This window comes from Dromiciops gliroides, chromosome 3 (genome assembly GCF_019393635.1).
Source record: "Dromiciops gliroides isolate mDroGli1 chromosome 3, mDroGli1.pri, whole genome shotgun sequence".
Lineage (NCBI taxonomy): Eukaryota > Metazoa > Chordata > Mammalia > Microbiotheria > Microbiotheriidae > Dromiciops > Dromiciops gliroides.
Window position 1 is genome coordinate 90745740 of NC_057863.1, and position 136929 is coordinate 90882668.

The 136929-nt window shown below is 39.0% G+C and overlaps 2 protein-coding genes, 1 long non-coding RNA gene and 1 other non-coding gene across 4 annotated transcripts; 3 read left to right on the forward strand and 1 right to left on the reverse strand.

The window, feature by feature from the left end:
* The first annotated feature begins 14473 nt into the window (after positions 1 to 14473).
* On the forward strand, positions 14474 to 32923 carry ERICH6B (glutamate rich 6B). Its single transcript, XM_043998468.1, has 6 exons — positions 14474 to 14597; positions 21128 to 21276; positions 28084 to 28190; positions 28403 to 28558; positions 30528 to 30753; positions 32311 to 32923. The coding sequence occupies exons 1-6, from the start codon at positions 14522 to 14524 to the stop codon at positions 32545 to 32547; spliced, it is 951 nt and encodes a 316-aa protein (XP_043854403.1). The 5' UTR covers positions 14474 to 14521; the 3' UTR covers positions 32548 to 32923.
* LOC122752416 lies at positions 15365 to 15490 on the forward strand. Its single transcript, XR_006356161.1, has one exon. It is a non-coding gene; the product is annotated as a U6atac minor spliceosomal RNA (small nuclear RNA).
* Positions 32924 to 35986: 3063 nt separating the features above from the next.
* Positions 35987 to 104433, reverse strand: COG3 (component of oligomeric golgi complex 3). The gene is made up of 23 exons (XM_043995546.1): positions 104115 to 104433; positions 95662 to 95808; positions 92691 to 92752; positions 89109 to 89274; positions 88078 to 88152; positions 86018 to 86110; positions 85131 to 85256; positions 84654 to 84734; positions 84482 to 84525; positions 83694 to 83820; positions 83074 to 83165; positions 82042 to 82181; positions 77445 to 77605; positions 70664 to 70769; positions 69085 to 69209; positions 66889 to 66978; positions 63948 to 64068; positions 58890 to 58978; positions 58655 to 58789; positions 52176 to 52251; positions 40657 to 40784; positions 39784 to 39882; positions 35987 to 37864 (listed from the first exon to the last, which is right to left on the reverse strand). The coding sequence occupies exons 1-23, from the start codon at positions 104283 to 104285 to the stop codon at positions 37835 to 37837; spliced, it is 2484 nt and encodes an 827-aa protein (XP_043851481.1). The 5' UTR covers positions 104286 to 104433; the 3' UTR covers positions 35987 to 37834.
* Positions 104434 to 115618: 11185 nt separating this feature from the next.
* LOC122749270 lies at positions 115619 to 124997 on the forward strand. Its single transcript, XR_006355666.1, has 3 exons — positions 115619 to 115660; positions 123444 to 123526; positions 124930 to 124997. It is a non-coding gene; the product is annotated as an uncharacterized LOC122749270 (long non-coding RNA).
* Positions 124998 to 136929: the final 11932 nt, after the last annotated feature.

The following is a 136929-nucleotide window of genomic DNA, read 5'->3' on the forward strand; positions in this document are numbered from 1 at the left end:
CCCTTTTAATTGGGTTTATTTTTGCTTTTGCTTTGTCTGAGATCATAATTTTAACTATATGTCTTTCTGTTTCAAGTATGTTACTGGTAGACATGTTGCATTCTGGTTTCTAATCCATTATGCTATGCACTTCCATTTTATGGGTGAACTCATCACCATTCACATTCACAGTTATGATTACTGTGTATTTCTCTATATCTCATTTCCTTCTGTTTCTTCCCCCCTCCCCTTTGTTCTGTCCATCCTCACAAGTCTATTTTCTTCTTCTTCTTCTTCTTCTTCTTCTTCTTCTTCTTCTTCTTCTTCTTCTTCTTCTTCTTCTTCTTCTTCTTCTTTTGACTTGTCCATGGTCACACAGCTAGTAAGTGTCAAATGTCTGAGGCTGGATTGGCGTTCAGGTCCTCCTGAATCCAGGGCCAGTGCTTCATCCACTGTGCCATCCAGCTGCCCCCCTCACAAGTCTATTTTGCTTCTAACTACTACTTTCTTTTCAGGCTGGTGGGGCTCGTTAGCCTTGTCAGGCAACCTGCCTAGGGGAAGGAACCCTGCTGCCTTGGGGCTATACCCATATATGAGAAAGGCTTCAGGAGTTAACCCCGAGGAAAAATCAGGAGTCGGAGTCCCTTAGGCAGTTCGATGTTGGACATCACATCCCTCTGGCAACTCCTGCGGCGGCACTGGTGCCACACTGTATTGGCTCTGCCTCTCCTTTGGATCCACCAGTGTCGCAGAGAGGGAAAACCTGCTGCATGGGCAACAGCTTGTTTTCCATATTGATCCGCCCCAGCCAGCGCCCTGGAGAGGACACTCCAGCTACTCCTCATGGGGTAGTTACAACCTGGGATGCGGCAGTTACTGGTTATAAGTCACTCAGGAGCTGAGGCTCCCATATCGGACTGCACAGCCACACTGTGGCCTGTGGCTCTTCAAGGCGCTGATCCATGGTTGTCCACGACTGGTGGAGGCCTACTACTACTTTCTTTAATCCACCCTCCCCTTTATCATCCCCCTCCTCCTTTCTTTTATCCTGCTCCCCTCTATTTCCCTACTGAACAAGCTATATTTCTATCTACAACTGAGTATCTATATATATTCTTTCCTCTTTTAATCAAGGTTCAAACCTACCCCCTCCCATTTTCCCCTCCATTATAAAAACTCTTCCTTGCACACCTCTTTTACAGAAAAATTTCCCCATTCAACCGTTTCTTTCCCCCTTCTCCCAATGCATCCCTCTTTCTCACCCCTTCATTTTTTTTGGAGATCATTCCAATATAATCAACTCACACCCATGCCCTCTGTCTATGTAAACTCCTTTTTTACTACCCTAATAATGATAAAGTACTTAGGAGTTACATATATCATTTTCTCATGTAGTAATATAAACAGTTTAACTCCTGAGTCTTCTGTTTGAATGTCAAGTTTTCTATTCATCTCTGGTATTTTCACCAAGAATGTTTGAAAGTCTTCTATTTCATTGAATATCCATTTCTTTCTCCTGAAGGATTACACTCCCTTTTTTTTTTTTTTTTTTGGTGAGGCAATTGAGGTTAAGTGACTTTCCCAGGGTCACACAGCTAGTAAGTGTCAAGTGTTTGAGACCGGATTTGAACTCAGGAATCCCAGGGCAGTTCTCTATCCACTGCACCACCTAGCTGCCCCAATTACACTCACTTTTGCTGGATAGTTTATTCTTGCTTGTAATTTTAGTTCCTTTGTCTTATAGAATATCATATTCCAAGCCCCCTGCTCTTTTAATATGGAAGCTGCTAAATCTTGTGTGATCCTGACTATAGAACTAGAGTGTTTGAATTATTTCTAGCTGCTTGAGATATTTTCTTTTTGACCTGGGAGCTCTGGAATTTGGCTATAATATTCCTTAGAGTTCTCATTTGGGGATCTGTTTCAGGAGGTGATCAGTGGATTCTTTCCATTTCTATTTTACCTTATGGATCTAAGATACCAGAACAATTTTCTTTGATTATTTCTTGAAATATGATGTGTAGGCTCTTTCTTTGATCATGACTTTCAGGTAGTTCAATAATTCTTAAATTATCTCTCCCTGAGGGAAGCTAGATAACACAGTGGATAAAACACTGGCTTTGGATTCAGGAGGACCTGAGTTCAAATCCAGCCTCAAACACTTAACACTTACTATCTATGTGACCCCTGGGCAAGTCACTTAACCCTCTTTGGCCTGGAAAAAAAAATTACAAATTATCTCTCCCTGATCTATTATCCAGGTCAGTTGTTTTCCTGATGAGATATTTCACAATTTCTTCTAGAAATGCCACCTTAGCCTGCCTTCCTCCCAGCTGTATTATACCTCACCCTGGACCCTGCCTCACTCTTCATAGCCCTGGGTCAATTCTCCCTAGTCCAGGAACCTTCTTGAACCTGCAGATTTCTGAATGGTCCAGCTCACTCAGTTTCTTTCATTCATACAACAAACACTAACTAAGCATTTACTGTGTAGCATGCTGGACTAACAACTGATGGAAAGGATCAGGGATAGAACAACATTTAGATGGAACAAAGATATTTAACTTCCAAAGCCCCCTCAGTTCCCCAAGTAGGTTGGACCTATAGCTGGATCTCACTTCTTGAGAGGTACTTCAGACTTTATAATCCAAGTTTTGATCCTGTTTCTACTCCAAGGATTTTTACCTATGACCTTTGAGTCTTATGACATATCATGGTTACTAACTTTGTCCACAGTTGTTGCATACCTCAATTTCACCAAACTAGGAAGGCTTCATTCACCCCTACGGTCTTCAGAACCAACCCAGAATAGGTCCCAACATCTGGTTAGGTTAATGGTCTTCATGAGTCAATTAATCACAAAAATCTTCTCAATTTACATGTTCTCCCAGGGAAACCTAATTTACTATCATGGCTTTAATTATCACATCTATGTGGGGATGTCTCCTAACCCTTTGGTAATCTTCCCAGAGCTCTAGTCTCTTATTTCCAATTTAATATCTTAAGGTCCTGTGCCTTCCTCTGAACATTCTCCATTTCATCAAAGACATTCCTAAAATATGGGACCCAGAACTGAACACAATACTCTAGATGTGTGTGACCAGGACAGAGTACATTAGATTATCATGATTCTCCCTGCTCCTAGATTCTATATCTCCCCAAAGAGCCTAAATTTACATTACATTTCTTGGCTGCCATATCATGCTTCTGGCTCACATTTGAGCTTGTGATCTCTTAAAATGTAGACCTCAACATTTTAAAAATTGTATTTAAAAATTTTTTGCTGAATCAGATTAGCTATCAGCTTTGTATTATCTAAAACTGGATAAGAATGCTTTCTATTCCTATATCCAAGACCTTTATAAAAATGGGTTCTTTTTAATTGTACAGATCTTTGGGATGTTCTGCTAAAGATCTCCTTCCAAGTTTCCATTGAACTTTTAATCATGATTCTTTGAGTCTAGCCATTCAAACAAATTTAAATTCAACAAAGGGTACTAAGACTTCACCCCCATCTCACCATCTTGTATATGATAATAGCATGATTTCAAATGTTTCATGAAAATCTAGGTAAACTGTGGTAGCAAAGAGTTGAAAACAAAATAGATGCCCATCAACTGGGAGAGAGTCAAACAAAATGTGGTATACAAATGCTATGGAATATTTAGAGAAATACAAGGACTTCTACAAATGGATGCTGAGTGACATAGGTAGAACCAGGAACACAAGACTTATGACAATATAAATAAAAATAACCAAAAAACAAGCTGAGCTTTAGCACTGCTACCATTTTTCTTATAGGACCAAATCATGCTTGATTATGCATCCTCCATTACCAGACTTGGCTTCCATCTTCTGTCTGTCTTTTTTATTTTTGTCCTTTCTAATTTTTAGTAGATTTAAGCTATTTGGGGAAGTTCATGTACATCCACATGAGTCTTTTTCAATAATTCCCTCTTTCTCTTCACAATGGAATTTTTTCTCTTATGTCTTCAGTGCCACATTCTTGAAAGCTACTCATCCCTCCTGGGTCAATTTCCTTTGTTAAATTTGTTAAATTTCAGATATGGTATACTAACTATCCTTCCTCTGAAACCTTTGAAATCTATTTTCCCAAAATCTAGGGTATACGCCAGAGTATGCCCAGCCTTTCTCTCCTTGTTTGTTATAAATTCTAAGAAGTCCCATCAGTTCTAATTCAGCAACCAGTTCTTGTTGGTGAGAATCAGATCCAAAATAGAAATTTCCCCCTTGTTGGTTGCTCTATCTTTTGAAGATGAAATTACCATCAAGGCAAGTCAGGAAATTATTTACAGCTCTGTTTTTGGCAGAGAGAGAGAGAGCTCCAGCAGATGTTTTGATAATTGAAGTCCCCCACCCTCACTCCATGCCAGGTTTGTGTTCTGTTTCTCAAACTCTTCAACTGTTTCCTCTTCCTGCCCAGGTGCAGTCTCCTCTGATGACAATCTTGCTTCTGCCTAACTTCAATAGCAAACATTTCCAAATTTTTTCTGGTTAAGATGGGTTAGGAGGGGGAGAAGAGAGGTGGAAAGGAAGATGTCCTAAAAGAAGTTATCATCCTCAAAGGCAGGAAAAAGGATGTGTATTCATGTGTATGTGTGTTGGGGTCAGGGAGTGCATTCAACTAAGAGAGGCAAAGGTTTTCCCATGCTTTTCCTTGGCGATGAGGGGGTCTCATTTGTGGTTTCCCAATACACCCTTTCCTAAAGCAGTGTGAAGACTGGGGGGAAAAACATTGGTCTGGGGTTCAAATACCACCTGTGACACTCACTCTGTGACAGTGTCTCTTGTGAGGATCCAATGAGAGAATGTGTGTAATGGGGCTTACATAATAAAGCACTATGTGAATGTCAGCTACTTTTATTATTTCTGTTGGAAATTCCTACAGGCTGTGGGGAGGGAAGAATTATGTGCTACCACTCTGTTGTATTGTATGGGGAACGGGGAGGCAGAGAATCGGAACAAAAAAGAAAAAAAGGGGAGAAAAATAAAGAGAGAGGGATTGAAAGAACGGCAAATTAAAGAGCAAGATTCAGTAGGATAGAGATACTGAGGTAAATGTGATGACAATGGTTGTTCACATTTTCAGGGTATTACTCACCAGACAAACTGTTCACCTTATTAACTGCATTCACAGCTCTTCAATTTACTTTTAATAAGAGCAGACCTCCCACTTCAAAATTATTCTCTAGGTTAGACCTTCTAGAGGTTCAGGTGAAATTAATTTGAGGGCTGGAAGGCATCCTGCCACTAACTACATGGGGAGGTAGGGAAGCAACAACTTAGCTGACCTCAGTTTTCTTCTCATCTGTAAGATAAGAGGGTTGAACTAGATGAAGTCTTTGGTCCCTTCTAGCTTTGGGTCCATGAGTTTCCTTTCATAGCCTCCTCAACCCCAACCTAATGATACAGATACAGATATGGGTATCTTCTACTGAATCACCTTGCAGTGGGGTTAGTAGCACAATCTCTTTCATTTTCATTATGTCTTTGAGACAGTAGGAAAGCACAGGTAACTCAATTATCAGAAGTCAGTGAGTTACCTGTCCAGCATCCAAGAATTTTTAGGGTTTTTCCCTTTTTTGGCTGGCTTTCAGAAATTTTCATAACCTACTGAAACTTAAAAGGGAAAAAAAACAAAAATTAATCCATATTACTACTTATGCATTGGTAAACTTAGTCATAAGTTTAGAAGATGAGGAGAAGGCTAGACGGAATGGTTAAGAAGTGGCCCCCTTATCAGGAGCTCAATATGGGCGGGTCCATAGGCAGGAGAGGGATAGTTAGGTCGTGCAGTGGATAGAGCACTGGCCTAAAGTGAGGAGGACTTGAGTTCAAATCTGGTCTCAGACACTAGCTATATGACCCTGGACAAGTCACTTAACCTTGTTTGCCTCTGTTTCCTCATCTATAAAATGAGCTGGAGAAGGCAATAGTGAATCACTCCAGTATGTCTGCCAAGAAAACCCCCAATGGGTGTCATAGATTGTCAGACACAACTAAAAATGATTCAAATGACATAAGCAAGAGACCACTTCCTTCCCCACAGTCCACAGGAGTGTTCAACCAGAAGGGGTGGGGCAATAGTGTGAATAAAAGACACCACTATAATTTCACTTGCCAACAAGGCAATAAGTGAGATTACCCTATCCCTTTATATACATAAATACACTTACCTTTCTTCCTGCCCTCAAAATTCATGGTAACTCCTTTTTTTAATGCCACTTCTTCCATTTTTCCATAAATGTGGCCTTTAGTACTAATTTCCACCTATTTCCCCTGGATAAAAATGTTAGAAAACAATCTCTTTTTTTCTGTTCTTATTATTATTGAGAGTTATAGCTGGGATTGTCGAGCACTTTAAGTTTTGTGAAAGAATTTGTATTATCTCATTTGATTCTTACAACAACCCTGGAAGAAAGATACCATTATCTCAATTTTACAGATGGAGAAACTGAGGCACAGAGAGGTTAAAATGGTGTGCTCAGGGTAACACAGCTAGTAAGCATCTCTGAGTTGGGATTTGGACCCCACTCTTCCTGACTCAGAGTTCAGCACTCTTTTCTACTACATCAGGCTGTTAGATGAATCTCTGCTTCTGCATCCTTTTCAGTCAAACAGAGCCACCCCATTTGATGTGCTCCCTTTGGTTACTGATGCTATGTCTCACAGCTCTCTTTATATGGCCACCCTCCCTCCACACACATCTCTCCATATAGGATGGCAGCCCAGGAAATCATTTTAGTCCTAAGAAAGATAATTAAAACAAAATAAGTTTCATGAAGAGGGGGAGCCAAGAATCCCTTCATTCTATAGTCTCCCTTTGTTGCCCATGAAGCACCAATGAAAAGAATTAGTGAGGCAGCTAGGTGGAACAGTGGATAGAGCACCGGCCCTGGAGTCAGGAGGACCTGAGTTCAAATCCAGTCTCAGACACTTAACACTTACTAGCTGTGTGACACCCTAGGCAAGTCACTTAACCCCAGTTGCCTCACAAAAAAAAAAAGAAAAGAAAAGAAAAAAGGAAAAGAATTAGTGTTCTTCCCAAAGCAAACTAATACAAAAAGGATGTAATCATTTTCTAGTACAGGCTATTAGCTTTCTGGGGTTCTGCTGAATTTAATCATTAATCTTTCTCAAAGTAATCCAAACTGTGAACCTAAAATATGGGCCATCAATGGATCTCCTCTCATCTCCATTTAGGCCCATTTCCAGAGAATCTTTTTTTTTTTTTTTTTTGCAGGCAATGGGGGTTAAGTGACTTGTCCAGGGTCACACAGCTAGTAAGTGTCAAGTGTCTGAGGCCGGATTTGAACTCAGGTACTCCTGAATCCAGGACTGGTGCTTTAACCACTGCGCCATCTAGCTGGCCCCAGAGAATCTCTTTTTAAAAGCACTGAGACAGGATGCAAAACCTAGAGATATGGTCTTCAAAGAATCACAGATGCACAAAAATGTATAGTTGAGAGGGATTCCAAAGGTCATATCATCCAATCCCAACCTGAAGAGGAATGGACTCTGACCATAGACACCTCCACTTGAAGACCTCTATTAAGAGGGAACTCTCTATGTCCCAAAACAACCTGGCCAACATTTGAACAGCTCTAATGGTTAAAAAATATTAGAACCAAAATCTAACTCTTAAAAATTTCTACCCATTGATCTTCCCTCAGTTTTATTGTTCAATCATTTCACTTGTGTTTAACTCTTCATGACCTCATTTTAGGGTTTTCTTGGCAAAGATACTGGAGTGGCTTGCCATTTTCTTCTCCAGATCATTTTACAGATGAGGAAACTGAGGCAAACAGGGTTAAGTGACTTGCCCAGGGTCACACAGCTAGTGTCTAAGGCCAGATTTGAACCCAGGAAGATGTCTTCCTGACTTCACACCTAGCATTCTTTCCACTGCTCCATCTAGGACCAATCAAGCAGAAATAAGTCTAATCTTTATGCTGTGTAACAACCCTTAAGATATATGATGACCAAATTCATGTCTCTCCACAATTGTCTCTCCTCTAAACTAAACCTCAATTCTTTTAATTGCTTTTCATGTGGTTTCTAATTCTCTCCCATCCTGTTTGCCCTTCAGTGCATAGTATTGAGATGGGGGGAAGGAAGTTGACATTGAAGTCAGGGACAAGGGACCAGCCCTGCCACTATTAATTTATATGTGTGTGTGTGTGTGTATAAAGAAATACATATATACACATATACACACACATATATATACATATATACATATATGACCCTGGGTAAGTCACAACTTCTCTAGGTCTCATCTCTCCTCTAGAAATTAGAGATTTTAACTAGATGGCCTCTGAAGTTTGTTCTAGCTCTAAATCCACGAGCCTATGATATCTGTTTATTGTTGTCCTACTCAAAATTTGGTACACAATATTCCCCCCCCCAGGTCAGTCAAAAGGTCCAAGCTGCTTACACACTGGTAAAATTTGCTTCCTTTTGATATGGTTAGGAGGCAGGGATGGGGAAAGATCACGTATGTAACAGTACATTAATTTCAGAAGGATCTGTCATAGTTCAGTCTTCCTCCCATCTTTTGGCTTTCATCCAGGGGCATTGCCAAGTGGTCTTGACTTATGTCTTGCCACTGGACACTGATGGCTCTGGAGGAGAGAGTGAGGCTGATGACTTTGCGCAGTACTGCCTCACTTAAATCCAATTCACTTACCAGTCAAGACATTACTCTTATGATATCATTCATTGGTCCTCTTCAAGAACAAAGGATGAGCAACGACAACATCCTATGTTGATTATTTTGTGAAGCTTTCTTTTAAAATGGGCTTATTTGGGGGGCAGCTAGGTGGCGCTATAGTGGATAAAGCACTGACCCTAGATTCAGGAGGACCTGAGTTCAAATTTGACCTCAGACACTTGACACTTACCAGCTGTGTGACCCTGGGCAAGTCACTTAACCCTCATTGCCCTGCCAAAAAAAAAAAAAAAAAAAGAGGATTCTTTTTTCCCCCCAAGGTCTCTATTTTTTTTTGTTCTCTCTCGCTCTCCTTTTTTATTTTTTAATTTAGAATTTTATTTTCCTAAATTACATGCAAAAACAAATTTCAACATCAATTTTTAAAACTTTGTGTTCCAAATTTTCTTCCTCCCTCCCTTCCCCCCCCCTTAAGAACTCAAGCAATTCAATATAAGTTATACATGTGTACTGATGCAAAACATTTCCACATTAGTCAGGTTGTGAAAGAAAACTGTCAAAAAAAAACTTTAGAAAAAGGAACTAACAAAAAATTATGCTTCAATCTGTATTCAGATACCATCAGTTCTTTCTCTGTAGATGAATTGCATTTTTCATAAGTCCTTCAGAGTTGTCTTGGATCATTGTATTGCTGTAAATAACTAAGTCATGCACAGCAGATCATCTTACAATATTGCCGTTATTTTGTATACAATACATTTCACTTTGCATCAGCTCATGTAAGTCCATCCAGGTTTTTCTGACAGCATCCTGCTTATTATTTCTTATGGCACAATAGTGTTCCATCACAATCTCATCCCACAATTTGTTCAGCCATTCACCAATTGATTGGGAATCCCCCCAATTTCAAATTCATCTTTTGGGGGGTTTTAATCTCTTTTTGCATACCAATCTAGTAGTGGTATTACTAGGTCAAAGAGTATGCATGGTTTTATAGCCCTTTGGCTTTAGTTCAGAATGTTTGAATCAGTTTACAACTTGACCAAGAGTGTATTAATGTCTCATTTTCCTCATATCCCCAACAACATTTGTCACTTTCCTCTGCTGTCCTATTATCCAATCCAATAGGTATGAGGCAGTACCCAGAATTACTTTGACCTGAATATCTCCAATCAATAGTGAGTTAGGGGGACAGCTAGGTGGCACAGTGGATAGAGCACCAGCCCTGGAGTCAGGAGTACCTGAGTTCAAATCCAGCCTCAGACACATAACACTTACTAGCTGTGTGACCTTGGGCAAGTCACTTAACCCCAATTGCCTCACTAAAAAAAAAAAAATAGTGAGTTAGAACATCTTTTTCTCATATGGCTATAGGTAGCTTTGATTATTTCATCTGAAAACTTCATCTTTTGATCATCTATCAATTGGGGAATGGCTCTCATTTTAACAAATTTGACTCAGTTCTCTATTTGTTTGAGAACGGAGGCCTATCAGACAAACTTGCTTCAAATTTTTTTCACAGTTACTATTGCTAACTATATTTCCCTTCATCCTAGTCTTTCCCCATGACATTTACTCTATTTTCTATCTTATTTCACCCTATCTCTCCTCAAAAGTGTTTTGCTTCTGACTGCCCCCTTTCCCAATCTGCCCTCCCTTCTTTCACCCCCTCCCACCTTATCCCCTTCCCCTCCTACTTTCCTACAGGGTAAGATAGATTACTATAACCAATTGGGTATGTATATTATTCCCTCTTTGAACCAGTTCTGATGAGAGTAAGGCTCACTAACTCCCCCACACCGCCCCCATCTTCCCCTCTACTCCATTAGCATTTTCTCACTTCTTTTATGTGAGAAACTTTACCCCATTCCACCTCTCCATTTCCCTTTCTCCCAGTGCATTACTCTCACCCATTAATTTTATTTTTTAAAGATATCTTCCCTTCATATTCAACTCACACCTGTGACCTCTGTATAAATATACTCCATTCAGCTGCCCTGATAATGAAAAATTTCTTATGTGTTACAAATATCACCTTCCCATGTAGGAATATAAACAGTTTAACCTTTTAATATCCCTTATGATTACTTTTTCCTGTTTACTTTTTTATGCTTTTCTAGGGTCTTGTATTTGAAAGTCAAATTTTCTATTCAGCTCAGTTCTTTTCAACAAGAATGCCTGAAAGTCCTTTCTTTCATTGAATTCTCATTTTTTCCCCTGAAGGATTATACACAGTTTTGCTGGGTAAATGATTCTTGGTTGTAATCCCAGTTCCTTTGCCATCTGGCATATCATATTCCATGCTCTCTGATCCTTTAATGTAGAAGCTGCTAGATCTTGTGTTATCCTGTCCGTGGCTCCACGATACTTGAATTGTTTCTTTCTGGATGCTTGCAATATTTTCTCCTTAACCTGGGAGCTCTGGAATTTGGCTATAATATTCCTAGAAGTTCACATTTTTGGATCTCTTTCAGGAGGTGATCAGTGGATTCTTTCAACTTCTACTTTACCTTCTGTTTCTAGAATATCAGGGCAATTTTCCCCGACAATTTCTTGGAAGATGATGTCTAGGTTCTTTTTTTGATCATGACTTTCAGGTAGTCCAATAATTTTCAAATTATCTCTCCTGGATCGATTTTCCAGGTCAGTTATTTTTCCAAGAAGATAGTTCACATTGCCTCCTATTTTTTTCATTCTTTTGGTTTTGTTTTATTGTGTCTTGATTCCTCATAAAGTCATTAGCTTCCATTTGCCCATTCCTAATTTTTACGGAATTCTTTTCTTCAGAGAGCTTTTGTACCTCCTATTCCATTTGGCCAATTCAGCTTTTCAAGCTGTTGATTTTTTTTCATTATTTTCTTGCATCTTTCCATTTTTTCCTCTACCTCTCTTACTTTATTTTCAAAGTCCTTTTTGCTTCTATGGCCTGAGACCAATTCATAATTTTTCTTAGAAGCTTTGAACATAGGATCTTTGACTATCTTCTTCTGAGGGTGTATTTTGATCTTCCTTGTCACCATAGAAACTTTCTAGGATCAGCATTTTTTTTCTGTTTGCTCATTTCCCAGCCTATTTCTTGACTTTTAACTCTTTGTTAAAGTGGGGCACTGCTTCCAAGGTGGAGGGCACACTTTCCCAAGCTTCTGGGGGTTTGAGCAGCTGTTCTCTGAAATACTTCTAGGAATTTGTAAATCCTTAGTTCTTCCAAGGTGTTATGATTTAAGGAGAGGTATGTTCACCACTCTCCTGGCCTGTGCTCTGGTCTGCAAGTAACCACAGGCCTTCTTCTCTGCCTTGGAACTCAGAACAGAATCCTGCCCCACTGTGGCTGCAAGCTCTGGTGTGCCTGTGCTCCTTCCCTACCTGGGACCGCCATCAAAGACTGCAACCCAGATCTGAACACTGACAAAACAACAGAGTCCTACCTCAGTGCCAGCAAAGAGACCCCTGTAATCTCCCTGTGACCAACCACTCAACCCCCTCACCATCTGTGGGTTGAGTTCCAGAAGCAGCTTCTGCCAAAGCTGATTCAGGGGCTCCTGGCACCTGGTGTGCTGGGGTTGGATCTGTGCTGGCACGGCTGGTACTGGGCTGGATTCCATTCTCACCCCAGTACGACAGACCTTTCCTGCTAACCTTCTAGGTTGTCTTTGGCTGGAAAATGATTTCTCCCTGTCCTTTTGTGGGTTCTACTGCTCCAGGAATTGTCTTATGGCATTATTTGAAGGTATTTGGAGGGGTCATGGGGAGAGCTCAGGGAAGTCACTGCCTTTCCTCTACCATCTTGGCTCTGCCTCCAATTATTTCTTACCATATTAAAATTTGTCTTGTCCTTTGCATTTGGGGATCTGTTTTTGTTTTAGTTCAACTGTCAGTTATCCAGGTTTGAAGGTCTCTTGATCTCTAACACTGACCCAGGGTCAAGGAGACAGGAGAGTTCTGACACTCTGTTGAGGATATAGCTCTTCTGACCTTGCCACACAAATTTATCACGGCTAAATTCTTCTGGTGTTCATCATGTCCAAGTGCCTTGGGCAACTAACTATGCAGCAGAGCACAAGACTCCTAGAGAATCCTCCCAGTGCTAAGGACACAAAGGGAGAGTTACTCAGATATCTTATACCACAGATGGTCCTGAATACAGCATAAGGTCTAGGTTACAGACATCTTCAGCATAAACCCTGTGTCTTCCTGCTTTTGTGTGCTAGTTGCAGACAGCCTCAGAATGGAAGAAACTCTGGTGCCTTCCCCTGGTGCTACTGGCTGCAGCTGCTGCCTTCCTCATCACATAGCTTGGCTGGATTACATGCCTTGCTATTGTAATAACCAGAATGAACAACTCAAACCCAGAGAGACAACTCAAACCCTATTTTAGCCACTGTTTAAACCTGATCCTCCACCATACTTTTTATTGGAATTTCTAGTAAAAAAGCATAATGGATTCATTTGCATTTCAAGGCCCTTCTTGACCTACTTTCTGCTGCAAGTGCCAGTGAAATGAGAAAACTTTCAAAGGGACAAAGCAGAGAGAGAGAGAGAGAGAGAGAGAGAGAGAGAAAGTTAGTGTCTTAGGATAATCCATGACATTGTCTGGACCTGGATAATGGAGAACTGGTTTTACTTTTAGTGTTTTGTTTTTCCAATTCCTATTTCTAGTTTCATTTTCTCCATAATAGCCATCTCTTCTATCACCAGTTCCTAGATGTGTATTCTTTTCCCATTTTGTTACTATCCACTCTATTACCCTCGTAACTTTACAAAATAATCTTGATACTTTCAAATGTATCTAAATGTAAAACATTTATTTTATTTCTGTAATGAAAGCAATTAAAACCTGAACTTTCTTTCTAATCTTACTCCATTCATATCATAATTTTTTTATTCCACTATTAAGGGTATTGATGACAGCTGCATATTCACAATCTTGTATCTAGGACAGAAGAAAGAAAGAAAGAAAGAAAGAAAGAAAGAAAGAAAGAAAGAAAGAAAGAAAGAAAGAAAGAAAGAAAGAAAGAAAGAAAGAAAGAAAGAAAGAAAGAAAGAAAGAAAGAAAGAAAGAAAGAAGGAAAGAAAGAGAGAAAGAAAGAGAGAAAGAAAGAAAGAAAGAAAGAAAGAAAGAAAGAAGGAAGGAAAGAAAGAGAGAAAGAAAGAAAGAGAGAAAGAAAAGGAAGGAAGAGAGGGAGAAACAAAAAAGGAAGGAAGGAAGAAAAAGGAGGGAGGGAGAAAAAGAGAAAGAGAGTGAGGAAGAAAGGGAGGACAAAAGGGGGAAGGGAGGGAGGAAGGAAAGAAAGAAGGAAGGAAGGAGGGAAAGATAGAAAGAAAGAGAGAAAGGAAGAAAGGGAGGAAGAAAGGAAAGGAGGAATAAAAGGAAAGAAAAAGGAAGGAAGAGAGAAAAAGAGAAAGAGGAAGGGTAGAAGGAAGGGGGGAAAGGAGGGAGAGAGAGTCTTCCTTTCACTTATCTAAGGACACTCTAATGTACAGAAAGATAATCTCTGGGATTGTGAAACTTTCTACTTTATTCTCAGAATGTCTAGGTCAGAACGTCTAGAAAACAGTAACAAATTTAATTGGCATTTTTTTTTTAAAAACCCGCATATGTTTTTTTCAGGTTTAAAACCAATTTTGAAAGATACAAGGATGTTTTTAAACGGATTCTGAAGAGAAGAAGTGAGTAGTTCTGCTTTTCTAAGTCAATAGAGGCTGTCACACACAAGGCATGTCAGGGGTTGGGTGGAGTTGGCCCATGTAAACAAAGCTCTCTGCCTTTGGCTGTCAAGGATACTAGCAAACATAGGTAGTTCTGCTTCCCAAGAGAGGCACTAAGCCCAAGCTCAGCAAAGAATTAACTATATGGAGCTGCAGCCATGCTCATATGAAGAGAAAGCAGCCAGCCCCTGTGAATCAGGCCAACAGGATGAAGGTGCAGGTAAGTGAAAAGAGCTGTATCGACAGGCCATGGATGCTGGTGATTTCTCTGAGACTGTCAATCCGTCGATCAATCGACAACATGATCAGGCTTGGTTTTTCAGAAAATCCCTTTAGCAGCTGTGTGGAACTTGGATTGGCTTGAGGCAGTGAGAACAATTAGGAGGCTATCACAATAGTCTAAGCAAAAGACAAGGAGGTACTAACCTAAGGGGGTGGCCCCATGTGTAGAGAGGAAACTGATGTTAGAGAACATATAGATAGAATTGACAAGACTTGGCAAACACCTGGATCTATGTAGTGAGTGAGAGTGAAGAGTCAAGGACCACTCCAAGGTTGCTAAGCTATCTGCCACAAAAGATGGCGGCATCCTCAACAGAAATGGGGAAGCTTGGAAGAGAGGTAGGTTTAGGAGAAAGCCTAATGGATTCTATTTTAGATATGTTGGGTTTGAGATGTCTGTAGGACATCCAGTTCAAAATGGCCATCAGTTAATTTGGAGCTGGACCTCAGGAGACCCGCTAGGGCTAGATATAGGGGTCTGAGAATTGTTTGAGTAGAGATAATAATTGAACCCATGCAAAAACTGATAAAGACATGAAAAGAGTGTATAGAGAAAGAAGACACAGCCCAGGGTGGAGCCTTGGTGGGGGAAAGGGCAGAGGGGGAGATACACACAGAGGGCACAATATAGGAAATTAAAAACAAGTGGACAGACAAGTTAGAGTAGAACCAAGAGAGAGCAGGATCATGAAAAACTAGAGAGGAGTGTTGTATGAAAGGAGAGAAGGTTAGCACTCCCCTTGATAAGGATGGAAGAGGTCCTAGTGGCCTTTACAACACATATACAGTTAAGGTATTGCCACCTACTCTGTGGCATCTAACCATGTTTAAAAAAAAAAAAAACTAGAGAGGAGAGAGTATCCGGGAGGAGAGGGAGATCACCAATGTCGAACGTTGAGAGGTTAAGAAGATGAGGAGGGGGGCAGCTAGATGGCGCAGTGGATAGAGCACCGGCCCTGGAGTCAGGAGTACCTGAGTTCAAATCTGGCCTCAGACACTTAATACTTAACTAGGTGTGTGACCCTGGGCAAGTCACTTAACCCCAATTGCCTCACTAAAAAAAAAAAAAAAAAAAAAAAAAAGATGAGGAGGAAAAAAAAGGACAACAGATCAGTGTTTACTTTGAAGAGCTAAGTGGCACCACAGTGCACAGAGCACTGGTCCTGGAGTTGGGAAGACCTCAGTTCAAATCCAGCCTTAGACACTTACAATCTGTATGTGTGTTAAATGACCAGGGAGGGTCATTTAATTTATATTTGAAAAAAGGAGAAAAAAACCTTATATTTGTTTCAGTTTCCTCATCAATAACACCTATCTCCCAAAGTTGTCGTGAAGTTCAAATGAGAGAATAATTATAAAGTGCTTAGCGCAGTGCCTGGCACACACTGAGAGCTATAAAAATGTTAGCTGTCATTATTAACTTAAGTTGAATGATAAAATAGGAAGCCAGATTATAAGAGTCTGAGAAGCAAGTAAGAGGAAAAGAAATGAGACAACTTTTTCAAATTTGGTTATGAAACGGAGGCGAGAAATGGGTTAATACCATGAGTGAATCCAATTCAAAATGTCCAACAGGTGATGATGCAGGTGTGGAGTTCAGACAAAGGCCCAGGATCTGAGAGCCATTTGATTAAGGTAAAACTGAGTGAGGGATTTTAAAGAATTGGATCTATTTGTAAGTATCAGGGCACAAACCTCTAGGGAGAGGTAGAGCAAAGCTTCTTCAACTGTGGGTCACAACCCCATATGGGGTCACATAACTGAATTTAGGGGTCACAAAAAATTTGGCAACCATAAAAGATTGTGTATGCCTATTTTATATACCTTTATACCCAGGGTCTTGTAAAAATTCCTTGGGTGAAAAAGGGTCATGGGTAGAAAAAGTTTAAGAAGCCCTGATATATGTAGAATAAATTCAAGATAGTCAATGGAAGGAAGAATGAATAATCTCTTGTAGAATGACAGCAAGCAGGAATGGCTTCCTCTTGGAAGGTGAGATTTTACCTGGGACTTGAAGTAAGGCAGGGAAGCCAGGAGGCACAGACAAGAGAGCATTCGAGGAATGAGGGATGATCAGTGAAAATGTTCCAAACTGAGAAATGGAGTATCTTGTGCAAGGAATTGCAAAAATCAGAGTTCTTAGGACAGTGTTAAGACATAAGGAGAGGGGGCAGCTAGGGGGTGCAGTGGATAAAGCACCAGCCCTGGATTCAAGAGGACCTGAGTGCAAATTCGGCCTCAAGACACTTAACACTTACTAGCTGTGTGACCCTGGGCAAGTCACTTAACCCTCATTGCCCCACAAAATAAATGAATGAATGAATGAATGAATAGATAGATAAATAAGTAAGTGAATGAATTAATAAATAAATAAATGCTAGAGACATAAGAAGATCAGAAAAGTAGGAAGGGCGAGGTTATGAAGGGCTTTGGATGCCAATGAAAGAATTTTATATTTGATCCTGGAGGTGACAGGAGCCACTGAAGTTTATTGAGTGATAGAGGGAAGGGAAGGCAGGGTGACATGATCAGACCTTCTTAAGACCTCTTTGGTCATTGAGTGGAGATTGGATTGGAGGGGGAAAAATTTGAGGCAGTGACATCAACCTACGGATTTTACAATAATCCAAGAATGAGGTGATAAAAGAGTTCAAATGAGACATCAAGGTGGAAGCAAGTGTCAGGGAAGAGAAGGAGACATACATGAAAGATGTTACAAAGGTGAAATTGACAGCTCTTGGACACATATTGGATATGGAAAGTAAGAGGGAATAAGGATTCAAGGAAGCCAATCCAGATGACTGGGGGGTAATGGTACCCTCAATAGGAATGTTCTCAACCAAGGGAGGCAGGAGACTATTGAATGGAGGTAGAGAATATTCATGACAAGATATATATATATACACATATAAAATATTATATATAAATATATTGTATACTATATGTTATATATTATACATGTTCTATTATAATATATTATATATTGCATATTATATATCATTATATATAAATACATATTCTAATTATTTTTCTGATTGATAGACATACCCTGTATTCATTTGTTTTGCTTGAGTATATTTTTCTTTATTAGACGGGATAGTCCTTGAGAAGTGACAGTCAATAAGCATTTGTTAAGCTCTTAGTATGTACTAATCACTGAAGATACAAAAAATAAAGTGAAAACATGGCCTTAGTCCTCAATGAGATCCCATTCTAATGGGAAAGACAACCTGCAAAGGACGAGGTTCATACAAGACATATACAGTGTAAATGTAAAGTAATCTCAGGGGGAAGGCATGGAGAGGAAGGAGAGGCTACCCCAAAAAAGCCTCTTGCAGAAGGTGAGATTTTAACTGACTCTTGAAGGAAGCCAGGAGGCAGAGGTTAAGACAGACAGCCCTCCAGCCAAGAGAGACTTGAGGTGGGGAGGCCAACCAGCAGACCATAACAAGAGTCCAGGAGGGAGGAGATGAAGGTCTGCAAGAGAATAGCAGCTTTGGGGCAGCTAGGTGGCACAGTGGGTAGAGCACTGGCCCTGGATTCAGGAGTACCTGAGTTCAAATTCGGCTTCAGACACTTGACATTTACTAGCTGTGTGACCCTGGGCAAGTCACTTAACCGCAATTGCCTTGCCAAAAAAAAAAAAGAGAGAGAGAATAGCAGCTTTATGGGTGGAAAGAAAGGAACATGGAAGCAGAGCCAAGATGGCGGAGGAAAGACATTACGCTCACAGGACTTCTGATACAATCGCCCCAAAAATAGCAATAAAATAACCCTTGGGGCAGAAAAACACACAAAAATACTGGCTGAGAGTTTCCTCCAGCTATAGATAGATTTCAGGGGGCTGTGCTGGGCCACAAATAAAGTCTAACCCTGCAGTCGGGCCGACACACCAGACACCTGCCTGAGGAATTTGCCCCAGTATCTCTGAATCTGCTGCCGCACAGGCGTCTTCTGGAACTGAGCGTGAGAGGTGGAGTGGGGGGTGGGGAGGATTGTTAAGTGCAGGGGTTCCAGTGGACTGGGGGGAAGGATTCGACTGTCCCACCCCAGCAGGGAACCAGGAAGAAATCCTGAGCGGCTGAAGGCCCAGGTGGGGGAGGGGAGCAGGGGAGCAGTCTCATTGGAAGCTGAGAAACACACCACAGAAAGCTTTGCTGGTTGGTTTCTCAGTAAATAGGCCTGAGGTTATCTCCAGACCTGAGAACAGGCCAGGTGAGATTAAAACCTGCCCCACCTCAACCCCAAACACCTAGGACCCTCTGAAGCTGAGAACAGGAGTGGAGCTGAGAAGACACAGACACAGACACAGACACAGACACACACACACACACACACACACACACACACACAGTGGAGAGTTTAAAATCAAATGAAAGTGAGGCCAGGCAGGCTGAGAAAAAGCCCAACCATCACCTGTGCCACGCTTGAACAGTGTGTCCTGGAAGCAGAGCCACACTTTAAGAAGGAGTTAAAAGCCAAGAAATAGTAAGCCAGGATGAGTAGGCAGAGAAAGCAGAAGACCATCGAAAACTTCTTTGGGGGTAAGGTAGACCACAACACAACCTCAGAAGAAGATAATAACAGGGTCAAAACTCCAACATCCAAAGCTTCCAAGAAAAATATGAACTGGTCTCAGGCCATGGAAGCTCTCAAAAGGGACTTTGAAGAGAAAGTAGGAGAAATAGAAAGAAGATGTAGAGAAAAGGAGGAAAGAATGGAAAGGGAAATGAGAGTGATGCAGGAGAGTCATGAGAAAAAAGTCAACAGTTTGAAAAGCCAAATGGAAAAGGAGATTAAAAAACTGTCTGATGAAAATAACTGCCTAAGAATTAGGATGGGGGCAGCTAGGTGTCGCAGTGGATAGAGCACCGGCCCTGGAGTCAGGAGTACCTGAGTTCAAATCCAGCCTCAGACACTTAACACTTACTAGCTGTGTGACCCTGGGCAAGTCACTTAACCCCAATTGCCTCACACAAAAAAAATTGATGTTAAAATTTTGTTTTTACATATATTTTGGAAAATAAAATTCTATTCAAAAAAAAAAAGAAAGGAACACATTCAAAAGGTAAGGCTCAGAGGGAAAGATAAGGAGCTCTGCTTTGGACATGTCAAGTTTGAGATTACTATGAGACACCCAGCTTGGGATGTCCAATTGGCAGCTAGTGATATGAGACTGGAGACCAGGAGAAATGTTAGGGACAGATAAATAAATCTGAGAATTATCTGTACAGAGATGATGATTTAATCTATGAGAGCTGATGAGAAAATCAAGCAAGCTCATAGAGAAGGAAAAGAAAAGGCATCGGACAAACATTTGAGGTATACCCACAGCTAGAGGGAATGACCTAGATAAAGATTCAATAAAGAAGAATGAAAAGAAATCAGAAAGGTAAAAGAACCAGGAAAGAGAGTATTGCTAAAACCCAGGGAGAAAGGAGTATGAAGAAGAGAGGTGATTAACAGGGTCAAAGGCTTCTGAGAGGTCAAAGAGGATGAGGATTGAGGAAAAAGCCATTGGATTTTGCAATTAAGAAATCATCAGTTACTCATCATTAGCTAATTAACTATTAATTACTCATATAGATCATTAGCACTATCATTAATTAAGCCAGACTACAGATTTAGAAGAAAGTGAGAGGAGAGTTTACACCAGTTGTAGGTAGCTTTCCTCAAGGAGTTTAACCAAGAAAGGAAGGAGAGATATAGAGCTATATCTAGTGGGGATGGCTGGATGAAGGGAGGGCTTTTTAAGAATTAGGGAGGGAAGGGCAGCTAGATAGATGGTGCAGTGGATAACCACCGGCCCTGGATTCAGGAATACCTGAGTTCAAATCTCGCCTCAGACACTAGCTATGTGACCCTGGGCAAGTCACTTAACCCCCACTGCCTCACCAAAAAAAATAAATTAAATTTAAAAAAAAAAAGAATTAGGGAGGGGGGATATGAATGTGTCTGTAAGCCCCCCAAAAGGGGAAATGGAACATAAAAAGAGAATGCGGATGTTGGAAGTTGTATAAAAAAAAAACAAAATATTTTAAATATTTTAAAACAATAATTGTTCTGATTTTTTTCCCCTTGAAAACTAGTGCCAAGTAATTGGAGCAAATAAACTCAAACCTACCCTGAAAACAAATAAGGCACTTAAGATTCTCCTTAAGCTTCAGATTACCACTGATCAGGGTCTCAGATAGGTGTCTAAGAAGAAATATAGTACATGGAAAAGTTTTAGGGAGTCAGGAGACCTGGGTTCAAATCTTACCTTAGGCATTTAACTGAAACTCTGAGTCACTTAAGCTGCACCTCAGTTTCCTCAGCTACAAAATGAGGGGATGGAACTAGATGACGTCTAAAGTCCACTCCAGCATCAAATTGATGAGCCTATGAGGTACTGGCTGAGGGACCCTGCTCCTTTTTTCTAAACCCATGAAAGTTTCACTAAGTCTTGCTTTTCCTCCCTCATTACAGGGCCCACCACAACATATAATCTAACAGAAGCCACTAATGTGATAAACATAGAAGAGTATCGAATAATCCATGTTCCAGAGGTATCTCCTGTTGCCTCTGCCCACGAGTTGGTGGTAATGGATGAAGAGTGGGTAGAAGAGGTTACTAAGGTAGGCAGTAATATTGGAATTATGTCATTGCTCTGCACAGATTATTCTGCTAAAGGCAGAACTCTGTCCATTCTTATCAGGGAGTAGTTAAAAACCAGCACAAGTTCAGGGTTGAATTTGGTGAACTAGAGACACTAGGGTAGGTGAAAATGGTGTATTGGTACAGACAACCACAGAATAGAAGAGTGTGGACAGATGCAGTCAGAGATGGAGCCACACGTGGCCTCTCTCAACCCCATAGTCCAGCTGTCCAGTCAAAGGCACAGAGCAACTGGGGACATGGGTTTGTTGTACAGCATTTTCAGATGAAGGATCTGCTTATGTTAGCTGTCACATCTCCCATGAGGTGATCAGGTCTGGAAGCAGAGACTGATAGCAAAATAGAAGGTCTCTAAAAATTAACCAGGAAAAAGAAAGGGTTGGCAGAGAGGTAGGAAGCAGTGCCCCACCCCCACCCACCCTTTCCAAAGAAGTCTTCCACACAGATCTAGCAAACACAGCAGACCAAATCCTGATGGAGAAATTCAGGGGGGAAAAAACCAACACGTTATTTATCTAGTCCATCTTAGCATAAAGACAGGGAACTCTGTAGACACCAGGGATGGGGTCAAGTCAAGCTGCATACTCTTTAATCCAGTGCCCAAGGAGAGGCCATGCACCTGGAGGTCCCAGACCCCTATGGGGACACTGTCGATCCCATACCAGGGAATCCTTACAGGGACAGGGAACGACTGGAAGCTTTATTGAACAGTAAATACCCTGTTCCAGGTCACAGCTCCAGGTTGGACTGTGAAGGGGACTTGAAGGGAGCAGGGGCGACAAATTCCAAGCAGGGAAACCTTGGGGTGATGTACCAAGAAAGAAGGAAGTTCAGCGGGGAAGCCAGCCACAGTAGCAGTGGGGCTCAGACCCCAGGCTCAGAGAAGGATTTCATTTCTGGCACATAACCTAGACTGCTGGGGAATAACCAGGGCAGGAATCCCAGACCAAGACTAAAGGGGAGCCTACAATTCTGCCAATCTAAACAAAGAGAGCTTTCTAGCTGGCTGATTTAGGCTGAATGTAGCAGCAGTTTGCTCTTGCTAAGACTCAAATCCAACATGGCAGAGCTCAGACCAGATGGGATGGGGGTGGGAAACAGCAATCAGATTTTGGTATGGATCAGATCACTTTGGGAGCAATAAAAGCTTGCAGGTACCCAATATGTCCCTGAGATTCTGGAAAAACAACACTCAGTGCCCTGAGAAAGCAGCAACAGGACCAGCCCAAACCTCCCCTCCAGAAGTGGTATAGTCCAGCCCTAATATCAAGTGCTAAGTCAGGAAGTAGACTGGAAGAATGGAAAACCAAAAAAGAACCCCACCATAATGGTCAGCTTAAGACACACATGAAGAAGAGGATGACTCCAAAACATCTACAAGCAAAACCTGAGAGCAAAACATGGTCTGGGAAAAAATACAACTAGAATTACTAGAAGAGATGAAGCAAGAGTTAAAACAAAAGAGTTATAAATTTTTTTAATAAATTAAATTAAAGTGCTTGAAGTAAAGAGGGAAAAGAAATGAGAGCTATAGAAGAAAGAATTAGAAAGGGAATTCATTAACAGCTTGGGACAAGAAATATAAAACCTTGGCCAAGCAACAAAATCACTACAGATCTGAATGGAACAAATAGAATCCAATGACTCTTTGAGGAAACAAGGAATATGTAAACAATGCTAGGGAATGACAAAATAGAAGAAAATATAAGGCATCTCATAGCAAAAACAAGTGACATGGAAAAGAGATAAAGGGAAAAAATATAAAATCATCATGCTGTCCAAACACCATGATCATAAAAAGAAGCTAGACATCTTATTTTAAGAAAACCCAAAAGAAAATTGCTCTGATTTCTTAGAACTACAGGGCAAAATAGAAAAAGAAAGAATCCACTTCCCTTAGTCTCACTGGTCACCTCCTGAAAGAAAATCTAAAGGAAAACTTCCAGAAACATCATAGTCAGAATCCAGAGTCTCCAAGTCATAGAAGAAATATTGTAAGGAGCCAGAAAGAAAGAATTCAAGTATTGAGGAGCCACAATCTGGACCTCACATGATTTAGTGGTCTCCAATATGAAGGAGAAGAGAACTTGGAATATAATATTCCAGAAGACAAAGGATATGGGGTCACAGCCAAAAATAATTTACCCACCTAAACTCAGTATAATCCTATGGGAGGTAGGGAGGTGGGAGGAGGAGAATGGACCTTTAATGAAATAGAGGACTTCCAAGTATTCCTAATAAAAAGACCAAAGCTACAGAGAAACTTTGAAGTACAAACACAGGAGTGAAGAGATATATAAATAGGTAAACATTCGGCCTCAGACACTTAACACTTACTAGCTGTGTGACCCTGGGCAAGTCACTTAACCCCAATTGCCTCACTAAAAAAAATAAATAAATTTTTTAAAAAAGGAAACATGAATGAACAACACAAACAAAACAGAAAGCATCATCTTTAATACCTGATAGTGAAATATAAAAGAGAAGTCTTTTCAAGATATAGAAGCAGACCACACCTTAAAAAATGGGTCCCAGGCTTGAACAGCTCAATTGCTCATGGAAATGCCAACAAAAAACAATGAATTTGCCTTTAGAGTACAGAACACCTCTTCTTATTGTTTGTCCTTCATTCTCAAAGAGGACCATAACGTAGGGAAGTTTGGAAAGGGGAGAGGGTTTAGGAGGAAAGATAATGAGTTCAGTTTTGGCCATGTTAGTCTACTATACATCCAGTTCTAGATATCTGAAAAGCAGTTGAAAATAAAAGATTGGAGGTAAGAAGAGAGGTTAGAGCAGGATAGGTAAATCTGAGCATCAATATGATAATTAAATCCATGGGAGCTTATGAGATCACCACCTATGGCATTATTTGGAGATTTTTTGGAGCTGATCGTGTAGTGAGTTCCGAGAGCTTACTGCCTTTCCTCTGCCATCTTCATGAGATCACCACCAAGTGAAGTTTATGGAGAGGAGAGGAGAGGAGAGGAGAGGAGAGGAGAGGAGAGGAGAGGAGAGGAGAGGAGAGGAGAGGAGAGGAGAGGAGAGGAGAGGAGAGGAGAGGAGAGGAGAGGAGAGGAGAGGAGAGGAGAGGAGAGGAGAGGAGAGGAGAGGAGAGGAGAGGAGAGGAGAGGAGAGGAGAGGAGAGGAGAGGAGAGGAGAGGAGAGGAGAGGAGAGGAGAGGAGAGGAGAGGAGAGGAGAGGAGAGGAGAGGAGAGAAGAAAAAAATCACAGGATATGTCTTGAGGCACACCTATGATTAGAGAGCATGTTATAGATGAAGATTCAGCAAAGGAGGCAGAGAAGGAGCAGTCAAAGAGATAAAAGAACCAAGAGGGAGTGGTGTCCCAAAAACACAGAGAGAAGAAAAGAGAATGATCAACAATGTCAAAGGTTGCAAAGAGATCAAGAAGAATGAGTATGGAGAAAAGGCCACTGGATTTGGCAATTAGGTAATCCACTGGTAAATTTAAAGACAGCAGTTTAGGTGGGATGATGAAGTTGGAAGCAGGATAGTAGGGGATTAAGAGAGTGAAAAAGAGTGGAAGTGGAGGCATTCTTCATAGATAGCCTTTTCGAGGAGTTTCGCCAAAAAAAAGGCAGAAGAGATATGGAATGATCATTAATGGAGATGGAAGGATCAAGTGGGAGATTTTTGCGAAGAGAGGAGACATGAGCATGTTTGTAGAGTAGAGAAGGAAAAAATTGAAAATAAGTGAAAGTGGGGATGACAAAGAGGACAGTCTGTTGGAGGAGAGAAGATGGAATTGGTATCACTTGTGCAGACAGAGTGGCTTTCCTTGGTAAGGAATGTGGGACAGGGGTAAAGGAAGAGATAGTCATAGAAGCAACATGAGATTAAGAGGAGAGGAGAGAGAGTTTACAGCAAGTGACCCCAATTTTTTCTGTAAAATATGGTACTAGGCTGAGACGGGGGTAGAAGGGGAGCCAGGGAGATTTAATGAGGGATGAAAAAGTTTAGAAGAGCCACTATAGAGAATGGGATAGTGAGTTTACTGAGCAGGTGTCAGAAATAATCGCTTTACTATGTGGAAGATGGATTGTTGTTGTTGTTTATCCTTCTTTCTCAAAGAAGACCATGACATGAGGAGGTGATGTCATGACTTGCACTGAATTGGATTTAAGTGAGGGAGGGCTGTGCAAAGTCACCAGCCTCACTCTTTCCTCCAGAGCCATCCGGGTCCAGTGGTGAGATATATATCAGGATGATTGGAGATGGCCTTTGGAAGATGAATTAATTAGAGTAGGGAGAGACTTGAGGCAGAAATACTATTTAAAAGACTGTGACAGTAGTTTAGATGAGATTTGATAAGAGCTTGAACTAGAGCAATGATTGTATGAGCAAAGAGAAGAGGATGGATATGAGAGATGTTATGGAGATAAAATGGACAAGTTTTGGCACCTGATTCAATATAAATGATGAAGAAGAGTAAGGAGATGAGAATGACTCCAAGGCTAAAAACCTGGGTGACAAGAAGGAACGGAAAGTACCAACAGGTATGATTCTTTTTTTCATCTCTATGAGATCGTTATGAGATTGTCTTATCAATGTATTGATGGTTTGCCTTGTTAAGTAAATGTTTCCTTTGAAGATCTAAACGTGCCATTATTGTTATTGGCTAATTGAATAAATGAAAATGCATTGATGAAGGCTCAAGAGCTAGAGCAGTGAGTAGGGGGAGGGGCATTCCCTCTCAATAGAGTTGCCCCAATAATCCTGAGAGAATTTGAGCGGTCTGTCCCTGGGGATCACACAGCTGACAGAGTGGGCAAAAGAACTAGTCAATTAGAACAATAGGGTTCTGTGCCCATTGTAACACACCTGAGTGAGAGGTGTGAGGCACTACAAGTGGTCCATACCCGACGTGTTTAAAAGGAACCTATGAAAATGGCAGCACATTCCTATTCTTCAAAATAGAGAAGGCTTGGGGCAGCTAGGTGGCGCAGTGGATAAAGCACCAGCTTTATCAGGAGTACCTGAGTTCAAATCTGGCCTCAGACACTTGACACTTACTAGCTGTGTGACCCTGGACAAGTCACTTAACCTCCATTGCCCCACAAAAAAAAACAAGGAACAAAATAGAGAAGCCTCCTCCCCCCAAATCCCTGCTTTCACTTTTCTTCATACACACACACACACATACACACACACACACACACACAGTAAGGGAACACTATGTCAAAAGAGTAAGACACCTGTTTTCTTCCTGCACAATCATTTTGATTGGAGCCAGAATGCATTGAATAATAAACATCTGCTTTTGTTATGAACAGAATCAGTCACCCTGACCCTAGAACATAGAAGTTTATCAGCTATGAGGAATGGGGCCATAGACTCTCCTTCCCCAAAGCAGTATATAGAAGGGTCATCTGGAATGATCCACTTCCCTTAATGACACCTAGAAAGCACCAGCAGTCAATTCTCCCTCTCTCCTAATCTCTCCCCTATTTACCATCATTTGTCTTCCTCCAAAGTAAACTAGAGGGCAGTTCAGTGGTCCAGTTGATAAAGCACTGGGCTTGGAATCAGGAAAACTCATCTTCATGAGTTCAAATCCAGCTTCAGACACTTCCTAGCTGTGTGACTCTGGGAAAGTCACTTAACCCTGTTTGCCTCAGATTTTCATCTATAAAAATGAGCTGTGAGTGATATGGTCAAACTTGTTCTTTAGGAATAGAATTTAGTGTCTATATGGAAGGTGGATTAGACTGGAGACAGGGAAACCAGCTATGAGGCTAGATAATATTCCAGAAGAAAGATGATGATAAGGGCCTCTGCTAGGGAAAATGATGGTGGAGTCATTTGTTCATGGGAGGGCAGGCTGGATCTGATAAGCAAGAAAGAAGCTTTTGGGGAAAATCCAGCCCTGGACTTATCATAGAGAACTCAGGTTTTCTTTCTTTCTTCTCCTCCCCTCCCTCCACCAATAAAAAAGTGGAATATTTCACACAAAGCATAACGCCACCCCCAGGACACACAGTATATAAAGTAAATTATGAATTAGAAATGTGGCTAGCAATGAGTCCAGGCCCTTCATATTATAGAATAGGAAAGAGGACCAAACAGTAACATCAATTCAGAGCTCTAAAGGACACTTAGATACAAGACCCTTGGAGGTAAACGAATACAACTTCCTCATTTTACAAAGTAAACTTAAGCAGACAAAGTTAAGTGAGTTGGCCAGGGTCACACAGATAATATGTATCTGAGGTAGGATTTGAACCCAGTTCTTGAGTCCTAGTCCAATGCACAGATCACCCACCTCATTCGTGGCAGAGCCAGTTGTGTGAGTTGGTGTTCTGTAGTTTGTCTTTCATTCTCAAAAAGGATCATGACATCAGGAGGTGATGTCATGACTTGCAATGAATTGGATTTAAGTGAGAGAGGACTGTGCAAAGTCACCAACCTAACTCTCTCCTCCAGAACCATCTGGGTCCAGTGGACGACTAGAGATGGCCCCAGATGTTTAAGGCAATTGAGGTTAAGTGATTTGCCCAGGGTCACACAGCTAGTATGTGTCTGAGGTGAGATTTGAATTCAGGTCCTCCCAACTTCAGGGCCAGTGCTTTATCCACTGTGCCACCTACCTGCCCCGAGTTGGTATTTGTTTAGTGATCTAACTAAGGCACGTTTAGAGAATGAAAACTGGATCGTAGCTTAAGAAACTTGGGCCCAAACGTCAGGAACTGAAGTTCAAAGAAACTAGTATCTTACTTGCTTAACTAACTGATTTTTCCTTTTTCCCCAGGCTCACCGAGGGTTTGGTGTTCCAACGTTTTACAAGGGCCCTAAGGGTAAAGACTGTATCACTAAGCCACTCTCCATTTTCTTTCCAGATGGGACCGGTCAGATTTAGTATCTGTTTGGGCACAGGGAAACTTAACTTTGATACATGTTGGCAAGTATAATTCACAACTGGGTGCTGCACACTAGCTGGGGACAGCAAGCCCTGCATTGCTATACCTCTGTTGTTTACTGAGTCCTAGCTTCCTCATGGGTGTGTTCTGGGTGGGCTTATTGTTTAAGTAGATCCCAAATTGACTGATTGTGCCTTAACAGTTTCCCAGTTATCCATCAGGGCACGTAGCACTGATTATCTCTCATACAGAAGACAGCGATATCTTCACCTACATGATTTTCAAAGATGAAGAAAAATTATCCTTGCTGGCCCTCCTCAACAACCTGGGACACGCCACCTTCTACAACGAAGATGAGAACATCTGGTAAGCTCGGGTGGTAGTAGCTGCTTCCCTGGGGCCTGCAGAGAGACGCTGTGGTAAGAATGGACCTGAGATTTAGAAAACCTGGATTCTATTCTTAGCTCAATCACAGCTTCTACCTTGCTGCTTTTCCTTTCTTTATGGTCAAATAGGAACCACAAATCCCACAGCCTGGTGTTCATTTCAGAGAAATCTTTAGGGGGAAGGGGTATCAAACTTTGGGAAAATTGGTTCAGAAAGCCAATATTTGGGGGACAGCTGGGTGGCTCAGTGGATAAAGCACTGGCCCTGAAGTCAGAAGGACCGGAGTTCAAATCCAGCCTCACACTTACTAGCTGTGTGACCCTGGGCAAGTCACTTAACCTTGTTTGCCTGCATTTCTTCAGTAAACCACTCCAGTATCTCTGCTAAGAAAACCCCAAATGGGGTCACAAAGAGTGAGACATGACGGGAAAAATGACTAAAGAACAACCTCACTAAAAAAAAAAAAAACAAAAAAACAAAAAACAGGCAAATCTTTGAGGAAAGTGAAGTATTTTCTCCTGAGGATGAGCTTCTAGAATACATTTTCTCCAAGTAACCTGGGAAATCAATACTACTCACTGATAACCTGCATATTCACCTCAACTCTATTTACAAAATATGCTTCTGCTTCCTTGATTTCATCCTCCATTTATCAGGCTGGGGTATTAATGCAAATTCATTCATGGAGTTTTGAACCTCTGAAAAGGATTCTGAGTTGTGTGTTTCAAAGAAGGGACAATTATTTTTTTTAGATTGGGGAAGGCAGAGGGATTCAGGTTTTTGGTTGGGCGGGGGTCTTGGGGGGGGGAATCACTATTGATAAATTGTTAAGAACTAAGTGAGCCCCACTGTACCTGTCCCCACACCCTGAATTTCCTGAAAGATTACTCCCTTAGTAGGTATCTGACATAATTGAGGCAGGTTTAAATAGGCCTTTAAGTGTTGCTGACTAGGTAGGTAGCAGCAGAATGTTGTTCAGGCATTTCAGTCATGTCTAGCTCTTTGTGACCCCATTTGGGGTTTTCTTGGCAGAGATACTGGAGTGGTTTCCTATTGCTTCTCCAGCTCATTTTACAGATGAGGAAACTGAGGGAAGCAGAATTAAGTGACTTATCCAGGGTTACACAGCTAAGTGTCTGAGGTCAGATTTGAACTTAAGTCTTCCTGACTCCAGGTCAGGTGCTCTATCTACTTCACCACCTAGCTGCCTTTCTTCTGAAACTACTTCCAGTTTATCCTGTATATATCATTTGCACACAGTTGTTTCCATACTGTCTCAGCTCAGACAGGTTCAGGAGAGCCAATTGTTAATGTTTTGGGCATAAGCATTTATACTTCTGAAATCCAGGCCTGGAGTCAGGAAGACCTGAGTTCAAATCCAGCTTCAGATACTTATTAACTGTGTGCCCTTGGGCAAGTCACTTCTATCCACCCTGTTATACTAATCTTAAGACAACTTAAGAAACATGTGTCTTCTTTTTTGTTTGTTTTTTGGGGTTTTTTTGTTTGTTTGTTTGTTTTTTTGCAGGGCAATGGGGGTTAAGTGACTTGTCCAGGGTCACACAGCTAGTTAAGTGTCAAGTGTCTGAGGCCGGATTTGAACTCAGGTACTCCTGAATTCAGGGCCGGTGCTTTATCCACTGTGCCACCTAGCCGCCCCCTAAACATGTGTCTTCTTAGAAGGAAGGTTCAGTGGACCCACCTAAGCTGGGTGAGGGCCTACCACTCACCCACACTCCCAAATTTTAAAATTGTGCCTTTTGTTTGGTTCTATTGTTAACACTGTCGCAGTAACATCTCTTATCAAAAGAGAAAAATGGGCCCCCCACCTGCCTGGTTTCTGTTCAAGTAAAGTGGTGAGCGCCAGTAGGGTTAGACAACAAATGTAATCCTGTCTTTAAAAGAACTTGAATGTACCAGCTGCCTGACTGTGGGCTTCTTGGTCTAGGTTGTCTCTGGGATTGAACTTGGGCTTCTACTTTGATGAAAAAGGAAAACAGAAGGCTTGGAACTGGTGGGACCCAAAGCAACATATCCATGCACCCCCTTATCAGTCAATTAACTTTGAACTCAATTCATGCATTGATGTCCACATTAAAACCCAGGATAAAGTGCTTATCACCTTCACTTACTACAAGCAAAAAATCCACTTAAATCTGGGCACCAAGGTCAAGGTAAGCTTTCTTCTTTTATCTACCTACATCACTCCTCAAGCTCATTACTCAAGTCTAAGGAGACTGCTAGCATGCTTTGAACAGCACATTGTGCCATCCATCCATCCATCTATCCATCCATCCATCCCTGTTGTTTCCTGATAACACATGACCAGAAATGATTATTTAAATTCACAGATTACCTCCTCCAACTCCTCATTTTAGACACACACACACACACACACTTTATCAGGCTGGCTAAAAAGTTGAAAAGGTAATACTTATATTTCATCTCTTTTTATTTCCTCTCCACTCAGTGGCTAATAATGGTGAGAAAGTATATCTAAGCAACAACAGTCAGAGGGAACAAAAGTCAAGATAATCAGCCTTTAAATAATCAGAAGTTAATGTGTTAATGTGTCCCCTAGTAGGAAAAAGGGAGGAAGAAAGCAAGAAAACTTCCCAGGGAGGATATAGTAAGGAGAGAGTGGAAGAAAGATACAGTAAAAGCAAAGCCAAAAGAAATGATTGGAAAACCATAGCAGAAAGACTTGGGTTTGAGTCAGTCCTTTCTCAGACTTACTAGCTGTGTGACTCTGAACACATCACTTTCCTGAGCCTCAGTTTTCTCATCTGTAACTTGGGGATAATAGCACCTCCTTCCCAGAGTTGTTTCGAGGATCAGATGGGATCATTGTAAGGCGATTAGCACAGAACCTGGCACATAGTAAGTGCTACATAAATGTTAGCTATTATTATTATTAGATGAGATCAGACATCCAAAGTGTTTTGTGACACAGATGTTAGCTATTATTATTATCATCCCAGACTTAGAGCTAAAAGCGATCTAATCCAATCTCCTCATTTTATAGGTGAGGAAATTGAAACTCAGATGGGTTAAGGTAATTTGTTCTAGGTCCTACAACCCCTATGTGTTAGCCCTGGAATTTGAACGCAGGTCGTTTGGCTATAAATCCAATGCCCTCTTCCAGGGGGTACCAGTTATTCCAATAGCTATTCTGGCATGGCCAAAGTAAGTGGGAAGGAGGAGAGATAATTTACCGTCATCAGAATTAATCTGTGTATTGTTGTAACCATGTTCCCCTTCAAGCAGGAGTCTGTAACTTGGGGTCCCTGGACTCCCATGGAGTCCATGGATAGATTTCATGGTGGTCTGTGAACTTGGATGGGGAAAAATTTATGTTTTTATATTCATTAACCTCAAATCCAAATTTAATATTTTCTTCAGCTATGCATGTGGACAAAAACAAACAAAAAAAACAAAAGAAAAACAACAACAAAAACTATTATCCTGAGAAGGGTTCCGCTAGGGATGGAAGAAGCACAAGGGTGGGGTGAGGGGGATGCTAAGGAGTCAGAAACTTTCTTCCATAAAAGCCCAACACCGACATGCCTTTCCCATCCCTTCCCTCCTTCCCTCCCCCACACATCCAGGAAGGCTCCAACCTTGTCCCAGGGCAGGGACCCAATAGAAAGGGAAACCCTGAGGGCCTAGGGCAGAGCTGGGCCTAGGGCAGGGCTGAGCCTAAGAGTTTCCTGGGACTGGGTTCCTTACAGGTGAAAGACTCTGAGACTGAGACACAACTGCAGAACAAGCCAATCCTGGAAACCCACAAAATGCAGGAGCAATTCCAAACCGCAAACAGTCTCCTGAAGAAAATGAAAGGGCTGAACCGTCTGAGCAAATCTGACCTGGAGAACTTCATCCAGGGCTACTCACCCATGTCCATGGTGGAAGAACGTCTGCGTGCTGGCAAGCTCAGCATGCTCTTCACGACTCCCCCGAGGGCATAGATCAAGTGATGATGAAGCCAGGGCAGCCTGTCCGGGCTTTCTCCATCCTCCTAAGGAAGCCCTCCCCGCCCTCTACCCATCGAAGGCCCAAGGAGCCTTAGAGTCATAGTGGGGCATTTAAGACCCAGACCCAGCCTCTAGTGCTGGGGAGGGGGTGGGGCTTTTAGGGGGTTGGTTAGTTTGTGTTCTAGGTTGACAGGCTCCATCTGCTCCAGCACATAAAAATTAACACTCTGCTGTCTTTGGACAGGATTCAAAGTTAATTACAATTTGAAGCTGGGCAGGCCGAACTAGGGGGCAGCTGGGTGGCATGGTGCACAGAGAAGCCAAGCCTGGAGTCAAGAAGACCTGAATGCAAATCGGACCACAGACACTTTCTAGCTGTGTGACCCTCGGCAAGGCATTTAATCTGTTTTGCCTCAGTTTCTTCATCTGTAAAATGAGATGGAAATGGCAAACCACTCCAGTATCTTTGCCAAGAAAACCCCAAATGAGGTCACGGAATCAGACATGACTGAAAAATGACTGAACAACATAGCACCTACTATGTCCTAGGCACTGTATTAAGCATTTGGGGGGGGGGGGATGGGGGTTAAGTGACTTGCCCAGGGTCACACAGCTACTGTGTCAAGTGTCTGAGGCCGGACCTGAACTCAGGTCCTCCTGAATTCAGGGCTGGTGATTTATCCACTGTGACACACCTAGCTGCCCCATGTATTAAGCATTTTTAAGGCCATTAAGGCAGCCCAGTGGATAGAGTGCTGGGCCTTAGAGTTCAAATCTGGCCTCAGACACTCATTAGCTCTGTGACCCTGAGCAAGTCACTTAACACTGCTTCAGTTTCCCCATCTGCAAAATGAGCTAGAGAAGGAAATGGCAAACACTCTAGTATCTCTGCCAGGAAAACCCCAAATGGGGCCAGGCAGAGTCAGACACAGCTGGAAACAACTGAACAACAAGTGTAAACCCGTGCAAATTATTTAACCTCTCAGCCCTGGTTTCCTAATCCATAAAATGAGTCTTATGAGAACCACCTACATCATGAGGTCCTGGTGAGGATCAAATGGAAAATTTGAAAAGCACCTGAAAAACTCTAAAATGCCATAGAAAGCTAGCTACTAGTATCACCTTGTTGTCGAGTCATGTCTGACTCTTTGTGACCATAATGTTTAGCCATTCCCCAACTGATGGGCACCACCACAAAAAGGGCAGAGGGGGAGGGGAGGTCTTTTTTATCATTGATCACCTTAGGTATACACCCAACACTGGCATCTCCAAGTCAAAGAATATGAACATTTTCATCACCTTACTTTCTGAAATCCAAATTGCTTTCCAGAGTGATTATACCAATTCACAGGTCCCCCAACAGTACATTAGTGTACTTGTCTTTCCAACATTAATTATTCCCATCTTTTGTCATTTGTGAATTTTCTGGGTGTGAACTAAAACCTCAGGGTCATTTTGATTGGTGATCTAGGGGATTGTGAACTGTTGGAAATTCTTTTAAGAAGCATTTTTTTTTCATGTTTTGACCACTTCTATTGAAAATGGCTTTTTGGATAGATATGTATGTGTGTGTGTGTATGTATACACATTTTATACCTACACATATATACACCCATATGGGAGGTTGTCTGTATATGTATGTATACACACATACACATATATACACAGAGAATGTATTGTTTAGTTGTCTACTTATCTTGAATATCAAACTCATAGGTAATTTATACAAAGATGTTTTCTCCCACAACCATCTCTCCTCTTAAAGGCATTAATTCTGTTTTGCAAAAGCTTTCCAATTTTATATAATCAAGATTATTTATTCTTTTGCAATTGCCTCTAACTGTATTTAGTTGATAAATTAAGATCATGTTTAGTTTGGTTTTTCTCTCAATAAATTAAGATATCATAACATGTGTATAGCACAGTGCCTGGTACGTAAATGCAATATAAATGCTATTGTTGTTAAAGATTTCATCCCCCTAACCACAGGTGTGAAAACTATATGGTCTATTAATCTCCTAATGTTTTAATGAGATCATCTTTAATATCTAGATCATGTATTCATTCTGTATTTATTGTGGAGCATTGTGTAAAATATTGGCCTAAGCCTAATTTCTGCCAGGATACTTTCTAGTTTTCCCAGAAGTTCTTACCGTAAAGGAAGTTCTTTAGTAGGCCATTTATGTTCAGGAGTTTACTGAATGCTGGATTAAATGCCATTATTTCTGATTCTACCTTGTCCAGTCTGTTCCATTAATCTACTTTACTATTTAACTCATATTAAATGGTTTTAATGACTTCTGCCTTATAACATGTTACATATAATTATAGAACTACTATAACTCTTACATATAACTATAACTTGAGTTCTAGCAGTGCTGTTCCTTTTTCACCATTTTTCCCCTTTTTCGTCATTTCTGTTAATATTCTAGATCTTGTTGCTCCAAATGAATTTTGTTAATATTTTACCTAGCTCTGTAAAGTATTGCTCAGATGGTATTTCCTTTTTATTACCTTGGTACTGCCCTGCCATGGACAGTGACTATTCCTCCACCTCTTTAAGTCATTCATTACTTCTTTCAGGAACATTTTGTAACTATATACAAGTACTGTGTATATTTTGATAGACTGGCTTCCCAAATACTTTCTGCATTCTGTAGTTGTTTTGAAGATGCTATTCACTCTGTAAAATGGGACTCGGAGATTGTGAGTCCTCTAGGGGAACACAGCTGGTAAGCGACAGATCCAGGTCTTGAACGACCTCCAAAGCTGCCTCTCCCTCTATCCTACAGCACACATTACTTCCCATTTACACAAGGTGTATTAAAAATGGAAAAGGAGTTCTGAGGACTGCTTCGATCTACCCAGTTTCTACCTTTAGTGTCTTGACTTTGGGTTCTGAGTATCTGTAATCAGGCCCCCTTTATGTCAAGCACTCGTTGCACACTGACACAGAAGGCTAAAAGACAGACTCAGCTCCCCGGCAGCTAGGGTTTCTTGTCCCTATTCCCCCAAGGCCCTAAAACCAAAGGTTCTTTAGGCAGCATCCAGGATTCCCATCTGGCCGACCCCTGAACAGCAAGTCGAGATGCTCTCTGCTCCTAGCTTTGCCCACATATCTCTCTATTCACTAGGCCCCTGCTGATTCTTGTGAGGCAATTATAGAAGAAAACGGAGCTTTGTGAGCATATAACATCAGTGAAGAAAATACAATTTTGCTTTTATTGCTACTATTAAAACAGCTGAATTTTCAATGCAATTAACTATACTGCTAGTACTTGAGAAGTCGCCTGTCTTGCTAACGAAGGAAAAATTAAATTACCTTAATTAAGATTTTAGATGCCTCTAGTACTTCTGTCTTTCCATTACAATCATCTTGTCAGAAGAATTTGAAGACACAAATAAAAGAATTGAGCAAGTTAGGAAGCAAAATCTTTATTTTTTAAAAAAATCCACATTTATTAAAAACTGCAAGTTCCTAGCCAGATAATATAAAGCATTTGAAATTAATCATTTGAAAGTATATACACTATCTGTATAAGTAAACACTTGAAACTGTACAGATTTAAACAAATATTCATTTAGCAAATGTCTGATCACTACTATCCAGAGCACTTTTGAGAGGTGTTTTGAGTATTTCAGAAATGAAAAATTCAAAACACAAGAATGAGTGCTGCTGCTAAAGATTCTGACCCTTGAGAATACACCCTCTTCTGTACAAGGAATTAAATCAGTCATATACTGTACAGCAATCATGCCCTCATTTCCCTTGGAAAAGGCTATTCAAAAAGACCAAATATACATATATCGTACAAAATGGATATTTTACAGTCTATGTTCTTAAACAGATATTTATAACAAGTGGAAGAATAAATACATCTCCCCCCTTAGTTCATTTCAGAGAACAAGCCTGAGCTCCTTCTTCTCAACCGCCTTTTTAAGTCAGCTCATCAAGTAAACCTTACAACAAATGTAAATTGCCTTGAAAACAGATGACCTGCTCCACACAACAGACATGAGGACATGTAACATCTCTACACGATGGGCAGGAGCTGCTAAAGGTGTGCAAAATACCGTGCTAAAGTCACTGTACAAAGGACAGCCATCACCCACACATGCCAGCGCCCTGCTCAGCGCTTCACTTCCAGACAAATCTTAACTAGCCCTAAAGAAGCTTCTTTTTCCCCCCAAACAAGCCACATCTGCTGTATAACTTTGGTTGCAAACCCAGACTCAATCACTAGCTATGCTTTTGTAGGAATCCTTAGATGTGCATCATTTCTTTTATGATCCCTGAAATACAGCAGTGAGTTTTAAAGCGTTTGTCATCCATCTCCATCTTCCTTATCTCCTTTACCAAGATTGATTCTCCTGAAAGAGAGCTGCGGCTTCCAGTCACATGACTGCAGAGACCATGAAAGCATTCACTCTTCAAGGGGCTGCTCACCTGAAGTCAGGGCACACGCGTCAGCCCTCGCCCTCACCCTCGCCCTCGCCCTCGCCCTCGCCAGAAGCACCTCCCCAAGCACGAGATGCTCTCATCGGTACTTGCCGCTCACAAACACCTGCAATTGCACCCTGCAGATTTTCATTAGAGATACCTCCCGGGCCCATTTTGAGGCGGCAGCAGCTCTCTCATCTCCTGTTGGCTCTCCACTAAGGCAATCCAAGAAGCAGGGAGAGATCCCAGGGCCTTGTGGCAGGACCTGCTTCTTTCAACTACTTTACATCAAACATAGAAAGATAACTCCCTGAATTCTAAGGAAAGCAGACTCTGCTCCCAGAATATCCTATCTTTGTTACAAAGTGGTGTAAGAAACATAACATTAAAAAGTGTATGAAGAGCATTTCTGGGAGCTTGTTCAACAATGTCTAACACTTTAGACAAGCACGCTCCTAGAAGCTTTCTAATTAACTTCCTCAAGGTTTTTCTTCACACTACTCTCAACTAATAACCTACTTTCATTGCACATATTTTCCAGGAATCATTTCACTGTATGTCCATAGATTAACTTCTAATAGTTACATAACTTATAGCCATTTTAATAACTTTAGGCAGTGATCTATGTTTACAAGTCAGTCTTTGGCATTTTGGGTGCTTTGCTCAGATTTCCTTCTGTAGTCAGTGGTGAGAAGGACAGAGGACTTTCGAGTAGTCTGGGCACAGAGGGACCTCCTCACAAAACCCCGCAATGTCCTGCAGGCTGTGTGGGTGACTCCTCAGCCCTGCTCCAGCCTGGCATGCCTTCTACAACTGTTTTCAACAGTCCAGGGAACTTGGTTATTTGGACACTGACAGCAGTAAGTTCACCTGAAAAGCAAAGTAAGAGGGCCTATGAGATGCTACACAATCTTGGTGATTCTTTAAGATGTAAAAATGGAGCAGAAAAAAGCCTCGTGAAAGCTGAAGAGGAATGCTGGTATTTAGAGTGGCCGCAACAGCACTGGCATGCTTCTGAAGCAGCAGGGGTATGGGATACTGTGGGGAGTTACACATCATGGAGATTTGACCCCTGGCTTAAGGAGCTTAATGAGAGGTACGGAGAAAGCCAACACACAGAAGACATAAATGACAGAATCCAACGATACAGAATCAATTACTTTGTTTTGCACAACAAAAAGGTTCTTGAAAAACTAGATGCAAATGGAAAAAAACCTCCTGTAAATGATTCCATAAAAGCCAAGAATTCTCTTGTTGTTCAGTCGTGTCTGACTCTTCATGACCCTATTTGGGGTTTTCTTGACAAAGATACTGCAGTGGTTTGCCATTTCCTTCACTAGCTCACTTTACAGATGAAGAAACTGAGGTAAACAGGGTGGAGTGATTTGTCTAGGAATCGTCTTGAGGCCAGTTTTAAACTCACAAAGATGAGTCAGCCTGACTTCAGATCTAGCACTCTGTGGATACACTGTGCCACTTAGCTGCCCAAAAGACTTCTTGAATCACACCCTAACAGACTAGTATTTTTCATACTAAATTCTTGTTTAAAATAAGGCACAGATGTTCAGCTATGCTCGTAATTAGGAATATGGGAAATGAGAAAGATTGTAGAAAAGTCAGTTTAAGAAAACTGTAGACCAGGAGAAGCTAACAATTCCAAAATAGGAGAAGGGCTCAGACAGATTAGGGAGACACTGAAGAAACGTTGGATGCTGCTGTTCTCAGATGACCCCCACCCACCCAACTTTCTTTCTTCTTCCAACTACTACAGCATTTGCTGGCTATACAATTATTTGGGCATTTTAACATACTTTGCCTGGTAGTTTAAGTCTATTTCATGTACAGGATCTAGGTGGCTCATGAGATGGAGTCTAGAGTCAGGAAGATCTGAGTTTGAATCCAACTTCCCTCAGATACATATTAGTGGCATAACCCTTGGCAAGTCATTTCAGCACTGTCTGCCTCAGTTCTCTCATGTGTAAAATGGGGGTAATTAATAAAGCACTTACTTTGGGGTTGTGAGAATGAAATGAGATTTGTAAAATACTTTGCAAAACTCAAGGCACTACATAATAGTGGTAATTATTACTATTATTATTATTATAATTATCATGTTACTAATTAGAGTGTAAACTCTTTGAGGGCAGGCTTTTTGTCTTATTCACCTTTCTCCTCAAAAGTACTTGGCATAGTGTTTGTATATAATATGCACTCAATAAACATTCTGAATAAGCACTTGAAAAAGAAAGGCAGCAGAGTCAAAATGGGAGAAGAGCACTAAAGACAAAGCATTTTACATACAGACAGAGTGATAGATTGTGAGACAGACAAACACACACACATATTTATATACTTATGCAGCTACTAGAATTTACAACAGTGACAAGAAAATTCCTCCATCTACTCTGAGTCCTAAAGTAATTGGTTTGCTTTTAGTTTAATCATTCTGAAATCAGAGGCTTTTGGCATCCATGATTCAAGATAGCTTGTTCAGCTCCTTGGCTCTTGCTAGCTGGCATTTCCAAAGACAGATGGGGTTTCATCCAGAACACAGTTGTCATTTTAATTGGCTCCCCACCTCATTTAAAACTCAGAGTAATCTCATATAGCCAAAGACAATTCAAAGATTTCATTTTCTCCTCATCAGAATAGGGGAGAATATGGCCAAACATAACAAAAGTAAAACCTTGATTACACAAAACAAATAAAACCATGATCAAATTAAGTGGAAAAAAAATCTATTCCCAAATGGTCTTCTGATGGCCAAGTACCATCATGACGAAGCTTACCTGTTCCATGGAAGGGCAAGCTATGATCTGGATATCTTCACTGCTGAACTCTTCTTTTAACAAGGCATGGAGCTTCTGGAATACTTGCTGAATGTTATTCTTAGAAAAAAGAAAATAACATATTAAATGAGGCACTGAAAAATACAAGCCGTTGTCTAAAATATGAAGAAATTAGAACATCAAGTCTTAATGAAATTTGCCATAACATGTAGGAATAGTGTATCTTTCTCTCAGAGGATCATTACCAAAGATATCTAATGTGCACTCAACATTTCAGGTGATGTGTTAGCACAAGCCTGGACAAGCTTGTCAGGTTATGTTTATCCGAAAAACTAAATTACGGAAAGCCCTGCACTCTCAGAGACTGGTATAGAGTTCAGTAGCAATTTCTTACATAAAATGTATCAAAACGTCCAAACATATAAAATGTATTTTGGAAATCAACCAAAGCCTTGGAGAAAGATATAAACCTAACACAGAACTAGGAGAACTGAGTTCTAATTTTGGACTAACATATAATCCTTCTGTGGTCACAGCAAACAATCTGATGATACTGCTCCCCAGTACAGTAAGGACAGAACTCCTATAATACTATGTCTTTTCTTGTTTTATTTTGTTTTTTATTATTTCCATCTTCAAAGTCAACCAGTAAGAACTTTAAAGATGAGGTGGAGTGTGCAAATGATAAGGTCGATAACCTGAGAGAATGCTGGCCATGTAAGCACTCCAAGCATTACAGTCTTTTAGTAATCAACTGTACCAAGACACCAGCCCTATCAACATTTTATAGTAATTTAAAGTGGGAAAATTATCTATGTTGAACTCAAATACCAAGAAACTGGGCAGTATTCGTGGACAAGTGGCAATACTCACCCTAACAGGTTTAAACAGGATAAATTCTGTATCTTTATTGGATAAGTACAGTGACATGCTTCTCAATGTCAACGGTAGCTTTGTTTTTATCGTCTTGTAGGCACTTGACACTAGGTCATGGACTTTGACTAGGAAGAAGTTAACTTTCAGTTACTGACACAAACAAAAAGAATGGCAACGTGCATTTCACTTCAAAAGGAAAAACAAAAACAAAAAAGGGTCTTGCACAGTTCAGTTTCATTCCCCTTGCTTATTTTATCTTGTAATTTTCAGCCAGAAGTCTCCCATCACTCTAACTAAAACTTTAATAAAAGAACAAAGGAAGCAAAATAAGACCAAAGGTGCCAAAACTTCTGGCTAACCAGAAGGGGATATGGAACAAAAGTACTTTCTTTATAGGTTTAATGCTTCTTAATTGTTCTGTTCTGCCTTGTTAAACTATGAATTCTGCCTTCACGGGAGTAAGATTTTAACCCTCACTGGGTTATGTGTATAATTTTTTAAGAAGGATTTTAAAAGAAGCCCCATATACATAATCCTCCTCCTCCTCCTCCATCTCCCGAGGAATAAAGCTGCTTGCAAAGAATTCTTAGAGCTTGTGTGCCCAATGATCCTATAACTAGGCTGATATCGATGATATGGTCAGAACATTTTTTAAATTAACGCCAAGAGGTACTATGCTAGTACTGCTATATCTGAATGAAATTTCCTTACTTAAAGAGCAATATAACTTGCTCAAATGAGAAGAGATCTAGTTGACAATCACAGCTACTGACACAGTCACAATGGAACATGACACACCAAGTATTCTAAGATAACTAGGCTTCCAGTCTAAGGAAAAATCATCTCTGCTTTGAAAGGAGAATCTTGTCATAGGGAAAAGAACATTATTTCAATTATACATCAAGCCCTTGGGCACAGCTACACTAAATATGGTTATTTACCAGTTTCTAGCCGATTTTAAGGAAAAAAATGTTTACTGCACCCAAGTCACATGTACTTCCATAGAATTCAGCTCACAAATCAAAGGCCAGAAGACTAATTTTCCCAAATGAACACTATATCCAACTAGAAACCATGGCTAAAAGTAGCAATTAATCCAAAGATTGTTAGACCTGCTTCAGGGCAATGCTGAATTCTGTATAAATAAAACAGGTTCTTGATTATGAGAAGTCAGTTTTCACCATAGCCACAAATGCCTTAGAACCCCCATACTACAGGAAAGAAACCTATTGGCCAAGCACTCTAATTCTGTTTTTAAATTTGTAACCTAAGAACTACTTCAGTTTTTCAACAGTTATACCAATTAAAAATTTTTAAACGTTACAGTCAATAGCAGCTACATAAATGCCTTCATTACAGTAAGAAAAAGTCCTGGGGGCAGCTAGGCGGCGCAGTGGATAAAGCACCAGCCTTGGATTCAGGAGGACCTGAGTTCAAATCTGACCTCAGACACTTGACACTAGCTGTGTGACCCTGGGAAAGTCACTTAACTCCCATTGCCCTGCACAAAAAAATTTTTAAAAAAGAAAAGAAAAAAAAGAAAGAAAAAGTCCTATATACCAGATACCACCAATTTAGTCCCTATTGGCTAGTTGTTGTTCAGTTGTTTTCAGTCATGTCTGACTCTTCATGACGCCATTTCTGGTTTCCTTGGCAAAGATACTGGAGTGGTTTGCTATTTCCTTCTCCAGCTCACTTTACAGATGAGGAAACTGAGGCAAACAGGGTCAAATGACTTGCTCAGGGTCACACAACTAATAAGTGTCTGAGGCCAGATTTGAACTCACATAGACGTCTTCCTGACTCTAAGGCCCAGCACTCTATCCACTACACCAGTCCCTGTTGGCATCATCACCTAATTTGCCCCCCCTTAGAAATAATGTTGGTAATTCTCTTTAGTCACGCAATTAACTTAAAACATTCACCTGCTTCAACAATGCAAAACTAACTATGGGGACTCATATTTTCAAAGACAGAAAGAAGTCCTCATGGCTCTAATCCTCCTTCCCCATGCTCACTTCTAAATAAAAGCAGGTCTGACAAGTGTGTCACCCACCTTTGGACATGGACTATCAGCTATGATACCTTATATAAAGTGGCTTCCAAACCTCTGAGTTAAAAGATTTGTAGCTAGTTATGTGAACTTTAAAAAAAAACCCTCATAACTGTATTTGAATATAATTCATTTCCTTTTTATTTTGTGCATTAAAAATGGTATCCTGAGAAGAGGTCTTGCCACAATTGTCCATGACACAAAGGTTAAGAATCTCGGCTTGTAGGGGGCAGCTAGGTGGCACAGTGGATAAAGTACCGGCCCTGGATTCAGAAGTACCTGAGTTCAAATTCTGCCTCAGACACTTAACACTTACTAGCTGTGTGACCCTGGGCAAGTCACTTAACCCCCACTGCCCCGCCAAAAAAAAAAAAAAAAGAATCTCGGCTTGTGAATGAAGAAGGCAGATGTAAAGCATCCTCAAGAGTCTGAACCATTGTTAAAGCACTTCACATCCCATAAAACTAGGGGAAACCAGTTTGGTTAGGTTTGTTTCTAGCAATTGACAAAAGCCTCACTTCTACTGCCACAATTCCCATCTGAGCTCCAGAGGGTCCCCATCACTTCTGGGCATGCTCCTTTGCTTCTCTATAGTGCCTGGGTCAACAATCTAGTCAAGCCAAAGGGGCCTGCTCAGAAGACACTGACGATCATTTGTGTTCAAAAGACAGCAATGGGACAAAATCAATAGAGGTCAAGATCTGGTTAAAACAAAACTAACTCACAACATCTGATTACCTAATATGTCTAAGATCCCTTCAAACTCTTATTATTATATATCACTCAAATCACTTTATATACGAAGTCAACCCTACTCCTAAATTGGTAGCAAATCAATTAAGTATATGTTACATGTAAATACATATACACACACACACACACACACACACACACACACACTTTCTTCTTTATTCAGTAACCAAAAGAAAATAATTCCAAAAAGCTAAACAGTACACAAATAATAGTTGATACCAGTCTATCCTCCCATAAAAGAATCATACAAGTCCAAACACTTAGTCTCATTGCCTCTGAGTGGAACTATTACAATTTCCTATCTAACTAATCTCTCTCTAATTCATTCTAATCACTGCTGCCACAACAGTCATACTTGAAACTTTCAGTTCCTCACTGCCTACCAAAGTCCAGAATCCTTAACTTGGTATTTCAGTGCCTTAACAATCTGGTTGAAATTACTTTCCTTGCCTTACCCCTCATTACTCCTCTTCACTCTCTATTCTCCAAGTCAATCTGTCATTTCCTAAACGTGGCCTATATTTGCTTCCCTCTAAATTCTTTGCTGATGCTTGTTCTCTAGGCATGGGATATATTATTACCCACTCATCTCCAACGAGGGCCAGGCTCAAATGCCATCTCCTCCATGCGGCCTGCCCTGAGCCCTCCCTTCCTTTCAACTGTTATGGCATCTCATTTGTACCTCTCTTACAACATTCACATTCTGCTTTGCATTAAATTTATTACTTCACATCTTAGTCCTGCGAAGTCCCCTCGACGTCTACTTAGTACTACAGTAACAGTAGCAAGGTGGTAGAAGCAGAAGGTATTAAGAATAAACATTAGCTTGGCTGTTATTACTTGATATTTGAGAATCTCATCCAATGACAAATAGAGAAAGAGTAATAATAATAATAACATTTACATGATGCATTATGGTTGGCAAAGAGCTTTACAAATAGTATTTCATCTGATCCTCACCATCACCCTGGGAAGGAGGTGCAGTTATTATGCCCGTTTTACAGATGAGGAAACTGAGGCAGGCAGAGGTTAAGTGCATTGCCCAGGGTCACACAGGTATTAAGTGTCTGAGGCTGGATTGGAATTCAGGCCCAGCACTCCATCCACTATGCCTCCTCACTGTCTCCAGAAAGAGAGGATGTAAAGCACAGCACTCTTAACAGTGTTGTCATCAAGGAAATCAGAAGACAGAAGGAAATGATAGTTAAACAGAAGGATGGCAAACAAAGAAACTGGCAATGGCGCTCTTATAGTGTGTGTCCCAAGGCAACAACTTCTCATGGTATATTTGGTCGTAATAAAAGCTAGTATGTATATAGCACGTGACATATCTTGTGACATCTGATCATTTGACACTGCAACACTCCTAAGTATTTGCAAAAAAACCTAACACAAAAATAACTGCAGCTTATGGGCCAACATCTGTTGTAGGCTATGAAAAAGAGAAATCCTATGAAGAAATTCATAGAGAAATTCTATGAATAAGTCAATGAGGACTTGCAAGTTAAATCGATGCTTGCTTTGATATTGGTTATTTCAATATAAAGATGAACATAAGGAGAGTTAGTGGAAAATACTTGAAAATATGGTTTAGAAGTAAGAAAAGAGAGAAAGCTAAAGACCTGTGGATGCCACAGTACTGTCACCCTATATATTTAAAATACTCCATCAATTGAAAAAATAAAATAAAATACTCCACCAATTGATCAATGAGCATTTATTAAGCGTTTACTAGTGTCAGACACTACACTAAGCACTGAAGATACAAAGAAAAGACAAAACAGCCTTTGCCCTCCAGAAGTTTACTTTCCAATGAGGGAGACAATATATACATCAATAGGTACATATACAAGATACATCTAGAGGAGACAAAAGTCAGCCTTAGAGGAGCAGGCTTTCAAAGCTGGGAGGAGGTGTGCAGGGGTGTGCTGGGAGAGGCTTTCCAGCAGAAAATGGCATCTGAGCTGAATACCGAAGAAAGGAAAGCATTTTAGACAAGGGGACAATGAGTAACAGATGTCAGAGGGGAGCATTGTGTATAAGGATCAGGAGGTAGGCTGGTATGGCTCAACCACAGACTGAAAGTAACAGAGTCATGTCTAAGAAACCTGGAATGAAAGGGAAAGGCCAGGTTGTAAAAAGCTTCAAATGCCAAAGAGAGAATTAGTTTAAAATCCTGGAGGGAGCCATTAGACATGATTAAGGAAGAAAAGGACATGGTCAGACCTGTGCTTTAGGAAAATCACATTAATGTACATGTGGAACATAGGCTGGAGTGAAGAAAGTTGGAAGGAACCAAGCATGGTAAACAACAAATAATTTTTTAAAAGAAATTTATTATATTTCAGAAGACAGTAAACTATTCATTTCTAAAATCAGTAGAGAAAAAAACAGAACAAAATTCAGGAAAAGATGTAACACACTATCTGAACACTCTAATTGGATCTAAACAAGTTGTTGACACTGAAAAGTGGGAAAGAACAAAACACTGATAACCATACCTTAAGAAAATCTAAACAATGTACATTAATGGCCATAATGAAGAGTCCAAGAGAGAGACTAGAAACTCCCTCAGACAAAAAGTGCTCATCTCCAGAGTAAGCTGAGAGAGAAAGCATCCAAGAGCAATACCAGTTTAATATATAAACATGGTGGTAAAATCTTCCACAGAAGAAAACTGGCAGTTTATGCACAGAATCATCCCATAAACACTGAGATGCAGTAGAAGGGAAAGGAAGTTTAAAGAAAGTTCACAAAAACCTACCTAAAGGGTCACCCCAAGAGCATTTGAAGGTGGAACTGGAAGGGAGACAAAAATAGAGGGGAACTGGTAATGATCACAAAGACTTTTTAAAAAAATTCTGGGGGCAGCTAGGTGGCGCAGTAGATAAAGCATCGGTCCTGGATTCAGGAGGACCCAAGTTCAAATCCAGCCTCAGACACTTGACACATACTAGCTGTGTGACCCTGGGCAAGTCACTTAACCCCCATTGCCCCACAAAAAAAAAAAAATCTTCTCACTATTCAAAGCAATGGAGGGGTTCCATTGAGCCTGGAACCTAACACTTCTGGAGATGATGCCTGAGGATGAGGAAATGGTACTGAGGAAACAAAGACAGAAAAGCAGCTGAATAATGCCACTTTACACAGAGAAGATGATCTTTAAGGATCAAATCTAAAAGTAATTAAAAAGTAATTAAAAAATAATTAATTATGCCAAAGGCATGGGGGGAAACAACTCAGACTTTAATATTATCAACTAAAAAAGTGACAAGAGAACAGCAATACCTATCAATCCATGTGCCTACTTTCCTATCTATAGAAAATTTTAATTAAAATAATCTGTATATGCACCCTTGATGTAAAACTCAGATGGGAACACAGGCGATCCCCAACAATGTTCTAGAATAAATCTTATCTTTATAGTTACACAACTGACTAAAAGGTACAGAAAACACAAAATCCTATCTTGCTTATAGCTTGACTCTAAAAAACCATATGATTCAGAAGAATAAACCATAATCTTAAAGGCTCCTCCTCAACAAGACATCTCCCAGGTATAAGTAAAAAATATACTGGATTCCTTGAAAGATGTATAACATAGTTAACTTTGTTTGATGGTCCTCTGGTCAGTAATATCAATCAAGGCACAGAGAGATTCCTTTCCAATGGTAAGATCATCTAGAGGCTCCTGTTTGTAAATTACATTGTATTTAGATCATCAAACCCTGTAACTCTTCAGACTCATAAATGAGATCCATAATCACTCAAAAGAATCTAACTAACCACATAGAAAAAACCAAGTGGGCAGAAAAAGTCCAGATTATGCTATGCAGTTAGATGAACAATCTACAGACTCTAAAAATGGTATAGTTAGTTGGGCTTGGAATTGAACAGATCAAGGAGAACAGGATGGGTTGTTTTGTTTGGAAATTGCCCGGTTCTTTTTTTTTTTTAATGAGGCAATTGGGGTTAAGTGACTTGCCCAGGGTCACACAGCTAGTAAGTGTTAAATGTCTGAGTACTCAAGTACTCCTGACTCCAGGGCCGGTGCTCTATCCACTGCACCATCTAGCTGCCCCCCGGTTCTTTTTAATAAAGAAAGGAAATAACCCCAAGTTTCTTTTTGAAATAAAGGCCCACCTTTTAACACCAACATTTTAACAGTGATATTGTGTGGCTGAATCACTGCATACTAGTCAATGAAGAAATGAAATTGGGGATTTCCAAAAGGAAATGGAGAAAAACATGGTGGGTAGTAGTGGGTCACAACAATTTGCCCAAAGAGCTTAATCCCCACACAGTCCTAGAACCTGAACAAATATACCCAAGAATTCTATTAGTGGTCCCCAAGAGAACATTGAGGATTGGCATTCAACCACTGCAGTTTGACTATAAAAAAATGGAAAGCCCATACCTCTCCCTGACAGGCATTTGTATAATGCAAACACGTTCAATACTAAGAGGCAGAAAAAATAATTTATTGTGCTTGTGAAAAACACTATAATTTTAAAGGCAGAGCAAGAGGAAGCAGGGGCTATGAGCTGGGTCTGAAAGAAAGCAATGAAGTACCTAAGCAATCTGCTTAGGGAAAGGCAAAAATCTAACTGCAATAACTTGTGATTCTGTGACAAGATACATATCTACTGCATCTATCTTCTGCCTAAGCTGGGTGAGCTGTTCCATCATTTCTCTAATATATCCAATATGAAATGGACAACAACAGTTCCCATAATACAATAGGTTGGGCTTATTACCCTCAGTCACCCCCCAAGGCATTCTGGAAGACTAAAAACCTATTGGCAACACAAGAGTATCCCTTGGATCCAATTCTGGAGCTCAACATAACCACATCCTTTTGTTCTGCACCCTGCAGATTTTGGAAGATTATGCTGGTTGATGGCTAGCACTTTTATGACTGACCATATTTTTATGAGCAACCATAGTCACCATCCACAGATAGAAAAATAAAGAAGGCAATCCTCCTATTGGATCTGCTCTTAACATATAAGAGCCACAGGGACCTATTTTTGCATTCTCTGAGGAAGGTAAGGGAGGTGGAACCCACTGCACATCAACAATGACAACCAACGTCAAAGCTGCAAACACCCAAGCTGTTAGAACTGAGTTTCCAGTCACACCCTTGCATTAAGAATTCTCCTTTCATTTCTCAATGTCCGGTGGGAAGGTGAGCCTTGGGATGAGCAAGCTGAGATTTTTCCTCTTCTTCTTGCTCTCATCCCCCTCTTGAACAGCCAGACCTTACCAGAAGTAAAATCTGTCATGGCTTATTTGGAGGAAAGAGTGTAGAAACCATCACCTGGTTTGACACCTTGTATTTTCTGAACATGAAAGGTGAAACTGCTACGATAAACCATTTTAGGGAAATGCAAAAATATAGCACAAAGGGTGGCGCTGTGGTTTACAACAACTGGTACCTGCTAGCCATCCCCACCTCTGCTGGTATACTGCTACATTCAAAAAAGAGCAAAACCTGAATGAGGTGTGCATGGAACAAAGGCATCGGTCAACAGACACCAAGGAAAGAAATATTGAAATACAACACCATGTCCAAAGAAGACTGTGGCTGAAACCCAATTGGCAAATATTTATGATTACCTACATTCAAGGGTCCATAAGTAATATGTAAATTGTAAGAGCAGAGAGACCTATTTCTTTTCCTTTTGTATCCCAAACACCTAACATAAGGCCTTGTACATGGTAATCAAGTCAACAAACACTTATTAAGCTCATGTAAGCCTACGTGCAAGGCACTTAAATATTTTAATTAAAATGATCTGAAAACAGGGTACTGATGTTGTATATGAATCTTGTGATTCATTGCTGTTTTCTCCACCCCAGTCAAAAAAAAACCCCAACCAAACTCTATTCCCTCCTTTTTAGAGGCTGGAGAAGTCAAGACTTCTATGTCAAACTCTTGAGTAGATGAACTTCACAAGAATTCGACTGTCTTGTCTAGGTGCAGACCATTCCATACCAATCCATTTCCCTTCTGCTGCCCCCAATCCCAGTTAGTCAGTCTAGACACAACAGTTCCAAGCAGCACGTCCATAATGCTTCCTCCCAAACCCACAGCCCATTTTCATTAATCTTCCTCCTCTACGGGTCCATTCCAACCTATTTCTATCTCTAGGGCCATTTCACCAGGTCCCATGGGACTACTCTGTTCTCAAATTTCCCCTAAAAGCTCAAACACAACTTCTGGGAGATTCTTTTTCATGCACAGTTTGGCCTCGGGGAGCACTAAGGTCTCTTCCAACTCTAAAACTCTATGATATCTCCTCATTCTTTCTCAATGAAATTCTCCCCTGAAGATACCACATCCCTTGCAACTCTCTCTGCTGGTAAGTCATTCAGCCCCTGACTCTTCACCACTCACAGGAGCAGGAGGAGAGATGGGCAGACTTTTTATTCCTCACTGTCCCTTCTAAACCACTCTTCTATTACCATCCCTCTCCATAACATTTCCTCTTTTGAAACCCATTTGATTTATACCATCCTCTCCCTACCTTTTTTCCCCTGACATCTACCAACTTCCATAGACCATTCCCAACTTTCTCAACGACTTTAACAAGCGCTTCAGTTTTCTACTCTCCTCAATCCCCTGCCCTTTTGCTCAAGTCCTTCCAATAGTCTCAATGACAACCTCTCTAAAAATCTGATTACACAATTCTTATTTACTCTACTTCAACATCTCTCCTGCTTGCAGCCTCTCTCCTCTCTACTTCTCCCCTCCATTCATTCCCCACCTGGACTACGATGACAGTCTCTTAGCAATCTTCACACCTCAACTGCCTAACTCCTTTAATCCATCCTTAATGTCAAGGCCAAAATCATCTTCATTAGATGGAGATCTCATGTCAGACATCTACTAACCTATTTTTCAATGTTTCTCTATTGCCTACCCAGTATAGTGAGAGCTCCTCTGCTTGGCATCCAAGCCCTTCCATAGGGTCAGGTAGGTGATGCAGTGCATAGAGAGGCACTGACCCTGAAATTGGGAGGACCTGAGTTCAAATCTTACCTCAGACACTTACTAGCTCTGTGACCCTGGGCAACTCACAACCTTAATTGCCTTAAACATCCAGGGCCATCTCCAGTTGTCCTGATATATATTTTGCCACTGGACCCAGATGGCTCGGGAGGAGAGAGTGAGGTACAGCCCTCCCTCATTTAAATCCAATTTATTGCAAGTCATGACATCATGGTCCTCTTCGAGATCAAAGGACAAACAACAACAAGCCCTTCCGTAATCTCGATCCAGCCTGCCCTTCCAGCCTTATTACATACTATTCCCTACCATACATTCTACACATTAGCAAAATCTGTCCATTCTGCCCCTTCCCCTTTGAACACATACTCTGCTGTTCCTGTGTCTCTGTTCATCCTATTTCCTACATCTAAAATTTACCTTTGCAACCTCCCATCGATGAATTCCTACATATAAAAAATAAATGCTTTTAATTTTTAAAAAATCCCTCCTTCTCACTTAAAGCCCATTTGTTCAAATGCAACTTCCCCTAGGAATCTTTCCTTGTAGCCCCTTGAAAACAACATTTCACCTTGGGCCCCACACAGCACTTTGGTATGCAACTACCCACCATGTCTATTTTATCTTGTGTATCACAGTTACCTATGTTCCTTTTTTTATCTTACTGTAAGCTCCATGAATACAGGGACTACAGCCTGCTTTGCATTATAACAATGCTTAATAAATAGTTCTTGAGGTTATAGGATTTCAATATCATGGGGGGAGAAAAAGTAAGCTTTTAATATGCTTCCACATTGTCCAACACTTATATTTTCATTTTTACTGTCTAAAGGATGGCACCTCACAAGTTGAGAACAAACACTAACAAATATCCTAATTTGTCAATGACAATTATTGCTTGCATTTGTACTGTGTTACTGTTTTAAAAAAAACAAAACCACTTCCCTTACAGCAACTCTATGAAGTAGCTAATGTCAGCAATATTATATCCCCATAAGGGATAATGAAGGAAAAGCTATTTGCAAAGGTCTTGATTCCAAGTCTATGGCTGCCTCTCAATCAATACATTTTAAAACTAGAATAAAAAAGTAGCAAAGATGCTTTTTAAAAAAAAAAAGGTTTAAAAACGATCTAGCCTTACATTAAATACTGGAAATCTAATAAATGCTTTCTATCTAAAGCATGTAATTCATGTGGAAATGCCCTTAAAGGCATTATTTTTTTTAAAAACCACTAAAGTGATCAAAAGCATGTCAAATATTTAAAATATCTCCAAAACAATGCAACAATGTTTAGTTGGGGCTACAACTAAAAAAAAAGCCAATAATTTAAAATTATGTGAAAACCCTACTAAGGTTATGTGAATTGATCATTAGGCAAACTGGCTTGGGACATAGTATTTAAATTACTGTAAAACAGTCCAACAGACTGTAAAAAAAAGTTTTCACCCAAACTGCTTTTCATCTTTATTGTATTTTTGTAGGGAAGTTTTTGTTCTTTATTCTTTGGGATGCTTGTTGACATTAAAAGACTTTTCTCAACTAACCTGCATTGGAGGAAACTCAATCAGAAATATAGTATTTCATATAGTAGTACCTTAGAGAAAGGCAGGAAAACTATATGCATAGACCCAGTGCTATATAAATGCAAATTAACCCACAGACTCAAAAGAAAACCCAAGTGGTAAAATCTGAATACCTGGTTGTGCCCAAGGCTGCTGAGAGAGAGTATACTTGGGACCTCCCTGATTGGCCATTGTTTTTAATGCTGAAACCTAGTGAAGGAGACAAAAAGAAGAAAGTTTTTATTTCACTGACAACCAATTAAACCAGTATTGTTCTCAAAGGATAGATAACACTTTGACAACACCATTAAAATATAACAAGAAACAAATATGCAGCTCTAAAAAATGATATCTTGTTTTCTATTCCTTTAGAACTAATAAAATCCTTAGCAAAACTTCTTCTGTGATTTTTTTTTTGGGGGGGGGATTATTTTAAATACACAGTTCTTAGATGGTGTTATTTTACAGTAACAAATATCTGTCCTGGAGGAATTGATCTGAATTAGTATTACTCTCATAAACAATTCAGGAAAGACCAAAACAAAGTCAAACAGAGCCATAAAAAGAACAACAGACTAAAGAGGAGAGCCAGCACTCTCTGTCATTAGGAAAGCTTCATCCCAAGAAGCCAGAAGCAGTGGGGATGCTCTGAATGCTTCAAGGATATATTTTTCTTCTTCCACATGGAAACAATTTCCCTAGCAAGCCACAAGACATTTGAGCAGCCTAAAAAAAAAGAGTACTTGATTAGCCCCAGCCAGAGGTATAAATTAAATAAGCATGAACATTTATTTGTGAAAACTTTTATTGGGCCAAGCCAATATATGCTGACAAATAAAATTTTTCTTTAATAGCACAGAGAAAGTAAGCAAAGAAAATATGCTTGACTACTGGGGAAGCACTATGCTTAAAAACAAACTATATATAAGCTTTAGATAACAGGCACAAATAAAGCTTAACCTGAACCACTAATTGCCTGAGAACCACTGCCATGATCCCAAAGAGTCAACTAAAAAGCTTGCCAAAAATCAGTTATAAAAAAGCACTTGTGGAGAAAGATGGTTCTTCATCTGTAGTTTTTACCTGTTGGTTGCATCTTCTATTTGACTGTATGAGGGAAGACTGTTTACAACTCAAGTGCTTTTAACAAGTATTTTTACTAGGAAAAATATTTTTGTAAAAACATGTCACTGATTCATAGTGTACTCATTCAAAATCTGTCATCTGGAACAAGGTGGAATTTACTTAAGAAAAGAGAGATTATTAAGCAAATAAACAAAATTTCAGAGTATTAAACCTAATTGGAAATAAGTATCATTAAAGACTGGTTATGTTAGTTGTTGGATTGAAAATCAATGTTGGTCAATACTAGATTATTCTATCTACAAAGTCGCTCTGACAAAAGGAAATTCTACCTTACCTTGGTGACTCAGATTTTTTTTTTTAATCCAACCACTTCAAACACTTCAGTAATTCATGCTGCCCTTTCCTACAAGAGGCCTAAATTAGTGATGTTTCACTGTAAGTCAACATCAAGTCAACAAGTATTTATTCAGCTCCTATTGTAAGGCACCTTACTGTGCCAAGCACTGGGAACACAAAGAAAGCCAAAAAACAGTCTCTGTGAGCTCTCCTTTGAGTCCAATGAGGAGACAACATGCAAATAACTAGGTACAAACAAAATACCCACAGGAAAAATTACAGGTAATCTCAGAAGGAAGGAACTAAGATTAAGGAGGATGGGGAAAGGCTTCTTTCAGAAAAGGGGACTTGAGTAGGAACCTGAAGGAAGCCCAGGAAGCGAGGAAGTGGAAATGAAGAGAAAGAATTCTGGTACGGAGAGCAACCAGTGAAAACGATGCTTAGTCAATGGATGGGAGCGTGGCATTCCAGAAAGAGCCAAAAGATCAGTGTCACTGGATTAAAGAGTATTTAGGGGGAATTAAGGCATAATAAGAATACTGGAGGGTTAGGAATGAAGAGTTTTAGAAGCCAAAAAGAGGTTTTTCTATCTGATCCTAGAAACAATATGGAATCAATGGAGTTGACAGACTAGGTGACATGGTTAGGCTTGGGCTTTAAAAAGATAAATTTGAAAGTTGTGTGGAAGACAGACTGGAGGGGGTAAAGACTTGAGGCAGGGAGACCAACCAGCAGTTCAGGAGTGAGGTAATGGGGACCTGAACCAGGATAATGTCATTGTCAAAACAGAGAAGAGGGAGGCTAACAAGAGATGTTAGGAAGATAGAGGAGAGAGCTTTTGGCAACAAACTAGATATGAGGAGGGTAAAAGTGAAAAATCCAGGATGACAACTAGGTTGCAAGTCCAGTGACTGGGACAGAAATATCCCAACCTTACCTTATGGTTTGTTTATTTCAAGCTATAAAATACAATAAAATTTCTGTATAACAATAAAATGTTGGACACTTCTTGAAGTCTGTTTTCAAGAGATTTGAGTGTATCATAATTAGCCAATAAGTACACAGACTTCCTGGGAGTCAGAGTGGGGGAAAATTCCAAAACTATAATAAATAATCTCTGCTATTTCTTTTCTGGTTTTTCCAAGAAGAACCAGCAAGAGTATTCATTAAATAAAATAAAGAACAATGGCTAAGGCAGAAGTTCTCTTCTTCAATCAAGTGGGTTACTATGTAATACTGAATAATAAGCATTAGGTTTTCCATCTGTGAAATGAAAAGTGTACCTGCCAAATGATAGTGAATGGAAGGACAAAGATTCACACCAAAGATTTCTTTTCTTCTTCTTCTTTTTTTTGGGGGGGGAGGGGCAGGGCAATTAGGGTTAAGTGACTTGCCCAGGGTCACACAGGTAGTGACAAATGTCTGAGGCCGGATTTGAACTCAGGTCTTCCTGAATCCAGTCCCAGTGTTTTATCCACTGCACCACTTAGCTGCCCCAACACCAAAGATTTCTAAACACACACTATGTCTCTAGTCTCTAAGTACCATACTCTATGCATTAAACTATGGTGGTTCATACTAAAAGCTCCTACTTAAAGGAAAATCAATTTGAACTTAAGGTGACAAGATGAAGACATATGCTAAGGATACTTATGTCCAGCATCATCTGACTTTTTTCTTTTTTTGCTGGGCAATTGGGGTTAAGTGACTTGCCCAGGGTCACACAGCTAGTAAGTGTTGAGTGTCTGAGGCCGGATTTGAACTCAGGTCCTCCTGACTCCAGGGCCGGTGCTCTATCCACTGCGCCACCTAGCTGCTCCTCATCTGACATTTTTTAATGCACACTCAAATAAGTGATGAAATGTGCTTCTTTTACTTACCAAAACCTAGCTCAGAACTCTATTTCTTTTGTAATCATTCATAGCAAAAGTAAAGCACAGTTCTTTTAAAATATCAATCGTGTCAGAAGAGACACAAGCCTTTCATTTTTGCAAATAAAAAAAGCTTTTCAGTTCACATTTATGGGAAGTCCTTTGAAAGATGGATAGCTTTGTTGATTTCTAAAAACAAATGCTCTAGCTGTCAGGAAAATGTGAAAGCTGATTTTAAATCTTTCATTATTTTTCTCTGTAGTGCATTACTTTAACATTTGTCATGTAGAAATAAAATTTGCAGGAAAAAAATACAAAGAAATGTCACACAAACTCTGGTGATGAGTTATATAACATAACTATCTTTTATTAAGCAAAGTTGTTTATTGGCCAATAGCAAAAAAAAAAAATGGGGGGGGCAGGGCAATGAGGGTTAAGTGACTTGCTCAAGGTCACACAGCTAGTAAGTGTCAAGTGTCTGAGTCTGGATTTGAAATCAGGTCCTCCTGAATTCAGGGCCGGTGTTGTATCTACTGTGCCACCTAGCTGCCCCCCCCCCCCCGCAAAAAAAATTTTAATGCACACAGTTAAACTCAGCACAATATAGCAATGACACTTTGTAATAAAAACTATACTACTAAGTATTCTTAGTAAGAACACAATGAATATGATATTATAAGAGTGGTTAGGGGAGAGGGCAAGGAGAAAATAGTCTGGGGCCAAGGCAGCAGAAGATAGGTAAAGTCAAATGAAAAAGAGTCCAAATGTTGGGAGAAACCACGGCTCCATGTTTTCATAACTCCAACCTACAGTCGGTGAGGGAGGATTAGAATAGCACTGAGGGAAGTAAGCACGGCTGAGGTTCAGCTGAGGTGCAGTGTGATCTAGGGAGAAGTAAGTTGTAATAGCACAGAACTGAATTAAAGATTCCCTACATGTACAACTCTATTTTACACTAACATTTTCAGGTATCCAGAGCCTTCCCAAATAGCTATAATGGCTGTAGCTTCATTCGGTTGATGCTAAGGCCTCTTTCTCAACTAAATGAATCAATGAATTCACACTTTTAAATCTGTTCATTTCTTTTTTTTTTTTTTAATTTTTTGGGGGGGTGGGGCAATGAGGGTTAAGTGACTTGCCCAGGGTCACACAGCTAGTAAGTGTCAAGTGTCTGAAGCCAGATTTGAACTCAGGTCCTCCTGAATCCAGGGCTGGTGCTTTATCCACTACACCACCTAGCTGCACCCCCTGTTCATTTCTAAAATGCTATAGAACATCATCCTTGAATCTTGGGTTTCAATAATATCAACAAATACTCATTTCAGAAGTGTCATCTTACTCCATAAGACACCTAAAGGGTTTTTTTCTTTATCAGGCCAAAATTAAACCTAACCCTAAAACTATGGAATGCTAATCAATAACACTGGCTACCAGTCAGGATTAACATAGATGGACTGCAAAAAATGTGCCCGATGTGGTTCTATGCTGACTCAGTATGAAAATAACTCCAGTGAAAATTGTATTTCCTACATCAGAGTTTTAAATGCTTCTGATACTACTTTATCATCAAAAGTGACACAAAACAATATAGTTGGAAACTCTTCATCTGCTATACAAAGGAATACCTCTAATTTGGTTACCCAAAATCAAAATGTTTGTTGAAACCAACTAACTGGTAAAGCACCACCAGAGATCAGCAAATTCTTTGATTGTTACTCCTTGGACACTTCTGTTATCAAGCTAATGGCTTTTTTTTTTAAACTGAAGGCTCCCTAGAAGTTGGGTGAATATGGCAACAGTCACATGCAGTCACCCACAGTTTTATACGATGCATCTGTTCTTTAGTTGCTTCATGTGTTAATGTCTTGGCTCTCCAATTAGACTAAAAATTCTTTGGCAGCAAGACCATGTCTGACTTCTTCCATTATCCCCAAATTAACTAAGTACAGTTCTATGTATAATACACTGCATTTATACGGCACTGCAAGGTTTATAAAGCACTTCTGAAATATTCTTTCATCTGATCCTCAAGACAACCATATCTACTATGCATGTAATAATTCTTTAATAAATGTTTGCTGAATAGAAGTTAATACCTAGATTTTTAAAAATACTTTTTTGATGTGATCAAAAATCCCAAATGAGATTTTAAAAAACAAACCAACTGATTACATAGAAAAGTATCAAAACAGCTATGATCTAACAGTGTACTGATCAACAGTAGCTCATATGTTAATTCTAAATATGAAGTCTAGTTTAAATACATACACTTAATGTGTTACTATAGTTATTAGTATATAGAATATTTGTGTCTTGGTATAAAGTCTTCTATCTCAATTATCCAAGCCAAATGGAAAGGAAGAGTGACAGTGTCTAGCAATGTCCCAAAGTGGGATGAGATGGGCTGACTCAGGCAAAAGGCTCTAACAGAAACTGGATCATCGCTTTATCGAGGATACGGTACAGAGAATTTCTAGTCAGATATGGATTAGACTATATGACTTCTGAATTCCCTTCCAATCCAATTTTGTGAGTCTTCAATGTATAGAACTTGCAAACCACCACCCCATTAAAAGTTATAAGAAGCTCGATCCTCAGGGGAAAAGCTGAAATCCTGCTCCAAATCACTTTACCCTGCAATTTCAGTGAGAAGGGACTTCGAAAGTCAAATTACACGGGAATCTACTCTACAACATCCCTGACAAGTGACTGTCCAGCTTCCATCTGAAGACCTCCTTCCAGTGACAGGAAATGCACAACCTTCCAAGGCAACCCATTCCACATTCTGGTGGCTTTAACAACGAAGAAGTTTTTCTTTACATGGATCTTAAATATGATCTTGCACTTAAAGCTCTTACTCTGGTCCTCTGAAGCTGAGCAGAACAAATCTAATCCCTTTTCCCTGTGACAGCCCTTCAAATACTTGAGGACAGTTACCCTGTCCTTCCTAAGTCTTCTCTTCTCCAGCTCCCTGAACAGATCCTCATGAAAAAAGTCCACAGTCAGAGGGAATGACTCCAATAATGGATCCAAAACCACAACATGGATAATAATTGCATACATAACCATGAAAGTGATTGTAATTAGCACAGCTAATTAATACCTGTAGACTTTCCATCAAAATTCTGTAATATCCCACTCTTTGAGACAAAATACTTCAATAATATTATGCTGAGAGAACTACAAGCTGGAGACATCAAAAGCTTGTGGTTCATGATCTTTGACAGCTAAAGGTGTCACAAAAGGATCATCAAATAAAAAGAGATATGAGGGAGATTGAAGATTATTTTTCAATGACAAAAATGCAGCAACATTTATACCTTTGACATGAATTCCTCCAGCTGCTCTATAAACAGCTTGGTCTGCTGCTGAATAAACTGCTCACAAGCTGACTTCAGATGTCGGTCTACATCTTTTTTAGAGTCAAGATAGTGTTCTCTTATCTCAGGAGTACCCTTAAAAAGAAGACAACAATTTCCTTCTATTTTTATGTGCCTAGAAATCACATACATTAAAATGAATGTTGTTTCCCCCCTCAAAATAAAGACTCCTCACCTCCAACAAGAACTCTATTAAGGCATTGTTGCTATTCAGCCTAAAAAATCTTGGAACGGTCATTGGGTTCAGGATTTTAAATGCTGCATCTGTGAAACAAAAGTACCCATGCTATGAACATGTAAGTTTTAGCTAGCACACTTTTGCCATTTCAATGGACAACAAATACTACTCCTTAACACCAACCACGAGGGAAAAAAAGCCAAGTTCAATTTAACCAACTCTACTACAAGGATAGGGATGACACAGACATGAATAATGATTGTGTATTCTTTAAACGTCAGAATTATAAAATAACTACCAATTGCAATTCGATAATTCCTAAATGAAGAAAATGGAATACTGAGTATCTGATTAAAAACCGCATTAATGATACCTCAACTATACAGCTGCCATATTATGACCTTTAGAGGAATTAATCTATAGAGCAAGAATTGGTTTTTTTAAACTGATAAAGAAAAAACTACTTACCCAGCTTCACAGCTACAGACTCTGGCTGGCACAAAAATTTATTCATTTGAAATTGAAGAGAATAAAATTGTATGTCAGCCAGGGAAAAACACCATAAGGACATATTTAACCCTTAACCTCCAGCCTAACTAGAATCTACTCAAAGTACTAAAGGTCTCATTGATGTTCAAATGCAATAAGCTGTAAGAGTTAGTTATGAGAAGTCAAAGGCTTAAAAGATAAGATAGCAAGCAGCACAGAAAGTGACAGAAAGAAAAGACTATTTTTTAGCTTAGCAAAGTTTCAAACTGTGGTTTTTCAGGCACACAACACCACTGTGTCTTTGACACTTCTCTTAATGAAAGAGAATCTCTCTCTGTTGCAGAAAACACTCAGAACAAAACATTAGTAAGTAGCAACTTTGGTTCAATTTTCTCCTTTTTATAGCTTTTATTTACCTAAAAGAATTCTTTCTACAGTAAATAAACTCATATCAACTTGTGCTCTGAGTGTATAAATTTTGTGAAAAATATGCTCCAAGCCAAATTCTGACAAAATTCAGGAATATTAATATTTATTATACCTCAGTGTTAATTAAAGTTAATAATTTGTCATGCAAAGAATAAGAAACAAATAGCAACAATTTACAGGCTAGAAAGAATGGAAGATTGATTAAAACAGTACAAATGTTAATCCTATACTTCGCAATCCCATCAATTAAATCCTTCATGGTAACAGCATTGCTAAAATATCTAACACTCAAAAAAAATAATGTTATTATCTAAGATGATCAATGGGTTGGCTGCAGTGTGAAATCCGGCTATTTGACAGAAATCTGTATAATCATAATAGTAAAGTGAATCCAACCCAACAAACTGTTAAGTACCTATTATGTTTAAGGTACTATTCTAGATGTTGGAGATCCAGAGACAAAATTTAAAGTCTCTGCCCTATAATTCTGAGGTAATGAGGTGATTCAACACAGAGACACTTGAGTTTGGAGAGAGAGCACTAGCAACTTAAGGTCTAAGGAGAGGTTTCTGATTACAAAAGGCAGAAGTGAGGAAGGAGTGCATTCAGTTAGGTGAGAGAGACTGCATGAAGAACACCAAGAAAACACCAAGTGCATGAAGGGATATAATGTGCAATCAACAGAAAAGCCGACAGAAACCAGATTAAGAAGGGCTTTAAATGACGAGCTAATGAGTTTGTGTTATATCCTATAGCAATAGAGGCCAATGAAGACAGAGAGATGCTTTAAGACACGGTCAGAGTTGTACTTTAGGAAGATTACTTTGGTAGCTGCATGGAGGAGGGACTGGAGATGAGAAAGACTGGAAACCAAGAGTTTGATTAAGAGGCTGTTGCAATGATCTAGAAAGATGTGATGAAGGCCTGAACTAGAGTGGTGGATGACCACGTGGAGAGAGTGAGAGAAAGAGGGGGGGAAGGGGAGGGGGAGAGAGAGGGAGAGGGAGAGGGAGAGGGAGAGGGAGAGGGAGAGGGAGAGAGGGAGGGAGAGAGGGAGAGGGAGAGGGAGAGGGAGAGGGAGAGGGAGAGGGAGAGGGAGAGGGAGAGGGAGAGAGGGAGAGGGAGAGAGGGAGAGGGAGAGAGGGAGGGAGAGAGGGAGAGGGAGAGGGAGAGGGAGAGGGAGAGGGAGAGGGAGAGGGAGAGGGAGAGGGAGAGGGAGAGGGGGAGAGGGAGAGGGAGAGGGAGAGGGGGAGAGGGAGAGGGAGAGGGGGAGAGGGAGAGGGAGAGGGAGAGGGGAGAGGGGAGAGGGAGAGGGAGAGGGAGAGGGAGAGGGAGAGGGAGAGGGAGAGGGAGAGGGAGAGGGAGAGGGAGAGGGAGAGGGAGAGGGAGAGGGAGAGGGAGAGGGAGAGGGAGAGGGAGAGGGAGAGGGAGAGGGAGAGGGAGAGGGAGAGGGAGAGGGAGAGGGAGAGGGAGAGGGAGAGGGAGAGGGAGAGGGAGAGGGAGAGAGGGAGAGGGAGAGGGAGAGGGAGAGGGAGAGGGAGAGGGAGAGAGAGAGATTTTATGAAGGGAGAATCAATAAAACTTGGCAAGTGATTGGATATCAAAGGTGTGATAGATAGAGAGCAAAGTAAAAAATGCCTCCAAAGCTACAAATTTAGGTGAATGGAGATAGAGTATGCTTAAGAGAAGGGGGGAAACTCAGAGATAAGAATGTGTTTAGAGGGAAGTTCCTTTCTGTGAGTGCAAATTAGATGAATGTGAGCTTGTTCATCTAGGCTATAGAAACAAAGGGCACCCACTTTATCAGAAAGTAAAGCCATTAAGGGGCAAAAGGAGTATAACAGAACCTTTAATAAATACCACTTTGTCATAACAAAGATGTAGTTATACAACAGATCAAATCATATGCCTAAAATATAACCCCAACCTCCCTCTCCTTTTCTCATCAGATGATCCTACCTTCACTTTGCTAAGATGGAAGCCAGCCACTGTTAACTTCAATATTTATTTAACTTTCTACTATGTATGAGGAACTATGCTATGAATTATGAATATAAAGGGAAAAACAACAAAGCCCCTGCTCTCAAGGACTTTATGCTCCAAAGAAGAGAAAGACCCATGCAACTCTCAGGCTACTGTCTACTCCCTCAGCAGTGTCAAACTTGAAAAGGCCTGAACCAGATTAAAATGTAGCTGGGAAATATTTAGCAAAATTAATTAAAAAAAAAAACAATGAAACATAGATAATGTAAATTTGTGGTTTTCCAAGTCAATGTGAGGTCTGCAGGGATCCATTTCTATTTGAGTTTGACACTCTACATGTTCTATGTTCTCCACTTGGAAGCCTTCACTCATAACCAATTCCTTACAGCTAGAAAGGACTCTTCTCATATTTTCAGTTTTCACCCTCTGACATCTTATCCCATCCTCCAACATCTACCTCCCGGGTCATCTCATCCCAAATCGTCTTCCCAAACCTTTCCAGTTGCAAGTCACCTTTCCTCTGACCTCTTGCAGCAGCCTGTATCTGTTTCATGGGCCTGTCATATGGTACCTACTCACTGTACATCTGTCACACAGTATTGCACACTTACACATGCACTGCATCTCTCTGCTAGATCTCTGCTATGGCCTAGGAAATGGATTGTGGATGAATGAAAGAGTCACTGCCCGCATGACTGAATGGCTGATTCTCTGATGGGAGAATCAGAGCTTCCCACAGAGGGGCCATGTTGCCTCTAAGATTCCGGATCCCCAGCACCACCGCCTCGCCCTGAGCAGAAGCAGGGTAGCCCCTCATCAGGGGCGCTGTGGAGGCTATTCCCAGTCATGCAAAAACCGCATCCTGTGCTCTCAGGCCTCGGCCAACTAAGTTTCTTTAAGTCTCTTCGGTCCACTCTGTGTCTTTTCATATCACTCCTTCCTTCTCATCTCAGAAGAAGGGCTGGTTTTCTTCCTTCCTGAGGCAAACTGTTGTACTTCTGCCCAAGGGCAACTAGATGGCTCAGTAGATAGAGCACTAGACTTGGAGTCAAGGAGACCTCAGCTCACATTAAGCCTCAAAAACTTACTGTGTCACTGAACCTCTGTCTGTCTCAGTTTCCTCAGCTGTGAAGTGGGGACAATAATAGCATCTATCTCACGGGGTTTTGGAAGAACAGATGAGAAGATATTTGTACACCACTGAGCACAGTCCCTGGCATTGAGCAAGTGCTTTATAAATGCTTACTCCCCTCCCTTGATCCTAATTCTGTCTCTTATAGAGCCTTACTCTATCAATTTGTGTCTGGCACAGTGCCTTGCATGTAGTAAAGGCTCAAAAAATGTTTGTTGAGGAATAGAGATAAGCTTATAAAAAGGCTTTAATAACTTAGCAACTTAAATAACTTGCTACCCAAAGAACTTAAATAAGCTGAAAATATAAATATTATAGCATCAAGAAAATTTAAACTGATAAGTTATTAGAGATTTGTGATAGAGCCTTAGCCTATGTCCACAAACCAGTCCTTGACTGTACTGTTCAACAAAAACTGCTGGATAATGACAGAATGACATTGCTCATGCTAGCTATGGAATAAAAGGCTAGCTCTACAGAATGGAATATCCTTGCCAGAGCATTTTCAAATACCAAATCTCATCGGACCCTTACAACAATATTATGAGTTAGGTGACACCGCTGTTATCACCATCTCTACTTTACAGAAGAGAGAAAGTTCTGAGGGGTTTGCCCAAGGAGGCAGAACCAGACCTAGCTCTCCAGGCTCCTCAACCAGTGCTCTTTCCACCGCCTCACACCACCTCAAAAGATTTCCACTGAACTGACCAGTTGATCAATTCAGCCAAACCATCTTTTGGTATTAAGTAGAAAAACAATACAAGAGTTTTCCCCCCGTTTTTCAACTGTCTATGCTGGCATCAACTAAACAGAAATGGTCTGATGTTGTTTCTTTCTAAGAAGATGTTACAGCATACAAGAAGCATTTAGAATATCTGCAGCCCAGATGAGAACAAGCAAGTAATACATTCAGTAAGCATGCGAAAACATTGCAGATGAACATAAAATAAACCTACACCCAAAACTGACATATCTGGACAGGTTAAATCTGCCCAATTATGCCAGCCAGGACAATGAAGTACCTCTAGTTTTCTTAAGGTCCAGGGAAATTTCCTTAATGGTGAATTCAGTGTGGAATGGAGCAATTTGTTCCCGAAGAATCAAAAGATGCTTAATTAAGAAAAGCTGTCCATCGACCTGCGTCTAAATCAAAAGGGGGAAAATGCACAGTATAATAGGTTAAGCAGAAGTACAAAAGCAGAGATCACATGTAGGTAGTAACATTTTAATGTTATTCTCTCCTAGATTTGGAGCCTTAGCCTAAATCTTGTAATTTTGTAGCACCTCTCTGGCTCCCTAAATTCTTTATTGAAAATAATCTGGGAAAATCTTGCCCTCACTCTTATTGAAATCTACACTGCTTAAGTCCTATAATCCAACAGAGCAGGAAAAGAAGCCTGTTAAAAACAAGACAGGGCAGTTAGGTGGCGCAGTGGATAAAGCACCGGCCCTGGAGTCTGGAGTACCTGAGTTCAAATCCAGCCTCAGACACTTAACACTTACTAGCTGTGTGACCCTGGGCAAGTCACTTAACCCCAATTGCCTCACTTAAAAAAAAAACAAGACAATTATTTTCTTGCCCATGAAACAACAAATTTAAAGAGAGCCATTAGCTTTATTTTAAATTTATACTTAAAAAGCAGGCGAGACATGGCATATGTTATATGTGTGTGTAATTTCCAACCACTCCCAACCCCTGGCATGAATTTGAAAACACAGGATGTGATTAGGAAGGCAGGATATCTTCCCAACCTCTGCACCTTGTTTTTCTTTATTTTGTTTGAAGTGTCATCTATTCCCACACAGGGACATTTCCATAAATGTAAAGAGAAGAACTAAAGCTAAAGACTGTGTGTATGTTCCCCACTTTGAATTATCCATCCATGGCAGTGTGATTTTCCACATAACTAAAAGCTTTCTTGAAGTTCCCAGCATCCCTTCCTTCACCTATTCATGGAATTTTGTAGTTCAATTTCATCTTTCAAAGCACAGACCAGATCCTTCAGCGATACATAATTGTAATCTGCTTTTTCTGTAAAGGGAGTCGGTGTACTACTGGTGGTAATCAAGGAGGGATATGAAATTTGGGAGCTAATCTCTAGTGAAACAGCATAACAGAAAGAGTTTATTATCCTCCCTTTATAAGCAATTAGCTCAACTTTCCAGGATTTAGAGTTAACAAAAAAAATTATCCATTTCTCCTCCCCCATCCCACAAACACTTTCAGCACAAAACGAGCTAAGATCCAGCGTTTTCTTTTATGCAATGTCAGGTAACCAGGAAAGTAATCGAGCAATAAGCATTTGTTCATTAAGTTTGGTACATGCCAGACACTGTTCTCAGCACTGGAAATGCTGAGTTTATTTCTTTAAAATCTGCTCTATTTTAAAAGTAATTCTTCTTAAGGTGAAACTCATGGAATTTAAAAGCATATTTTGCAAAGCTGATATGGTCCAATATATAGAAAATGGTGGCATATTTGCTTTCTTAAATAGATTTTGAGTTATTTCATGAGCAAAAGATAATATACAAGGACAAGAACTTTTTTTTTAAGTTTAAGACTATAATAAACTATGTTTACAAAGTTGTCTTTTTTAAGGTTGAGATATCAAAAAAGCACATGACATTTCTGCCACGAAAATTAAAAAGTTAATGCTTATCAAACTGGCTGTTTGCTCATCCACATAAGCTCCTTACAATCAGAAACATGGAACTGAGTTACATGGAAATGAGTGGCCTAAAGATATACATAAGCTTAAGATGTGTAAAACAGAAAGTACAGGGTCCTTCTTCTACCTCTAGCAATAGGCCTGTGGTAGAGACAAATGAGAAGCCAGTGTCAATTATAGCCTACTAATTAGGGTAGAAAAAATATAAATGTTTCCAACTTTTATAAATATATATAAATTGTTTAAATTTTAACTGTCTAAAAATCTATCCTCTATCCTCTCCTGGAACACTTATCAAAATCTTAGTCCCTACTTCCCTAGGATATGAAGACAGAAATGAACACACAGAAAGACAATAGGGCTGATCTAACACGTCCAACATTGTGGGGGAAGGGCAATACTACTACTCTTAGCTGACAGGAAACCCTGAAAATGTCAGGTCTGGAATTAAGGTAAAACAAGACGCTCTTGAGGCATGGGAAGGGTTCATGAAAGGAAACCACAACTATAAGGAAGGAAGAGAATCCCTATAGCTCCCTATACACTTGAGATAACTGTCATCTGCAAGAATAGGCTACCCTGGGATTGACAGCCACACATCTCTTTCTTGCTGCAAATGCCCAAGGAACAAAGGAGAAGTAAGGAAGAGCAAGGGTGGCAGAGAAATTGTCTGGGTGGAACCCTGTGTTTAAGAAAGACAATTCCAATATTGTGGAGAACAATCCTTAACTAACTCCACAAGAAAACCCAGAGTAAACTCTAAAAAAGTTTAAATGCCTCCTTCAGCTTTCTAAAATAGCCACTTCTCCATGAAAGCCATAGTCATGGCCTAGAGTAATGCAAAACTTTTCCAGTCCTACTTCCCCATTGGCTAGAGACATAACAAAAGCTTCAATACTATGGGATTTATAGCATTCAAAAAAAGTGGGCAAATGATTAGTGCTCCAGCTAATTACATTTTGGAAAAAAAAAAAAAACAGAAAAGGTGGTTATTTCTAATGTGCACCATCATTATCAATATCCAAGAGAATTCCAGTCATTAACCCCCCTCATTGAGGAGCGTCTCCTAATCCTGGTATTTCATGCCAAGGTTACATACATGTTACTACACTGTCTTTAAGGCAACATCACAATGAACCAATCATTCTCCTCGAAGGGCAAAGGCAGCTTAGTCTGACAAAGGACTAAATTCTGCAGTCAGAAATCTTGTAGCTTCTATCTCTGTGCATGAATGTATAATGTTCCACAACACCATTAAGGACAACAAATTTTCATCTAGCACTTTTTGTCAAACCTTATTTTTGGAGATTGACTCCGAAGCTCCCAGTAATGACTGAATGCAAGCTGACAATGCTTCCTGGGATAATCCTTGGAACACTGCCCTCTGGTGGAGTAAAAAGAGTCTATGAGTACTGATAACATTAAAAAACAAAAAGTATAAGATGGTATCTAAAATTTTAGAAAAAATAAACTTCCCCCTAGCACCTAATTTTCAAAATTAATAATAAAAATCAGGCTTATGAGTACAATCGACTAAGAGATCCTGGGCTCAAGTCCCCCAATTCTGCTACTTTCTAGCTATGAGATCTTGAACAACCCATTTTCCATCTCTGGTTTTCCATTTCCTTTTCCATTAAATGAAGGAATTTAATTACCCAATTAAGTTCTGTCAAGTCTAACAGTCCGATTCTATAGTGTGTAACATTTAATAAATGCTATATTCTGTGGTATGGTATAGTTTCTTTCAGTTATCAAAAAGCATACACATCTATCCTAGAATAAAATCCCTGAAACTGATTCAATACTCAAATCAAATTTGATTTAAAGTAATGACTTAAGTAACTATTCAAGTATTGAGTCATTTTCTAAGTTCCAAAGGCACTTTTCCTCACTGGTGCCGCTTGCACACACTCAGCTAGAAAGGAGTGATGGGTGATGTGAGAAGGAAGGAAATCAGAGCTCCCTGCAGCTAACAAGAGCTACAGAGCTACAAGCTCTGATCTACTCCCACAAAGAAAATTTTCTACCCATTCCTCGAGCCAAGATTTCTACCACTTGGCTGACCTCTGGCCTCCAGTAAACAGACATCTTTTATTTCCACAAATGAATACATAAACGCAGCTCTTCATGGATTGTAACGCAAAATACCTGGTGGCCAATTTTTGTCATTAACCATACCTAACATCCCTTTTCTAACTCTTCCTTCCTACCCTATAACAGAAGCTGGGTGAGGATGGAAACAGTCAAGCCTCTCCTTGGAAAGGGTCTTCAGCAAGAAACACAGTAGAGATAATCTGATTCCAATTCCAGAAGTCCCAGAAGCTAGGAAAAAGACATTTCTAACAGTGCTCCAAGACCATAAATCATAGGCAACAATAGTTACATGGGTGAAAAGATATTTTTCCATTCTACACCCATGAAACAACTCTGTACTTTCCACACCTGCTAGGACTCTAGGCCCCCAGACATTTCCAAAGTATAAAGGAGATCACAGGAAGCCCCTATCAGTCAGGAAACTACTCACTATTCACACATGCTAGTCTTAATGGAACTTGCACAACTACTTCTTTCTATGACTACTTCATCATCTAAGTCTCTTCATGTTAAATGTGAGTGAGGCTAATGTCAACACATTTAAGTAAAAATTTAAATATATAGTAATGTTATTAAAATATCTTATATTTTTTTAAATTATTGCTACTTTGTAGATTATGGCATTAAATAAAATTAATCATGAAGAAAATTACAATCACTTCATTAAACAGAATGTTTTAAAAATAATTAAGTTGGCTACGTGCAAAAAAATGTAACTAAACCTCCCACTTATTTCTGAATACTGAACAATTAGGAGTTTTAAGGGCTACCTGTTGAAAATGCTGATTCAAGGTGAGTACCATTTGGATCTAAATTAATAGCATTAATTCTTTGTAAATCAGATACATGTATCTGAAAAAGTAATTCTCTTTCACATGGATTTCTGTTACTATGAATATATGGAGTGGAAAAGAAATGAAAGCTATAGAGAGAATACTGGACAGGGATTCAAGACTTCGATTCCAACCCTGGTTCTATTAATGAGTTATGTGACTTTGGGCAGGTCTCGACATATGTTTTGGTTTCCTCATCTATAAGATGAAAAAGTTGAGAAGAAAACTAAATGCCCCCCCCCCTAATCCCAATGGATGTTATGACACTGACAAAATATTGCTGTGAGCTCTGAGAACAAAGTTTAAAATTCAGCTATTTCGGGGGTGGCTAGGTGGCGCAGTGGATAGAACACTGGCCGTGGATTCAGGAGGACCTAAGTTCAAATCTGTCCTCAGACACTTGACACTTACTAGCTGTGTGCCTTTGGGCAATTCACTTAACCCTCACTGCCCCACCAAAAAAAAAAAGAAAAGAAAGAAAGAAAAAGAAAAGAAAAGAAAATTCCATTATTTCAAATGGCAAAGAATATGACACATAAAGAAATTAAAGATTCCATACGTACATCTATGCATCTGTATAACTTAGAGAGACAAACAAGAGTCCTTCGGACAGTGGGATACCACATTCCATGAAGATCTGCTGGTGAAATTGTGGCCTGTGGTCTGGGATTAAGAGAGTCTCCTGTGCCTAAAAATTAAATACAAAACAGCCACTGAAATTTCTTAATTGTGGACGTCTGTCTTAGAAGAATCACATAATAAAGACAGTTAAGGGGTCTTCATTTGTTCTCAGGTTAATAGGGAATGCAAAGTGTAACAAAGTTGCATTTTTAATCAGCAACTCTACCAAAGAATGGCAAATTATTTCAGTATTAAAATACTAAAGTGAAATATGTAAACACACAAAATTCATGATAAATACACTGCCCACAAAGTCCCCGTTCCTCAATACCTTTCTTCCCAAAAGTACACCGATAATTAACGAGCTCAATAGTCTTAGTGAGTCACTCTTCGTAAATTATCACGTGCCATAGACCAGGGTCTATTTTCAAAGGTGAAGAGATAGAACCCTCTCTCCCTCCACTCCATAAACCTTGTCTGTGGCTCACAAAGGTTTTTTCCTAGGCTCTGCTGAAAAGGTACATATATATATAAATAAATGGATAAGTAAGGGACAATTTTTGAAAATAAAAAAGAGGAAAGCACTGAGACGATAGTATGGAGGCAATAGCATACTGCTGTGGGAATATAGTTTTAAAATGTTATTACATTAATTCAAGAGTACTTATTAAACACCTACTATGACCACGCACTGTGCCAGGCAAGGAAGATACAAAGAAAAAACAAAATCAGTCCCTGTCCTGACATTCTACAGAGGAACAAAAACAATCTACATACAGATGAGTAAATACAAAATATATGCGACACAGCGTGAGGTAAGGTAAAGACCATGACAACTAGGGAAAAGAGGAAAGGCCTTGTGAGCCAAGTCTTGCAGGCAGCTAGGGATCCTAAGAAAGGGGGCTAAGGAAGACAGGTGTCTTAGGCAGTATTGATCCTATTGCTAATCTCATAGAATGGTACTGATTTCATAAAACTCACAGTACACAGCAAGGCTTTTCCTTGGCTATTGGGCTATCTGACACTTCTGAACAAATACTGCCTGTCACTAATCACAACTTCAAAATGTATAGCTCTTCTTAAAGTCACTCTGAAATATTGTTTTCTCCGTTCTCAGGCTGAATAATGCAAGTTCTGGGAAAGCTCTAGGGTAGTGACTGTTTAGAAGATCGCATGCTATAAGCAATTTTGTAATTCCGACTCATGCAGAACCACTTCTTCAAAACAAAACATACAAGAGAAGCCCCAAAAGCAAAGGTTTGTTGAAGTGACTACGGAAGTATTTCCAGTTAGCTGTTAGCCTCATGGGGTACTGATGCGCTTCGCAGTTTAGTGTGTGGTTAATGGGGCTGGGCTCAGAGCATTACAGAGCAGTTGAGGATGATGTCCAGCTGCTACTCCTGCCCCCTGTCTCTGAAATGCCAGGGCTCCACCCCTGACATCATGCTACTGCTGCTCATCCACTGAGCTTCCTTACTCTACTGCTGACAGAGAAGCCACCAAGCATTTTTCCAGACATACCAGATTTATTTATGCTGTTAGACTGTGTGTCTTCTAACCGAACATCCGAAAATGAGGCTTCTGAGGGTACCTTCTTTTGTTCATCTTTTAAACTCTGTGCAATTTGCTGCAGAAGAAACAAAGGAACACACCATTAAAATGGTGCTTTTGGCAAAGTTTAGCATACGAGATGGACTGGATTTGGGGTTGGGGTTTTTTAACTATATAAAAAGTAAGTCAGTAAAATAAACTGTAAAAATTAAGAGAACCTCTTTTGCCAAACCTATTTGGCTTATGGCAGACAGGAAATGAGGAAAAATTTAACTGATACAGATGTCATCAATATTCTCTCAGAAAAATATATGAGCATTTTACTTCATTTCAAAATCCAAATACATTGACTCAATCTGTTGAAGAGCCATTAAATAGGCCTAACAGAGCTAAAAAAGTAGTTTCCAATTGTAAGTCTGTAAAATGAACATGCATATTTGAAACACTGCAAAATTTTAAAAGAGTATTCTGTGAGCTTAAATTTGAACAACTGGTCAATTCAAAATCTGATTTCTCCCCAATATGAAGATAATTTTATTGTAAAGCAACCATTTTTCTTTAAAGTTAAACTGCTATAATCATACTTAAGATTAGTTTTCTAAACACACTATAAAGGGCAACACATGATTATTACACCTTTTTTCTAACACCTAAAAAGAATAAATTGCAGTATGCACAGATCCCTAACTACTAGGTTTATACTGACGATCCCAATAAATTACACTGAATGTGGTTTATGGAGGCTGAGTGCTTGGCATGTACTAAGTATTTAATAAATGCTTTTTCATTTATTCATGTTTTTTTTCATTCAATAATGATATATACAGCAAATTAAAACAGGAAGAAAGCTAATCTACTGCTAAGGAATACAGGAAAACTGCCTGACCCACAGATTTTACCTATATTCTTAGGCAAACTATCTCAGAGATGGCACTAGGAGAAAAAGTAAGGGATAGTAAAACCTGATCTAAAGCTAGTATTATCTACAATGGAGCAACACTATAAGCATTCGCAGGATAAACAAAGATGCCTGCTCTCCCCACTATTATATTATATCATTCTGGAAGTGCTAGCTATAGCAATAGAGAATAGCAATAAGAGAACCAAATTAAGTGTATAGACGTTGGCAAAAAGGAGTTAACTGTACATGCAAGTGTCATGAAAGAATACTTAGAAAATCCCAGAAACACAAGTTTCTTCTCTAATAATTTCTATGTTTCACAACAATGGGGGAGCAAGGTTTTACCCCATGAATAGAAGTGGAAGTGATCATAAAAAACAGATAAATACGGTTTTTGCATTGTCGAGTGGGAAAAATATTTGCTTCAAATATCACTAATCAAAGTTTGGTAACCAAGATAAATAAGAGATCAACCCAAATGCATACATAAGAGCAAAGAGCTATTCCCCAACAGATAAGTGACCAAAGGATAAGAAGTTTTCAAGAGAATTGCAAGCTACTAGTAACCATATGAAAGGCTTCTCCAAATCATGAATAATGAGAGATATGCAAATCAAAAATCTGATGTTAACAAAAAAATTATTGAAAGATGACAAAAAACGAGAAGTTACAATGGCTATGGGGAAAAAAGGCACACTAACAATATACTGTTGGTAGAACCATGAACTGGTCCAAACATTCTAAATAGCAATGTGGAATAATGTAAAAAAAGCAACTAAACTATTTATAACCTTTGGCTCAGCAATTCCACTCAAGGGCACACACTGCACTGACAGGAACAAAGATACAATGTACACCAAAATATTCATAGCAAAACTATTTTTGAAAGCAAAGACCTGAAAACTAAGATGGGTGCACAGCAATTGGGGAACAAGTGGAAGAAAAACTGTTGCACATGAATGAAATGGAATAGTATGCCATAAAAAATAATATATATGAAAAATTCAAAAAAATATAGTAAAATTTCTATGGACTGATGTAAGTAAGCAAAACCAAAAGAATGATATACACGACTAGAATAACATAAATGAAAAGATTTAAAAGAAACAAATTCAGGGGGCGGCTAGGTGGCACAGTGGATAAAGCACCGGCCCTGGATTCAGGAGTACCTGAGTTCAAATCCAGCCTCAGACACTTGACACTTACTAGCTGTGTGACCCTGGGCAAGTCACTTAACCCCCATTGCCCCACAAAAAAAAAAAAAAAAGAAAGAAAGAAATTCTGAGTAACTGCAAAACATAAAATTCTTAGAAAACAGATAATGAACCATACCCTTCTGCACTTCTTCACAGAAGAAACCTGTGGCTACTATGGAAGAATGCGGTACACACTGTCAGATGTGATTATTATATTGGGTATTTCTGCTTGTTATTTCTTTGTTACAAAACAGGGTTCTACTGATCCAACTCTTATGGAAGAGTGATATGGAACTATGCCCAAGGGGCTTTAAAACTGTATATACCCTGGGGCAGCTAGGTGGCGCAGTGGATAGAGCACCGGCCCTGGAGTCAGGAGTACCTGGGTTCAAATCCGGCCTCAGACACTTAACACTTACTAGCTGTGTGACCCTGGGCAAGTCACTTAACCCCAATTGCCTCACTAAAAAAAAAAAAAAAAACCTGTATATACCCTTTGACTCAGCAATACCACTACTAGGTCTGTATCCCAAAGAGATCATTAAAAAAAAGAAAAGAACCTACATGTAAAAAATATCTATAGCTGCTCTTTTTGTGATGGCAAAGAATCGGAAATTATGAGGATGACCATCATTAGAGAATGGATGAACAAATTATTTTATATGATTGTGATGGAATACTGTTGTGCTAAAAGAAATGATAAACAGGGAGGCAGCTAGGTGGCACAGTGGATAAAGCACTGGCCTTGGATTCAGGAGGACCTGAGTTCAAATCCAGCCTCAGGCACTTGACTAGCTATGTGACCCTGGGCAAGTTACTTAACCCTCATTGCCCCGCAAAACAAAAACAAAAACAAGAAGAAATGATGAGCAGGCAGATTTTAGAAAAACCTGAAAAGACTTAAGTGTACTGATGTTGAATGAAGTGGGCAGAACCAGAACATTGTACACAGTAACAGCAACATTTTGTGATGATCAACTGTGACAGGCTTGGCTCTTCTCAGCAATACAATTCTGAAGGACTCACAGTGGAAAATGCTCTCCACATCCAGAAAAAGAACTGTGGACTCTGAATGCAGATTGAACCATACTATTTTCTCCTTTTTTGTTTTTTGTTTTCCTTTCTTGAGGTTTTTCCCTTTTGTTCTGATTCTTCTTTCACAACATGACTAATGTGGAAATATGTTTAACAGGATTGTATGTATATATCTTATATTAGGTTGGTTGCTGTCTTGTGGAGGTTGGAGGGAAGGGAGGGAGAAAAATTTGAAACTCATAATCTTATAAAAATGAATGTTGAAAATTACTTTTACATGTAACTGGAAAAAAATACTCTTAAGATTGAAAAAATCAGGGTTCAAATTGAAGAGGGTGTATAGGATGGGTATTTCAATCAAAAAAATATTTATTAAACTCCTACTATGTGCCAGGCACTGTGCGCTAAGCCCTGGGGATATGAGACAAACAACAGTCTTCCTCTAAAGGAGTTTACAGTCTCATGGGGAGAAATAACATCAAAACAAATGTATACAAAGCAAGCTGTAAACAAGATAAATAGGAAATAATTGCAAGAAGGAAACACTGAAATTAAGAGAGCTTGAGGGCAGCTAGGTGGCACAGTGGATAAAGCACCAGCTCTGGATTCAGGAGGACCTGAGTTTAAATCTGGCCTCAGACACTTGATACCTACCAGTTGTGTGACTCTGGGCAAGTCACCTAACCCTCACTGCCCTGCAAAAAAAAAGAAAAAAAGAAAAAAAAAGAGAGCTTGAGAAAGGCTTCCTATAGAAGGTAAGATTTTAGCTGGGATTTAATGGATGCCAGGGAGGTTGATAATCAGAACAGAGGAGGGAGAACATTCTAGGCATGGGTGACAGTCAGAGAAAAATACCTGGAGCTGAGAGATGGAGTGTCTTATTTGTGAAATAGCCAGGGAGCCAGTGCCACAGAACAAAAGTATTCAGAAACACTTTAAACAAAAAAATTAACATTTTTATTTAAAGTTTTGAGTTCCAAATTCTATCCCTCCTACCCTCCCTTCCCTGAGGCAGTAAGCAATCAGATATAGGTTATACATGTGCAATTATGTAAAACATTACCATAGTCATTCTGTATAAGAAAACTTGAATAAAAGAAAAAAAAAATGAAAGAAAGTGAAAAATAGAATGCTTCAGTCTATGTTCAATCAACATGAGTTCTTTCTTTGGAGGTGGATAGTATGCTTCATCATTAGTCCTTTGGAATTGTCATTCTCGGTTCTTCATCAAACAATACTGCTGTCTCTGTGCACAATATTCTCTTGGTTCTGCTCACTTACTATACATTAGTTCATACAAGTCTTTCCAGGCCTTTCTGAAATCATCCTGCTTGTCATTTCTTATAGCACAATAATATTCCATCACCATCGTATACCACAGCTTGTTTAGTCACTCCCCAATTAATGGGCATTCCTTGGATTTCCAATTCTTAGCCATCACAAAAAGAGCAGCTATAAATATTTTTGTACAAATAGGTCTTTTTCCCTTTCTTGGGATGTCTTTGGGATACAAACTTAGCAGTGCTATTGCTGGATAAAAAGAGTATGCAGAGTTCGATAGCCCTTTGGGCACAGTTCCAAATTGCTCTCCAGAATGGTTCGACCTATTCAGAAGCACTTTCTTTCTTTCTTTCTTTTTTTTTTTTTTTGGTGAGGCAATTGGGGTTAAGTAACTCACCCAGGGTCACACAGCTAGTAAGTGTCAATGTTCTGAGGCCAGATTTGAACTCAGGTACTCCTGACCCCAGCGCGGGGGGGGGGGGGGGGGCTCTATCCACTGCGCCACCTAGCTGCTCCTCAGAAGCATTTTCAATGCCAAACAGAGTACTGTATGTTTGTTCCTGGAGGCAATAGGCAGCTAAATCACTTTGATGGCCAAATGGAGGATAGGTTGGGGTGGGGAGAGACTTAAAGCAGGCAGACCCACCAATGGGCTATTGTAATGTCCAGGCATGAAGTACTAAGGCCCTGAACCAGAGTGCTGGCAGTGCCAGAGGAGAGAAGGGGGCATATCAGAGAAATTTTACAAAGGTGAAATCTGAAGGTCTTAACAGCAGCTTGGATATGCTGGGAGGCAAGGACAGTAACATGAGCCCTGGCACTGAAGGGCTGGTGTTGCCCTCTACAGTAACAGGGAAGGTAGATGGCAGGGAGGATTTAGGGGAAGGACTGAGTTTCATTTTGGACATATTGAGTTGAAGATGTCTACTGGACATCCAGTCCAAGAGGTAGATGGAGATGTGAGACTGGAGATCAATGGTGAAATTAGGACAGGAAAGGAGGGTTTGAGAATCGTCTGCATAGAGATGGTAATGAAATCCATGGAAGTTGATGAGAACACCAAGTGAAGTAGTGTAAGGGGAGAAGAGGAGGGCCCAGAACAGAACCCTGAGGGGCATCTACAGTAGCAGGGTATGATCTGAAGGAGCCAGCAAAGAAGACAGAGAAGATGTAGTCAGAGAGATAAGAGGAAGCCCAGAGGGATGGTGTCCAGAAAACTTAGGGAAAAGAGAATATGGGGGGGGGGGGGGCGGGGAGGAGAGAATATCAAGAAGGAAAGAGTGATTAAGAGTATCAATGACGGTAGAAAGGTCAAGGTGAATGAGATTTGAGAAAAGGCCACTGGATTTGGCAACTAAGAGATCATTAGCAACATTTACTAGGTGCTAGGTACTGTACCTGGGCATACAAAGACAGAAAAAAATAGCCCCTGCCCTCAAGAAGCTCACAATCTAATGGGGGATACAAGGTGACAATAACTACGTACATATAAGACAGTCAGAGCGGGCAATCTTAGGAGAGAGGCTCTAGAAGCTGGAGTCACAGGGAAAGGTTATGTGCAGAAGATAGGATCTGAGTTATGTCTTGAAGGAAGCCAAGAAGGCTAAGAGGTGATGGTGAGGGGGCAAAACACTGCAAACATGGAGGTGGAAGGCGAGCCAATGCAAATGGAGACCAGCGATAAGAGTGTCATATTCAAGTACTGCAGTGAGTGGAAGGAGCAGAGTGTAAGAAGACTGGAGAGGTAGGAAGAGGCCGTGTTATGAAAGGCTTTCAATGCTAAACACAGGAGTTTATAGTTGATGCTCGAGGTAAGAGGGAGCCATTGGAGCTCGGCGGGGGCGGGGCTGAGTGATCTACAGGAGGAGAGGATGTTCCTTCTCCCTGTACAAGGAGAGAGCGGCACTATGCTGCCATCCACGTTCCTTGGGGCCATGCCATGCATACGTATTCTCTTGTTAGCAAAGCGGTGACTTCTACAGATGCACAAGACGGCATCTCTACCAATGCCACCTACAGAGCAGCCCAGGGAAGGTATGGAGCCAGCATTCACATGGATCACTGAATTGTTTGGGGATGAAATGTACGTTCCCTGGTGGAAAGGGAAAAACTGAGGAAAAAACATAAAAACATGTTGGATGACGGACAACGCAGTCTACAGTACTTCTATTTGGTTCCTTCAGTCAAATAGCCTGATGCTATTTTTTTAGCATCTGATTTCATATACTTAATATCAGGTTTAACTTCATAATACATCTGTGACAGCTACAAAGGAAAAAGCCTGTCTCAGAGTAAGCTACGTTAAAAAATGAAACGAAGGAGAAATTCAAAGTCTTACCTCCATCATGACTAACTTCTCAGGATAAGCCAGGTCCCCTGGGGCTGGTTTGTAGCCAGTGATGTCAGTTTGAATGTAAATGTGAGTCCGATAGACCAGTCGTTCTTGTACATCTTCCAACATCTGTTTTACTCCAGCTGCAAATGCCCCAAGCTGTTCAGCTGATAAAGACAAATGGAAACTTCACTTTTTCAGACTTAGAGAAATTTATTTTTAAAACAATTTACTGAATCATTCAGATAAACAATATGGACTACCTAAACAGAAAAGCTATTTCAAAAGACTGTGGCTCTATTCCCTTTCACTGTGCCCCATACTCCAGTGACCTCAAGGAAAGTCACTGAATACCCTAACTTTAACTAGTTTAAAGAGTAATTAAACTGGCCCCTGACCTCCTTACAAAAACATGGTGAAAAGTCATTCTACTAGAAACAATGGAGAATTGCTCCTAAATAGCATTTTATGGCCTTCCACTGCCTTCATATCCCATTTGATCATCATACCAACTCTTAAAAATATGTAGAAAAGGGGCAGCTAGGTGGTGCAATGGATAAAGCACCAGCCCTGGATTCAGGCGGACCTGAGTTCAAATCTGGCCTTACTAGCTGTGTGACTGAGCAAGTCACTTAACCCCCATTGCCGCGCAATAAAATAAAAATAAAATAAAATAAAATAAAATAAAATAAAATAAAATAAAATAAAATAAAATAAAATAAAATAAAATAAAATAAAATAAAATAAAATAAAATAAAATAAAATAAAATAAAATAAAATAAAATAAAATAAAATAAAATAAAATAAAATAAAATAAAATAAAATAAAATAAAATAAAATAAAATAAAATAAAATAAAATAAAATAAAATAAAATAAAATAAAATAAAATAAAATAAAATAAAATAAAATAAAATAAAATAAAATAAAATAAAATAAAATAAAATAAAATAAAATAAAATAAAATAAAATAAAATAAAATAAAATAAAATAAAATAAAATAATAAAATAAAATAAAATAAAATAAAATAAAATAAAATAAAATAAAATAAAATAAAATAAAATAAAATAAAATAAAATAAAATAAAATAAAATAAAATAAAATAAAATAAAATAAAATAAAATAAAATAAAATAAAATAAAATAAAATAAAATAAAATAAAATAAAATAAAATAAAATAAAATAAAATAAAATAAAATAAAATAAAATAAAATAAAATAAAATAAAATAAAATAAAATAAAATAAAATAAAATAAAATAAAATAAAATAAAATAAAATAAAATAAAATAAAATAAAATAAAATAAAATAAAATAAAATAAAATAAAATAAAATAAAATAAAATAAAATAAAATAAAATAAAATAAAATAAAATAAAATAAAATAAAATAAAATAAAATAAAATAAAATAAAATAAAATAAAATAAAATAAAATAAAATAAAATAAAATAAAATAAAATAAAATAAAATAAAATAAAATAAAATAAAATAAAATAAAATAAAATAAAATAAAATAAAATAAAATAAAATAAAATAAAATAAAATAAAATAAAATAAAATAAAATAAAATAAAATAAAATAAATAAAATAAAATAAAATAAAATAAAATAAAATAAAATAAAATAAAATAAAATAAAATAAAATAAAATAAAATAAAATAAAATAAAATAAAATAAAATAAAATAAAATAAAATAAAATAAAATAAAATAAAATAAAATAAAATAAAATAAAATAAAATAAAATAAAATAAAATAAAATAAAATAAAATAAAATAAAATAAAATAAAATAAAATAAAATAAAATAAAATAAAATAAAATAAAATAAAATAAAATAAAATAAAATAAAATAAAATAAAATAAAATAAAATAAAATAAAATAAAATAAAATAAAATAAAATAAAATAAAATAAAATAAAATAAAATAAAATAAAATAAAATAAAATAAAATAAAATAAAATAAAATAAAATAAAATAAAATAAAATAAAATAAAATAAAATAAAATAAAATAAAATAAAATAAAATAAAATAAAATAAAATAAAATAAAATAAAATAAAATAAAATAAAATAAAATAAAATAAAATAAAATAAAATAAAATAAAATAAAATAAAATAAAATAAAATAAAATAAAATAAAATAAAATAAAATATATGTAGAAAAGGTTCTTTCCTCCTCATTTTGCAGAAGACCAAAGAGAAACCAAAAGGCTCAGCAGGGACTCAAACTCAGGTTCTTCTGACTCCTAGTCTAGCAGTGTTTGCACTTTCAACTCCTTAGAGTATCAAGTAATTAATTATTTATGAAGCATCTACTATGTGCCAGGCACTGTGCTAGTCACTTGGAATAAAGATATGATAAATGAAACAATCCCTACACACAAAGAATGTCGATTCCAATAGGAGAGACAACAAGGACAAACAGAAGTTATGTACAGAATGAATACAAATAAATACCAAATACAGGATGTCCCAAAAGTCTTAGGGCGGTTTTAAGCTTTAGTAATTTCAGAAGTATAAATGCTACAAACTTACAAAAAAAAAAACATTTAAAAGGTTAATCATTTAAATGTTTTAAATATTAATCTTCTAAAAATTCAACATGACCACCAAGTTTATATCTGTGATTTGATATGTATCACTCTAGCTGATTTTCCCGTTTGTAAAAACTTTCATCAGTGGCTGCTGCTCAGTGACTTAAAGAATACATACATCTGTCCTAGCCTTAAAATCATCCAAAGAATGAGGTCTTCTCTCTCCCTCTCATTCACACACACACACACACACACACACACACACACACACACACACACACACACCAGTTCTGTAGTGACTCCACAAGAAAAAGTCTAATGGAGATAAATCAGATGACCAAACAAGGGGAGCTTCTCTACTGACTTTTCTCTACTGCTTTTGCAGTGTGTGATGCACAACAGGATGCCTATCTTATTAAAGTGAAAATGAAAAGTTTATTACTCAAAATTCACAAAACTAAGTCTAAAAGAAAATTAAATAAACTTTCAAAATTATGGGTTTTTTCAAAAAGTTTATAGTGTTTATATTTTAGAAGTTATCAAAGATGAAAACTTCACGAAGATCTTGGGAAACTAATTAAATACAACTAGGAGGCCACTGTAGGGCCTGAAATAAGGTAGCAGTCATGTGAGTAGAGAGAAAGGGATGAGGAAAGAAAACAGAGATGCTGTCGATGTAAAAACACAAGATTTGGTGACTGACTAGATCTGAGAGATCATCCGGAAGAGTGATGAGTCAAGGATGTGCTACGGTTATGTCCTTAGGAGAATGGAAGAATGGCAGTGTTTTAAAAAGAAACAGGGAAGTTTGCAAGGGGAGTGGGTTTTAGGAGAATAATAACGAATTGTTCTGGATATACATAATGGATTTGAGATGTCTCCTTAAGAAAGTTATAAAGTAAAAATGAGAAACAAGACAGAGGATAGGGAGGCTTTTATGGACAACATGCTCATCATGTCTCCTAAAGAAAGCCTGGGTAGAGAAAAAAAATCTCTATAAATAAAACGATCATTTGTGAGGTATTCAGCCAAAATGCCAGGGCAACATTAAGAAAATCAGCTTTTCTAAGCCAGAACAACATGTGATGCCCTCAAGATCTGTCACTTTTATTCATACTTCAATTCCAAAGTGTGACTCTCCCTTTTTCATCATTTGAAAAAAGGTGCATTGTGTGTAATGTGCTAAAAGAACTCTAACTTTTACCAAGTCTCTCTGTTCAGGCAGTTTCTTGGAAATGAAATATTGTACCAAAATGCCCAATCCAAAATGTCAATCCTAGCTAGGAGATTGATGTTTAAGCATATTTAAAATATGTCAAATAAGTTTTTCCTTTACTCTTTTATTTGACTAATTTTTAATCAGTATTACATTGGCCCCAAAAAGAAAAGTAATCATCCAAATTTTACTACCAAATTTGCCCGAAATAGAAATAAACTTTTTATGCAATCAAGACATTACTGCCCTCTACTGTCAATGACTTGAAACACAAATTCAGATCTACCAGGATCCCATCAGGGTCAAAGGACTTACCCCTAGGCTTCGAAATCAGATAATATGTCACAAAGAACCAAAGTACTGAAAGAGACCCTAGAAATGATCTAACTTCTTATTTTATAGTTACATAAACTGAGATAAACACAGATTATGTGACTTCCCCATGGTCACAAAGCTAGTTAGTGGCAGGACTGAGGTTAGGATCCAGGTCTCTTAACTCATGGCTTAATACTCCACTAATTCATTTGTAAAATAAACTCAGAATTAAGCTAAATATTATATGTAGCTGTATTTTAAAAATCAATCAAGGGGCAGTTAGGTGGCACAGTGGATAAAGCACCGACTCTGGATTCATGAGGACCTGTGTTCAAACCCGGACTCAGACACTTGACACTTACTAGCTGTGTGACCCTGGGCAAGTCACTTAACCCTCACTGCCCCACCAAAAAAAAAAAAATCAATCAAAATGTTACATATAAAAGCTACTCAAAAGGCTCATCATCTACATTCTGTATAAGACTTGCTGTTTCATTTATTTTTTTTAAATCTTTGAAAATTTGATTTTTACTTGAATATTACCATTATTCTGTACGTGATCCTCAAGCACCTCATTTTTAAGAATTCCACAAAGTTCAGACAGAGTCTCCAAGTGAATAACATGAATGATCAAGGGCCTGAAGACATCATACAAGGACACACAAAGTTTTTCCAAAAGTTCACTACAATAAAATAGAATGACATGATTAAAAACATTTCCAGGATCCCATAATAGTACTTAAAATGACAGAACCATAAGTTCTCTCCATTTGGAAGACTCTTTCCTATTAATAATCTAGAATGATATGTGAAAACAGTTCTGAGGAATCTTATAATACTGTAACAGCTTAGAACCAATTTGCATTGCTTAGAAGCCATTAAACTTAACTACCCTAAAATCCATGTCCTCATAAAAAATGTCCCTTCTTTTACACGATTTTTTTTACATTTCCTTTTCCATAGGATGAAAATATTTTCAAAAGAATAACATTTACTTCCTCATATTCTACTTCACAGTGAATAAAACAGAATCACTCAATATGTGAAAGTCCTTTTCACCCTTCAGTCATTCAGCACTATAATGTAGAAGGAAATCTTAGACCATCCAGTTGGATTCCTTAATTTGCAAGTAGGTGAAATCAGAAATCCAAAGCCAGCTCGCTAGTGGCAGAGCTGAGACAGAAACCAGCCTCCTAGTTCTCAACAGTGCTCCTTCTTTCCATAATGCAGTGCCTCTCTATGTAGTCAGTGAGCCAATCAAAAAACATTTGTACATAACAAACATCTTGGAATCATGCTGAGTTTGGTGGTTTGTTTGTTTGTTGTTGTTGTTGTTTTTTTTACTATATTGCTTGTCTCTGGAAGAAAATGGTCCCAGTCACCTCCTTCTCAATCCACCTCTAAATGTTTAGTGACAGAAGGAAAAGGAAAACTTTCTCTAGTTTAAAAACATAATTCTCCTTTGCTGTGTTACTCAATTATGAACATCAAAATAGGTAGCTCTCTATATGAGGCCACTGCAACTCCCCACATTAAAACTTGTGAGCAAAATGTTAAAATCCATTTACCACCTACTCTAATTTTGATGTTGGTTTTGTGAAAAATTCATTGTAAAGCTGGTGTTCATCTTGACACACATGAACCATGAAGGCACAGCCACTACGAACCTATAATCAACAAAGGGGACAAATTATTAAAAAGAAATACAATATTTCCAATATTACAGTCAAAGTTTTTATCATCAAACTGAAGGGTGATCTTTATTAGAAACTTATTCATGAAACTGTTCATTCCTTTATTTAAAATCACAGTAAGTGGAAACACCATAGTAAAAGAAAAAACAAAAGTTTAACTGGCCATGACATTCACCTAAGAAGTTCAGAAAATACAGTCTTGAAAGGGCCAATGTCTATTTACCTATTTCCACCTCCGGAAAACTAGTTTAATGTGATAAGTTTGCCTCCTTCTACGTACTCTCTACTCCCCCTACACACACACACCCTCTACTTTCTGAGAAAGTTAAGTGCCAATTCAGATTATCTACAGCTCAGTGAAAATTAAATAAATATGTCTAGATTGGAAAAGGGAAAAGAAATCTGACATGTTTTTATACATGAGATCAAAAATGATCTACACAAGCATAACTTTTGGAGACTTCACTCAGAAGAAATGACAAGACAAAGTTAGACTCTTACCAAGGCACAATGATCTCTGTTGTTCTGACTTGTTAACTCAGTTACAGTACTAGTAATACTAGGGCCCAGGAGAAGCTCCCTTTGATCAAGGTAGCACTGATGGATTTCATTTAAAAGTTGTTGGTATCTGATGGAAAGAAAAAGAATTCTCAATTTAATATTTTTACTTCAGGGATTAAATTTCATTTAAGATTTATGAGTATATGATTCATTTCAGCTCCAATATTTATTAAGTGCCTACTGAGTATAAGGAAGGTACTGTGCTGGATACTGATGGAAAGAGAAAAAACATAAAATAAAAATATCCTGATTCAGAGCACTAAATTTGGATTCAATACCCAAATAAATATATTTTCCCCATTATAGAATAAAAAGTTAAATTTCTAAAATATGTTTTAAAAGCTTCAAAGTCAGCTCTCAATTATCTACACCAATAAAGAGAAACATTTAGGTAAATAGTCAAAAAACCACAATCGGTTAAGCTGTGACCCTGCTCTTTGCAGAAGGAACATACTCCAGCAAGTTCACTCAGAGCTTTGTTCACCAACTGTGGAATACAACTGGCATGAGACAGTTTTCCACGTCATTTTCCATGTCAACTGACTAGCTAAATCTTAAATGTGGCCCTATTTCATCAAAATAAGTTTCCACAATGCAGGGAACAGGGCTGTGGTCCTAGTTCAGGTCCATGTCCATCAGTAAACAACCAGGAAGGAAATGGGGTTTAAAAATACAAACCTCCCAGATTAGCAGGTACTCCACAAACTGAATGGTTTCTATTTACTTACTCTGGTATTTTCTCAGATCGTTGCTCTACTTGTTCAATGAGAGTCTACAATTAAAAGAAAAAGGAGAAACATAAATGCCAGGGATAGTCAATATCATGATTCAATTACCTTCTTTTTATACAGCTGAATGGTTACCATGAATATTCTTGTAAATAACTGTCAGCAAACTTACTCTGACTTTGGGAGCAGCAGCTCGGAATTTTACATAAAATAGAGTGAAGGCATTGTCTGAATTTGGCACTGATGAAGGATCCTAAAGAAATATGTGGAATAGGAAGAAAGAGAGAAATTAAAAAGCTAGTAAAAAAAATAATTCTTCAAATAGTGAATATGGGATGATCCTATTGCTAAATAATTAGTTAAAAAAAGTAATTCTTCAAATAGTGAATATGGGATGATCCTATCACTACTTTTGCCTATACACCCACACAAAACACCAATAATGACTCCCCAAAAAGAACAAATTATGCTTTAACTAGAAGGGTTTTCAAACTCTAAATTAGAGTTTAATTCTATTATGTAAAGTTGTCACCACTCAAACAGTGAAAATTCATAATAGGAACAATTCGTATCATACTACATTCACACTTGTAATACATATGGAATAGATAATTCAAGATAAAAGACATATCAGAATAAAGTGACTCACCCGTTTGATTAACTGACTTGTGAGGTTCTGTAGTGTGTTCACAGTGTAAGTCTTCATAAGGTGCATAGCTTTAGAAAGGCATTGCTTAAACTTAAGTAAATATACAGGATAGTCTTTGAAATTGGGCTGAAAACAACAGAAAACTCATTAATGACTAAAAACAATGGCAAAAAACTGAGAATTTTTTTTAATTACTTCAGAAAAATCTAAGAGCCCCAACAGCAAAAGTTACTTATATAACAACATATATTTTAAGGCAGTATTGTTTCTCATACCAATATCCAGAGAAACATGTAGGGATTCAATAATGTGTAGGTAAGGAAGAAGAGAAGATGGTAAATGAGAAGGACCTGAGTCTAGGGAGGAACTGCTCTCCCATTCCCCAAATTCTGAGGGCTTTCTGGTTTCCAGAGAAACAGAACTGCACATTCTAATGTCAGCACCCTAAAAAAGCACATTTTGAAAGCAGTGTGAACCTTCACCATAGCCTTGTCCCTAGAATAGAACACCTGAAAAAATGAAAGCAGTCTTATCTTCGTTGCTAACAGCCATTAAAGACTGGGGGAAAATATACACACAAGGGAGATTTTTTTTCTTTTTGTAGGAAATAAAAAAGTATTTAAGTGGGAAATTATAAAGCAGTGCCTGTAAGAGGCAACACTGGGCAGCATTAGTGGAGTGAACACTGATCTTGAAAGTTATCCATTGTATCTGCCTCTGAGTCACTCATTAGCCGCATGACAACAGGCAAACGACTTCACCTATCAAGATTTCAGCTTCTTCATCATTAAAGGGGAAGGACTGGATTGGATGATCTCTGAGGTTGTTTTTTCCCCCAGCTCCAACAGTCTATTATTTTTTAAGTATATGAAAATGAGGTAACTTACATGAGAAGAAATATAGTTTATACAATCATCTAACTTAGCCAGCATGGGTATAAATCCTTCACTGTTCACAGACAACGTAGGGGAATTCAATTTCTTTAAAAGGAAGAAAAAAACATCCACATCAGTCTTACTATATGAGAATAAGCAGGGAAAAAAATTTTAAATTACATCATAGTAATGGCAGTAGTGATAAATCTCATTTATACAGTACTTTAAGGTTTGCAAAGCACCTTCCTCGGCTGTAATATTCCTGTATTTCCCATCGGAATAAATCCTATTTAACTGCATAAGTCTTTATAGCAGATTTGTAGAGTCAGTAAGGACAGGCTTATAAATCTGTAATATAGTCATTTATGTTGAACAAGTAGGAAAAATAATTTAATTCCGTTTACTCCCACTGAATTTTATATGGGACAATGTGACTTTGAGGTATTCTGTTTTTGGTGGGGAATGGTTGGGGCAACATGGCATGGTACAGCGGTTCTTAAATGTTTTGGTGTCAGGACGCTGATGAGTCATATCTGACTCTTTGTGACCATATTTAAGGTTTTCTGGGCAAAGATACTGGAGGGGTTTGCCATCTCCTCCTCCGACTTACTTTACAAATGAGGAAGCTGAGGCAAACAAGGTGAAGTGACTTGCCCAGGGTCACTCAGCTAGTGCCTAAGACCAGATTTGAACTTAAGAAGATGACTCTTCCTGAATCCAGGCCTAGCACTTTATCTGCTACATCATCTTGCTGCTTCATCTTAAAAATTGAGGACTAGAAGAATTGTTAATATGGATTATATCTACTGATATTCACTATATTAGAAATTAAAACTAATTTTAAAAGTTCATATTTTTATTTACAAATTCATTTTAAAATCCCAATAAACCCTTTATGTGTTAACATAAATAACATTTTAATTTTTTTAAAAAATAACTATTTTCTGAAACAAAAAAAGAGGCACCTAGAAGAGTGGCCCTGTTTTATTTATTTCTCTGAATCTCTTCCATGTCTGGTATAATAGAAGGTAGCTGTATGCTATCCGCTTCTACATTCAATCTACTGCAATATGTTATTTTGGTTGAAATAAGTATGAAGAAAATCCAACCTCATAGGTTGGTAGTTGGAAAAGGGAGTCATTTTAATATGCGAATAACACCTTGATATTATTACAAAGAGAGTTTTTACAAAGGCATCCCTCCAGACAGGATCTCAGAGAACCCCAATAGTCCATGACACACACTTTGAGAACCATTGGCATACTGAATATGAAGCTGTCCTTAAAGCCAAGTCCCACCTGTGACCCTGGCCAAATCATTTATCTTTCAGTGCTCTAGGTGACTCTTCAAAAGTCTAAGTTGCAGAGAAGAGGCCAATTTGCATTAACTGGTAGTGGTTTGCTCACCTGGAAGGTCCAGTCCTCCTCCCCATCCATATTTTTTACACTTCTATATTAAAATACTACCCCTTAAAGAAGCTAAATTTACACTTTGCTATTACTTGGAATTATATGGAATTTTTATACTAAGAGAAAAGATTAATGTTCAGTAGTCACCTCATAAAATAACTATTTAGTATTCTCTCTTTTTGGTATCTTCAGTTGGGTTTCAAGCTATTTCTCCTGACACTTTTTTTGTGAATTAGGCACCTGTTAGGTTCTCAACTAAGAATCTTATGCTTACCTTTTGTCATTTTTATTCTGTTAATATATATAACTCATAAAATATACATGTTACGTGTGTGTAAGTATAATGTGTATACCTATATTCATATGTATATATATACATACATACATATACATACACACACACATATATATACATACACATATTTGTATTGTATACACACACAAAGACATCCTTCTCATCTATAGAACCCTAATTTATTAAACAGTATCCAGCAATATTTAACTTTGGAAAAGAGATATTAAAAAAACTAAGAAGACCATCTTTCAATCAGAATAGCATATAAGCTAACTATGTTAATCAATAAACATTTAGTCCTTCAGATATCTGAGATAACCACTTAAGACTAAAAATACTACTTTTTATTGAAAGTATTTAATACGTACCGTGTTAATAGTTTCCAATTCATTAAAATAGGAAAGTTTTTGTTGAATATTTTCAGCCAGGTCAACCAGTTCTGACTATTTAAAAGAGAAAAAAAAAATCACAGGAATGTTACAACAAATACTGAGATACTGAATGAATATTTAGCTTATATTATACTCAAGATTTTAAAAATTAAATATATAATCACTTAAAAATCAACTTAATCTGCTTCCTAAACAGAAAAATACAAATTATTCATCCTAGATAATTTATTCAGAGCTAAAAGGAACCTTAGAGGTCACTGAGTCCAACCTCTTTATGGATAAGGAAACTGAGGCCCAGGGAAGTCAGGTAATTTGTACAAGGTTACCAAGTAGAAGAGAGCAGGACTCCAGAGCCTCTGATTCCAAATCCAATGCTCTTTCCGCTGTGCCCTAATGATTTTTTCTTTCCAATTTGAAGAAAAACTAAAATCTAAAATAAAGTTTAATCAACAAACTTTAGCTAAGATCAGTAAAAGTAGGTGACATTTTCATCATTATTAAATAAATATAAATAGCATTTATGTAGCACTTTAAGGTTTGCAAAGTGCTTTACAAATAGTCATCTCATGGTATGCTCACAAGAACCCCGAGAAGCAAATTGAGGCAAGTGGTGGTTAAGAGACTTGTCCAGGATCCCATAGCTAGTAAGTGCCTGAGGCTAGATTTGAACTCAGATCTTCATGACTCTAGATCCAGTGTTCTATAATCATCATTCACATTATCATAAAGATTTTAAGCATTAAAGAGAGCAAACTAATATTCTCTAATCTCTAGGCTGAAAAAAAGCAACAAGGCTACTGGCTCAGGATTCAGAAAAGGCAACTGTTTTCCTTAAACATGTCTTTGTTCAGCATGCAAAGGGATGCTGCCAATAAAAGCCACCCACAGCACCTCACGGTACAAGCAGGGGTTCAATGAATACTCACTGAAATAATGTAAAACAATTCTATTTAGCCATTCAAAAACTAAAACAATGTCCCTGACCCTCCTTCTCATAACTAAATTACCTGCTCTTTCAGGAGCTGTTCACAAGCTTCATGCAGAGTACCTGTCTTCGTGGACACAAAAAGATACTGTTTCTGCAAAGACTCCAGGTGCTGAAGAGCTCTGTTAACATCATTCAGTATAGCATCACACTGCTCCTGAAAGCCAGACAAGTAATCCCTCATCTGTCTAGAAAACAGAACCAAAAGGACATTGGCAGAAATGATACCAGCAAGCACAGTCAACAAACAGAACCACATTACATGCTTATTAGAATTCTTGAATTTCAGGAGGGAAAACTTAATTACTTATGAAAAAGTAATTGTGCTCCACAAAAATAAAGCTATAAGCCATAAACTGATTTCATACTTAAGAGGGCAAGTCATGGATTCTGTAGGCAAGCAAAAGGCTTAAGTCATAAAACCATAAACCATAAATTGACTTTTAAAATTGTGTCGTATTACTGATTCAGTTTTGAAAAGATTAGGACACCAAGCACTATAACAAAAATAGCTGCGAAAACATGCACACAGATATCACCTTTCTACTCAGCTTAGATTAAATCATGTTAAACAATTTATTAAAGCAAAATATACCTAAAAATTAAAATCCATCTTTTAGCTTGCTAGTGTTTTAGTATAAATTTGATCATGTTGTTAACCACTATTCATTCCAATGGAGGAAAACTGTGAGGCGCTGATTATAGGGCCATCAATACAGTGCTCCTAAATAGAGGGAGAAGGAACTTCAGAGATCCTTCAATCCAACCCCCTCATTTTACAGATGAGGGAACTGAGGCCCAGAGAGATAACATAACTTAACCAAAGTCATCCAGAAATTAAGTGGCAAAGCCAGGATTCAAACTGAAGTCTTTTTACTCTCATCTCAGCACTCATTCTATGGCATCAAGTTGCCTCCCTATTGTAGGCTGGCTACCTGCTGCTACCTAATATGCATCCTGTGATAACTCACATTTAGATAAACAATAAAAGGCAGCAAGATGGTGCAGTGAAAAGAGCACAGGGTTTGGAGTTGGGAAGAGCTAAGTTCAAATTGAGTCTCAGACACCTAGCTAGCTGTGTGACCCTGGGCAAGTCAATTAACTGTTTGCCTCAGTTTCCTCAAATATAAAATGAGAATAACAGCACCTACCTCCCAGGGTTGTTGTGAGGATCAAATAAGGTAATATTTTTTAAGTGCTTAGCATAGTGTTTGGCATGTAGTACATGCTTAATAAATGTTTCTTTCTTTCCTTCTACAAAATTCATATTTAGAATACTCCAAACAACAAAAATTTTAAATTTCATTTCTATTAGTCTTTCAACTACTACATGCAAACTTTATATATAACATATGTTTATCTTCTTTATGTTTCACTGGGGCTAAAATTCAAGGGAGTTTTTATTCCCTAAGTACATATCAAACAATCCAACAGAGTTACCTAAGAAAAAGAATGCTTAACTTTGATCTTCTCTCTCTATTTTCTTTGTTTTATTTTTGTGGGGCAATGAGGGTTAAGTGACTTGCCCAAGGTCACACAGCTAGTGTCAAGTGTCTGAGGCCACATTTGAACTCAGGTCCTCCTGAATCCAGGGCCAGTGCTCTATCCACTCTGCCACCTAGCTGCTCCCAAGAATGCTTAACTTTGAACCAGGAAACTTAGTTCCAAATTCCAGTTCTGACCTTACTATATGACCTTAAGCTCTATGAGCCTAACTTTCCTTCTCTGCAAACATACCACTTGCAAAGTGCTTTATAAACCCACCTAAAAATAACCAAAACATGTTTATGTAATATTTTACAACTTACAGAGTGCTAAATAAATGTGTAGCTATTAAAGCAGAATAAATATGACTGTCGGTGGCAGGAGGTGGGCAGTAAAAAACTAAAATCCATAAGCTCCAAATAGTGATAACTAAGAGATACATAACTCAGGTAATCCCAAGAATCACACCATAAATGTCTCTGAAGTTCACATATGAGGTACTTAAAACAATTATCCTATTTTTCACCAACAAGAATACACTTCACCCCAAGCTTAGAAAACTTGGTTTACATTGCACAAAATAATAGTCAATGGTGGTGAGGGGAGTGTGATAGTTAGAACAATACAAGTAAAAGTAAAATCATCTTTAAATTGGTAATACTTAGCAAGATCAATAGAAACACTATAGGGAAAATCTTCCAAGAAATCCAAAATTGTCAAAGTGACTATAAACTAAATTTATATTTATCACTATTATATTATTATTATTATTATTGGAAGTACTGCTGAAGGAAGGTAAAAATTATACCTGTAAATTGTACAAATCACTTAATGTCCTGTGCTTAGGGAACTCAAATTCTCTTTAATGTATGATCCATAATAATTCATGCCTTAGCAAAAAAGCTGGGAAGTTAAGATTTTTTTCCTTATAAAGTCCAGATCATCTCCAAGAAATTTCTGAGAACATCAGTTCTTCTAATTCAATTAAAGTCTAAGAGACTACATTGCTCTGGAGATGCTAAGTTATTACAAGAAAAAACTATGTTATAGTCACTTGTGTCTTATCTTTCTACTAGACTATACCACCCCACCCCCACCCCATTAAGGCAGAAGTTCTCCAGCATCTAGAGAAGAGACCTATCTATACATAGTGAGCACTCCCTAAATGTTTGCTGAATGAATCAGTAAATGAAAACTGTCCAGCTACAAACCATGCCTTCAACTCAGGGGCTACTTACACCAAATGGAAAGAAAAATTCCCCTTTCCAATGGACCCTACACAGACGGACAGTCCCAGCTAGCTGACCCTCACCACGAATGCCCACAAAGACAATGTGGTACTAAGAACAGAGAATGGGGTTCATATTCCATTGGAATCACTTATGGTCTTTGAGCTATACCTGAAAGTCCTGAGTTTACATCTTACCTGAGGCATCTATATGGGCAATTGATGTCATTTTTTGGAACCACAATTTCCTCAACTGTACAACAGAGATAACAACACATGTACTACAGACCTTCTGAAATTGTGGTGAAGATCAAATGAGAGAAGGGCCTGCCCAGAGTGACAGAAATACAAGTTATGCTTACCCTCACTCAAACCTGTCACATGATCACAGCACCACAGAACTAGAACTGGAAGTGTATTCAGAGACTCTGGTCCAAGCCATTCATTTCACAGATGAAGAAACTAAGCTCCCATCTCCACATCAGTGGTAGAATTTGAATCCAGGTCCTCTGACTCCAGAGGAAGCTCTCTCCACTGTACTGCACTACCTAATCTGGGGATCTTCTATAATCACCACCAAATTCCTTATTTCCCCTCCCAGTCTATCAGCCATAGCACATCTCCACTAGTCTTTTTAAAAGAAAGATACATGGGTATTAATCCCACAGTCTTCCTTCTGATGATAGAGTCATTAAGGAACTACAACTGTTCAAGCTATATTTTGTATTATTGAGTAAGTGTTACAGTCAGAATTCTACCCAGGGGCTGATTCTGGAGGAAGAACACTTTTTCCTCAGAAATCTCAGGAGAATCAGATTATTGAAAGCTTCAGGGAGTGTTGACCGTGACTTCTCAAAGGAACAACGTGCCACAAACAAGAAAGCTGCGTACCTATATTTCGTTCCTTCATCTTGATCCATCTGGGTTTGTAGCTGTGCAAACCATGAGAAGAACTAGAAAGATAAGAGCATCAAACTGTCAATTTTACAAAAAATATACAGAATGAAGTAGACTAACACACTATAATAAGTCCCCAAGGTCATAAGGCACTGTCTCTACTTTTACTTTTGGGACCTCAGACAGAAAGCATTAAATATGCTTTAAGGATCCAGAATTGGAAGAATTTAAAAGAATAGTCATCAAATAACTTAAAATTCAAGGGAAAAAAGCAAGATATCAAAAAGTACTAGCTACAAAGGATACCAAGTTTTCAAGAGAGAAAAGTAACTATCCTTCGATAGGAGAGGTCTGAGGTGAGACAAAACAAAAAAGGATTATTAGAGAAATAGTCACTAAAGAATAAAATCCTTCATGATATAAAAAGAATAAACTAATGACTGATGTTGACTAGTTTGTCAAATTTGAGTGTCTCATGGTGGTGGGGGTGTGGGGGAGCTATGAATGGTTAATACTAATTAACAAGAAATATAAGATAGATTGCCCAACTGAAAAATTTCTAGTACTAAAAAAGTATATTGATACTACTCTAATTCCAAACTGAAAGTCATGAAAATGCCCTAAACAACACGAAGTTATAGACATGGTACAAAATTATTTTCTTATGTCATACTCAAGAGGTTCCTAGGATTCTGATGTAGAAGGGAACTTAAAGACCACAACCCAAACCCTCCACTTTTCGGGGGAAAAGAGTGAGGCGCAGAACTGCTGAGTGACTGAAATCCTCTGCTGTCTCCAGGACACCATGCCACCAAGAGTCCATAGCAGAGGTTATGAAGGCAATGTCAATGAAAGCAGAGGAGCAGAGCTGAGAAACAGGACACAGGAAAATGTAACAGAAGGCAACAACTGATGGAGGATGAAGGAGGGAGAAGGGCAAGTCTATGTTCACTCCGATGTTGTAAGCCTAGCTAGCTAGAAGAATGGCACTTCTGACAAAAATACAAAAGGAAACTGAGAGAAAAGATATGGAAAGGTAATGGGAGTGGAAGATAACAAGGGAAGACTACTTTCCTCTCGATGTACTAGATTATCATAACATGAAATAAAATATTCAATAATCTTAATCTATTTTTCAACTTAGTTACTATTGTGGTAAAAAAAATATGAAAGTTTTTTAACAGTCAGTTAGGATAACTGAAAGACACCAGTTTTTGAAGGACCACCCTTTTGGGGAGGAGACCAACAGTCCGCCTGCTGCGCACGTCAGACTTCCTGCTACGCACTCGACTTCCGGGGTGCGAGCTTAAAAGACAAAGAGAGAACGGAAGTGGGGCTTTTTTCCTGCTCTGCTGGTCTCCTGACTGCGCTGCACAGCCGGTCTCTCTCTCTCTCTCCAAAGGTGGCCTTCGGTTTTGGTGAGTTTTTATAAGGAATATAGACTAAGCTTAGACTTAAGCCGATTTGTATTGTGTTTCTACTTTCCTATCCTTCTAATCAACATCACCTTGTGACTACCATAACAATAAAAGGTCTATCTAGAAAACCAGAAGCTTCTTCCATTTACTAGTCTGGGAGATAAATTAAGGGAAAGGTTAAGTAGGGGAGATTTATGATCTAATATCCAATTTTAAATCTCACACTATCTAGACTTTCTTTGTTAATAGAATATCTGAAGTAGAAGAGGGGGCCCAAGAAACTGTTTTAACACTTGGGCTTTGTTATAAATAAAGTGAAACCAAAAGGAGAAAAGGAAGAACAATGAATGCATGAAAAGCCAATGTGTTCATCTAAATCAGGTAGAGAAAATCCAAAGGCAGTAACAAAAAGAAGGGTTCTAAGAGACAAGGAATTATTACCATATCTGGCAATAAACCCCATTTTATAGCTGTGTATTTAACTGCCTTGTTTGTTATATTTATTTTTTTATGTGTACACGTTGTATCCCATTAAAGAGCAAGTTCTTGGGAGTAGATGGTTTCCCCTTTTTGTACATTTAGCTGAGCACCTGTCCCATGGCTAGCGTTTGTTACATTTTCAGGCTGGCTTTTATATCTAGCACTTCAAGGTTTACAAAGTGCTTCACATGTTAACTCATTTGATCCTCACAATGACCTGTGAGGTAGAAGTTGTTACGATCCCCATTTTATAGATGAGCACACTGAGGTATAGGAGTCACCAGTGAAGAGAGTACTGCACCCAACCAGGAAGACCTGAGATCAGACCCATCATGGCTGTGTGACTCTGGGCATGTCATTTAATCTCTGCCTCAGTTGTAAAAATCAAATGAGATAATATTTGTCAAGCACTATATAAGTAAATACCAGGATTGTGGTGGTGGTGGTGGTGATGATGTGACCTGCAGAGGGCCACACTGACACTAAGTATCTGAAGAAGGCTCTAAATCTGCTTTTCCCAATGCCAAGTCCAGCATGCTATTCACTACACCACCTAGCTGATAACAGGTTATTTAAGTAAGTCTTTGTCTCATAAACTAAAACTCAACAGGAGTGATCCAAAATGTATCAATTACAATCTAACAAAACAGGGCAGCTAGGTGGCACAGTGGATAAAGCACTGGCCCCAGATTCAGGAGGCCCTGAGTTCAAATATGGCTTCAGACACTTGACATTTACTAGCTGTATGACCCTGGGCAAGTCACTTAACCTTCATTGCCCAGCCCCCCCCAATTAATAAAACAAATGCAATAAATTCACCATTCGATCCAGACTAAAAAAGATTCTATTGATAGAATGATATGTTTCTGCTTATCTAAAAAATAACTGGGAAATAATGAACTTTTATATATTTAGAAATTAGTTGCTACTGACATAAAACCATGAGTTTTTTCTAAGTATTTTCAAATAACATTTCAAAGCACAGTTGTTTTTTTAAGCTTTTATTTGACATTACTTACAACATCTAAAATATACTGAAACTCCTTATTAAAGCTGCTGCCAATTACCTGCTGTGCAGTTTCAATTCTTTCTCCCTCCATGCCTAAAGAGGTAAATCCCTTCAAAAGAATATCCTCTGTAGATTCTGGCACCGTTGAAGTTAGAGAGAGGGACAATGATCGGGATGTTAAACTGCACAAGTCTTCAATAGGGAGCTGTAAAGAAAGGACCACAAAGATAAATAACTTTTAAAATCTCTAAATATAAGTTGGACCAACTAATTCCCTACTTTTAAGATACAGAAATATAGTCATTAATAACAAGCATCTTATGGCATTACCAAATGTACTGAATAAAGCAGGGCCATACCATAGGAAGCTAACAGTGACATTTCATTTCTTCCTTATGTATTGTATTCCATACACCAAAATGACCCACAAGTACCACCAAGAGTCAGCATTCATTTTAAGTTATCTTTCTAATAGAATCGTTGATTTAAAGCAGTTAAGGGTCCTTGGAGATCATTCTAGTCCAACCTCTGGCATTTCATAGATGAGGAAATTGAAATCCAAAAAGGTTATCAAAGTGAATTTGTGCTCATCTGGACATACTCTCCCCAACTAACTCCCCTTTAGATAAGTGACATGCTTTCACAAGAGTTGTAAGACAACCTGGCTAATGTGTAAATGTTTTGCATGACTACTCATGTATAACTTATACTGAATTGCTTAAGTTCTTGGGGGAGTGGAGGTGAGGAGGAAGAGAGGAAGAGAATTTGGAACACAAAGTTTTTTTAAAAAATTGATGTCGGGGCAGCTAGGTGGCGCAGTGGATAAAGCACCAGCCCTGGATTCAGGAGGACCTGAGTTCAAATCCGACCTCAGACACTTAACACTTACTAGCTGTGTGACCCTGGGCAAGTCACTTAACCCTCTTTGCCTCACCCCAAAAAAATTGATGTCAAAATGTGTTTTTACATATAATTTGGGAAAATAAAAATTCTAAATTAAAAAAAAGAGCTGTGAGAAGTTTGGGGTGTGGTCTATAGCCGTGAAGCTCGTTGAAACTCACTACCCAGCTCTTCTAAACCTTTGCATTCTTCCTCAAGCCTCCCATCATGTGCCACACGCCCCTCAGTGGAGAACCTCACCTCATAATTGAGGCCATTCACTAAGAGCTCTCTCTTCTTCAACTCAGCCAAATGCCTTTTTGCCTCTCCCCTCTCTGTCTCACAGAAAGAGGTGGCCTTTCTCTTTGCCAAGCAAACTCCTCTACAAGTGATTACATTCCATCCTAGTTCTCTTAGCAGATTGTTCCCTCTATCATCTCCACTCTCTTATTTATTTTCAGTATTTTTTTATCTGCTGGCTGCTTCCTTAATGCCTACAAGCATGCCCATGTCTCTCCCATCCTCAAAAATCTTCACATGGCCCATCCATCCCCCCTGGCTTTCAGCCCATTTCTCTCTGCCCTTCTGTGGACAACGTCCTTGAGAAAGCTAGGCTATCTACCAGATGTGCCTCCACTTACTTTCTCATTCTCTTAACTCACTGTAGTCTGGCTTCTAACCTCATCTTTTAACAAAAACCATTCTCTCCAAAGTTACCAATAATCTCTTGGTTGCCAAATAACTGCCAGATCTAATGGCTTTTTCCTCAATCATCCTTCTTGACCTCAGTGCAGCCTTTAACACTGCCTATCACCTCTTCTATTCAGAAAAGCTGGGTACAAATCCCACCAACAATACAAGATGTATGACCGTGGAAAGAGAAGAGAAAGGGAATAAGCATTTATATGGTGCCTACTATGTGTCAGCTACTGTACTAAGCACTTTATAATCATTATTTTATTCCAGCAATAACTGTGGGTTGTAGGCACTATTATTATTCCCACTTACAGGAGAAAAAACTAAGACAGAGATTTAAGGGATTTGCTCAGGATCACACAGACCTTCCTGACTATAGGCCCAGCGCTCCATCCATTACACTACCTAACATCTCCAAACCTCAGTTTCCTTATCTATAAAATAGGGACAATAATACCTGAATCAAGTTGTTCATTTGAATATTAAATATTTCATAAAGCTCCAAGGGGGGTTAATTGTTTTAAGGGATAGTGCAGCCTGTCTCTCTTCCCCCCCCTTCCTCCCTCTCTCTCTCTCTCTCTCTCTCTCTCTCTCTCTCTCTCTCTCTCTCTCTCTCTCTCTCTCTCTCTCTCTCCAGGATTAGAACTGAGGTCCCATGACTGCACATTCAGCACTTTCTGACCTCATTTAATTTAATTTCCAGAGATACTTTACTTCACAAGTATCAAACACACAACCCACAACTCTCCCTAGAACCTGAATCAGATTAAAGTACCTGGGAAATGTTTAACAAAATGAATAAAAATACAATAGTACATAGATAATGTAAATATGTGATTTTCTAAGTCAACATGCAGCCTGCAAGGATCCTTAAGGAAGGTTCAGTGGCCCCCATTTCTGAGTCTGACACCACAACTTTTAGTTCCCAGGGTTCCTACCCTTTCCTTTTCCTCCCCCAGCCATCCTCCAGGGCAGTAACCCTTGCAGAGATGAGACCTGACAATACCCTATGCATGTACTGCAGCAGCCACAGCTACTGAAGCCCCAGAAAAGAAAACTCTCACCACCAGTCACTGTCAAATGGATCAACATCAGAAACAGATATGGTGTCATCAGTGGGAATGTCCTTAAATGAGCTACATTAGCATCTGCTTTGCCACTTTACCCAAAGAACCATAGGGCCTTTCCCTCTGACTTGCAGCTGAAACCTCCTATGTGTTCTCTCCCTCATTAGAATGTGAGTTCCTTGAGAAGCTGGGACTGGGTTGCTTATCTATCTGTATCACCTGACTCTAGCACAGTGTTTTGCACTTAATGATCATTTAATAATTGCTTTTTTTATTCATGTGTTCATTCCTCCAGAAACTAGCCTATACTGAAGACCAGCACCGTGTCAGATTAAAATCCGCAATCTAAAGATAAACAGATTTCTCACAACCACCTATTCACTTAAACATATTAAGTATGGAAGCAATGGATGGAATTTACAGCTCCTGTCCCATCTTGGAAGGAAAGGGACAGATCAAACTAAATGACCTCCAAAAAATCCCTTCTAGCCCTCCAGGTCCATGATTTTATTCCCAGATACAAGAGTTACCTGAAGACATCAGCTTAATAGGCCTCTCCAGTCCCAGAGACAACAAAATATCATTAGGAATGCTACTGCAGGCAAAACAGAAAACATTTCTCCTCCCTTTGTACAAAGCCAGGTTGTCTCCACCCCAAGACCAGAGTTAGACAACTAGAACTGGAAGAGACCTGGACTACTAGTACTCCACCATTACCTCTCTTCACTTTATAGATAAGGAGGAAAGAGAAGAATTAAAGAAGATAATACTGTCATTTTAGCGCTACACCCCAAAGAAAAACAACAGTGCTGGAGAAGTTGGGGGGGAAAAATCTAAAATGCCAAATGCATGGCAGTACTACCATATAAAAAGAAGTTTAAAACCATCAGGCCTTTTAAATGTAGAAAGATGAAAGCCAAGCAAAGATACAATCAATGTTTGTATCATAAAGGTATAGATGGTTATATAAAGACATAGTCAGGGGGCAGCAAGGAAAAAGCACAGAAAGCTTACAATCTGCTCTGCTCTGGGAAGAACACATGACAAGATCCTAGATCCACAAGCATCCCTGGTGCCCTACACAGAACCTTCCTTGAATGCATCAGGTACCTAATAAGGATCATGAAGTGAGTTCAGAAGTTTCAGGTGCTATTTTAATATTTTCTTGAGAGCTATAACTAAAAAGAAGACTAACTTCCCTATTATGGCTCTGTGTAAATAATGAGCCTACACATGCTCTACTCCCAATTGGAATATATACCAAATGGACTATATAATTCTATTTTAAGACAATAGCTTCATTTTAAAAAGGAAGCAGTTATATAAAAAGATTAATGATTTTATAGTATGGACAAAGTGGTAGCTACTTGTTACACAGCCAGCTTCCCAGTTCAGAAACAATGCAGGAAGTATCTTATCTTACGAAAATTCTATTTTAAAATAGTACAAAGGCCACTGGTATACACTTGTTAATTGTAGCAAAAATTAAAATTAAATTATTCAGAAGCCTATTTCCAGCATCAATGCTAAAGGCAGCACATGAATCAAAATGCAATTCCAAAGGATTCCATATGTCATATATATTTATGCAATCTTTCCTTTCTTTCTCTATGGAAATCACTTAACTGAGGAAAATGTGAGCTGTGGGAATTGAAACAACAGATTTTCCCAACAAAGATTCTTGGGGCAGCAAATGACAAATCCTTAGTTTTAGGTTTACAGGGGGGCAGCTAAGTGGTTCAGTGAATCCAGGGCACCAGCCCTGGATTCAAGAGGACCTGAGTTCAAATGTGGCCTCAGACACTTGACACTTACTAGCTGTGTGACCCTGGGCAAGTCACTTAACCCTCATTGCCTTGCCCCACTCCCCCCCCCCAAAAAAGTTTTAGGTTTACAGATTTACAATCAGAAAAGCTCATCTTACCAAGGGACATTCACTAATGATACCATTTTCAAATTAATGACAAGGACTAAAATAATAACTGACATTTAGAAAGTTTGTAAAGGACTTCACAGACATCTCACTGGAGACTCAAAAGAACCCTGTGAGGAATAGGAGTTACAGATATTATCCCCACTTTACAGATGAGGAACTGGGTCTCAGAGGCTAAATGACTTGCTCATGGTCACCCAAGTAATGTCAAAGGGAGAATCTGAACCTGGGTCTTCTGACTTCAAGTATAGCACTCTCTATCCATTACATCTTTCAAAGTGGATAGATGTGATGGGCTAGGGGAAAAATTAACATACTGTAGTATAGAAGCCTGCACATATGGTACCTTTATTCTAAACCTCTCTTGCTACTCTCAAGAGGAAATAACTTACATTTAATCAAATGACTGATTTAAAGCACTTTGCAAACTTTAAATTCCTATGTGTAAATGAGTTATTTTTAATATAACATTATATAAACTATAAAGTTGTCATATACATTCTCTCATTTGTTCCTCACAACAACCCTGTGAGGTAGGTAGTACAAGTATTTATTTGGGTTCAGAAAGGATTCCTTATACAAGACTATGCAGCTCAATAAAGTACTTGGCCAGGCCTGGAACCCCTCTCCCTAAGTCCAGCAGTCTTTCTTGTGACATGTGATATTAGGGGGGAAAAAACAGGTTCCTGGTTCAGGAACAGAGGGGAAGGAACATACATAAAATACAGGGGAGCTGGGAGCAACAGGACACTTTCTCAAACTTTCTACCAGTTGATGTCAGGGTATGACAGCTAGCTGAGAGGAGAAAGAAGGCCCTACCTGCTTCATCATTTACTTAGTACCTACAGTTCACAGCTGGCATCTTCTTTACCAGGGCACTGAAAGTGGAACAGAGGAACCAAACCATCACCTGCTTTCCCCTGGCAGAGACTGACAAAATAAGGGTGGAAGATTTTTTTTTTCTTAGCTACTAAATTTTGAGAATAGGTTCCAGGAAGCAAAGCTACCAAATTCTGATTTGCCTGTGGCAATCAAAATCTTTTTAAAAAAAGAACAATATCAAAAGTGACAAATGTTTATAAATAGCATTGTTACTTGTAAGCTATCATATGTAAAACTAAAAAACTTAATTTCAACCTACATGTAAAAATCAGTCCCTTTTTATAAACTACAAAAGCAGACTCAGTCAATGAAGTTAACATGAAGACCATGGAGTCCATGAAGTGAAAACCTACATTATTTAATGGTTTATCATTCAACAAATTTATTTGCTTTGCTTTGAGATGATAATGATTTTCACCACTACACAATTATACTCTGTTCAAAACTTATATATGAGCAAATTATTTCAAATTAATTCAACACATTTAATTTTAATCTTCTCGAACACTTCCCAGTACTCATTACCTCCCAGGATCTCATGTAAAAATGAATGACGTTTACCAGAGGGAGATATGAAAACCTATAGAGGGATTTCCTAAAGTAAAAATATGACCAAATAATCTTGCCAGCTCTCCAAAAGAAAAATGTGAGCAGTGTTGTTATCATTTGTTCCACCATTAGGAAATCCAAAAACACGTAACGTAAACTCGGGGAATTAACCAAGATCAAACAGATGATTTGATGGCAAGAATATAGTCAAGTAGCTAACAGCAGCTCATTATCCAGGGCCCCAGTCATATAGCAAATGTGCTAAGAAAAAAGAGGAAAAACCTCTCCCATTAGAAAGCTCCGAACTGGGCTCTAAGATGTATAATCTATCTTAGCTTATATTTGTACACAAAGCACTTTCTTCACAATACTCCCTTGAGAGTACTGGCCACTATCCTTCTAGTCAACCAAGTTCACACTCATGTAGGTATCCTCAACATGTCCTGCATTAGACACCTTCTCCACTCTCAAAGAGCCTGAGTTCATTGCTATTGTAATAACTTCCTAATTGGTCTTCCTGCTTCCCATCTCTGCCAATCCAACTTCAAAGGATTGTCACACTGATATTAGAAAAACAGAATTGCTTGCCTCTAGAATAAAATGTGAACTTCTCTATTTAGCTTTAAAATAAGTACTTCTCAGTCTAGCTCTGGACTACCACATTACTCCCCTTTACACATTCTGCTTTTTGGCCAAACTGGCCCACTTTTATAGCCTCCTTATCCAGCATTTCATTTCCCCTCAGTGCTTTTGCAGAGACTGGCCCCTCAAGGCCCAAAGGCATTTCTCTCCTCACTAGGGGCTTAAATTTTCTACTTTCCTTCATGGATCAGACTTAAAAGTCTCCTACAGATAGCTTCCTCATCACCACAGTTGTTGCTGCCCTTCCCCTTGACAGAAGCTGCTTTTCTTTGTATTTACTTTGTATGTAGTTTTTATTTCCTCTTCTAAGTAAATGTGCCCCATTACAATGTAACCTCCTTAAGAGTCTTTGTAACCTCTTGGACCAGTACAGAAGCTGGCACATCCAGGTTAACAATGCTAAGAAGTGATTAATTTTACAGATGAGGAAGGAGGTTCAGAGAGGGTCAGAGAATGACTTGCCCAAGGGTCCCCCAGCCCTCCAGGATAGAGCCAGGTTTCTAACCCACATCTCTGAAGCCCAAATTCAAAGCTCTTTCTACTAACCCACGCTGCCATGTTTACATTATTAAGTGTAACTACATATTCAAGTTCTCTAGTTTTGTGACTTCTCTCTCTATCCTCCCTCACAACTGCTAGACCCCAATGCTATGTCTTACCTACATGTGTCTTTCAGTAAATCAGCAAACGTTTACTAAGACTTTACTATATCAAGTCAAGTCAACATTTATTAAGCACCTACTATGTGCCAGGAACTGTGCTAAGCACTTTTCAAAAATCATTTATCCATCACAACAACTAGGAGGTAGGTGTCGTAATCCCCATTTTGCATTTAAGTAAACTGAAGCAAACAGGTTATGAGAAATGCTCGGGGCCACACAGCTATTTAAGTGTCTGAAGCTGAATTTGAACTGAGGTCTTCTAACTCCAAGCCCAACTCTCCACTACTACACCATCCGGCAGTCTTTTATTGTTTCGAAAGCACTAAAGAAATGTGAGTAACTGTTATCACTCTTAGACCAGGACGTACATGTGAGGTAGTAACAGCCGGCCAGCCTTTAATAGTGAGGCAGTGTGCTAGAGATAATACTCTTAGAGGGAACGCACCGAGATTAGGCTTGCTCAAGATGAGCCTTCGGCAGAAATTTGAGGGAAGCCAGGGAAGGAGGAGGGGGAGATGAGAGCAAGACTTCTAGGCCTGAGGGGCAGCCAGTGCAAATACCAAGAGCTGGGAGATGGAAGTGTAGTGTTCAAGGAGTAGCAAGGAGGCGGATGTCGCCGGATCTTGTACCCTGAGAGTAGGAAGGGGCCGGGTAATGGGCGCTTAAAAGCCAAGCAGCATTTCCTACCGATCCTGGAAGGGATGGGGAGGCCATGGTCAGACCCGCCGTAGTTCAGGAGAGGACAGACGGGGCTGCAGAGGTGAGGCGGGCGATGAGGGTCTGTGTCAGGAGACAGCCAGGATGCAAAGGCAGGACTGGCTATGGGGACGGAGAGGGTGACAGCCGGGTGACAGTAGGAGGAGGGGAGGGATCGGGGACAAGGTGAGGTCAGGGGGCCCAGCTCTCGCTCCTCTCCACAACGTCCGCTCTCGGGGGACTCCCCGGGTCTCCAGGGAATCCGTGAGGGGAGGGCGCGGGCACGACGGGGGCCGGGTCAGGCGGGGCGGAGGTCTTTAGGGGAGAGACAGAGAGAAGGGCCCCGCACCAAGGCGGAGTTTCCTCGGGGCGGGCGGGCAGACGGGCCCAAGGCCTTCCACCCGAGAGGCCGGTGCCCACGGAAGGCCGGCAACTGCCCGGGGAGGGGCTGCCAACGTGGCTGGGGAAGGGCACCGAGGCTGCCGCCCGGTCCGACCGCTCTCACCTCGGCCGGCACCGGCAGGTTCTCCGCCGCCGCCTTCAGCTCCAGCACCGAGTCCGTCTGGCGGTCGGTGAGTGGCGCCGTGGGGTTGGGCCTCCGGTCCCAGAGGGCGAGCTTCTCGCGGGTGTCCCGGTCCCCCGCCGCCGCCTCCGGCAGCAGCAGCACCTCCGCCATCGCCGCCGCCGCCGGGGCCCAGAGTAGCCACAGCAGCAGCAGCAGTAGCAGCAGCCGCGGGGAGGCGGGGAGCCGGGGAAGCCGGGGGCACGCTCTGAGGGGCGGGCACTTCCGGGAGGCCGGGGGCTTCCAGCGCAGCACCGGAGAGGCTGGGGGCGGGGAGGAACACTCTGGCCCCGGAAACGCTTCGGAGCCAGAAGGGGCGGGGTGCGGAGGAGGGCAAACATGGACGTGGCTTTAAATCCGGGTAAAGGCATTTCCGGCGGGGTCGGAAATGAGGCGAGCGCCCGGCCGAACCGGAAGTAATCCCACCCCGACGGCCAGCCCCTTCTTCAATATCAATAACTTTATTGAGGAACCTGCTTGAGTCACTTAACACTAGGGACTATTAGGAGATCTCGCCGGCAGGGGGCTTCCGGAGCTTCGGCACGCCCCGGAGGCTCCACCACCACCATTCAGTCTTTAATACCCATATCATACGTAACATATATTATTAGAAATACACAATAGGCTTAACATGGCTTCCCATATATGGTCATAAATACACACATAATATGCCATAACACTTATAAATGCATGTGTGTTTAATATATCGTCACATATATGGTCATAAATAAATGTATATGTTTAATATATCATAACAGTGTTCTAAATACGTGCATAAATATTTATTATATCACCACGTGTATTTTCATAAATATATTTATAGTATGCTTAATACACCATGTATTGCTATAAATACATTTGTAATACGCTTACTATATAATAATGTAGATGTTTATAAGTTTCTAATTTGTTTAATACATCATTTGTTATGAATACATTTATAATATGCTCAATATATCATGTTATCCTAAATGTGTATAATATGCTTAATATATAACCCCACATATTATGATAAACACATATATGGTAGTAATGCCATAACATTATTGTATACATGTATATTTAATAGCATCATATACTGACATAAATACATGTATTTATTTAAATGCATGTACAATATATCATAAAGTATTAGACATACATGGGGCCAGCTAGGTGGTGCAGTGGATAAAGCACTGGCCTTGGATTCAGGAGGACCTGAGTTCAAATCCAGCCTCAGACACTTGACACTAGCTGTCACTTACATTTACTATATAATAAAATGTATCATAAATGCATTTATAATATCACAAATATGGATGTATTTATTATATTTGATTATCAAATGTGTTCTTATAAATGCATTTTTTTTTGCAGGGCTATGGGGGTTAAGTGACTTGCCCAGGGTCACACAGCTAGTAAGTGTCAAATGTCTGAGGCCACATTTGAACTCAGGTGCTCCTGAATCCAGGGCCAGTCAGTGCTCTATCCATGGCGCCACCTAGCTGCCCCTATAAATGCATTTATGACATTTCAGTGATGGTGCTATTATAAATGTGTTTATAATATATTCGATATACTATTAAAATAATTATAAATATATTTATAATATATGGGATATGTTTATAAAGTAATTTTGTATTAACAAAATTATTCAACCTGAGGACCCTGCTCCATCCCATCTAGTCCCAAGACCTATTCCCAAAGGAACCTATTTTTTAACCCTGAAGCAAAGAGCTTTGTCTATCTATACTCATTACCAGAAAGTTCCTCTACCCTGAACAAACATGCATTAGGTGCCTACGGAAGCCAATCCTAGCATTTAAGTTCCTTCTCTGTGCAAGGCATCATTATACGAGGTGGTACATCAGATAGAGGTCTGTGCCTAGAGTCAGGAAAACCCAAGTTCAAATCCTGCCTCAAACAATAGCTGGGTGACTCTAGGCAAGTCACTTAACCACCCTTAGCCTCAGTTTCTTCATCTATAAAATGGGAATAATAAAAGCACCTACCTCCCAGTAGTTGGGGGGGGGGGGGATAAAGGATTTGCAAACCATAAAGCACTATAGAAATGTTATTAGTATAACAAAGTCAGAATAAAAAAATATACCTCAAAGAGCTTAATACTTCAAAAAAAACAACACTTCAGGGAGCTTAAATTCCTCTGGACCAGAGAGATGAAACATCTCCACAAATAAGTACATGGTGGGGACAAGGAAGTGAATTTCTCTCCAATTCAGATCAACTGTTCTGGCACTCAGAGTGTAAGATAGGTACCTAGGTCCTCTAGGAGGAGTTTAGAGATCTGCCCAGGGTCATTCAGTTAGTATGTGACTCAGGCAAGATGTACACACATCTTGTTCTCTGTTCACTATGCAGTTCTTTTTGTCTGTATAAATGAGTACACTAGAAGGAAAACTGAGGTAGAAAAGGAAGGTTTCAGGCAGTGGGACCCTGGAAGGAAGATAAGGATTCTGAGGGACAGAGAAAGTATATTGCAGGCATAGGGGATGGCTTGTGAGAACGTATAGAGGCTAGAGTAGAAAACATAACAGCTTACTGTCTAGCTTGCCTATAATACATTCATTCACTTATTTATTCATTCACTCAACAAATGTATTAAGTGCCTACTTTGTGCAACGTACTGTGCATGGTCACTGAGCTTAAGGTATTAACTATATATGACATAAACCAATGAGATTGACCAACAAAGTCACTGAAATTATATTAATTCTGTTTAGCCTTTTTTTTCTTTTTTCTTTTCTTTTCTTTATCTTTTCTTTTTTTTTTTTTTGCGGGGCAATGAGGGTTAAGTGACTTGCCCAGGGTCACACAGCTAGTGTCAAGTGTCTGAAGCCAATTTTGAACTCAGGTCCTCCTGAATCCAGGGCCCGTGCTTTATCCACTGTGCCACCTAACTGCCCCCTGTGTAGCATTTTTTTTTAATTTAATAGCCACTATTTATCTCCATCTAACCCACACCAAAGGACTGCTAGGTGGTGCAGTAGACAGAGCACTGACCCTAAAGTTCGGAGGACCTGAGTTCAAATCTCACCTCAGATTCTTACTAACTGTGTGATCCTGGACAAGTTATTTAACCCCAATTGCCTTAAACATCCGGGGCCATCTCCAGTCATCCTGATCTATATCTTGCCATTGGACCCATATGGCTCTGGAGGAGAGAGTGAGGTTGGTGATTTTGCACAGCCCTCCCTCACTTAAATTCAATTCACTGCAAGTCATAACAACACCTCCCGATGTCATGGTCCTCTTTGAGAATGAAGGACAAGCAACAGCAACTCAGACCAACAAAATCCTTTTTTTTGTTGTTGTTTCAAGCCAGCCTGGATTAACCAGGCTTAGTTTGTTTTCTCCTAACCACTATTTTGCTAAATCTTTTTAAATATTTTCAACATCTGGTAAAACACAATGCTAATGGGCTACAGCTCCCCTACTGGGATGTTAGGAGAGTGTGTCTAAAGGCAGAATGCCTAATCATCCTCTTTGTAGTAAACCAAGTGGGAGCTCCCTCACTCAGACTATACGTGAAAGGAAGGGGGAGAGCTGGGAAAGGAATAAAGATCCTTTGGGGGTCTTTGTGTAAATAAAAGGCAGATGCATAACTAGCAATTTTTTGCACCCAATCCTTTCAGCTTCCATTCCAAGCTCAGCAGCTGCATCTGGCAATGAGAATAGGAGTATCTCCACCCTTTTACAATGAGTTCCCTCCACCACTACAACACACCTGCATTTTTAAAAATTATTGATTAGATTCGATACCCAAGCAAAGCAGCCTCAAAACCTTGAGTCTTTTATGTTGTTAGCCCTTGAGGTTAGAAGACGTAGCTCCCAGGTCCTCTGAGCTGCCATGACCTTTCATATGCTGCCCGCATACTCCAAATCTTCCATTGGACATTAGCAGCTGTGGAAAAGAAAGATAATACAAAAGTGTGCTTAGAAACACTTCCCTTTTATCCTGACACATTTCTATGATTCTTCATCTTCAAAAATGCAGATGTCTTCATTCCAGTGTGGCAAATGAGCTGACACAATTTTCCCAACTCCCACTTGCTTTGATAAGTTGACTTCCCCAGAATTAGGCTACTACAACCCCTCAGGGCTCTAGGGATATCCTGAGGGATCTGGGAGATAATCTTTCTAGCTCTACATAACTTATTAAACCCACACCAACATGCTTCCCCTCAAAATTATGGATGGATTAGTATTTAGTCAGCCAGACTTTTACAGAGAGATTTATCAAGGCAGTATAGAAAAAAAGGTTGACACAAAACATTATCCCAAAAGTCTATGACACAGTCTCCTACCAGTCCATGTAGAGTGCACGGCTAAGTGGGCCAAAGTTAGCACATGTGGCAAAGAGGTAACTCATAGCTCCTATTTGCTAAGGGCCTTTTTCTCCCAGTGATCAAGAAGTTCCCCTTAGGGACAGTTAGGTGGCACAGTGGATAGAGCATCGGCCCTGGATTCAGGAGGACCTGAGTTCAAATCCGAACTTAGACACTTGACACTTACTAGCTGTGTGACCCTGGGCAAGTCACTTAACCCCAATTTCCTCACCAAAAAGAAAAAAGAAAAGAAAAAAAAAAGAAAATACACTCTACTGTAGTTGGAACCAATTATTTTAAAATAACATAGCAGGGGCAGCTAGATGGCACAGTAGATAGAGCATCAACCCTGGAGTCAGGAGGACCTGAGTTCAAATCCAACCCCAGACACTTGATACTTTCTAGCTGTATGACCCTGGGCAAGTCACTTAACCATGATTGCCTCTATATGTGTGTGTATGTGAAAAAATATATATATATATTTAGATTTTTATATGTGTATATATGGATATGTATGTATATATGTATACATACATGTGTGTCTATATATACCCATACACACGTATGCATATACTACATGTGTGTATGTATGTATTTACGTTTTTATATATACATGTGTATATATATGTATATAGATAGATGATAGATGGTAGATAGATGAGAGAGAGATACACATTACAAAAATTAATTGCAAACACTGACTGGTTTTAACAATCAGTTCAAAAAACTGAAGATTTAGCCACCCACTCTCCCGAGTTACCATGACCTCCAGCATACCACTACACTTTGGATACAAAAACAAAAGTCGGCCAACCCCTGCCTCAAAGATCTTACATTCGACTGGAAATAAAAGATGAAGAGTCTCCACTGCTCAAAGCTCTCACACCCCATTCTTTAAGCAACCTGGAATTTGATCCCAGCTCCCTAGCTTCCTCATGTGTTTCTTTCTGCACCCTTCTACCTTGCTTGACTGCCTACTGGAAGGAAGAAGGAAGCAGAATAGGCAGGTCAGTGTTCCTCAGATGGACAAACCTGAACTGGGAAATTGATGATGACTGGGCAGCATGGTAGTCACATGGTGGGATAAAATTAAAAACCTCAGATTCTGTTTCAAAAGACTTGTGTTCAATGAAGAGTTGGCCTGAGTGTTTTAACCGTAAGGTCCATACAGATTTTGCACAACACTAGTGTAGAAGCTAACACAATACAACAGGAGATAGAATCACTTGTCTTCAAATTGTGTATAAGCATGATCTGAGAGGTGCGCTCCCAATCTAGTCTACTGAATCATTTTTCTGGGATAGACTGATGAACCTAGTGCCCTTTTCTTACAGTGATAAATTCTGGCTCTTCCCCAAAGAAGGCACAGGCTTCCTATAATGGAGCTAATTACATACCATGTGCTACAAGGGAAATGTCTTCCTTGAATCAGCTAGTGATTAACTTATTCCCTAAAGCATCAGAAGGAATGAAAAATGCAACTATAGTTTCCAACCTTCTGTATTACTCCTGTTCTTGCAATATGTTTATTGGAATAAGGCACTGATCACAGTTTCCATAGATACCATTCAGGTTGACATAGTAACATTGCATTTGTCTATATGAGTTTATGAATGCGTGGTTCTGTATTATAAATGTACTATAATAGATAGGCTAAAATAAAGGTATGTGTTTACTTCTGTAATGAGTATTGGGATATTTCCCCTTCCTCCTCCCTCTTCAATTTTTTTTTGATAGCTTGTGTGTGTGTGTGTGTGTGTGTGTGAGAGAGGGGGGGGGGGGACAATTGGGGTTAAGTGACTTGCCCAGGGTCACATAGCTAGTAAGTGTTAAGTGTCTGAGGCCGAATTTGAACTCAGGTCCTCCTGAATCCAGGGTCGGTGCTCTATCCACCGCACCACCTAGCTGCCCCCTCCTCTTCAATTTAAATAAATCAAGAGAATAAATGTTGTCCACTTAAAGGCATTTATATAGGGGGAGAAAAGAGGTGCGGATAACTAATGGAGAATAATGGAAGGGGAAAAGAAGCAGAGAGAAAAAAACAGCAGGAGGTTTTGCCCTTATCTTACACAGAGGAGATGGCAGAAAAGATGCTTGTGTTGGTCAGAGAAATTAAGTAATGTACAAGACTGTGGAGAGCCATGAAGAATAAGCAATAAGGTACCAAATCGGGGGGCAGAGGGGCAGGGGGCAAGAGGGGGAGGAAGGAGATACTAACCTCACCTTCCACTAGTAGGGAGCAGCAGGCTAAGACTTCTGTAGGGCCATCTTAGCCAAATGAGCTCATGTATTCAGGATAGGAATGGGGTTGCACAACAACTCTGGGGATTTGTATATTTTCACCGCTAATGGTTGTTCATTCAGGGGTCTCTGTCTTCTCATCCTTCTGTATGCTTGCAAATGCTCTGGTCTCAATATAGTGGGTGGTACCATGCATCCTTTTTCTCAGGTTTCCTGGGTGGAGATGTGAGCCAAGAAAAGTGAAAGCGTTATTTTTCATTTTGGTTTGTTTATTTGTTTTTTGCAGGGCAATGAGGGTTAAGTAACTTGCCTGGGGTCACACAGCTAGTAACTGTCAAGTGTCTGCGACTGGATTTGAACTCAGGTCGAAAGTGTTGTTTCCTCCTCAAATTTTCCTAGAGAACTTTGTCTGAATCTCTCTTTTGCCTCCGCCATACTCTGTACCTGTATTATATTTGATCAGGGTTCACTTCAGGAACCGTCTTTTTTAAATTTATTTACTACTATAAGCCCCTTGTTGTTATTCAGTTGTTCAGTTGTTTCCAACTCTTCATGACCCATGGACCACAGCACTCCAGTGCTGTCCATGGGGTTTTCTTGGCAAAGATGCTAGAGTAGTTTGCCATTTCCTTCTCCAGTGGATTAAGGCAAACAGAGTTTAAATGACTTGGCCAACATCACAGGGCTAGAAAGTGTTTGAGGCTGTATCTGAACTCAGGTCTTCCTGACTCCTGGCCCAGTGTTCTATCCACTGTAAGCCCTAGCACCTATCAATGCCTTTCATATAATATACACATAATAAAATCCTGTTGAATTGTTGAAGTGAGAACATTCCCCAAAGTTGTCTTGGATCTTTCAATGACAGGAGAACCTCTAACATAAAATGGACATATTTTTAGACACCTACACACATAAATCATTATATTCATATGTAGCCTGGATCTCCCTCTTTGTGGGCCCCTGAATTCTATGGGGTGGGCAAAAAGTCATGAATATTCAATAATTCCTTTATTTTTTGTTTTGAATTTACAATACTGTGGCATCAGATACAGTATACATAGGAAATGAATTTATATTACATATGAAAAATCAAATCTCATAAGTGGCAAAAATAAAGAAAAAAATTTTCCAAAAGTTACTAAAACATCAGATACCTTTGTGACTTTTAGCCTACTCTGTATATCTAGGTTCAAGGCATTCTTTGGATCACCATCTATTAAAAACCACAACTCATGAACTCTCACCTAATGTTTCTTTTTTCCAGGCCAATTAGAGGAGAGTAATACAAAGTAAAATAATTTAAACAAAGTAGCAAGGTAAGTAAAGGAAGGGGGGGAGGGAGGGAGGGAGGAAAGGAAGGAAAAGAAAGGGAAGGAAAGGGAAGGGAAGGGAAGGGAAGGGAAGGAAGGAAGGAAGGAAGGAAGGAAGGAAGGAAGGAAGGAAGGAAGGAAGGAAGGAAGGAGGAGAGGGAAGGGAGGAAGGGAGGGAGGGAGGGAGGGAGGGAGGGAGGAAGGGAGGGAGGGAGGAGGGAGGGAGGGAGGAGGGAGGAAGGGAGGAAGGAAGGAAGGGAAGGAAGGAAGGAAGGAAGGAAGGAAGGAAGGAAGGAAGGAAGGAAGGAAGGAAGGAAGGAAGGAAGGAAGGAAGGAAGGAAGGAAGGTAGATTTCATTCGGTACTTTCTATATGGAAAGCACTAGGGATCCTAACAGAAAAGCAAGACAATCCTTTCTCTCTAGGCAGCTAGGAACCACAGTGGATAGAATGATGGGCCTGGAATCAGGAAGACTTGAATTGGAATCTGACCTCAGTTGTGTACTGGCTGTCTGACTCTGGGCAAAGCACTTAACCTTTGTTTTTCTCATTTTCCTCATCTATAAAATGGTCATGATAGCAACCCTACTTCCCAGGGTTGTTGTGAGAATCAAATGAGATAATATTTATAAAGAGCTTAACACAGTGCCTGGCATATCATAAGTACTTTATAAATGGTCATTCCCTTCCCTCCCTGTTCCCATATTCTAATGGGGGAGACAACAGATATGGAAGGCTTCAATAGTAGGAAAGAAACTAATAAACAGGGAAAAGTTGAAGATGGTCCTTAGGTTGCAGCATTTCCAGTGATGTCAACTGATTTGACAGTGCCAAGGACTTTGATGGCAAACACCTTCTTTCCCAGGTCATCACTAGAAGGGCAATAGCATCTGCAGGAACAATTACCAAGCTGCATCTCCACAGGGGTTGCTCCCCAGGAAGACAGCCAAAGGTACTAGACAGATGATAACTAGATAAATATCTAGAAAGAGGGGGCAGCTAGGTGGCACAGTGGATAAAGCACTGGCCCTGGAGTCAGGAGTACCTGAGTTCAAATCCGGCCTCAGACACTTAACACTAGCTGTGTGACCCTGGGCAAGTCACTTAACCCCAATTGCCTCACTTAAAAAAAAATCTAGAAAGATAGATAGATAAACAGACAGACAGATAGATGATAGATTGATTGATAGATTGATAGAATAAAAAATAAATAATAATGATAATAAAGGAAGTAATAAAAAAAACTTTCTCTTATATATGTGGATCCCTCTCCCACAGATTTCCATACCACTAGTGGGACAGGGAACATGCATATCCTGAAAAACTAATACTCCAAGTGTTGCATCCCAGCTGGAACACCTTCCTGACCATGTAGTTACTACTTGCTGCTTCCCTGCTATGCTGCTGATATCATCTGCTGATCTATTTTCAACTTCCAGTGTCATGTGCTGGGCTGCTTCTGAGTTACAAACAGTTAATATAATCTGCTAGGTGTCTGCCTCTGCTAAATTGTAAACTGTTAGTCTCATTTGTTGGGCTGTCTTCCCTGCTGGGCTATCCTTTAGTTTTTCTCTGCTAAGTGGTTTCTGCCATCTATTGATTTTTCTTCTGAATTCTGGCCTCTAGAAGGCCTCTTGCAGAAGACTACTACTCTTTTCTGAGATATCTCAAAGCCTCAGGGCTTTGGCTCTTTTATGAATCTGAACAACCATGCCAGCCAGTATAGCCAGAGTTCTGTGTGTGGAATGAGTCTTTCCAACTACTTTGCTTCACTCTCAATGACAATGTCTCTAGATTCAACTAATATTTGTGTTGTCAGAGAGGAAATTGGTTTCAATTCCTATCAAGCCCCTAGCAGCTAACCCCAGTAGCAAGCAGATTGCCCTGGAGATTCATTTAGAAAAAAACTGGAAGGAGTTGAAGCTGGCAACCTTTGTCCTGAATTCCTGTACCCAAATAGCTATTTTTCCAAAATCAAACAAACAGCATTTATTAAGCACCGCAATGTGCCAAGCATTGTACAACACTAGGAATACAGGTATAAAGAATGAAACAAGCTCTGCATACAAGGACTTTATATTCTAATGGGGGAGACAAGAAGTAGGAATATAAATGTATGCAGCATAAATAGTATGTGAACAAATACAAGGTCATTAAAGACAAGGTGGTTTTAGGAGGGAAGGGACTAGCTGAAAGAGGTAACAGGAAAGGCTTCATGCAGAAGATGGTGTTTGAGCTGCATCTTAAAAGAGAGATTCTATGAGGCACATGCAAGTCATGTGGGGTGGCTACGGCAAAGGCACAGAGATGGAATGTGGAGGGGTATGTGAAGAATAGAGAGAATAGGGGGAGGGGGAATAATATCCAATGAGACTAGAAAGATAGATTGTGGCCAAGTTGTGAAGGGGCTTAAAAACTGAACAAAAGAGGGTAGATCCTGAAGGCAATAAAAAGCCACTGGAGTTGAATATAACAGTTAGATGGTCAGATGTGCAAAATTGCTTTGACAGTAACAAGCAGCATGGATGGGAAGAATAAAAGACTTGAGGTAAGGAGGATAATTAGGAGGCTTTTGCAAAAATCTTGGGGAGAAGGACAGCTAGGTGGCACAGTTGATAGAGCACCAGCCCTGGAGTCAGGAGTACCTGAGTTCAAATGAGACCTCAGACACTTGACACTTACTAGCTATGTGACCCTGGGCAAGTCACTTAACCCCAATTGCCTCAACAACAACAAAAATCTAGGGGAGAGGCAGTCAGGGCATGAACTTGGGCAACAGCTATGGGAGTTAGAGAAAGGGTTAAATGTAAAAGCTATTGTGGAGACAGAACCAACAAGATTTAGTGATTGGTCATAGATAGGAGATAAGCATGAGGAGTCCAGGATAATGCTAAGGCTACAAACCTAGGAAACCAAAAAGATGGTTGTGCCTTTGACAAAAATAGGAACCTTTGGAAAAGGGAAGGGGTTGAAGGGAAGGATAATTAGTTCAGTTTTGAATGTATTGAGCTTGAAATGTCTCTAGGACATACTATTTGAAATTCCAATAGGCATTTTTAAAATTAGTTTTTATTGAAATTTTTTTAATATCACCATTGTTTCCCTCAGTATCCCTTCCCTCCCTCTTACAGAGAGCCCTCCCACATAACAAATAATTTTAAGATAAAAAAAGAAAAATAAGAGCATAACATCAATAAATTTTTTTAAATGTGCAATGTGTAACACTTGTAGACCTTCCACACTGTTTGAGCACTGCACAGTAGGTGAGCAGGAGAGAAGTGTGTTGGTTAATCCTTAATAACTAGCTCTCCAAAAATGCAAGACATATTTCCTCTATTCTTTTCTTAAGTCTAAGCAATCAAGAACAATAAAATTCAATCCTTGATTTTTAGCATTTGCTGATTTGTGAGTTATAAATGTTCACACTGAAGAGAGAGAGAATGGGGAGGGGAGAGACAGACAGAGGGATGGAGAAAAAAAAAACAGAGAGACAGAGAATGAGAGTCATTTAAGCTGGCTCCAACCCAGCCTTGGGTGGGAGTATCTTCTCATATCTTTTTTTTTTTTTTGCAGGGCAATGAGGGTTAATTGACTTGCCCAGGGTCACACTGCTAGTAAGTATCAAGTGTCTGAAGCCGGATTTGAACTCGGGTCCTCCTGAATCCAGGGCCGGTGCTTTATCCATTGCACCACCTAGGTGCCCCTCATATCTTCTTTCAATCCATGTTTGTTTTTCATAATTTTGCAACATTTACTTTTGACTGTGTGTGTGTGTGTGTGTGTGTGTGTAAGTAGTTATATTGTCCATTAACATTGCTGTGGTCATTGTGTATATTGTTATCTTGGCTATATTTATTCACTCTGCATTAGTTCATGTAGGTCTTTCCATGCTTTTCTGTATTCATCACATTGTCATTTCTTACAGCACAGTAATATCCCATTACATTCGTGTACCACAGTTTGTAGAGCCATTCCCCAATTAATGCACATCTATGTCACTTGCAATTCTATGTATTCACCAAAAAAAAAGGCTACTATAAATGTTTTGATATATATGGGGACTTTCTTCTTTTGTTCAGTCTCGTTTGACTCTTCATTACCCCATTTGGAGTTTTCTTGGCAAAGATACTGGAGTGGTTTGCCATTTCTTTCTCCAGCTCATTTTACAGATGAGGGAACTGAGGCAAAGAAGGTTAAGATACTTGCCCAGCATCACACAGATAGTAATTGTCTGATGCGGGATTTGAACTCAAGGAGATGTCTTCCTTCCTCCAGGCCCAACACTCTGTCTTAAAGATATCCAATAGGCAATTGGTGATATGGGATTAAATCTCAATAGAGAGACTGGGCTGGATAGCTCTCCTTAATATCATTGATACCAGTGACTGTTATTCCATAATCATTTATATATGCAAATATCAACATATACAGATATGTAAATATCTGTATATGTGTGTATGAGTCATCTACAAAGTGATAATAGTTAAACTCATGAAAGTTTAACCAAGAGAACATAGAGAGAGAAGAGAAGGTCTCATACAGAACCCTGAGGAATATTCACAGTTAGAAAGTGTGATATGGATGATGAACCCGGAAAGGAGACTGAGAAGTGGTCAGAAAGGTAAAGGAAAACCAGGAGAGTGTCATGAAAACCTAAGAATGAGAAAATACCCATCTGAGAAGATAGAGGCAATAGTGACAAATACAGCATATAGAGGTCAAGACTAATGATGGTGATGTGACTTTTGACAATCACTCAAATTAAATTGCTTTCTCCAAAGATACTAATCATCTCTCTCTCTTTTTTTTTTGGTCACATAACCAATATGTTATTTTTTAATTTTTAATTTTTCTCAATTACATATAAAGATATTTTTTGAATTTTAAGATTTTCTCCCACCCTCCCTTCCCCGCCCCCAAGGCCAGCAAGTAATTTGATATAGGTTATACATTACTATCACATTAAACATATTTCCATATTAATCAGAATAAAAGGACAAAAATGCAAGAAAAAATAAAGAAGAACAATAACCAAAAAAAGCAACAACAAAAGTGAAAATAGTATGTTTCAGTCTACATTCAGACTCCATAGTTCTTTTTCTGAATATAGAGAGCATTTTCCACCATAGGTCTTTTGGCATTGTCTTGGATCATTGTATTGCTGAGAAGAGTTAAGTCTGTCACAACTGATCATCACAAGATGTTGTTGAGACTGCGTACAATGTTCTCTTGGTTCTGCTTATTTCACTCAGCATCAATTAATGTAAGTCTTTCCAGGTTTTTCTGAAATCCATCTGCTTATCATTTCTTACAGCACTGTAGTATTCCATTACATTTATATACCACAACTTGTTTAGCCATTCCCCAATTGATGGCCATCCCCTCAATTTCCAATTCCTTGCTACCACAAAAAGAGCAGCTACCAAACATTTCTTAATTGCCTAATCTGATAGTCTTTTCTCAGTACTCATGTTTCTTGACTTTTATTTCTTCTCCCCTTACTTCCCAATAAGAGATCATTGGTAACTTTGCAGAGAGCAATTTCATTTGAGGGATGAGATCAGAAAATACTTTGCTAAGGATCCGGGAGTGGGTCAGAGGAGAGGAGGTATGAGCAAAGAATGTAGATAACTTTTTCAAGAAATTCCATTGAGAAAGGGAGAGAACAATAGCTTATAAGGATGGGGGAGTGCAGTGAAGATTTTTTTAAGGAAAGAAGAGAGCTAGACATGTTTGAAAACAGTAGGGAAGAAACTAATAGATAGAAATTAAAGAACTGAGAAGGGAAATGACTGAGGGTGAATTCTAATCTACTGGAAAAATCAGAGGAGTGATATCAAACACAGATATAGAGGATTGTCCTTAGCAAGGAGAAACACCATCTCTTAAGTGACTGGATAAGAAGAGAGTGTTATATCAAGAGATTTTGAGATGGAGAGAATGGGAGAAAAGGGAGTTCATGTTAAAGGGACTCGATTTTTTTTTAGCTTTTTTTTTTTTTTGGTTGGGCTCTTTTTTGGTGTTGTTGCTGTTTTGTGTTTTGGTTTTGGTTTGGTTTTGGTTTTTTATGAAGAAAAAGACAAGATCCTCAGCAGAGTGGAAAGTGTGGAAGATTAAGGAGAGAAGAAAAGGTTTGAAATAACTTTGTTAGAATAAGGTAAGATATTAATCAGGGAGAAATGAAAGGAATGCGTTGCTGCTGGGGAGCCTCCTTTGAGGTTGTATGACATGAATTTGTAATGTACCCAGTCAGCACAGTTAAGAGACTTCCTCCAGTACAGTTCAGGACCTCTTGAGTAAGACCAGATGGTAGGAGTAATGCAGATCTGATATTTGGCAAGAGATGAATGATGATAGGACAAGAGGGAAAGGAATTTCAAAACAGAGGACATGCCTTTAAAACTTACAATTGAAGTGAAATGAATATCGATTAAATGATGACAGAGTGGGGCAGCTAGATGGCGCGGTGGTTAAAGCACCAGCCCTGAATTCAGGAGTACCTGAGTTCAAATCCGGCCTCAGACACTTGACACTTACTAGTTGTGTGACCCTGGGAAAGTCACTTAACCCCCATTGCCTACAAAAAAAACCCAAACAAACAAAAAAACAATGACAGAATGCCTTTTGATCCAGAATGCTACTGATCTAGAACTGATCATGCCATCAGGAAGCACTAAAAGACCAAATTGAGCTTTTTTTTTCTTAGTGGTGATTGAGGCAAGGACTGGTATTGGTCTATGAGTGGGAAGAGAAGCAGCACCAGCAACCCATTCTCCCAACCTGAGCCAGGAGGAAGCCATGAGCTCATGGTACAGCTATTTTTCTGCCTCTGGTGTATTTCCTGTTCTTAGGGGAATGAATGTTGGAAATGAACCAACCAGGGCATGACTTTATGAGCTTTGAAAGGTCAGAAGAGCCACCAGAGGTCCAGGGACTGGAGTCCATACCAGAATTTGCACAGGCAGGCAGTGAGGTGATCAAGCAGCTGAGATCGCAGTGTTCTACAAGAGCCACTCGATCCAGTGGATTTGACTCATTTGGAAATTACCTTGGTAGGGTAAATGATTTGTAGCAAACATGTTCAGTTTGAGCCAACTCTCCCTGTTGACTGAGGTAATAGAGAGGAGAATGTGCCCCAATTGAGGGGGATGTTTTGTACTTCTGTTCTTACTATATGTCTAGTCTCCATAAAAGCTAATTGATGTTAATTGGCCTGCCTGTAGTGCTTACGATCTATGTGACTTTGGGCAAATCATTTAATTTTCCTGGGTCTCAGTTTCGTCATCTATGAAATGGCCTTTGGGGTACTTCCTATCCTTGATTTATGATGGTATGATATCTGATGATTAGAACCTGATCATCAGCTCAAAACGCTACATTCTCCATGAATCCTTCTCTGATAACTACCCCACCTTCTCCCAGCCTGAAGTGATCTCTCCCTCCAACAACATCTCAGTGCACCTTATTCAGACCACTTTATGCATTTATTATATTATATTTTCTATTCTCCTCACTTGTGAGTCTTTTCTCCCCTTGAGATTGTAAGGTGTTTTTAGATATCTTTGTCCTTGGCACAGTTGTCTGCCCATAGTAAATATGTAATAAGTGTTTGTAGAATGACTGAATATGCATATGTAAATATGTACACACATATGTGGGGGAGAAGGAGAGAAAGAGAAGAAGGAAATGTTCACAATAGACTTTTTGTTTAATGGGAATTAGAAGAAAAACATATGGTCAAGGTCATTTTCATCTCTAAAACCCTGGCATCTTTAAACATTGATGTGCATAAAGAGGATTCTAGAAACAATTGTCTCCTGACCTCTTGACTGGTAGCAAGAGTGTTGCAAGGGAGCCTAGTTTCTCTGAATTGCATTCTTCTGCCATGCTGTATGAAAGATGAAGTTTACAACCAGCCTGTCTAGGGAATAACATTAAAATATGCATTTTTCCCCCTGTGGCTTATAACTGTAAATACTTCTGAAACACCCTTGAGGACCAGAGAGACTAGTTTCCAAGTTTGTCAGCTTGAAAAAAGCACTAAAGGAAATATTTGGAGCAAGGGCCAAGTAGTCATGCTTCAAAGCTTAGACAGTCCAAAAAAATGGTTCTGAATTTGAACTTCTCTTCTGCTTCCAAACAATCCACTAATGGTTATTCTCCTATTATGTATAGGGAAACTGAGGCACAAAACAGTTTACTGATTCATTGTGGTACAGTGGAAAGAGCAGAAACTCTGGAATCCAAAGACCTGCCACTGATTACTAATTATGTGACTCTGAACAATTCATTTAAGCTCCCTGGGCCTCAGTTTCCTCAGGTAAGGCATGTACTAGATACCTTCTGAGGTCCCTTCTAGCTCTAGAGGGATAATCATATTATCTCAAGAATGGAAGGGTTCTTCATTCCTCATTTGTCCTAGTCTCTCCTCCCTGGGCCATGCCTCCCAGAGTGGGTTGACATAGTGAATTTTAGATTGACCAGATATCTTCACAATCAGTTGTAAAACTGGCTCCAAAAATATATAAAGAAAGAAATGAAAGTTTTTTAAAAACTGGCTCCCAAAAGGTAGCAACAGCAGATACACTTTAACAGTTCATCACAGAATTTCAGAGTTTGAAGAAAATCCAAAAATCAGCTTGTCCAACCCATGCAAGAGCCCTCTTTACAACATGTGTAACAAGCAATCTAGTCTTTCCTTAAAGTCTTTCAATGACACACAGACTACTTCCCAAAGCAATGGATTCTGCTTTGGTTTAGCTACAAATTGTGAAGTTTTTCTTTAATTCAAGCCTAAATCAGCCTCTGAAATTTCCACCCATTTGTTCCCACCCCTACTTCCTTGGACAAGCAGAAAAGTTAACATACCTTTTCCATGTGACAGCTCTCCATATACTTGAACACAACCACCATGTCCCTATTTGATCTTTTCTCCACACTAAACATCCTGGTCTCTTGAACCAACCATTCTTAGGCATCATTCCAGGTCTCTGACCATTCTAGTCATGTTCCATTTAGTCAGTGTTCTTTCTAAAAATGTGTTGCCCAAAAATGAACACAATGTTCCAGATATGTTCTGAACAGGGATGGTTACAGGAGAAATAACTCTTGTTTTAGACACCAGAGGTGTCGAACTCACAAACCACAACATTCCAGAAATATTTTACAAAATAAAGAAAAATATAATAGAACATCGAACTTGTAGTTTTCTAAGTCAGTATATAACTTGCTGGGATCTTGATGTAGGGTTTAGTGGGCCCCTTTTCTTTTTGAGTTTGACACCATTAATGTCAAACTATACTTCTATTAATGTAGCCCAAGATCCCAAAGTCTCAAATCCCAAATCTTGCCCTCAAGGGCATTTCTCATACTAGTTTTCATGGACTTAAATCATCTATCTCTATATACCCATATTTTCCCACTACTACCCACAATTTACTCTCTGTTCTAACTAAGTTAATTGCCTTTATATCCTTCAAATCCAACATACAAATTCCTTCTTACTTGACTTTCTATTTTTTGTGTGACTATGTTACATTGTTGATTTAATTAAACTGGCAAACAACTTGACTTCATCAGGTTCAGTCTTTCAGAACTATAACTGGTAATTTTTGGAGCAGGGACAAGCAATTGTGGGAAGGGGGTGTGTAGCTGAGACTTTAATACATATCATGGAGGAGCCTTTCACAGTAAGCTGGAGGGCAACAGGGCTGAAATAGGGAAGAGCTCACAAGGCCTGCATCCCTAAGGAGAAAGGAGCCAAATATCTGATAGCTTCCCATCCTAATTAATTATTCTTGCTTTTTAGGTACAAAGTTTAGTTGTTTTTATGCTACTGAAAGACTGCTATTGGTGTCACTCTATATTTTAGTGCTGTAAGGAAAAAGTCTCATTCTACTTATACTTTTACATATTCAATCACCAAGTATTATTGATTCTTCCTTCAAAATATCTTTCACATCTCCTACTTTTCATTCCTATTGCCCTTACAATATTTTAGCTCAGTGGTCTTTTCACTCCTCATTTATTACAATAGCTTTCTAACTGACCTTATGTTATTAGAATGGTCTTCCAACTCCTCCCTCTGGTCAGTTTACCATACCACCATCATAATAATCTTTTTTTTTTTTTAGGGCAATAGGGGTTTAAGTGACTTGCCCAGGGTCACACAGTTAATGTCAAGTGTCTGAGGTTGGATTTGAACTCAGGTCCTCCTGAATCCAAGGCCAGTGCTTTATCCACTGTGCCACCTAGCTGCCCCCATAGTAATCTTTTAAAGACATCACTTTCATCATATCACTAAGAATCCTTCAGTAGCTACCTATTACCCTCAGATTAAAGTCCAAATTTCTCAGACTAGTTTTACTGGACTTAAATAATATGTCTCTATATACCCATATTTTCCCACTACTATCCACAATTTACTCTCTGTTCTAACTAGGTTAATTGTATGAGAAAATAATGGGGTTTGGGGACTCCTAGAGGCCCCTGCTTGAAGGCTTAACCCAAAGAGCCTTGCCTGACCTTTCTTAAGGTCAGCCCAGAGTCAGAATTCCAAGGGAAATGTAGAATGACCTTGCTGACTACATACAGGAAATTACCTCACTCAAAACCACACCTACTTAAAAGTTTTTCCTGCCAGAGGGTCTGCCCTCTGGACTCTGATGTCAGCATGTACTGCTCATGGACCACCTTCAAGTCCAATGAACCAATAGATTTGAATGATGCCAGCCAGTCAGCTTTGAGCAGTGTGGAAGTGGCTGCCTTTCCTCCAGACCTGCAGGAGGCTTCTGCTCTGACTCACTCTCTTGGCTTTTAACGCCTCTAGGAGGCCAGACACAGATTATTCTCTCTCCCTTCTTTCCTAGGTAGGCCTTCTGATCTTTCTGAGCAATGTGCTATCTCTTTACTAATATTTAACATTCTTTAATAAATCCTTAATGCCCCAAACTGGTGCAGTAGCCTCTAATTTCTAAGTAGCTATATATTAGAAACTCCAGCTATGTTTCCCTAAAACTTGTGACAGAAATATGGCAACCCCATATAATTTTAAATTATATAAATTGCCTTTATATCCTTCAAATCCAACATATGAATTCCTGCCTACTTGACTTTGGTCATTCCATATCTCTTACTTGCAATACTCTTGCCAATATTCTCTACCAAATGAAATTCTACTAAATCATTCAAGGCTCTACTCAAGTTTCATCTCCTCTCTGAAAACTTCCTTTACCGTATCTATGACCTATAGACTCAAGCTCAGCCAAGAATTCATTTGGATTTTTAATTGTATGTTTTTCACATTCACATAGTAAATGTATTGGTTTATTAATTATTGATATATTAATTTAAAATTATATAATATATTAATATATTTCATCTTTTTTCTTTTACTAGGCTATAGGATCCTTGAGGACAAGAATTATATAACTTTCAGCTTATTTGTCCTTCTCTGTTAATAGGATCTCTGTATTTTTCAGGTAAGTGAACACTCCCAATCTAACATCTGTGAGTTCCCCTCTCACTTGCACATATATTTATCTTAAAATTACATGGTGACCTTTGGCAAGTTATACCCCCATCTCTAGGCGTAGGTCTCCTCATCTGTAAAAAAATGAGGCCATTGATTCCACATGAATACAGGATCATCAAGTACAGTGGAAAGATCAATGTACCAGCAGTCAGGAAAGACTGATCCTAAAAAAATGAATGAATAAATGAATGAATAAATAAATAAACAAATAAATAGATAGCTGGATAGATAAATAAATAAATAAATAAATGGATGGGTAGTTGAGTAAATAAATAAATAGATGAATGGATAGATAAATAAAAGAATAAATAAGTAAATAAACAAATAAAGAAATAAATGGATAAATCAATGAATGAATGAATAAAGGCTAATCCTAATCTCTCCTTGTACAGTTAGTATCAAAGTGACCATGGGAGAGCCACTTAACCTGAGCCTCAAATCTCTCATCTGTAAGATAAGGATAAAAATATATGTAGAAACTACTTCACAGGATTAGGTTGCTTATGGGCATTAAGCAAAATCATATATGCAATTTGGGAAAACCGAAGTTCTCTAAAAATGTTGATTTGGAGGAGATGGAGGGATGGATAATGGATGGATGAGCTTTTCTTTTATGGTCAAATAAGATTTTTGCCATTTTTATCTTTAAAACTAAAAGTTTAGCAGTGACATTTCACAGCCTCTTGGGCTGAAGGAAGTTATGCTCTGTGGTGGCTTTCCTCAGCCTTGCTCATTGGATGCTATGCTATTATCAGTATGGCTCATATGTAGACCTACTATTAAAACAATTATTTTGAGAACACAAGTATCAAATGTAATATATCATTACTTAGAACAGTTTCCAAGCAAACAACTTCCAAAAGCCCATCCAATGTTTGACAAGGAATGGAGAAGATCTGATTTCTGGAAGATACCAGCTGGGTTGATACTACAGTTCATGAACCAGAAACATATATGTACTCTTTAGAAAACCTCTTTCAGAAGAACAATGTGGTAGAGTTTATTTAAAATCTTCACTCACTTTTCTTCAGAGCATGTATGTATGTGTGTATATGTATGCACATATCCATGTACATATGTGTTATGCATGTATGTGTATATTTGTGGACATACACACATACATATACACATTTATTTTATATGTGTGTGCATATACATAGTGTTATTCACTGAATCTTTGGAAAAGGTATAAATCCTTCTTCCATATCTGTTCATGAGATACATTCTCCATGGCAACAAGATCCATGAAATGTAACTTTAAATAGGTTGCTGTATGTTGTTCAGGATACAGCTTTTCTCTAGGCAATTTTTTTTTAAATATAAGAGTTTTGTTATTTTTACTTCCTCTAGATAGTTAAGTTGGATCACTTTTCCAGACCTGTGAGAGCCCTCTTCAGGGATGATCAGAGAACCTCAGGTAACCATCCAATTAGTAGTAACCAATAGTGTAAACAAAAGACAGGGTCTTAATTCAAGCTTATGACCCGAACTTACTAGAAATTTCTTATTTGTGGGGAATAATTGTAACCTCTGATCCCTTTCAAGTGTAGTTCCATGAGTTACTTACACCTGCTGATGTATAGTGGATAGACAGCAGGCCATCACATCAGAAAGACTTGGGTTCAAGTCATGTACACTGCTATGTGATCCTGGGCCCATCACTTAATTTCTCCATGCTCTATGAAATTCTTTTAGACCATCAATTATGCAGAAGATGCTGAGCTCCACAACTAAACATTACAGTGATCATAAAAACAGAAGTACAACATTTTAAAGAGATGTCGCCATGCCAAATATTCATAATTGTCATACTACATGAAAAAAAAACTTTCAACATACAAAGATCAAAGAGAAGAAATCAAAGTAATCTAGAGGCAGGATAAAATATGTATCTTCCTCATTACCCTGGTTGAAATTGGAATTATACCAAGAATGTTTTCAGTGAGCATCCATAGGATAAGTTTACAGCAGAATACTTTTATTCAACTGAAAAGTGCAACTATTTTTGTCTACCAACAGCACATGAAATACAAATGAATAATCAATAATATAACAACTTGTCCCAGGGTCATTTCTACCTGAATTCCATTGAACAAGATAAGAAAAACATTTTTTTTCCAACAACAGCAATAATAATGAGGAAATCAATTTGTCCTTGAAGGAGTTTCCCCACCTGTGACTTCTTGACATCAATGAAATTCCAGTTCTATTTCCTATTCTGGATTTGACTTCTCCCTGAATTACTTTGATTATAAAGTGCAGTTTTGTCTGTTTGCTTGTTTGTTGTTTTACAAGTATGTCTGACTACTTGGAGCTATTGGTATATGTGTTTATTTTCAAATTTTTACATTGTTTGCTCCCGTTGTTAATTTGTAAAGATTGAGAGTTGAGCTCCCAGATTTTGATTGTTCTAAATGTAACCTGTGAAAACAAACTAAAAAAAAATTAGAAAGAAAAGAACAAAAAGCTATAGGGTTAGATTCTATATCTAAAGATTCTTTTCACCTCTAGATTTTATGATCCCTGGCAATTCTGCTGTGCCATTACCATTTTTCTTTAACCCATAGCTTTATCTTTTTTTAAAAAGTAATAAACATTTATATTTATAGTTTTGAGTTCCAGTTTTTATCTCTCCTTTCCTCCCTCCCCTGTCCCCTCCCTAAGGTGACAAGCAGTCACCATTACCTCAGTCTCTCATCCACTCCTCTTTGAGCCTTATGAATCACATCCTACTGAAGCACCTTACTTCTTTAACTCTTTGGAGTTATCATTTTCTTTCCTGAGAACATTAGAAATGTTAGTCTATTGCAATTCTTGTGTCAGAGTTTCCTTACATAGGCTATGAAGGGCCCTGATATAATTTAGAGCAAAGCTTCTTAAATTGTAGGTCGCAACCCCATATGGGGTCACGTAACTGAATGTGGGGGTCATGAAAAATTTGTCAACAGTAAAAGGTTATGGATACCTATTTTATATACCTATATACTTTTTACCCAGGGTTGCATAAAAATTTCTTGGTAAAAAGGGATTGTGAGTAGAAAAAGTATAAGAAGTCCTGATTTAGAGGGGATGTTCATCAGTTGGGGAATGGCTGAACAAATTGTGGCATATGATTGAGATGGACTACTATTGTGCTATAAGAAATGATGAGGCTGTCAAGACTTATATGAACTGATGCAAAGTGAAGTGAGAACCAGGAGATCATTGTGCACATAACAGCAATGTTGTAATAAAAAGCAACTGTGAAAGATTTGGCTACTCTGGTCAATAGAATGATACACAATAATTCCAAATGACTCGTGATGAAAAAATACTATCCGCCTCTTGAGAGAGAACTGATGAACTCTGAGAGTAAATTGAAGTATTCCCTTTTTTTTGTGATATGGCTAAGTGGAAATGTATTTTGCATAATTTCACATGCATAATTAATTGATATCATTTTGCTTGCCTTCTTGGTGGAGGGTGGGTGTGTTGAGAGGGAGGGAGATAATTTGTAACTCAAAATTTTAAAAAGAAACAAATGCTTAAAATAAATAAATTCTAGTGTGTTTTTTTAAATGTAAAAGAGAATACAAATAAAATAAAATAAGGAGCTCATGGTAGAAGAAAAACAAGAAAATGTAGTCTCTACTCCCCTGGATCAAACCTATGCTCTAGTTTAGCCCGGCAGAGTATTCTATTTCTACCAACAACAATGAAAGATGGAAACTTGGTAGGAAGGCTTGGTTATCTTATATGTCAACCCCAGAACTTCTCTAGTTTCCCTCAATAATTTATCAGGCATCAATCATCTGTAAAATGACCAGTAAAATGTCAAATTTTGAACAAATTTTCATTTTTAGCCTAGAGGTAGCTAGGTGGTACAGTGGATAGAACACCATGCCTTAAGTCAGAATAAGCCCTGAGTTCAAATCCCACCTCTGAAACCTACCAGCTCTGTGACTCTGGGCAAGTCACTTAACCTCTGTTTGCTTCAGTTTCCTTATCTGTAAAATGAGGGCGATAATAATAGCACCTACCTTCTAGGGTTGTTATAAGGATCAAATGAGGTAATATTTTTAAAGTGCTAGGGTATAGGAAGTACTTAATGCTTATTTCCTTCCTTCTGTAGTTAGCTGGGCTATCAAGAGGCAGCATGATGTTAATGTGGAAAGTCAGGGACTAGTAGTTAAAGATCAATTTCTAGCTCTGACACAAACTGTGTGACTATAGGCAAGTCACTTCACTTTTCTGGGCCTGAGTTTATCTCTAAAGTCTTTCTTCTGGTTCTCAACTGATGAACCTAGGAAAATTCATAATGTGGTGGAAAGAACACTAGCCTGGGAGTTAGGAGATGGGATGTGATGCCAAGTCTGCCATTAACTAGATGTGGGATCTCCACCCAGTCACTTAACTACTCATAGCTTTACTTTCTAACATCTATGAGATGCAGGCAATGAATGACGTGATCAACTCAATCCTTTCTAGCACTAAGATTCTATAACAAGTTTCCTACTGCATAAAATAGTACCATATATATGTGTGTGCGTGTTCATATACATACATACATATGTGTATCTATAGATAGCTCTCTCTGTGTTTCTATCAATTAGCCTACCTTTAGACTTTCAAGTTCCTAGGGGCTCCCCTTAAGTTATAGGATTTGGAAATGCTGTCACAGTTTAATAAAAGGTGACCCTATTGTTTCAGCCTTTGTCTTTCCAGGTTAAAGTACCCCCATCTTTTAAATCTGTTGTTACATACAAGTAGGGGCAGCTAGAGGGTGTAGTGGATAGAGTGCTGAGCCTGAAGTCAAGAAGATTCATCTTCCTGAGTTCAAATCTGGCCTCAGACACTTATTAGCTGTGTAACACTGGGTAAGTCACTTAACCCTGTTTGCCTCAGTTTCCTCATATGTAACATGAGCCAGAAAAGGAAATGACAAACCACTCTAGTATTTCTGCCCAAAAAACCCCAAATGGGGTGAGAAAGAGAGGGGTAAGAACTAAACAATGGCACATACAAGCAGTTTCCTTTTCCTCCTGGACATGAACACTACAAACATAAAAGCCTGGATGATTTTAGTTTCTTTCATCTGAACATTTTTCAGCTCTTTTGCTGCTTTATTGGGGTTTGATAACTAGAACTGAACACAGGATTCTAACTGTGGACAGATCTTGGTTTTGGGCAAGAGTGGGAATAACTTGCTTGGTTTCTAGTCTATTTATGGATTACGTCTGGCATTTTGACTGCCAAGAAAAGTCAAAAACGATTCTTTCCTGCATTGTAATGTAGAATCCAGGAACCATCATGCTAGAGCATAGCTTGGATGATTTTTCTGTAAGCACATTATTACTTTACTTTTGCCCATGGTGATTCTACCCTTTGGCCCAATCACACAACTCTCATCTTCCTGACATTTGTCCTTCTCACTTTAGCATTTCAAAATACAAAGAACTGAGGTGTCAACAATAAACTTGAAGGTTTCATGTGCACATCTGCATCTTCCAGATCACTGATTAAAAGGTTAAATTAAGAGACCTGGCTTAGTACTGAGACATTGAAACTACTCATTTTACTTTATGAGGATACAGATTACAAAGAATACAGAATAATTTGAGTCATTTTTCCTATGACATTCATCAATTATTAATTTCAATTTTGCACTTCTGAAAAATAGCATTAGCCTGTTTATGTACTTACTTGCTGAGATAATGAACTTCCTTCCTCTGCTTGATTTCCAAGCAAGGATGTAATAGATGATAGAAATAACAACTACTTCTTAGGTAGAGTGCAAAACATTGGTTTTTCTTGGCACATTTTTGGTCATATTGATTGAATCATTTGCCCAGAACAGAGTTTAGTGGGATGCTTTATTTCCCTTTATGTAGCTCAAGATTGCATTAACTTTTTTGGCAGCCACTTTCTGCTATTGACTCATATTAAACTTACAGTCAAATGAAGCCTCTTAACTTTTTCTCAGATAAACTATTGTCAAATAACATGTCCCATCCATTTTGTAGTTGAGTGGGTGGTTTTTATTAAAAAAAAAACCCTTAAGCATGGGACTTCATATTAACCCTATTAAATTTCATTTAATCCAATTGGAAAAAAAGCACTAATTAGTCCAAATTTGAAAAACATTAATTGCTCCTGGGTAAAGTAAATTACCTAAATTAATTTACTTATTCATTGCTATATAAGTCAAACTTCCAAAGGATTATTTTATAGAAATAGAAAAAAATTCTATAATCTCAAGAAAAATAATGAAAAAGCAATGTGGAAAGAGAACCTAGCAGTAATAGATCTCAGACTATTCTATGAAGAGCAATCATATAAATAATTTGGTAATGGTTTAAAAAACAACAATGTTGATCCATAGAACAGATTAAGTACACAGAACCAAACATAATAGCATAGTGTTCAATAAACCCAAAGACCCAAAATATTAAGGGGAAAACTCCTTATTTGACAAAAACTAATGCGAAAATTGGACAGCAATCTTTCAGAATCAGGTATCTAAAGAAAAACTCCAAATGAGCCAATGTCTTAGAAATAAAAAGAGATATCATAAACAAATTAGAAGTTTAATGAACAAATTGCTTATCTCTGGAAAGGGTAAGAGGTCATAACCAAACAAGTGACAGAGAGGATCAGACAACATAAAATGGACAATTTTGATTATACAAAATTAAGAAATTTTCTCCCCCACCCCCACACAAACAGAACCAATGCAACTTAAAGTGTCAAATGTCTGAGGCCGGATTTGAACTCAGGTCCTCCTGAATCCAGGGCCAGTGCGCCACTTAGCTGCCCCCAGACCTGTGGAATTTCATCAGAGAAAATGACTATCAAGAGGAAGAGGAGACCCATTTCTCGCCTGGATTGACAGAAGGCACTGAAGAGGAGTTGTTTAGACAATGCAGAGCTGAGATGAAAAATGGCAATGGCAATGTTGATCATCACAGCAGTTATATACTGTTTTAAGGTTTGCAAAGCACTTTATAAATCATTATCTATTTTGATCCTTACAACAACCCTGGGAGGTAAGTGCTATTGTTATCTCCTTTTTACAGATGAGGGGACTGAGGTTAAGTGACTTGGCAAGGGTCACACAATAAGTGTCTGAGATTGGGTTTGAACTGGATGTCTTGCTGACTCCAGGTACAATATAGGTGCCACCTACATGGCTCAAACTGCCTGATGTTCCGATGAGGACTGATTCTCCCCCTCTTAAGAGACTATGAAATTAAATTACTGAGTCTTCTTTTAAGTCTTTCTGTTAATCCAAGTTTGAGCTTTTGGTGTTTAGCATTTCTTTTGTGTGTAAAAATAAATCCCTGTCCCATATCTGTTCACATTATACCTTCCTAACCTCTTCCTGTTGTTGTTGAGTCACTTTTAACTCCTCAAGACCCTATTTGGGGTTTTCTTGGCAAAGATAAATGCAGTGGTTTGCCATTTCCTTCTCCAGGTGAGTAAACTAAGGCAAACAGGGTTAAGTGACTTGCCTAGGGTCATACAGCTAGTAAGTATCTGAGGGCAGATTTTAACTCAGGAAGACAAGTTTTCCTGACTCTAGGTCCAGCATTTTATCCACTGTGCCACCTAGATGCCCTTGCATCATAGAAAGGTTGGAAACCTCCACCTGGACATGATCCAAAAGCTAAACTATAATGGTTTTTTTCTCCAGGGCAATAGGGTGAAGGATGTAATCAAAGGATGTGAGAAAAGTAGGCTGTCCCTTCTTCTAGATGGTCTGGCTCCCCAGTGACTTAACCTTTTCTAGAGCGTAAGTGTAGATCCAAAGCAGAGGGGCCCCTTAGTGGAGTAGAGAGTGGGCACAATGACCCAGCCCTTGGGACCAATAGCAGTTCTTAATGTTAAGAGTTATAAAAATGCCACATCCATTTGGCCACAGTAAATCTGAGGCATATATATCCCTGCAGCTTTGCACTGTTTAGAGATATAGGAACATGGGGCGGCTAGGTGGCGCAGTGGATAAAGCACCGGCTCTGGATTCAGGAGGACCTGAGTTCAAATCCGGCCTCAGACACTTGACACTTACTAGCTGTGTGACCCTGGGCAAGTCACTTAACCCCAATTGCCTCACCAAAAAAAAAAAAAAAAAGAAAGAAAAAAAAAGAAAAAAAAAAGAGATATGGGAACATTCAGGGGAAAATCCTTTAGAAAGGCCCAAAGGAAGGGCAGGGAGAAAGAATTTGGTTCTGCTGACTATGATTAAGGCCAGGCAGCAAGAGAGGAAGCTGGTTAAGCAAAGAGGAAAACTTTGATGTCTGGTAGACATCTGGTAAAGCCAGTGAAGCCATAAGCCAACGATTGTTGCAGGAGACTAATGGTTCCCACCAAGTTAACCTCTTCTTTAGGGAGATTCAAACTGGTGATAAAAAGGGAATAGTTTTACCTTTTGTTAATAAGCTACAAAACCCATCCTCAAAAGCCACATAAATTATAGATCATATCACATATCCCATGGCCACAGGAAAGAGTTGTATGGTCTCTTTCATAAGAATACAAAACTTCTAACAACGCCATCCTTACGTGGTTCAATATTCTCCTCAGCCAGCTGAAGGCAGTCAAACATTAAAATAGCACTGTATCTCTATTTGGGGGAGCTAGGTAGTGTATTAGATAGAGTGCCAGGGTTGTAATGAGAAAGACTCATCTTCCTGAGCTCAAATCTGGCCTCAGACACTTCCTAGCTGTGTGACCCTGGGCAAGTCACTTAACCCTGTTTGCCTCAGTTTCCTCATCTGTAAAATGAGCTGGAGAAGGAAATGGCAAACCACTCCAGTATCTTTGCCAAGAAAACACCAAATGGGGTCACAAAGAGTCAGATATGATTGACTATAACTAAACAACAACAATATCTCAATTTAACCAAAAGGAGCAATCTAGAAAGGGAAGTGAGAAATTGCTCAAATATAAAACAGATGAGCCAAGGTCAGACCTGGTCTGATATTTTACCTGTGACATATTTGCTTTCTTGCTCAATTCAGGTAACTATGGAAATATCTCATAAATCTGTCAAATTTAGAGGCACCAGAATGCTAAACAGGGAATCAGGAGGACAGGGTTTAAATCCTTCCTCAGTCACTTATTATGTGATCATCAGTAGGTCAATTAACCTCTCCGGGTCTCAGTTTTATCATTTGTAAGAAGGGGATAATAAAATCACCTACTATTTTATGTAAAGTGCTTAAACTGTTATGTAAATGCTAGTTATTATAATTAATCCCAAAGAATCCAGATATCAGCCCCAGTCCCAGTCATACCAATGAGTACACTGAGCTATTCTAGGGCTACCAGTTTGCAGAATGCTAAGCTAACACAAGACAGTTATCAGATCATTTTAAAAATGAAATAAAAGACAGTTCTCAGATCATTTAAAAAATGAAACTGCATCTGGATTCAAATGAAGAGATAGGAAAGGACACCCTCAACCCACCCCTTGGTGGAGGGAGGAGGCCCACAGATGTTTTATATTACACTTTTTTTTTTCAAAGTCAGTTGTGCTGACTTTTTTTCCCTCCCTAAAAAGCACAATTTGTTATATGGGATGGTTCAGGGTGGGGAGAGAGGAGAGGGAATAAAAATTCTATACTATCTACTAAGTGCCAGTTAATGTACAAAGCTCTACAAATACTCTCATTTGATCCTCACAATAACCCTTTGAGCTTGGTGCTATTATTATTCCCATGTTACAGATGAGGAAAATGGGGTTGAATAAGGTTGAATGACAGTCACACAGTAGTAAATGTCTGAAACCAGATTCAGATCTTCCCATCTGTAGACCCTGTGCTCTACTCACTGCACCACCTAGCTGCCAAGAGATGTCAAGTGATATTTGGAATAACTATGATGATGTAAAAAACAGAAGATATCAATATTTTTTTTAAGCGAACCTGTATCCTAAAGGATCATTAGTTAACATGGGATTTTCACCCCACCTGTTCTTTTATGTGACCTGGAGAAAAAGTATTTCACCTTCTCTGTGTTCTGGGTTTTTCAATCTGCAAAACAAAGATGTTTGTCACTTACAAACAAGAATAATGGAAGGGGTAACAAATCAGTTCTTAGAAAAACTTTAGGGGGCAGTTAGGTGGCACAGTGGATAAAGCACCAGCCCTGGATTCAGGAGGACCTGAGTTCAAATCCGACCTCAGACACTTGACACTTACTAGCTGTGGGACCCTGGGCAAGTCACTTAACACAAATTGCCCCACAAAACAAACAAACAAAAACCAACAAGAAAAACTTTAATAAGAGTTGCATTGCTTGATGAAGGACTTTGAAAGTCAGCCCACTTCACAAGGATGTTACAAATGTCTCTCAAACCTCAGGCATGTCTTTGTTGATAATAGGAAGGTGTTTTACACAAAACTAATGCCTTTTCCCAATTTCTAGGGGCAGATGATTTCTAAAGGAACCACAAGGCAACAGGCTCATCTTATGGCCTGATTATAAAAGGAGATTTTGGAATGTTCTTTTCAACCTGCTGGAAAGGGGGAAAAAAAGCCACACCTGTCATCATGGACTTAAATTGTCACTGATTTTGAAGGCTCTTAACAGCCAAGATTTCTGTCTTGCTTTGTAGGGCTCTTTGGAATTTTTCCAAATTAAAAAAAAATTTTATTGGGAAAAGTGATCCTAATAAATGCCTACAAGTCAAGTCCTTATCCATGAGAGATGGGTTGGGCAATGGCTTATTTTTTTTTTAAGTTTTATTTATTTATTTATTATTTTTTTAGTGAGGCAATTGGGGTTAAGTGACTTGCCCAGGGTCACACAGCTAGTAAGTGTTAAGTGTCTGAGACCGGATTTGAACTCAGGTACTCCTGACTCCAAGGCCGGTGCTCTATCCACTGCGCCACCTAGCTGCCCCAATGGCTTATATTTATATGTGTATAAATATATAGAAAATATGCCCATATATATTACCAAGAAGGGTCTCTAAGCACCAAATAAATTTGTGTTTAAATTTTATTGTTGAAAATACCTGCCTTGAAATAATGATTGAAGTTCTAATGTATGAAAATGTATCACAAAGCTATGCATCACACACCCTCAAAGCAGATTCTTTTTATTTCATGGGAGATTAGTTAATAATCTATTAAAGCAAAAGCCATACTATAAATTGTAAACTCCTTAAGGGTCAGGAGCCTGGTCAAGATGATTCTCCTGGAACTATAGCTACTAGCAGCTGGGATACAGAGGAAAGAGAACTAAACTGGGAATCACAAGGCCTCAGTTCAAGTCCAGACTCTTGTCAGTCACTTTACTTTGTGACCTTGAGCAAATCATTTAATCTCTCAGAGCCTCGGTTTCTTTATCTGTAAAATGGACTAAATGGACTTTGAGGTTCTTTCTGATTCTCAATCTATGATCTTATGAACTCTCAAGTTCGAATTTAGGGTTGGGGTTAGGATCACTAAAGAGGTTCACACACCTACTCACCAGATGCTTTTGTTCCTAAATTCTGTAAAATTGGCCTCCTTGTAACCTGCCTGGGCTTCATCCCCAATTAGTTGTACTTCCCCAGCTGTCAGCTTTAAAAAAAAAAAAGTGTGCTGGGTTTGGAGCCCAATATACTGAACAGCTGAAGCAATACAAGGGGAATCTTTTTACCATTCTGGAGCATTTGCAATCTCACCAGTGGCCACCTGCCATCACCAACCTTTCTATGATGCAAAAAAATATACACATGGGGCAGCTAGGTGGCGCAGTGGATAGTGGCTCTGGATTCAGGAGAACCTGAGTTCAAATCCGGCCTCAGACACTTAACACTTACTAGCTGTGTGACCCTGGGCAAGTCACTTAACCCCAATTGCCTCACTAAAATATATATATATGTATGTATGTATACACACATCTCATTTCATTCATCTCTTAGAACTGGCCGTACAATTCCAGTAAGTTTCCCCTCTGCCAACTTAAAAGTGTGTTCTCTGAGTACTAAGAACAGTCACTGATGAAATGCATAGATGCAATTACTGAATCTGCTGGCCATTTAGCCCAGCAAGCTGTTCTTCAGCCACTGATTACACTGCCAACAAGAACTGGCTCTGTCTTGCTCACAGCAGGACAATGACCCCAGTAGCCAGTTGGCAGCAGGATTCCACAGGCCAACCTGCCAATTCAGAGCCCTGACACCATCCTGTTAATGCCAGGGCTGCCGCAGGACTCTGACATTCTGGCCAAAATTCCCTGCTCACTGCTGAGTTGCATAGTTGTCTCTTAATAGTAGGAGGCAGAGGGAAGGGTCTGGAGGTAACAGCCAGAGCTCTCTCTACTCTAGGCACCTCCATCAGTCATCTCCTAGTAGATGATTTTTTTTTCTGCTGAGAAAACTCAACTTTCTATTTTATTTTTTAAATAGTAATAAACCTTTTTTTATTTAGAGATTTGAGTTCCAAATTCTACACCTCCCCCCTCCCTGAGGCAGTAAGCAATCAGATATAGGTAGTACATGTGCAATTATGTAAAACATTACCATATTAGTTATTTTGTATAAGAAAACTTGAATAAAAGAAAAAACGAAAGTGAGAAATTGCATGTTTCAGTCTGTGTCCAATCAGAATGAGTTCTTTCTTTGGAGGTGCTTCATTGTTAGTCCTTTTGGATTGTCTTGGATCATAATATTGCTGAGAACAGTTGTCATTCACAATTCTTCATCAAACAATATTGCTGTCACTGTGCGCAACGTCCTCCTGGTTCTACTCATTTCACTATACATCAGTTCATATAAGTCCTTCCATTTTTGAAATCGTTGTGATTTCTTATAGCACAATAATATTTCATCACCATCATATACTACAGCTTGTTTAGCCATTCCCCAAATGATGCGCATTCTTTTGATTTCCAATTCTTAGCCACCACAAAAAGAACTGCTATAAATATTCATGTACAAATAGGTCTTTTTCTCTTTTTGGAGATGTTTTGGGGATATAAACCTAGCAGTGGTATTGCTGGATCCAAGGGTATGCACAGTTTTATAGCTCTTTGGGCATAGTTCCAAATTACTCTCCAGAATGGTTGGATCTTTTCACAACTCCACCAACAGTGGATTAGCATCCCAGTTTTCCCACATCCTCTCCAATATCCAATATTTCCCTTTTTTGTTATATTTGCCACTCTGATAGGTGTGAGGTGATACCTCAGAGTTGTTTTAATTTGCATTTCTCTGAGCAATAGTGATCTAGAGCATTTTTATATGACTATAGACTGCTATATGACTTTTAAAAGTTGATCCCATTGATGCAATGACCAACCATGACCCTAAAAGCTCACACAGTAATGAAGCATGCTATCCACCTCCTGACATACTAATGGAGAACAGAGAAGTAATGG

Bases quoted from the DNA above. Each gene is read 5' to 3' on its own strand.
- ERICH6B (XM_043998468.1), top strand. From the start codon at position 14,522: ATGGAGCTGCAGCCATGCTCATATGAAGAGAAAGCAGCCAGCCCCTGT. The intron at 21,277-28,083 runs GTAGGCAGTAAT...CTTTTTCCCCAG, and splicing joins GGGTAGAAGAGGTTACTAAG to GCTCACCGAGGGTTTGGTGT. The intron at 28,191-28,402 runs GTATCTGTTTGG...ACAGTTTCCCAG, and splicing joins GATGGGACCGGTCAGATTTA to TTATCCATCAGGGCACGTAG.
- COG3 (XM_043995546.1), bottom strand. From the start codon at position 104,285: ATGGCGGAGGTGCTGCTGCTGCCGGAGGCGGCGGCGGGGGACCGGGAC. The intron at 83,166-83,693 runs GTAAGAGTCTAA...TGTTGATTATAG, and splicing joins ACAGAGATCATTGTGCCTTG to GTTCGTAGTGGCTGTGCCTT. The intron at 64,069-66,888 runs GTTTGACAAAAA...CTTTTGATTTAG, and splicing joins AGTCAATCTCCAAAAATAAG to ACGCAGGTCGATGGACAGCT.